General features: G+C 43.6%; 5 protein-coding genes across 5 annotated transcripts; 1 reads left to right on the top strand and 4 right to left on the bottom strand.

Moving 5' to 3' along the window:
• Positions 1–9,289: 9,289 nt before the first annotated feature.
• LOC311106469 (failed axon connections homolog) lies at positions 9,290–13,931 on the bottom strand (the record flags this gene model as incomplete). The annotated part of the gene is made up of 6 exons (XM_084148804.1): positions 13,474–13,931; positions 11,673–11,808; positions 11,284–11,480; positions 10,462–10,679; positions 9,839–9,955; positions 9,290–9,594 (listed from the first exon to the last, which is right to left on the bottom strand). The coding sequence occupies exons 1-6, from the start codon at positions 13,731–13,733 to the stop codon at positions 9,290–9,292; spliced, it is 1,233 nt and encodes a 410-aa protein (XP_084004930.1). The 5' UTR covers positions 13,734–13,931.
• Positions 13,932–14,552: 621 nt separating this feature from the next.
• On the bottom strand, positions 14,553–19,380 carry LOC311106833 (cyclin-C-like). Its single transcript, XM_084149205.1, has 12 exons — positions 18,962–19,380; positions 18,392–18,498; positions 18,021–18,105; positions 17,819–17,888; positions 17,580–17,631; positions 17,371–17,426; positions 16,745–16,780; positions 16,556–16,647; positions 16,402–16,469; positions 16,218–16,297; positions 15,972–16,090; positions 14,553–15,863 (listed from the first exon to the last, which is right to left on the bottom strand). The coding sequence occupies exons 1-12, from the start codon at positions 18,991–18,993 to the stop codon at positions 15,809–15,811; spliced, it is 852 nt and encodes a 283-aa protein (XP_084005331.1). The 5' UTR covers positions 18,994–19,380; the 3' UTR covers positions 14,553–15,808.
• Positions 19,381–30,861: 11,481 nt separating this feature from the next.
• Positions 30,862–43,074, bottom strand: LOC311106896 (phosphoacetylglucosamine mutase-like). The gene is made up of 14 exons (XM_084149281.1): positions 42,812–43,074; positions 38,013–38,200; positions 37,279–37,487; positions 36,747–36,931; positions 36,192–36,259; positions 35,926–36,059; positions 35,494–35,689; positions 34,574–34,731; positions 33,980–34,063; positions 33,802–33,900; positions 33,584–33,703; positions 31,891–32,013; positions 31,565–31,738; positions 30,862–31,397 (listed from the first exon to the last, which is right to left on the bottom strand). The coding sequence occupies exons 3-14, from the start codon at positions 37,483–37,485 to the stop codon at positions 31,311–31,313; spliced, it is 1,635 nt and encodes a 544-aa protein (XP_084005407.1). The 5' UTR covers positions 37,486–37,487; positions 38,013–38,200; positions 42,812–43,074; the 3' UTR covers positions 30,862–31,310.
• Positions 43,075–45,199: 2,125 nt separating this feature from the next.
• On the top strand, positions 45,200–96,984 carry LOC311106379 (clathrin coat assembly protein AP180-like; the record flags this gene model as incomplete). Its single annotated transcript, XM_084148713.1, has 26 exons — positions 45,200–45,329; positions 69,126–69,268; positions 69,628–69,703; positions 71,449–71,551; positions 71,983–72,076; positions 78,891–79,002; positions 79,234–79,340; positions 79,498–79,539; positions 80,118–80,179; positions 80,586–80,598; positions 80,708–80,802; positions 80,999–81,075; positions 81,207–81,221; positions 81,641–81,811; positions 84,613–84,705; positions 85,487–85,660; positions 86,002–86,076; positions 86,601–86,681; positions 87,162–87,227; positions 91,326–91,445; positions 93,285–93,309; positions 93,499–93,565; positions 94,942–94,995; positions 95,137–95,217; positions 95,293–95,401; positions 95,542–96,984. The coding sequence occupies 25 exons, from the start codon at positions 45,200–45,202 to the stop codon at positions 95,380–95,382; spliced, it is 2,166 nt and encodes a 721-aa protein (XP_084004839.1). The 3' UTR covers positions 95,383–95,401; positions 95,542–96,984.
• An 82-nt stretch (positions 96,985–97,066) lies between these two features.
• Positions 97,067–99,146, bottom strand: LOC311107027 (inactive serine protease 35-like; the record flags this gene model as incomplete). The annotated part of the gene is made up of 1 exon (XM_084149479.1): positions 97,067–99,146. The coding sequence occupies one exon, from the start codon at positions 99,144–99,146 to the stop codon at positions 97,629–97,631; it is 1,518 nt and encodes a 505-aa protein (XP_084005605.1). The 3' UTR covers positions 97,067–97,628.
• Between the last annotated feature and the right edge of the window lie 45,033 nt (positions 99,147–144,179).

The raw sequence follows: 144,179 nt of genomic DNA, 5'->3' as shown, positions 1-144,179 counted from the left end.
TGCCCTGCTCCAGGCCCTCACGCTCCTACAGGCATCCTCTGCATTATTCATATTACACACACACACACACACACACACACACACACAGGCACGTTCCGCTCATCCGGCAAACACACATACACAGAAGCACGTCCGTCCCCCCCACACACACATATCATGCACCTATGGACATGCCACACACACTTAGACACTCTGAGTCCTCTGCCGCTGGCTCCAGCACTGTAGTATGCCATCTCTGACTCACCAGGGCTTTATAGTAATAGGGATTCTGCCCCAGTGCCATTGTCTGAACTGGATTTCCCATTCCAAAAGTGAGGCAAGACATGAGGAGAGCTACCCACCATCTATGTGGGGAGACCCTCAATGGATTTCAACACAATATGGCCACAGACTGAAAATGAGCCAAAATCCTCCAAATCTTATTTTCCAGCTCTTATTCTCTGGCTTTCGTGTTTTGTTTGTCTGTCTCTCTTTTCCATTATCCCCTGCTCTGTCTTTCCCCTCTCTCTTGCACCCTCCATCCCTCACACACACATACAGACACAAACAAAAGGGCAAAGAGGCTAATGCTCTCTTATTGTTGGGTTGGCTTAATATTGTCTTAGCACACTGAGAGGGACACTGAGACAGATGTGTGTGTGGGTGATAACACACATTGATATACTCACAGTATAAAACTGTAAGTGATGATAAGATATGTCTAGGGGACCTATGGAGTTGTACGATGTTGATCCTAGATGCTGATCTAAGAGAGAGCGAGAGAGACAGAGATACAGAGAGAGAGAGACAGAGATACTGAGACAGAGACAGAGATACTGAGACAGAGACAGAGAGACAGAGAGAAAAAAAGTCAAACAGTATGGTACCGATAGACACTCAGGGAGAGTAAGCAATCCTATATCTGATGTCACACAGAGGTAAAACACAATAAAAACTAAAAACACGCAGGGTAAAATTATCACAGCTATTTTTTATGAAATATTATGAATAATTCATTTTCACACAACCTCTAGTTCTTATATGTTCATAGGAAGTTTTTATCTATTATGTTAGAGTTTTTATTTTAGCTCATGTACATGTTTTGTTTTTATTTCTGGCTCAACTATTACATTACCCAGTATACAGTCTGAGTCCACAAGTGTTTCAGCCAATATACACTATATGACTGTGTTGAAGCCACCGTGCCTCCATCTTAGTCCCCTGTAGCTCAGTTGGTAGAGCATGGCGCTTGCAACACCAGGGTTGTGGGTTCGTTTCCCACAGGGGGCCAGTATGAAAATGTATGCACTCACTAACTGTAAGTTGCTCTGGATAAGAGCGTCTGCTGAATGACTAAAATGTTTTTAAAAATCTTGGCACTCCCCTACCGTTGTAAAAAATATTTTTGGATCTAGAAATGCATTTATTAATGTCTACATTCGTTTTTGCCACATGTATTATATTACAGACACCATAATGCATACTTTTACATTAGATCATGTGAGCTTAACATAAAAATGTTAAATTAAAAAAATATAAAAACATTTTCCTTAAATTATAATTTGTAGAGATTACTAATGTTACTGGCCCCACTACAACATCAAAATACCTAAATACATGTTAATTTGTCCTTCAAACATTTAATTGAAATATTGTCGAAATCCATTCATTCCTATGGAGGACTGCTTCTACTGGGGAGTGCCAATATGGCCGACCAGTTGCTTCAAAGCCTCTCAATGGCCAGTACATAGCATCAGCAATCCAGGGTTTATATACATCATTGGTTTAAGCACACAACACAGACTGACTATGTAATAGACGGGTGGGTTGTTTAGCAACAAAACCGATGAGTGCGCAACTCTGGGGCAAAACAACTGTTTATTGACAACATCTAAACTATATTTAGTCTCCAAATGTTTATTGAAAACATAAATTTGCACAATAAGCACTTGTTGTTTATCAAATACATTGTTACAGTTGTTGGTTAGCTATTTAGCAAATTTTAGCCATATTAGCATAGATGTGACATAAGTCAAAACACCTCAAAACAAGACATGGTATCAAGAACAAGATATAACTATCTGAAACAATCCGCCTAAGATTCCCCACATGGCAGCTTCTTGTCATTGTTGCTAGGTATCTGACCATTCAGAATCAGGCAACCTGTCTATATGGCTCTAGTGGTCTAATAGCACAGATCTCGTCAAGGAAGTGACACAATAGGGCTGAACTCTGACCCTTGACCTTTACTATCTATAATGGAGAAGGACATAGTTGCCTATAGACACTGTCAACGTTGCATTCCCATCCCTCATGGTTAAGGTTCAAATTGGAGAAGAGGTAAGCTGATCCTAGATTTTTGCCTATGGGCAACTTCTACTTTAATAGGTATCTTTAGGGGCCTCCCAAGTAGCGCAGCGGTCTAAGGCACTGCATCGCAGTGTTGCGGCGTCACTACAGCCTGGGGTTCGATCCCAGGCAGTGTCACAACTGGCTGTGACCGGGAGTCCCATAGGGCAGCGCACAATTGGCCCAGCATCGTCCGGGTTAGGGGAGGGTTTGGCCGGGAGGGCTTTACTTGGCTCATCGCGCTTTAGCGACTCCTTGTGGCGGGCCAGGCAGGCTGACTTCGGTCGTCAGTTGAACAGTGTTTCCTCCAACACATTGGTGCAGCTGGCTTCCGGTTTAAGCGAGCGGGTGTTAAGAAGCGCAGCTTGGCGGGTCATGTTTCGGAGGACGCATGACTCGACCTTCACCTCTCCCGAGCCCGTTGGGGAGTTGCAGCAATGAGACAAGATCGTAAACACAAAAAAAGGTACAAAAATAAAATAAAATAAAATCTGTAAGAGGATCCCGGAAATCTAGCCCATCCGTATGGCAGGGATTTTTTTTTTTTTTGTTGCATTATTTGAGCTTAAAATCTACATTGAGGGGAATTTTATAGGGGAAAATATTTCTTTAGGGAATTTTCTAAATACTTTCAATATGATTAATTTCCATGTCGACTCTATGCCTGGAAATGCCCTTGTCCGGAGCAAAGGATCCCAATTTCAAACACTCCAAAAAAGTGGTAAAAATAAAAAATATGGCAATAATGGATATTAACTGAAAAAATTATCTTATGTAGTTTCTTTCAATAGCCCTCTATGACTTTAAATAATATTTATCTCAAAACTGTGATTCCTAAAATATGTGTCCGGAGATTTGGCCAACTGCGTCAGATTTGTCTAAAATCCTAAATTAATCAGGAACGAGCAGGGTCAGCTACACCATAAGGACCCGTATTTCATGTCCTCTTTACATGTAGTGCAACAAGACCATTCTTGGTCTGTAAAGTTCTCTACAAACAATATTGGAATCACCATGGTCACAACCATAAACTGTCAACTCCATCTGCCTGATAGAATATGACTTTTGGATCAAATATGTTACATTTAATTGGGCTTTAGAGTCATAGAGCAACTGAGAAAAAAAACTACATTGTTACTGTGTATACCACTTGAAAGAAGAAGAAAAATGAAATGTTGGTCAACTCATCTCCATCAGATTTTTGTCTAATGTCACCTCTGTCAGAGTGCTGAAAGATCTGATAGAATGGTTGTGTTTTTATTGGGCATTTTCAAATGAATTATTTTCCATATTTTACAAATGTTTGTATTGAGCTTTTATATTTAAAGGCAAACATATGTCTGTTTTGAGTATCTGTTGTTAACTCAGTCAGTGGCTTGTCAATATTCAATTTGTATCATTGTTCTGCAACATTAGCTTAAACAATTTAAGTATTTGCTGTGCTAGACCTAAGGGATAATATTTGCTTTGTAAATGTTGTTTTATGTTCTAAATTAAGAAAAACATGCCAAAATGCTAATGAAATTAGCTGAGCATTTAATAGTGCTATATAACAAAACAGTTTGGAGATTGGTATTACATATTTGAATAACCTAATGTTAGAATTAAACTATCAATGCCATTAAACACTAAAAAGAAAGGAGGACCAAGGCACTCGTCATATAATTAATTAAAATGCCTTTATTTGTATGGAATGTTCAATAGAAACAAAGATTCATTACAAATATCACCTAGTGTACTATAAAATAGATGGCTAATTTTCAAGGTTAGAACTACTTTTCTAGGGGCTCTGATGCTTCTAGCATTGATTTTTAATCTTTGTTTCTATTGAACATGCCATACAAATAAAGGCTTTTAAATTATTTATATGAAGAGTGCCTTGGTCCTCCTTTCTTTTTGATGACCAATTCACCCCTTTGACCAAAGAGCACCTTCTGTCTACCAACATTTACTATTGTGTACCTGAGCAGCGCTTCCCTTCCTTCTTTTTTCTACAAATAAACACTTGTTGGACAATAGTTGTAAATAGTTCCTTGGCGTACACATCACCGACAAACTGAAATGGTTCACCCACGCAGACAGTGTGGTGAAGAAGGCGCAACAGAGCCTCTTCAACCTCAGGAGGCTGAAGAAATGTGGCTTAGCACCTAAAACCCTCACAAACTTTTACAGATGCACAATTGAGAGCATCCTGTCGGGCTGTATCACCGCCTGGTACGGCAACTGCACCGCCCGCAACCTCAGGGCTCTCCAGAGGGTGGTGTGGTCTGCCGAACACATTACTGGGGGCAAACTACCCGCCCTCCAAGACACATACAGCACCCGATGTCACAGGAAGGCCAAAAAGATCATCAAGGACATCAACCACCCGAGCCACTGCCTGTTCACCCCGCTATCATCCTGAAGGCGAGGTCAGTACAGGTGCATCAAAGCTGGGACCGAGAGAATGAAAAACAGCTTCTATCTCAAGGCCATCAGACTGTTAAATAGCCATCACTAGCACATTAGAGGCTGCTGCTGCCTATTGAAATCACTGGCCACTTTAAGAAATGGAACACTAGTCACTTTAATAATGTTTACATATCTTGCACTACTCATCTCATATGTATATACTGCATTCTTTTCTATAATATTCTACTGTATCTTAGTCCATGCCGCTCTGTCATTGCTTGTCCATATATGTATATATTCTTAAATCCCATTCCTTACTAGTTTTGTGTGTATTAGGTATATGTTGTGAAATTGTTAGATACTACTTGTTAGATATTACTGCACTGTCGGAGCTAGAAGCACAAGCATTTCGCTACACCTGCTATAAAATCTGCTAAACACGTGTATGTGACATTTTTCTTTTTGATTTGATTTGAAAATGAAATGCCTTTTATGGTGTCTGACAGAGTTGACATACACTGAGTATACAAAACATTAAGAACATCTGCTCTTTCCATGATATGGACTGACCTGTGTGTCAATGTAAGTAACATTATTAAAACATCCCCATCAAAATCTGTCAGTTTAAGATAGAGATATCCGTTTTTTTGCATGGGCTGCGTCTTAATCCACCGCATCCGCCTATGTCGCCTAATCCACCGCATCCGCCTATGTCGCCTAATCCACCGCATCCGCCTATGTCGCCTAATCCACCGCATCCGCCTATGTCGTCTAATCCACCGCATCCGCCTATGTCGCCTAATCCACCGCATCCGCCTATGTCGCCTAATCCACTGCATCCGCCTATGTCGCCTAATCCACCGCATCCGCCTATGTCGCCTAATCCACCGCATCCGCCTATGTCGCCTAATCCACCGCATCCGCCTATGTCGCCTAATCCACCGCATCCGCCTATGTCGCCTAATCCACCGCATCCGCCTATGTCGCCTAATCCACCGCATCCGCCTATGTCGCCTAATCCACCGCATCCGCCTATGTCGCCTAATCCACCGCATCTGCCTATGTCGCCTAATCCACCGCATCCGCCTATGTCGCCTAATCCACCGCATCCGCCTATGTCGCCTAATCCACCGCATCCGCCTATGTCGCCTAATCCACCGCATCCGCCTATGTCGCCTAATCCACCGCATCCGCCTATGTCGCCTAATCCACCGCATCCGCCTATGTCGGCCTTCCGCATCTGCAGTGGAAGTTGGCCGAGCTACAGCCATGTTTGTCAGACCATGAGACATCCCGAAAATCGGTCTTCTCACGAAAACGTCTGTAGCATCCGAACGGTTGGAAACTATTATGACCAATCTATTGAAAGGGGAGACTCTCACCAACACGATGGTGTCTCCGTTTTGCTCTAGGGCCCACAGGACTCATCTGACTGTAACCCATACAAACGAATGGAAGTATGGAGGTAGTTTTGTGGCCAAAACAATAAGGGGTTAAATATGTGAAGAAGAAAAAATATATATATTTCCTGATCTTTCTTACATCTCCTAGATATAATACAGACACTTCAAAACCTTAATCCTTATTATTTATATTTTTACTGTATTTTTGTGCCATTTATAAAGGTGTTATTCAATGCGTTTCTATGGGCTATAGTAGCAAAGGCCAAATTCAATATTTTATCAAATAATATTTGTAATAATGATCCGTGGTATGTTTGCTACCGCCAGTGTCCTAGATAAGGGACACCACAAGCATGCCCTGATGAAACTGTACAGGTCATTTAGTAGTTGGGTTTAGACTCAAGCCTGCTGGAACAAATCATGTTTGTTTAGCATTCATCAAACATTACTTCAACATGTCACGATTCTGGCAACCATTAAGATTTGCTTCAGGTTGAAATTTAGATTATAACATTGTTTTGACAAACTAATGGCAACCCAGTTCCAGTAGAATAAGAGGACTGCACACAACATAGACATACAATCACACTCCACTCTTTACCGTGTTCAAATAGGAGAAAATCTGAACAAAAACGTAATTGGCAGCAATAGAACAAAAGTACAAAAATAAGAAAATAAATAGCTACATTACTAATAGTGTAAAATAATGCCTCATTATAACATCACCTCCAAATGTAAACCAACAGAATCAATAAACATGAATACACAAAACAATAGAAAACCAATAATTAGAAAACCAATAAATATAAAATAAATCATGTACATGTACATACATAAATAATATGCTGTCACTGACTTAAAAAGTAAACACCAAGGACTTACAGTAAATCCATAAGGCTGTCTCTCACATGGCTCATATAAGTGAAGGCAAGAAACATGCAGACAGGGTATTGGGATACAGACAGTGACAGACTGATGCATCAGCTACACACAAAGGCTTATGTATCACTGTATATGTATTTACCCCATACAGAGGACTCTGTTTTGTAGTAAGATGTGGTCTGAGCACTTTAGCCTTGCAGGAGAGTAAACGTCTCAATAAGGTTTGTAGAGGATCTTCATCATATAATCATAAACATAAACATCACCATCATAACCATTACGATCATCATCATCTTTGCCATACTAACGTCTACTCCTGCCCTGAAGAGAACCCAATCTAGCCAATACTACTCATTCACTACTATTCTCTGCTGCTACCGTTAGAACAGATGTGAGTCCTGTCTCTGTGTCTTCTACTGTGGCCATGTGTGTATCTGTGTCTGTGTATGTGTCTGTATCTGTGTCTGTATCTGTGTCTGTATCTGTGTATGTGTCTGTATCTGTGTATGTGTCTGTGTCTGTGTCTGTGTCTGTATCTATGTTTGTGCAGGCTCAGCTGTTAGCACCCAGCCTGAATGTATGGTGTATGCCTCAAAATCAACTCATGAGGTGCGATGACTCATTGATGCACCATATGGACAGAACTCTACACCCCCTGTTACACACACACACACACAGGCACAGGACCTACATGCGCCTGCTGAATGACAATCACTTGTAATGGCCACATCTCACCATCATACACCAGCCATGCACTAGAAATAGAACGATTAGAGTAGCCTAGTTGCACTATTCCACATACTGTAGCCTAGTTTCACTATTCCACATACTGTAGCCTACTATTAAATAAGACTGGCAATCAACACTGTGGATTATAGTAGTTGTTTCATGCTTAGCACAGAGTGAATTGATGCTATGAGCAACAATGGCCATTCTATTCCTTCTATTTCTAGAATCGATTCATTCTAAAAGGGGAGTAGACACACCTTGTATTTGATGAAAACAGAGAGGCTGAGCAAAGGCCTAAGAGTTATTTTCAATCTATTGCATATTTGTGCCCTTTCTCTGGCCTGAAGCACACACATACACACAGACACACTGCATCACAATAAACATTAAGACAGGCCAGCGTAGAAACGTAGATAACAGATAACCAGCAGGGTAGCGTGATTTTCATTGGCACCTATTAGCCATGCTATTTAGTCAATTTCTACATGGTTGCATCATCCGCTCTCAATGGCTGAATGTACGTACACACAACTAAAGATCTCAAGTAGCCTCCTCTCCTATTATTTTCTTCATCTGATGTGTAAGAATTGGACAAGTGGAAGAAAGTTCCAGTAAGCATCCACCATATTGCTTTCACCTATCCAATGTTTTCAGATCTGTGCAGATGAAGGAGAGGAGATGAGGAAAGGAAGCCACTTTAGATTATTGAGATGAAACCACTTTTGATTATTTAGATGTCCCCTCAATCCACAGTATCTGAGACTCGCCTTCAACATCAATGACCATTCTACAAAGGACTGAGGAAATACTCAACGATGGGTTAAGACCTGACTGCAGATGCAAAGTGTCAGTCATCTGGGTAGAAATAGATGCATTAGAATTCCTAAAACTGATCCTAGACCAGCACAAGGGGGTTAGTTGAAGGTCATCAGGGAGTTTGGTCATATCAAACAAGCACTGAGAGGTTGTACAGGAGAACCACACACAGTATTTACATTATATGACATTGGGATAATATATATAATTTGCAGGCTATCTATAGTATTTATACTCATAATTATATTGAACTGTACTCATTCACATCTTGCCTGAACAGTTTCCCACATATCAATATAATATCAATACAATGACTCATATTTTGCAAGGATGCAAGTCAGGGGGTCAGTATGTCAAACACACATGGTTTGGGCAATGCAGCTCAATTGGGGAACACAGGTAACACACACAGGGTTGCCGTGGTAAGTGCAACTCGACAACGGGAAACTGGGCGACGGGTGTTGACGTCACCCAGGTGGAAGAGTTTCTCAGTGATGACGTCATTAACTCCTGATCTCTCTTTTTCATCTCTTTTCTCCATCCCTCTCTCTTTCCATTTTATCTCTTTCGGTTGATATTTTCCTCTCTCTATCCCTCTTTGGCTCTTTCTCTATTGCTATATTACCCTTGTTTTTTCTATCTCTATTTCCCTTTTTTCTCTATCCCTCCATCTCGCTATTCTCGCACAAGACCTCTCCGGGCAGTGTGTGTGTGTGTCACTTGTGTGTGTCATACGGCAGTCAACACTTGAGCTGCTCCATCTCGGAGCACTCCGTGTCCATGTCCGAGTCGTAGAGCGAGTGACCTGTACGGTCACTGTCTGGTGAGATTGTGTGTGTGTGCGTGGGTGTGTGTGTGTGAGGAGGGCTGGCCTCGTCTTGAAAGGTGTCTGTGCGGGAGTACAGCCCCAGGTCCTGGAGTTTGGACAGGGAGTCATCGTCCTCTGTGGTGTCATCGTAACAGAAGTCCTCCAGATCAACGAACCACTCAGGCCAGAAGCGCCGGCGGATCCTCTCACAGTACATGGCCAGGTTGATCAGCTCGCCTGGAGGGGACAGGGTGGGTCAAAGGTCAACACAGAGGCAAAGGTCAACAAGCTCAGCTGAGAATGGGTTAAAAATATGTATTTTATTTATTAAAGATAGAGTATCTTCTAGAGTCTGATTTCTCTCAAGGTTTCTTCCTCACCACTGTAACTTGATTATTTATTTTATTTTTAACCTCTGGGATGTTCTTTCTGGGGAGTGATGTTAACCATAACAGGCAATGTGGCTTGTTGGTGAGCTCACCTTTGATGAGCTGCTCTGGCCGTGTGCCCGGCAGGGTCCACATGGCAGGGGCTAGATGGCTGAACACAGTGGCATCCACCATGGATAGCGTAGGACCCATCAGGTACTTCTTATCACCTACCCAGAGAAAAACATAAAGAATCAGTGAGCGAGAAGAATGCTGTATGGAAACAAGTATATTTTGTACCGCAAATTAGTCCACATGGTGTGGTATCCTACTTTCGCCAGAAGAGGACAGAGTTGTACAAGGCTGTTCCTTCTAGCACTTGAAACTGGCCATAGTACTGTATACCCGACAGAGGAGGCTGGTGGGAGGAGCTATAGGAGGACGGGCTCATTGGAATGGCTGGAATGGAATATATTGAACAGAGTTTCCATATGTTTGATACCATTCCATCTTTACAATGAGCCTGTCCTCCTATAGCTCCTCTCACCAGCCTCCTCTAACACCTGAATAATCCATAAAACAACAAAGGAACCTACAGCTGGCCTTAGCCCTGGCCTAGATATGAAATGAACAAGGCTTCTAAGGCTGCAGACTGTACCTTGTGAAATAAGATGGGGATTATGATCTTTAGGATTACGTGTGATCTTACTGATAATCTACAGTGTACTCTACATACCGAGCAGGGTGGCCAACGTCCGCATGTCCTTCTCCATCAGAGTGTAGACCTCCTCCTTGGTGAACCGTCCAATCCCGTGGCCGTACATCTCTCTCTTCACGATGCCGCCGGTCAGGTGACTCAGGATCCACTTGAGTAGGTCACTCAGCGGGCCGCTCACCGCCAGCATCTTCTGGGTCTCCTCCAGGTTGTCCACCCACTGACAGTACGCTATGGTCCTATCATCACACACAGACCAGCAGAGATTTTCATTAGGCCTACAGCAGGGATTATCAACTAGATTCAGCCACGGGCCGATTTTTTGTTGAGCGGATGGTCAGGAGGCCGTAACATAATTACAAATAATTTGTCGACTGCAAATTGACCACAAGAAGCACAAACAGATATAATATTTGACTAAAACATAATCGTTTCAAACCTTGCTTTCATTTGTATACGATCACAGTATATCTCTCTATTATGCTTGGGATTTTTGGAACAGATTTCCTAAATTAAAATCAGTTGGAGCTGATTAGCTGGTGTTTTTACAGTCTTTTATGTCCAACAATGAAAAAGAATAAAATATAAACATTGGGTTTTTTTGCTCCGAAAACTTGGAGGGGGGGTGGGGGGAGATATTAAATCGCCAAATTCGCCAGTGGGGGAGCCCTGGACTACAGTATCTCAAATCTATACGCTGATATAAAGTGTGCTCCCGACGGCACAGTTGGTTGGAGCATGGTGCTTACAACACCAGGGTTTGTGACACAATCACATTCACCAGTGTATCATATATCCTATTCCAGTATCTAGTGGATGTCCTGCGGTCAGGATGTGTCTCACCAGTAGAAGTGTTCCTCCACCATCTTGGTGACAGCCCGGGACACAGCCTTCTCATGGGAACTGAGGTTCTTGTTGAGGCTCACGCCCAGCTTCTCCTCCAGGAAGTCGATGATGAACTCTGTACCAGACACCTGCTCCTGGTTGTACTCTATCCATGGCATCTTCCCCTGGGGAGACAGCTTCCCATCAAAGTAGTTCTGCAGTATAGAGGGGGAGAGAGAGAGAGAGCGAGAGAGAGAAGGGGGGGGGGAGAAGGAATTTCAAATGGTCAACTCCTCTTCAATAGAAAATTACACAACCATTACATCAAAATCACTCATTCAAACACGCACCAACCCAAACATCTCTGTCTCTCTCTCTCTCTCTCACACTCACACTCACACACACACCTGGTAGGGCAGGTCCACCATGCGTAGGTAGGTTTCTATCTTGAGGCAGAAGGGGGAGAGGGAAGGGACACCACTCTTTGGTCTGGAGAACTGGTGAAGGATGATGGCATCTTTAGAGTTCAGCTCCTGTTCCTTCCTATGGACCAGCCAGAACAAGGCAGTGTGAGCTCCACATTCTAATGACTCATATTTATACATTTTATTCAAAGCAGTGCATAATTATATGCATGAAATAAGCCCTCAACTCTGATGTAAGGCCATCTTCATATTGGATAAGTGAAAATTAAGTCCCAATTCAAATACACTGTAAATAATGTTTTTATCTTGATATCTGCATCCCCTGGTAGGCTGTAGTGTACACATTCATGACACAATGACACATTCATCTGGACGCGATTATAGGCTAATGATCAAATTGTAATTTAAAAATAATAAAAAACATTTTTTTAATTTTAAGTACATGTACTTAGATCTTATGCATCAATCCCATGTGCAATAGTATGTCACGTTTTATAGCTTTCTTGCACAGAGAGCCTTGCACCAGACCCAGGCTGAATCTTCGGGCAAGGGCGCGCCATTGCCAACGGGACACTACAATGTCAAAACAATTAGGACACAACCGGATGAAATATTGCAATACATTAACATGGCCACTGTAGCAGATAATATTACACGTTTGTACTGACCAACGTGGTCACAACTTAAGTAGATGTGTAAGGGAACTGTTTACTTCATAAAGGTGCTTAAACGCGAGGACAACGTCATTGCTGAAATTCCGAAGAGCTGTCCAGTTAGCGGTGGTGCTAAAATGCCCACATACCAACAACAACAACAAAAAGCGTTTTGATCCCATTATCTATAGAGTGCAAAGCGCTTCGGTGTAATGGCATACAGGGAGAGTAAATTACAGAGTAACTACTTAGAGATTGATGTAGAATTGATCTTCATTATAGTTTTTAAAGTATGAAAGAGCACAGGCTGAGCAAAAACAAACGCTACGTCATTGCTGAGTAGGCCTTGGGCTATTGTTGCTGCAGGTAACCGGATATGTTTTTGTAAGGACAGCAGCGACGGAGGTCAATCACCCCAGACATTATTTGAGCAAAAACTAGGGATTCTACGGCGAAGCTGCAGTTTTCCATGTTAACAGATCGCCAATTTATGTTAGCTCATGCCTATTTGGGCCTGGCTTCTCTTCTCTCTTATCTCACGTGCGAGGTTAGTAAAGGTCATTCTATTACAACCGCAGTGTTTTTCTCCGGCAAGAGTCGACAGAAAACGAGGAGACATCTTTGGCTTGGGTACAGCCATAGAACCAATATCACACATGCCCTATCATCCCATGCCCTTGAGAAATTGTAAATAAATGAAAGTCAACCTTTGCAGCAATAAACATGATCTTCCTATTATTGTAATTACAAAGAACTCTCACTAATAACAGGCACATCACTGGAATACGAAGATCCATAACACTCGCGTGACTCATTGGTTTATTTTTTTCCATAACGCGACTGAACATTGAATCTCCTTCAAGCGGGCGGTTACATCACATTCACAATCCACCCACTCACGAATCTTGATTATCAACCGATTCTGCTCATGCAGCGCTCAACCCGCCCAAATTAAGTAATAGCATATATTGAAAATACAACAATAATACAGACATTTGATGTTCCTAAATCATGCCCAGGCACTACGGCAACCATTCATATTGATATCAATGCCACGAGTAATTGACTGTAGACAAGCGTGTTCTGCAGCTACAGTGTTATTGACATGGCTCTTTTTTTGGTAGGCCTACCTGATGGCGAGCAGCTCGTGCAGTAGATAGGCAGCGGTGGCGAGCAGAGCGCCCCCAGCCAGATAAAGCGTTTTCCGCCACCACGAGTCTGACCCAAGGGCTGACATGATCCCGCCGTAGTCCTGCAGAGGGTAGGCGATGATGTACCCATAAAACGAGAGCTGCTCATCGGAGCCGCACAGGCCGAATGAGAAGCTCTGGTTCCGGCCAAGATCAACCACACACGAGCGCGTCCAGGCGAACCCGACGCGCCAGTACATTCTCTCGCTCAGTGGCCTCTTTCCGCCTTGCTTTGGCCGGTTTTGGCTTCATCAACGGGGGCTTCATGGGTGCCGAGGGGTCGTCGCGGTGCGGGATGTGACGAGGAAGAAAGTAACGGCCATCTCGCCTGGCGGTTGTCCCCGCAGCGGGGTCGGCATCCTCCGCAGCGGTCCCGCCGCTCTCTCTCTGTCGCGGATGAGGAGTGACGTCACGAAGGCTGTACCTTTGGGTACCAGCTCCTAGAGGCGGAGGGTAAACACATCAATAAATACACCATGTTGCTCCAACAACAAACTCTGTTTTTGCAATCAGTTGGGCAATACTCAATTTCAATGAAATTTTTTTTTACCAGTAGTCCCCATATACTGTATAATGGACAGGTCTGCCTTGCAGCTTTGGAAGCAGTTGTAACTAACTGCATTACCACTGCTTACCACTAGATATCGCACTAAAGCCACATAACTATTGCCTAAGCATGGTGGTGTAGACTATGAATTTGGAAGTTATGTTTTTATGCAAGATGCTCAGTGCAGTGTGATAGAATATTCCAGACCATTACACATTTCAAGCAAGTCCAAACTAAACTCTCAATCATCTCAAAACTGTCTTTCTCTAATTCTCTTCCATCTGTAATGATTTGCGAGCAGCCTGTAGGTGAAAGTAATATGGAGGATGACCACCAATAGTCTGATTTCATCTAGACTTTCTTTTCACATCAGTGTATATGAAGCAAAATATAGTAGGAGAGGAATTCACTATTGGGATGTCCCCAAAGAGAGGGGACCATTAGAATGAACACTCCCCAAAACAGTGTGCTCTAAAGTCTCTTGACAAGCAGCTTTATTTTGTAAGGCATTCAAGCACCGGTTCTGGACACACACAAACACAGACATAAACTCAACCCCACACACATCACTCCCACTGTATTATTTACGGCACAGACAATATATCGATATCTACAAGTAAATATGCACAAAGGTATTGTGACACTTCAATTTGATGAAATACATGGCAGGTGCAGACAGAAAACAACATTGGACCCTGGCTTGTTGAGGACTGATTCAATATGCAATAAAGAACACGCAGCTAAAATTCCACCTTCCCTCCCCACCAACAACAAATAAATGTGGTCCTTACACAATATGCTCCATCTTTTTTTATTCATGATAGTAAACACATTTGAGCACTTTTACTTGAAGCAGACTATTAGCTAATACAGTTCATGATTTCTACCCATGCAAATTTGCTCAATCTAGCAAAACACAAAAGATTAAACAAAGGAATAAAGGTATGAGTAAGGCTATTTGCAATGGCTGGAGATGGGCTGGGCAGGAGATATAACAGTAAATGAAGACATTTTAATCTAGTGTGTACCCCTGGAAATTACATTCTCGCCCGTGACTTCCCCTGCTAAGCTCTGCAACCAATCAATCAATGTAGACCTCAGATTGCAGGACATCCAATCGGGTAACAATCCAACAGCCTTACATCCTATCAGATCGCATCTAAAACAGTACAGGGCACAATCATCTTACAGATACCAGTATAAAGGACTACTATTCTCCCTGAGGAATGAAGCCACTACCAAATGGGCCACTCAATCACACACACTCACTAATGGTCAAGTTTTCTCTGGTCCCACGGAGCTCCATATTACATGACTGATCCCTGAGAGAGTTCAAGGAAGTCAGGATTATCACAACTCAAAGTCCCCCCGTCCCTCCCTACATCCTCCTGTTTCTTGCAGTTTGGTTTAGGTCCATAAGGTTAACTGTTGAGAGATGGAGTATCGTGGCAACACATGACTGCTGGCACCGATTGACTGATGCCAGCATTCCTGTGGTCATCTCTTTGATGAGTTATCGTATGAGCAGAGGCGGATTGAGCGTGTGCAGACTTGGTCTTCTGGTTGGGATAACCATATCAGAAAAGAGGGTTTGGGCTTTTTTGGTACCCTGTTTCTTCTGCTATTTGATCAGCTGAAATACATATGATTAGTCTCTGATGTCACACCACGGTATTGTGCAACATAAGTTTTCCCCCTGCACCCTGTCCATGGATACTATCCCATTGCCTATGACTGGCTGTAGGAGTTGTTCTGGTTCCCATTAGAGCTCTGGTCATTCTCACTGGTACACAAACAAACAGGAAACAGTTAGTTTAGGCAGGAAGTGGATGTGTCATGTGAACAGCCAATAGCTGGGACATTGAGGTGAGATTAGAAAAGATCTCAGTACCTGTTGGGTGGAGGCTTGGGTTTAGGCATCTTGTTGATCACAGCAGCCATCTCCTTCCTTTCGTCAAAGTTCTTCCACTGGTCATAAAGCTTCAGGATGACTCGGATGATCTCCAGAATCTGAGCCGGGAATAAACGTCACTGCACAGTACTCTATTATCCCTAAGGCAACTGGATCTATATACATACAATCAGCTTTCCCCTCTGATTGATTGAGAAATATGTCATTTGTATGGTGTTGCCTTACCTTCTCCATGTCTACAGAGAGCTCAGCGAACCACTGCCTGGCGTCCTTCTGCTGCACCACACAGGCAACATGCAGACAGGCTGTGGATGCAGGGGGAAGACACTTAGTGTAACACCTCACCTATATTTTATTGAGCTGAATATCTACAAGTAGTAAAGGTGAGCGGTCCGACAGGGAGTCTTACCTAGAGCGATCATGAAGGGAGGGTAGAGCAGACAGAGGTCTGTCCTATACGTGTCATTCACTATTCTCCTTTAGAGCCAAGAAAGGGGAAACCATGAGTGTTTCAACAGTTTCATATCAAATCAATACATGCTACCACAAAGAAAAACTCGTACCAGGCCAACGGCAGTAGCATGTCCTCCTGCCCCATGTCCTGCACATACTGCAGCAAGGGTCTGTAGGGGTGGTACACTATCAAACAGCAGTCCTGGAACACACGAGATCAGTTAATCCATCCATCCAACAAATGGATGACATGATCCAGCATGGAGTGTATTGTGAGAGACAAAGCATTCTATACTCACCATGAGCTCCAGTAGATAGAACTCGCATTCTAAGATCTGTAATGAGGAAAGCAGTTGAAGTAAAAACTTAGTTTAGTAACTATATCAGTTTCATAGTCACAAGTCCTAACCCTCCTTCTCTCTATTGGACTATAGTTTTGAGAAATAGTATCTGGTACTAACAGCATCAATAATAGTCTACACAGCTTTTGGACAGGCAAGGTGTTAGGACAGCCCCAACGGGGTCCTGGCAACTCTGTGGAGACAGTAGATAAATAACCGGCGCTGCCATTGTTACCCACTTGGCACCACAGACAAAATCCCCTCCCACGGCGATGGGAGTTCCACCATAGGCATGTGATTGCTAGTGGAATGTGGCAACTCCGCTGACACCAACATACTGATACCTAACTACAACACACACCGTAAGGGACTCATTGTGGTGTATAAATATTCCACAATATAGTAAGTGTGTGTTGCCTAAGAGATTGGTCCCACCACCATGTAACATAATCGTAACATCAAGCTACAACAATGAATGATATCTTATCTAATAACTGTATAATAAATACTACATTATTACACCTGAGAACTGTTTATACAGCACATCCTAAATTATTTCAATAGTAAGGTTAGGTAAGACTTACATGGTTCATTCTGTAAGGGAACTCCTTTGGGAAGGCATAGGAAAATCTGGTTTTTACTGTACAAAACAAAAAACACTTGTTAGATTTGGCATCACATGAACACAACCCATCAGAATGAATGTAGCCTTTGTACCACAGCACTAGTGTATGTCATTTTCAATATAAGCTAATATCTAAATGGAAACGCTTGATCGCGTCTCCTGACTTACACACGGACGTAGCTGCAGAGATAAGACGAGTGTTTGAAACAACACCAAATTCCTGGAAGAGACAGAGAGGCTTTGATGATGCTGTCATATAGCAGTTAACCCCATCCTACTCCATCACAGACTACATCATACAGCAGTTAACCCCATCCCTACTCCCACACAGATTATGTTACAGAGCAGTTAACCCTACATAGACTATGAAAAGTGGAACGGAAAGAAGGGGAAATCAGGCCATATACCTCCACTTTAGAGGCCAGGAACACACATGTAGGAGCCATGAGCACCGGGTCTATACTCTTCAGGGAGTACCTGCAAAGAGAGGTAGAGAGACAGGAAGAGAGAGAGGGAGAGATTAGGAAGAGGCCAAAAGCTATTATACAATGCTCCCCTAATTACATTTAGAATTCCATAATGTTCTTGCCATGAAAACGGCATAAGCACCTGGCATAGAAACGTTTGAAGTAGACGATTGCCGTAGCGATGACCTGCTGACGGAGCTTCAGGTGTTCCCCCAGGGCCTGGATGACTGGAACAGAACAATACGTCAAACTCTGAGCACATCTAACCTCAAACACATCAAAAAGCAACCATACAAAACACTAGTTAATTTAAACGATATGTAAACAAGATCATTATTACTGGTTATTGAACAGAGTGCTATGAGACCAGACCTTAGGGTAATACATGTTGTGATATTGTACCAACAGTAAACTAATTCTCCCTTCACAAAAACATTTTCCCACCACACTGATGTATCATAATAGGTGTGAATCAAAAGAAATACAGAGTTAAAGATAGTCTTCTTTAGATACCATTGGCAAAGAAGATCTGCAGTTTCCAGTACTCCTCCTCATTCATAAACTTCATATCCTTCTGACGCTCCTTCATCAGGTCCTGTTTGTCCAGGACCCACTGCAGACTAATGACAGAGAGGAGACAATGAATCACACAACGAGCGATCACATACACACAGTATCATAACAACAAAACGATGCGGATGGGAAATTTGAGAGCGGTGCGACAAAAAGAAACAAAACAAAATGACTTGCCGACCAGCACTCGGCTAGTAGTGTGAGTGTGGCTAGGCTGTCAACCTAGCTCGCAAAATGGGCACATTAAATAATTAGCTGGATCAACAAAGAAATCTTAGCATTCATAACTAGCTTATTACCCCTTAGAATTGCATTGGTAGCTACTGAAAATGTTTATCCGCTACACTAATATTGACCTAACATGAGAGTGGGCGAACACAGTAACGTTAGCTAGCTAGCTACTGTGAAGCGGGCTAAGCTAGCAAGCTTCCCAACTTCCTAGTCCTTTAAACAAAGGAGTTTCTTTGCCATACACAGTCCTTATACATCACGTCTGAAAATAATACTTACTAATGCGAGCTCTGCCAGAAGTTCCCTGCCATGGCTTAAGAGTTGAGGTAGAAAATGCAACTTTAAATTGTGTTCATTTGTCTTGAAAAATGTTTAACCGAGGACCAAATGGGGGTTCGTCAGTAGTTACCACAGCCACAAAGTCAGAAAGCCCGCCTACTCGACCAATCAGATGACTGAGTGTTTTGATGCGTATGCCGGTCTTCGTCTGTGGGTTTTATGGCGGACTACATCCAAATGTTGTATTGCGCCACCAACTGGACGGTTTGAAACCAAACATTTAATTAAAATAAATAAATCCCTACTTAATAGTGATTCTAACAATACACCCTAATAAAAATAGTACATTGCCAAAACAATCAGATGACTGAGTGTGATGATGCGTATGCCGGTTTACTTCTTCTTCTTCCGCTTCTTCTGTGGGTTTTATGGCGGACTACATCCAAAAGTTATATTGCCGCCACCAACTGGATGGTTTGAAACCAAAAATTAAATAAAAAAATCCCTACTTAATAGTGATTCTAACAATACACCCTAATAAAAATAGTACATTGCCAAAACAAACAAAACTCCCACTTCTTCCTTCTTTTAGTTCTCCATATCTCCCTTCTCAGGCTCTAGGACCTGAGATGGTGGTACGGCTTTTGCTAATATTCCATGTAACTCCTTCGCTGTGAAATCTTTCAGCCCCAGGAACCGCTCTGCCGCAATCACAATGATTTCCATCTTCCTAGATCTTTTCTCCACCTTGGCAGTGCCATTTTATCACCATTGAGATAAAGGTCACAAAGTCCACCTTTTTAACCTTTAAAATGTCAGGGTCCTCTTGGTGTAACACAACCCCTGCAGCCTGCAGTGAAGGCCTATCCACTACCATGGACTTTTCTGGTGCAACATTCAACCCCTCAACCCTTTTCACAGCTACTGCATATGAAATGCTTTGTACAACCCTGACTTTGGCCACCTCATTCTCCTTTACCCTTGTGGGGCATTCAGAAGACGTGGCTTCATGATTCCCACCGCAATTACAATGTCACATTTTCTTCACTTTTATAACACATAATATGATATTTTCCATATCTTATACATCTCGGCTTCTCCCTTTCTACATGACCAAAAGCTTTACAATGTTCACATTGGCCTTGGGATAAATGCTCTAACTCTGTTGTTAATATACCCTAACCGCACTAAATTAGGGAGAGACTCCATTTCAAAAAACAAAAGAACAGAAACTCTTCACTTTTTCCCCATTCACCACTCGATTCATCCGACGTGCTTCAATCACTCCAGGAATATTTTTAATCTCTTCCAAATCAATTTACCACGAAACGCCAGATATAACCCCCTTGAGTGGTGCCCTGTTCCGAAGAGACACACACATCACAATGCACGTTCCTTCTGATCCGCAGAATCACAAAAAAATCAAAACAAGCCCGCCTCTCGTGATCCTCACATCCTTCACTTTACCCAGCACTCTCTCCACCAGTTTGGATAACTCAAATGGTTTCTTCAATATTGGTACTCTGCTCAGCTGCTCCATATTAACAAACCGTACTCCTACTAGATACGAAAGGTCATTCACATCACTGTACCCTACTTTGCTCCGTTTTCCATTATTTTGAACAATACTCAAATTCTCCTTGATTCTACCGCCATTGTATTCAGAGTCATCCGCTTCCGCCATCTTCCCATTTCCCTTGACCTGTCTAACTCGAGGGTTCAGTCAATCTCCTGCTCCGTCATCCATGCCGGTTTACAGTTCGTGGGAAACGACCAAACAGATGAGGGAGTGTGATGACGTGTGTGTCGACCCGCTTGCAGGGGCAAACGAGAGATGCATTTATTTTATCTAGTGATCCATCAATTATTTGGTTATTTATTAGTCTAAAACTAACCGTTCTAAATGCAAGTGGTAATCGGATGTCTTATTCAAACTCAGCTTGCAAGCTTATCATGATGTTTGCGCTTACTCATAGTTACTTGTCAAAATAGGTTTACTTCAATATCTACATTGTTTTTAAAATGGCATCTGAACAAACAAATTGTGCATTCCACATTGTGACAAAACAAATAAATAAAGGGAAAAGGGGAATGGGAAAAAATGTAATTGCACCACCATCTAACCCTGTACCTATACACACCACATCCCACTACTTGGCTCTAAACGATCCTACACCAGGCTGTCGTCCTGGGAGAATGGAAGCCCTTCTCTCAAAACTTCCTGTAGATCTTCTGCACTAAAATCTCTCACACCCAAATATTTATCTGCTGCTGAAACTACCACATCTATCTTCTGTGCTTTCTGTTCCATCAGTGCAGTGCAGTTGATCACCATGGCTATAAATGCAAGAAATCCAACCTTACTAAAACTCATCCTCTCTGTCTCTCTCTCTTCAGGCCTACTCACTGGGGGGCTCCCAGTCGACTCACTCACCCTTGGGCTATCCTCTACTCTCTTCACTGCATCAGCATAGGAAACTTACTGCCCCACTCGAACTATGGCAATCTCAACTTGTCTCTCTCTCTCCCAGGCCACGTCGGATCCCAGTTGCATGGGATCCCCACAGTTGACACACAGTACTTTCTCTATGCCCTCCTGCACACTTCTCACATCGTGGGATCTCCCTTCTACACACTGCTGCAACATGTCCGAATCCTTGGCACCTAAAAAACCAAAGCGGGTTCAGAACGTAGGCCCTCACAGAATAGTAAATATAACCTAACCAGACCTTATCAGGAAGAAACTCTGTGTCAAAGCTCAACAAGACAGACAGGGTATTCTCAGTCTCGCCATTGCCACCGGGTCTACGTCTCACCAAACGGCGGGCGTCAGAAACACAAGGAATATTCGTTTTCATTTGATCCACCTCTACACTCAACGCTACCCCACTGATCACCACTTTTAGCGGCACCCTGCTCTGGAGAGCAAAGCACACCACAGGTTGAGCCCAGAGCCACGTGACGAAGCGCCCACTTCCTCTGGGAGACGGATACCCCAAAAATTTAAACAATTCCACTTCTCAAAACTTTCACAGATGTAACCATTCCCAGTTTGTCCTTTACCCAGCCCGACACAATGTATGGGTAGGCCAAAAAGCTGGAATCCACTCCGCAGGTATGCCCACTTCATCCTGGACTGGCTCAACCCCAAAGATCTCACCACTGCCATCAGACTCCATTTCAAAATCATCAAGGTTCTCAACAGAGCATGAAGACCTGTAAGTCATATGACTTGGTTTGTAATCAGCAGATGTAGGTACAGTGAGGGAAAAAAGTATTTGATCCCCTGCTGATTTTGTACGTTTGCCCACTGACAAAGAAATGATCAGTCTATCATTTTAATGGTAGGTTTATTTGAACAGTGAGAGACAGAATAACAACAAAGAAATCCTGAAAAACGCATGTAACATTTTTTATAAATTGATTTGCATTTTAATGAGGGAAATAAGTATTTGACCCCCTCTCAATCAGAAAGATTTCTGTCTCCCAGGTGTCTTTTATACAGGTAACGAGCTGAGATTAGGAGCACACTCTTAAAGGGAGTGCTCCTAATCTCAGCTTGTTACTTGTATAACAGACCCTGTCCACAGAAGTAATCAATCAATCAGATTCCAAACTCTGCACCATGGCCAAAACCAAAGAGCTCTCCAAGGATGTCAGGGACAAGATTGAGACCTACACAAGACTGGAATGGGCTACAAGACCATCGCCAAGCAGCTTGGTGAGAAGGTGACAACAGTTGGTGCGATTATTCGCAAATGGAAGAAACACAAAATAACTGTCAATCTCCCTCGGCCTGGGGCTCCATGCAAGATCTCACCTCGTGGAGTTGCAATGATCATGAGAACGGTGAGGAATCAGCCCAGAACTACACGGGAGGATCTTGTCAATGATCTCAAGGCAGCTGGGACCATAGTCACCAAGAAAACAATTGGTAACACACTACGCCGTGAAGGACTGAAATCCTGCAGCGCCCGCAAGGTCCCCCTGCTCAAGAAAGCACATATACAGGCCCATCTGAAGTTTGCCAATGAACATCTGAATGATTCAGAGGAGAACTGGGTGAAAGTGTTGTGGTCAAATGAGACCAAAATCGAGCTCTTTGGCATCAACTCAACTCGCCGTGTTTGGAGGAGGAGGAATGCTGCCTATGACCCCAAGAACACCATCCCTACCGTCAAACATGGAGATGGAAACATTATGCTTTGGGGGTGTTTTTCTGCTAAGGGGACAGGACAACTTCACCGCATCAAAGGGATGATGGACGGGGCCATGTACCGTCAAATCTTGGGTGAGAACCTCCTTCCCTCAGCCAGTGCATTGAACATGGGTCGTGGATGGGTATTCCAGCATGACAATGACCCAAAACACACGGCCAAGGCAACAAAGGAGTGGCTCAAGAAGAAGCACATTAAGGTCCTGGAGTGGCCTAGCCAGTCTCCAGACCTTAATCCCATAGAAAATCTGTGGAGGGAGCTGAAGGTTCAAGTTGCCAAACGTCAGCCTCGAAACCTTAATGACTTGGAGAAGATCTGCAAAGAGGAGTGGAACAAAATCCCTCCTGAGATGTGTGCAAACCTGGTGACCAACTACAAGAAACGTCTGACCTCTGTGATTGCCAACAAGGGTTTTGCCACCAAGTACTAAGTCATGTTTTGCAGAGGGGTTAAATACTTATTTCCCTCATTAAAATGCAAATCAATTCATAACATTTTTGACATGGGTTTTCCTGGATTTTGTTGTTGTTATTCTGTCTCTCACTGTTCAAATAAACCTACCATTAAAATTATAGACTGATCATGTCTTTGTCAGTGGGCAAACGTACAAAATCAGCAGGGGATCAACTACTTTTTTCCCTCACTGTATGTACACATCGAACGAAGGTGTATACTCAGGAGACGAATCTCTGATCTTAACAGCACCATTCTTACGCTTCTGGGTTATTGCACTTCTTCCGTCGATCTCTCTATTTGGTCTTCAAACTTGAACTCGAGATATGCCATTTCGAAAATGAGGCTTTTCCCACAAACCGAAATACGGGTCATCACACTCCCTCATCTGATTGGTCGGGTAGGTGAGCCTTCTGAGCCGGCATACGTGTCATCACATTCCCTCATCTGATTGGTCGAGTAAGCTGGCCTTCTGACTTTGTGGCTGTGGTAACTAGTGACTACCAATAGAAAATGGGCAGCTAATCAATTTGCAGTGCATCACTCAATGCTGTTCTGACGGCGACTGGGGAGTGCTATGCTTGTGTTCCACGAAGTTGGTTCCGGGTTGATAAATGGTGGGAAAAGGCACATCTCCTGTCGTCTATGAAATTAGCTAGTAAAGATAATATTGTTACAGTACCGAAGTATCCTAACAATGGAAATATATTATATTTCTATGAGCCTAACACAGAGATAGTTAGAGGACGCAACATTGTGTCTGTCCCATTATGGCGTCTGTGAGAGCATGGGCAGCTCCATTGAAGCCATCTCCATTTTGAAGTAGGCAATGTTCTTCTTCTACTACTTCTTTGAGTTGGTAAACAACTGAAAGGGTGGTACTATGACTTGCTTTGCTCTCCGAGGCAGGGTGTCTTTGGAATGAGTGATAACTGGGGTGGCATTAAGTGTTGAGGAGGAGTAATTGAAATGGAAGATTCCCTGTGTATGTGACGTCCGCCGTTTGGTGCTACGCAGACCTGGTGGAGAGCATGGTGAAACAGAGAAGACATTGTTTGTTCTTCTGAGTTTTGATGCAGAGTCTTTACTCGACAATGTTAAGTTAGGATGTGTCAGGTACCCCATGAGAGCTTTTGTCCTGAACCCATTACAGTGTTTTAGGTGCCAAGCTTATGGTCATGTTGCAGCAGTGTGTAGGAAAGAGATTCCTAGATGTGAGAAGTGTGCAGGAGGGCATGAGACAAAGGATTGTGTATTACCTACCAGTGAAAGAGGTTGTGTGTGTTAACTGTATGGGTACTCATGGTGCTGGAGATCAGAAGTGTGTGGTGAGAGAAAGGCAGGTTGAGGTTGCCAGGATCAGAGTAGTACAGAAGGTGTCATATGCTGAGGCAGTGAAGAGAGTAGTAGATGCAGATAGGTCCAGGGCGATGAAGCCTAAGAGGATCCCTGTGAGTGGGCCGAGGACAATAGAGAGTGATAGGAATAAAATGTACTTCAGTATGGTTGAATTCTTAGTGGTTATCAACTGTACCGCAGAAATGGAACATAAATCACAGAAGATAGCTGTGGTGGTGGCAGCTGCCGAGAAGTACTTGGATGTACGACATTTTACTGCAGAAGAGTTACAAGCTGTGTTGAGCGATAGTGTCCCGTCCTCCCACAAAGTGTAATGAATTCTCACTCCAGAACAGTAGGGGGAAACACAGGGCTAGATACAGTAAGAAAGAGATGAATAGGGAGGCCATGACTAGCCTCACACTCCAGTACAGCACACGGTTGAGATCCACCCAATACAAATTTACAGAAAAAGAACTGAAAGGGTGCATACTGCCACCTGGTGTGTTGTTTGAACAGGTATAAAGTCAAGGTTGGTGATTTACTGCCATCTGCAGTTATGGACTGTTTGCTCACAAGTATAATTCATTGGCTGATCCCTACTGATGACCTGGATGGAATCCAGGTCATGTGATACTTCCTTAACCCATTGGAAGTCCCACCCAGTTGACTACTTAAAAATGGTGAAAGTCCTCTATGGTGCTTCCCATGCTAAAACAGGCTTTTGGGCACTAGAGTCCTCTATCTATCTCTACGAGCCTAACAGGGTAGAGGCATGCGACTGTGAACTGTGAGCTGGTTGGTCCGTTTGAATTAATTGGTTGCAGGTGTGACAGAGAACGCACCTTCACCTGTTTGCTACCAAATGGTGGTGCATGCATTGAATTTCCTTCTAGAGCAGAGAAGGAAAGGTAGGGAGAAAGCTGAGGTGCATTCAATTAGCTTGAAAGTTTGTTACGTTGCGGAACGGTTTATATTGAAAGACACCTTTCCCCAAACCGTTCATGTACATTCTTGAACAGACCATGAGGTACATTTGCTCCTGTTTGGTGGGTGTGGCCAGCTGTGGCTTGAAGCAATTAGTGACTTATTTAAAGGGCAGTGGCCATGCTGACAGCATTCCCCAACCCACAAACCAACCCCTCCCCATTTTTCAACTGGTCGTTCAGTACAGCACCGTTTCCATTCAATTGAACGTTCCAGAATGTAAAAATGTACTGAACACAGCTCTGCTGCTGTCCCTGTTCCATCAGATATATAGCAGTTGCAAAACAACTTTCATTCACTGTTGACTAATCTTATTAAAGGTCCAATGCAACCATTTAAATCTCAATATCAAATAATTTCTGGGTAACAATTAAGTACCTTACTGTGATTGTTTTCAATTAAAATGGTCAAAAAGAAACAAAAAAAGCTTCTTAGCAAAGAGCGATTTCTCAAGCAAGAATTTTGCTAGGGCTGTCTAGGAGTGGTCTGAGTGGGGAGGGGAAAACTGAAAACTAGCTGTTATTGGCAGAGAGGTTTGGAACTCTTTTTCTTATTGGTCTACTAACTAATTTACTGCCTGGTAGGTCAAACCTCCAACCCACCAAAACAGGCTGAAATTCTAGGCGGTCTTTTCAAACAGCTTTTACACTAAAAGGGCAATATCATAATTTTCACAATTTCACAGTATTATTCCAACGCTTATAGTGTGGAAATATATACAGTTGAAGTCAGAAGTTTACATACACCTTAGCCAAATACATTTAAACTCAGTTTTTCACAATTCCTGACATTTAATCCTAGTAAAAGGGTCAGTTAAGATTACCACTTTATTTTAATAATGTGAAATGTCAGAATAATAGTAGAGAGAATTATTTATTTCAGCTTTTCTTTCATCACATTCCCAGTGGGTCAGAAGTTTACATACACTCAATTAGTATTTGGTAGCATTGCCTTTAAATTATTTATCTTGGGTCAAACGTTTCAGGTAGCCTTTCACAAGCTTCCCACAATAGGTTGGTTGAATTTTGCAGAAAAACACCCCCAAAGCATGATGTTTCCACCCCCATGCTTCACAGTAGGTATGGTGTTCTTTGGATGCAACTCAGCATTCTTTGTCCTCCAAACACGATGAGTTGAGTTTTTACCAAAAAGTTCTATTTTGGTTTCATCTGAACATATGACATTCTCCCAATCCTCTTCTGGATCATCCAAATGCACTCTAGCAAACTTCAGACGGGCCTGGACATGTACTGGCTTAAGCAGGGGGACACGTCTGGCACTGCAGGATTTGAGTCCCTGGCGGCGTAGTGTGTTACTGATGGTAGGCTTTGTTACTTTGGTCCCAGCTCTCTGCAGGTCATTCACTAGGTCCCCCCGTGTGGTTCTGGGATTTTTGCTCACCGTTCTTGTGATCATTTTGACCCCACGGGGTGAGATCTTGCGTGGAGCCCCAGATCGAGGGAGATTATCAGTGGTCTTGTATGTCTTCCATTTCCTAATAATTGCTCCCACAGTTGATTTCTTCAAACCAAGCTGCTTACCTATTGCAGATTCAGTCTTCCCAGCCTGGTGCAGGTCTACAATTTTGTTTCTGGTGTCCTTTGACAGCTCTTTGGTCTTGGCCATAGTGGAGTTTGGAGTGTGACTGTTTGAGGTTGTGGACAGGTGTCTTTTATACTGATAACAAGTTCAAACAGGTGCCATTAATACAGGTAACAAGTGGAGGACAGAGGAGCCTCTTAAAGAAGAAGTTACAGGTCTGTGAGAGCCAGATATCTTGCTTGTTTGTAGGTGACCAAATACTTATTTTCCACCATAATTTGCAAATAAATTCATTAAAAATCCTACAATGCGATTTTCTGGAAAAGAAAATCTCAATTTGTCTGTCATAGCGACAGCCCCAAAACATCACTGCTCTAGAGGAGATCTGCATGGAGGAATGGGCCAAAATACCAGCAACAGTGTGTGAAAACCTTGTGAAGACTTACAGAAAACGTTTGACCTGTGTCATTGCCAACAAAGGGTATATAACAAAGTATTGAGAAACTTTTGTTATTGACCAAATACTTATTTTCCACCATAATTTGCAAAAAATTCATTAAAAATCCTACAATGTGATTTTCTGGATTATTTTTTCTCATTTTGTCTGTCATAGTTGACGTGTACCTATGATTAAAATTACAGGCCTCTCTCATCTTTTTAAGTGGGAGAACTTGCACAATTGGTGGCTGACTAAATACTTTTTTCCCCCACTGTATATATTTAAAGGTAAAAATCAGTCTCAGCGTAATTCCGTTACCATGGAATTGCCCTTAGTGTGACATCTGGTCATCACAGGCATGCATTTACACGACTGCTGTAATGACCTGCTAATGACTTTTTATGACAGGTTATGAGTTACAAGGGGAGATTGTGGATGGGCAGACTGATGGGCAACCAATTAGCGACTTACTGTGAAAACTGCATGGGAGGCTGGGTTAGGAGGTTTACACAGAAAGGAAGGAAAGCAAATTCACAGAAGGAACGAGTAGGCTTGCCCCTCTCAGGAAATTGAGGAGCTGATGCAGCAGATGCACACTACCATTCAAAAGTTTGGGGTCACTTAGAAATGTCCTTGTTTTCGAAAGAAAAGCCATTTTTTGTTCATTAAAATAACCTAAAATTGATTTGAAATACAGTGTATACATTGTTAATGTTGTAAATGGCTATTGTAGCTGGAAACTGCTGATTTTTAATGGAATATCAACATAGGCGTACAGAGGCCCATTATCAGCAACCATCTGTCCTGTGTTCCAATGGCACGTTGTGTTTGCTAATCCAAGTTTATCATTTTAAAAGGCTAATTGATCATTAGAAAACCATTCTGCAATTATGTTAGCACAGCTGAAAACTGTTGTGCTGATTAAAGAAGCAATAAAACTGGCCTTCTTGAGACTAGTTGAGTATCTGGACCATTAGCAATTGTGGGTTCGATTACAGTATCAAAATGGCCAGAAACAAATAACTTTCTTCTGAAACTCGTCAGTCTATTCTTGTTCTGAGAAATGAAGGCTATTCCATGCGAGAAATTTCCAAGAAACTGAAGATCTCGTACAACGCTGTGTACTACTCCCTTCACAGAACAGCGCAAACTGGCTCTAACCAGAATAGAAAGAGGAGTGGGAAGCCACGGTGCACAACTGAGCAAGAGGACAAATACATTAGAGTGTCTAGTTTGAGAAACAGACGCCTCACAGGTCCTCAACTGGCAGCTTCATTAAATACTACCCGCAAAACACTAGTCTCAACGTCAACAGTGAAGAGGCGACTCCGGGATGCTGACCTAGGCAGAGTTGACACCACCGGTCAACAGATTAAGAACATGGATGTGTTTCTGTGTGTGTGTAGATCCTAAACCTAGAGGGTGAGTTGGAGTCCATGAAGACGAGGAATGAGTCTCTGGAGAATCAGATTCGTGATGCTGTGGGGAAACGCAAGAAAAAAGAAGAGACACTTCTGGTGAGTATTGCTACTTTCACAACAAATCTTTACTGTAGAAAGAAGCACGGCAGGTCAACACTCTTTTAGAAGTGGGCAACAAGTGAGTTCTTTCAAATGGACTCTAACAGCAGCTTAGAATTGGCTCCCTATGACCTAAAAGCTTGTGTGTGTTTCCCACAGGAGCGTATTGAGGGGCTGAAGCTGGAGCTGAAGGTGATGAAGGAGAAGATAGCTCTGCTGCTGAGGGAGTACCAGGAGCTGCTCAACGTCAAGATGGCCCTGGAGATTGAGATCACCACCTACAGGTGACCATCACACCTTCCCCAATATTCTAAACAGGCTTCTGCTCCTCTCGCGTCTCATCTCCTTCTTGAATAGACAGAAGTGGACAGGTGAAAGCAAATTCACAGTAGGACTCATCCATATTGCTTTCACCTATCCTGGGTTTGTCAGATCTGTGGAGGAGATGAAAAAGAGAAGAAAAGGAAAGGCAGCAACACAAGTCTTTTGATATGGTTATTCTTTTGATACGTTAGTAAGTGTACGTGTGTTTTCTCATGTCTACTCTGTGGCTGTGCATTTGGCCGGGCGCTGATCGAGGGCGAAGACACCCGTCTCATTACCATGGTACAGATCATGTCTCTGGGTGGCGGAAGAGGGGGCATGGCCATCAGTGCTAGCATGAATGCTAGCTCTGCCTCTGTTAGCGCTGCCTCTGGGAACAGGTATGGTGCCGAGCTGGGCGGAGCCCTCAGTAATGGACGTAAAGGAAATGGAGGCGACAAAGAGGCCCCTGATGGGGCGGTGGAGGTGAAATCAACAGAGAGCCAGACGGAGAGCTACGAGGAACAGTCAGTGGAGATGACTGAGCGGAAGACTCTTCTCATCAGGTCGTGCAAGCCTGGGACATAACCTCAATCATAACCTATGATCTATCAATAAAATATGAAATACCAGTAATCTGTTTTGTCATCTGAAAATATGCTAATGGTAGCCATTTTTGTATACATTTGTGTCACCCAGTATCATTTTCTCTCAGAACAGTTAAGACAGAAGACATGTATGAGAGTGACACACAGGAACGCACCATTACCATCTCCGGAGCTGCTGACGACACAGACGAGGATTAGAGCTGGGAGTCGAGGCTCCTAACTACTACAACAGCTTAGGAGAATGTTAGACCAATACCCTTTAGACCTAAGCCCCAGCCCTTCCACCCTTGCCCCCACAAATGCATCCTACACCAACCCCCAATTATAATATTTTCTCTTGATATGGTCATTTCAGAGAGTATACCTGTATTTGGGTTATTCCGTTCCGTTATAAGTCAATTAAGTTTATGTAGTAACACATGCCATTTATTCCATGTAACTAGAGGTTTTTTGAGAGGATACGAACTAAAAGAAATGCAGCACAAGTTTGATGTCAGTTTCACTTTCATATCTTTACTCTTGGTGTTCAACAATTACATAGCAGCACAGTCTTTCCAGTTGAGATCTGTTCAAAGCAGTGTAGTTACTCAGATATGAACGGAAATGCTAAATTGATCTACAATAATAACTGGTAATGTAAACACTTTTAGAATTACATGGGAATAGGACCAAACCAATACATTGACAGAGGATTAAGGTTGGGTAAAAAATGGGATTACAATTTTAACCTTGTTTAGCATATGCTCCCTTCACATTGACTGAAATCAATCACATTTTTCTGACTCATAGAAAATTAGCAATAATACAGTATTAAATGCTTTGGCACCCGATTAAAAAGGCTACAAAATGGACTGGACGTACAATCATGGGTTCAGGAAGTATGGTCATCTTCAGGAGATGACAGGAGTTTTCAATAGACTTAAAATTGCATAGTGTGTGTGTTTATAACGGTTTGGGCTCCTCTCCTACTCCTCCTGCGAGGCGGTACACTGCCAGGCTAACTTCATGTGCCAGGGCATCGGCACTCTCCTGTAACACACAGAAACACATCACCATTATCCCCATCAGACAGTGAGAGACAGAAAAAGAAAGTTAAAAGGCATAGTGAGTGAACAAGAAAAGGTGAATTGAGTGGATCACTATCACTCCATGTGTCCTATTAAAAGTAGGTTGTAGTCTCAGCATCTCAGTCCCACCTGTGTGTCTGCCTCAGCGTACACTCGGACCACATCCTCCGTGCCAGAGGGGCGGACAAAGGAGCGTGCCTGTCTGTACTTCTTCACCAGGCTGTCTATGGCCTCCTGCAGACCTGCTGGACTCACTGTTCTCCTCTCTGCATCTGTAGTGTCAATCACCCGCCGGTCTGCCACCTATAGGCCACACAACACTGCAACTGTGAGGCACTGGGATAAACGGTGTTAAAACATATGTACTAGATTTCTTTATTATACAGTCATTTATAGTAACATACGATGCAACTCCCTGAGTGCACACACACACGCACGCACACACAAACACACACCTTGACTTTGAGCTGTCTGTTGGGCAGGTCTGTGTAGATGGCATCCCATTGTTGTACTGTCATCCCTCTGATGGCTAACACAGCCTCAATCAGCAGCATGTCAGAAATAGCATCTCCTACTGTCTACAGAGAGAGAGAGAGAAAAAATGTAAGTAATGCACACAGGATTTGACCCTTCATTGCAATGACCGTGTGTAGTCCCCTGAATTGCTAAAAAGGTTGACTGTGGGTGTTTCTCAATATGCATACTACCGTGCTCCACACTCTCATGCGCCTAGTGCATTCTCAGAGGATGTTCTCTTGAGTACATTCTTGTGAGGACGAGAGTGTGGAGATCGCATAAAAACACTACCTTTGAGAAGCACTCACACTTCAACCTACAGTATTACCTCACGCTGCACCTCCCCCTCCCACATTGTCGGAACCTTCTTCCAGCCAGGACAATGGCAACAATAAAGACAAAACAAGATATACACAAAGCAAACGTTTTACTTCATAACTATCAGCTAGCTATATGTGAATAGTAATAATCTATCTTACCAGATAGTTTAATAGGCAAAAATGACTTAAAACTAATGTTATGCAAGGTAGATGTCAATTCTCTGTTGGTAGCTAGTTACCAATTCTGGCTAACAGTATTAGCTAGCCAGTTAGCCCTATTGACTTACTATGGGCTTGCGATCTACGCATTCTACAATGGGTATTGGTAGGCAGGTAAACATGCTGAAATTAACACAAAATGTATTTATTAAAAGGCCCAAAAACATGATTTTCACACTGAGGTTGGAATAATACTGTGAAATTGTGAAGATGATGATAATGCCCTTTTAGTGTAAGGGCTGAGACAGACCAATAGCGTTTGCTGGCCGAGAGTACTTAGCACCTCTGAATGTAATTTACAAACTGAGTGTGCACCAATTTTATATGTAGAATCGTGTGAAAAATGTCAGCAGTCAGACGTCTACAGCAGGTAGACACAGCGTGCTTAACGATCAGCAGACGAACGCTAGATCCACATTCTGTACGACGGTTTTGGTGGGATGGAGTTTTGGCCTGCCTGGTGACATCACCAGGTGGTAAATTAGTTAATAAGCCAATAATAATGGGAGTTCCAAACCTCTCTGCCAATAGATGGGTTGGTTGTTTAGCAATAAACCGATGCGTGCGCAACTATGGGACAAAACAGACAGGGTTGGCTTAGATTGTTGACAACATGTAAACTATATTTAATCTCCAATGTTTATTGAATAAATAAAGAATAACAACACATAGACTTCTGTCCCATTGAAGCACGCGCATAGTTTTTGTGATGTTCTCAGCTAAACCGTCTATAACAGCTAGTTTTCAGTTTTCCCCTCCCCATTCAGACCACTCCCAGACAGTCCTAGCAAAATTCTTGCTTGAGAATTTGCTCTTAGCTAAGAAGCTATTTGTTTCTTTTTGACCATTTTCATCGAAAGCAATGACATTAAGGTACTTAATTGTTACCCAGAAATGATTTGATATTGAGATAAAAATGGCAGGCAACATATGAGATGTGAATGGGCGTCATATTTCTGTCCATCCGAGAAGTGCCCGCCGTGCATTGATTTGGACTGACTGATGCATGCTCCAATTTCCGTACACGGAGCACGGTACTGTAGTATGCATATTGAGAAACACCCTGTGTTGACCTGACCATGTGCGGTCATACCTGGTTGATGAGGTTGACCGTGTTCTGCAGTAGGAGTGCAGCTCTCTTCCTCTCGTCGTTGGTGTTGGAGTCCTGGGCTAGCTGCTGGATCTTCTCCTCTGCTGCTTTACTGAACAGAACCTGAGACGGGACCGCAACACAACATAACCATAGTCAGACGGGCAGCCATTGATTGGGTGCTTTCAGTGTGAGTGTGTATGTGTATGTTGCCTACTCACTGTCCCGTGGCCATTAGCCTCAAAGTAAACACCAATGTCAAACTCCTGGGCTGCATGGTGAAGATGTTTCACTCCTGTCTTGGTACACCTCACTATCACCTGGGAGGAGGGAGGAGAGGTCAGCGCTGATAGCATGTGTGTGTTGGAAAGACTGAGGTGTGTGTGTGTGTGTCCACACCTTCATGGTATCTTCCAGGTATTGTGTGGAGCTGCCGTTAGCGTACGCTGTCTGCACCACGGCTATCTGCAGGTCAAGACCAGCCTGCATAAACCAAACACACACAGGGGGAACACAGGTCAGTGTGTGTGCACACTTCTGAATGAGGATGGTACTGAGTCTGTGTGTGTTATGTAGGGGCGTGTTTAAGCATCATTAATCTGGGTTAACCCAGAACTAAAGTATTGCGTAATTGGTCAGCTGCTCAATTAAAGTTCTGATTCCATACATGTTAAGAGATGAAGAGATGCTAGAATGAGGAGCAGAACTGGAACAAGTAGCTCCACCCTCTGTCTTCGCAAGTTATGGGCAAGTCTATGGGGCCGAATGTCACCTCCCCTTCCGAATTTCGAAAGATACTATACACCTGCGAAATCGTGATTTGTCCAAATAACCAGTGATGACAAACCCAAGCACCGGAACTATTGCTGCTCGTTAGCTAACGGTGCTCATAGTATAAAGACAGATCGACGGTACCACTTATGTTTACTGCAGTTTGCCCACCAGAGATGAAAGCATCATAGGTAAGTATAGCGACTGTGTGTGTGCATATACTTGTGTGAGCAGTTCTTTGAGGTAGGTGCTGATGAGAGTGGCAATCTTGTCTCCATCTAGCAGATGGAATCTCCCGGCAGAGCCGCTGTAGTAATAAACTATACGATCAGCATCGCCATCATAGGAACAGCAACGCTCCCCAGCAGTCATCTCCACACCTAGAGAGAGAGAGCGAGAAGGGTCAGAGCGAGAAGGGTCAGAGCGAGAAGGGTCAGAGCGAGAAGGGTCAGAGCGAGAAGGGTCAGAGCGAGAAGGGTCAGAGCGAGAAGGGTCAGAGCGAGAAGGGTCAGAGCCATCCACTTCAGGAGTCTGGCTGTAGCCTACAGTATTTATACAATGTAACTCATTGAGATGTCTTCCCTCTGGTTGTCAAACATGGAAACTATAATATAACAATCCTGACTGTCCTTTATTTCATAATGAGATATAGCAGGTCTGTTTATGAGTCACCTGTAGCCTGAGACACACCCACAAGTCAAATTCCAGTTACAACACCACCGTGCATTTCGACACACCATGCGGTGAGTCCTACCTCAATAATAGTAGTCCTGTGTAGGTCAGTTGGTATGGTGCTTGCAACACCAGGGTTGTGGGATCGATTCCCACGGGGGACCAGTATGAAAAAAAAGTATGAAAATGTATGCACTCGCTACTGTAAGTCGCTCTGGGTAAGAGCGTCTGCTAAATGACTAACGTAAATAATATTAAGTAGCTTCCTCTCCTTGTTTCTTTTTCTTTCCCTTTGCAAGTGGATATTCTCCATTTAGCTTTCACTTGACTTACCCCATCTTTTCACAGCAATACAGATGCAGTGCAAATAAAATACAGAAAACTGGGCGAGGATGCTATTTGTGGTCTATTGAAATGTACACATGGAAAGAAATAGAGACAAGGACAGGTCTAATGGACTACAGTCGCACCTTTGGGAGCTCTCTGCTGTACTTTGACGTAGTCGGCTCCACACAGGTGGTTGAGTTTTCCGCTGGAGCCGTCGTTGAAGAGGGACAGCTGCAGCTCATTCTTCAGGTAGGTCTCCATCTCACACACCTTCAGAGCCCCGATACCATTAGCCCCGTCCACCAGCAGGGCCTTCTGATCATCTGTACGGTTAGGCACCTGGAGAGAGGGGTGGAATGGATAACATTATTTTTCATGAACAAGCAATTTTTACTGCTTGCAAATGTGTATACATGATTTGTAAAACAATATACATGCTTATAACCGCTTACAAATGTGTCTACGTGATTATAAATGTTAGAATACAAATGTTGTATTTATAAAGAGTTTAGTCATGCTTATTAATGGATGTTATTATAGTGTTAAAGACAGACAGAGAGGTGATGTAGTCTTACGTTCTTAGTGAGCTGGATGAAAGCCTGGGAGAGTTTCCGGTAGTAACCTTTGACAGTGGCTTCACCATATCGACCCTGGGTGTTCTGACAGCATACCATGTAGTGCAGCTGGGGTGTGGTCACCAAGCCATAGTCTGATAGACAGGGAGAGTTACCAATCAGTGATTTCCAAACAAGAAAAATAACCAACAATCAATCACATACCAAGGTGTAGTCTAATAAGAATGACATCATAGACAGCTAAGGAAACCTAAGAGTTAACGCACCTTTACTGTGGCCTCCCAGGGCGTGGACTCCATCCAGCACTGCCTGTGATAGGCTCTCACTACTGGGCCTGAAGTAACACAACCATTCAGATTAAACGTCTAAGGAGATATCGGAGTTGCCTGACGACTCAAACTGAATTCTTCCTCTGCTTTATGTTCGCTACGTAGTTCAGTCTGAAACTGCCATCGTTGAAGTCGTTTGTGGTTACGTCAAAATGTTGTACAAAGCAAAGTAATCAGCGATTGGATCATCTCTAACCAATCAGAGTATCAAAGCCAATGATGAATTTTCTAAACGCCGCTTTACCCACGTGTGTTCTGGCCCAAACCATTGGTTTCTGGGACCAATCAGAATGGTTTGCATTCATTTGCATCACCCGGTGCCCCATGTGGGCAGAGTTGACGTATTTAAGACCATTCCATTGGTCCTAAAGTGAAATCTCCACCCACCCAGGGCACCGGGTGACGCAAAAGGAACTCGCCCCCTGTTATATTGATAACCTGGTATATTCGTGGCTATAGTTTAGTTTCTAGAGAATGATAACATCCCAGTACCTGGTGTCTTTGCCCACAAACACGCTGGCCTCTTGGGCCATGCTGATGGCCTCTCTCTCTATAACATCCTTCAGAGCGGTGAGCAGACCCTCCTGCTCCGCGTTGGCCAGCTGGGTGGCATAGCCCTCCCACGCAGGGGTCACCATCTCCCCCATGGGATCCACCAGCTTCACCCCATTATCCTCCTGGAGAGGGGGTGATATAGTGGATGGGAAGGGAGAGGTGGAGAGACGGAAGGAAGGGGTATGAGAGGAATAGGAAGGGGTCGTTGTAGTATATTGGATAGTGAGGGAGGGAGGGAGGGAGATAAAGATGAATATTGGGATGTTGTGTAAGTCAGAAAATTAATAGTTTACCTGAAACCAAATCAATACTAGACAACCTTCCTCTAATAATATCTGAAAATCCACAGTGGCCCTGAGAGCACACCAGAATAGGACACCAGAGACGATCAGTTAAAGAGAGACTCTGAAGCAACACAGACACAGTGAATGATTAATAGGCTAGTGAATGCACTTCATGTTTTGTTCACCTCAGGGTTGTGTGACGCAGTGACCATGACTCCGATGGTGGCCTTAGTCTTCTTGGAGCGGAGTGTGGCCAGTAAACCCATTCGGAACATGACGTGGTCTAGCTGCTTAGCGTTGGTGCGGAACCCAGCAGTACCATACTGTAGGACCAACCCTACAGGCATAGGGTGGACAGCAGACTTCTGGGATACTTCCTCAAACTGGGCCATTCCTGAAACACATAACAGGGAAACAAAGGGGATGTCTTGATAGTCTGATGTGGGTTCCTCTCTTCAGCTCCTCTCCTTCATAACATGTAGCTTATAGTCTTCAAGAAGGGGCTAAACATTTTAGGAACCACAAAGAATCATCATGACCTGATATTCATTCTGAACACCTTACAATAATAACGATGACTGCCATATAGCTTTCTAAACACTATTACAATATTTGATCTGTCAATTTAATGAGGTGACTGAGAAAACATGTTCATCATGCATTCGTCGTTAATACACCATAAATCTAGGCCCTACTAGGGCATACTTTACGGGGCAAAGGTGTATCTGTGCTGAACATTGATGTCAACTAACATTAGCTAGCTAGCTCGCTAGCTAATGCAGAAACATAATTGAGCTCCTCTGACAGACTGATATGCAACATGCGCGCAGTGTAATTTACTTGTTACAAGATAAATAGACTACAGGCTATTCATTTCGAAATACTTACTAAACTGATCAATTGTTTTTATTTCACTTACTTGCAGTTGTTGAAGAAGAAGCTAGCAGGGAAGTGGAGTGAATGGAAAGCTTCCCGATTCTCCTAGCGACGTGGCTGCAGTTCAGGGTTCATCACGTGACCACGCCCTTCTTCTTCTTCTTCTTCTTCAGTGGGGGTTTATCGGCGGTTGGCATCCAACATTATGGTGCATTACCGCCACCTACCGTACTGGAATGTGGGCCAGAGACAGGGAGAAACTAAATCCTACCGGCCAACCCCGTTTCTCTTAAAAAATATAAAATATTTGAGACTATATCTAATGACGTTCTGCTCAATATACTCTAAACTAATTTCCTGTATCCCCTTCTCCCTCATACTAAATCTCATCCTCTCTCTTTCCCTCTGATACTGCCCACACTGAAGCAATACATGTTCCACAGTCTCTATTTCCTGACAATAATCACTTTCCTGATGGATGCTTTCCTATCACGTTTAATGTCTTATTCAACTGGCTGTGTCCCACCCTTAATCTTGTAAAAACAGCCTCCTCTCTTCTGTCCCTTCCTGCCGTCCTCCCCAACTTTCCTCTGTACTTGAAATAAATGCCTTCCCTTATTATTTATATTCCACTGCTCCTGCCATATCTTCACCATCACTGTATATATCAGTCTTTTTGCCTCTGCCTTGCTCATTGACACTTCAACATCCCCACTACTAAGTGCTTGTTTAGCCTGTTTATCTACAGCCTCGTTCCCCTCCACCCCCATATGGGCTGGAACCCAAGTAAATCTTATCTGAATACCCATCTGTTTAATCCTGCCATGGGTTTGTAGCACCTCATAAAGCAGGTATTGTCTTCTACGTGAGCTAAAGGACTGGAGACTCATTAACACTGCACGAGTCAGAGCAAATAACTATTCTATCTGGCTTAACTTCCTCCACCCACTGCAAGGCCAACAGTACGGCCTTCAGCTCCACCGTATATACAGCCAGATTATCTGTAATACGTTTCCTGAATTCCACCCCACACTCCTGCACTACAAATGCTGACCCAGTACGTCCTGTCCTTGGATCTTTTGAACCATCTGTGTAAATGGCCACAAAATTCTGATACACAGTTTCCAGACGTCTCTTAAAGAAATCAGCTGGATCAACCCCCTCCCTATCTTTCTGTATTCTCTCCAACACTTCTAGATCAACTACTGGAGGCGGGAGTAGCCATGGTGGATTTACAGAAATAACTACTGTTGGACTAAACTCCCTTACCCACCCACCCAAAGCTTGTGTTCGGTCTTCGCTCATGTTCCCAGAATGCCTGTAAAATCCCTTTCGCAGTATGAAAATGTATGCACTCACTAACTGTAAGTCGCTCTGGATATGAGCGTCTGCTAAATGACTAAAATGTCAAATGTCAAATGAGACACCCCATGTCCTTGTAGGTTGACCCAATAATTTATTGCCAGCTGCTGTCTCCTAATCTGCAACGGCATATCCCCCATCTCCACCTGTAATGCAGCCACTGGGGATGTCCGAAATGCCCCACTACATATTCTGAGTCCTTGCCCTGTATGACATCTAGCCTTTCCAGTGAGGTCCGGGCTGCCGAACCATATACTATACTTCCATAATCTATTACAGATCGGATCAATGCAACATACATATGTCTTCAATGAGGAACGCCCAGCCCCCCCACTCCTTCCCGTCAGACAGCGCATCACATTTAGCACCTTCTTACACTTTCCCACCACTCTCTCAATGTGTTCTGCCCAGGTCAGTCTAGTTTCAAAGTATACCCCAAGGAACCTGAAGGCCCCCACCCTCTCCAAGTTTCTCCCATATAACCTCAAGCTTACCTCATCTCCCACCTTCCTCCTGGTAAAGAACACTGTTTGAGTTTTCTCTACAGAGAACCTGAATCCCCACCGCTCTACCTCATCAGTTGCTTCCTGTACCTTCCTGACTATGTATGGCACATGTCTTCCCCCTCTTCCATAAGGCACCATCATCTTCAAATAACGACCTCCCTATATCCGGCTGTACCTGAGAGTAAACATAATTGATCATGATTGAGAACAACAGAGGACTAATCACGCTCCCCTGCGGTGTACCATTATCCACCAAGTAGCTGCCTGATAAAGACTTCCCCACCCTCACCTGGGTAGACCTTCCAAACAGGAAGTCCTTTATCCAGTTGTACATTCTTCCTCCAAACCCCATAATATCAAGCTTGATTAACAACCCCTCCTTCCATATCATATCATACGCCTTCTCCACATCAAAAAAGACAGCTACAACAGTTTCCTTGTTCACCTGAGCCTTCCTGACCTCTGCTTCTAAGCAGAGCACTGGATCCATAGTTCCCCTACCCTTCCTGAACCCACTCTGATATGGTGTTACTAGCCCTCTGCTCTCCAGGAAGTAAGTTAGCCTCTCCGTAATCATAAATTCCATAATCTTACATACATGTGATGTTAAAGCTATTGGCCGATAGCTTGTTGGCTTCGTTGGATCCTTCCCGGGCTTCCGGATTGGTACCACTACTGCCTCCTTCCAACTGCCTGGTAGTTTCCCCTCCTCCCACACTCTGTTGTACAACACCAATACCTAATCCAGTGCCTCATCACTAAGATGGGCCAACATAACATAGCACACCTCATCTTTCCCAGGTGAAGTTAACCCACCCTTACCTATTGCTCTTTTCACCTCTGCCCTGGTAAATGGTGCACTCAACGCATCATTTACATCCTCCCTCCTTTCCAGCACTCCAGAATGCTCCTCTCTCGTGTTCTCTCTCCCCCTCTGCCCCTCCTCAGACAGATTTGCGGAGCTATGCACTTGGACAAATGCTTTGGCCATCATCTCTGCTTTCTCCTCATCCGTTACTGCCACATCCTCCCCACTCATCAACACTGGATAATCCCACTCCCTTCTGATCCCACTCATCCTCTTAATCATCCCCCACACTTCTCCCACAGGTATCGCCCTTCCAATGGTGTGACAGAACCGATGCCAACATGACCTCTTTGCCTGACGGATAGTTATCTTCACCATGGCCTGGGCCTGCTTATACTGAATCAGATGTTGGAAGTTATGCGTCCTTTTCAGTACTCTAAATGCCCTGTTCCTAATCCTCACCATTGCCTCACATTCCTCCGTCCACCATGGGACTGCTTTCCTCCTCCTCCTACCTGAACTCTTAGGTATAGCCTCAGTAGCTGCCCCCACTAACGCTGTTCTCACCCAGTTTTTCATACTATCTACATCCCCTCTCATATCCACCCGAGCCATCACCTGCTCACTCAGCTCCTGAAGCTGATCCCACTTTGCCCTTCCAAACACCCACCTGCCTACTCCATCCACTAACACCTCCTCCTCCCTCTGGCCTACTGTACATACAATGGGGTAATGATCACTCCCTACTGCCGACTCCTCCCATACCTCCCACTCACATATTCCTGCCATCGTACTAGATACCAGAGTGAGGTCCAAGGCAGACTCTTTCCCTGTGGCTACATCAATCCTGGTCCCTCGGCCATCATTCAAGCACACCAGATCTTTCCTTTCTATAAAATGTTCCATCACTTGGCCATTTCCATCCATCCGTTTCCCCTCCCCCCCCACCCAAAGCGTGTTGTGGGCGTTAAAATCCCCACACCACATTACCTTACTTCTTTCCTGGCCCTCCACCCTCTCCAGCACTTCCATTTCCAATATTTGACACGGATTATAGTAATTCACTACCACTAGCACCCCTCCTCTCATCCACACCTCCACCACCACATACTCCTGTTCAATACCTTTACCTATCATATTGTAGGGAATTCCTTGCTTTATGAAGGTGGCACATCCCCTCCCTCCCCCTATATCTCGGTCCCTACGAACCACTACATATCCCTGTATGATAAACTCCACTTTCGGTTTGAGCCATGTTTCCTGCACACAAATCACATCAGGCTTAGCTATCATATCAACAATGAACTGCTTGAATTCCTGCCCATTAGCCAACAGGCTTCGAGCATTCCATTGTACTACTACCACCATAACTAAGATCCAGTAATACATGACTCCACCATCGGCTGATTGAGGTCATCTCGAACCTCTTCCCATGTCAACCCTGTCATACTCAAATGTCTCCCAGAAGCTTTCACTATTAGTTTAATCCTCTCCATTTTAGACTCTACTTTATCAGTGCTATTGATAGCTTCTGCTATGAACGTCACCAGCTTTCTCTTTTCTATGTACATCATATCGCTGCCCACCTGCCCCGTAATCCCCAGTCTAGATGCTCCTACCCATCTCTCCCTTGAACCTGTATCTCCCGGACATGGACCACCCTCGCTGCCTCAGCATATGACACCCTTCTCTCCTTGATCACCCTCACTGCCTCAGCATATTGCACCATTCTCTCCTGGACCACCCTCGCTGCCTCAGCATATGACACCCTTCTCTCCGCTCTCACTTGTTGCACCTCCACTGCCTTCTTCATAGCCTCACACCCACTATATGCCACACTATGAGCACCCCCACAGTTGCAGCACTTTGGTTGTACACCATCTCCACACTTCCCATACTCATGCTTTCCTCCACACCTGGCACACCTCTTTTTCTCTTTACAGACTGTTGCCACATGCCCAAACCTCTGCCATTTATAACATCTTAAAGGCTTCGGTACATAACAATCCTCACATAATAACTCATATATCCTGTTGTTACCTTATTTGGCAGTATCCGGTCCTTAACATGTAACAGAATATAAGTGCTATCTACCCTATCTCCACCCCTTGTTGCTTGCAATCTGTGTACATTCACTAGAACGCCTCCTCTCAAATTGTCCCTTACCTCGTTAGTGCGAACACTCACAGGCACTCCTGTTATCACCCCTTTACTCCACTGCTTCCCTGCTTGATCAGTCCAGCTGCTCGACTCCACCTTACACTTCCCTATTTGCTTCACTCCGATAGCTTTTTCCCTCTGCGCCATGTCCTTACAGCACACCAACAATCTCCCATCTCTTGACACTTTAGCATTAACAACTTCCCCAATCAACTATTTTATCACAGCAGTCAACCTTATCGGACTCATCGCCCCAACTCCCCCTTCCTTCCTAAACTTCCTAATCACTTTATGCTCCTCCTCACCTCCATGTTCCTCTCGTGTCTTATCTTGCCCTTCCTCTTTATCTTGCCCTTCCTCTGCACTTTCTACCTCTAAACTTCCGCTAGCGTTGGAAGCTAGGTTGCTCTCCTCAAACCTTTTCTGCCTCCTCTTTACCTCCGTAGACCTCTCGCTCCCCTTCATTCCCCTACTCCCTTTCTCTCCCACTTTCTTTTTCTCTTTCTTACTCCCTCCTTTATTTGTACCACTACGTTCCATACTTGCTTCACTTTCCTCTCCATCACTATCTCCTACCATCTCTGACCCATTCACAGCATGGCCGTGCCGAACCTCCGCCACACCGAGTAAAGTTTGTTTGTTTTTCAACGATTTCAAAAATCCCTCGCCCTCTATCGGTGTCATTAATCACCGACGTCCTGCGCAGTCGACCACGCCCTTCAACGGTCGTGCGCTGCTACATGGAACGAAATCAATAATCTGAGCACATAAACTGGGCAGATTACACATTAGGTTTTGATGCATTTATTCAGTGGCCACCGTTTGAGACGACAATTTTCCACCAATAACAATTAGTTGGAACAATTAGTGGGCTAAAAGGTTTGTTTATCCAACGTTTTTTCCCACCCATGTCAAATCAATAAATACTGTATCTATTTAATCATAGAGCCTTTAATAACGTGCCTAGAATAAATGTGTTTATAATAAAATGCAGTTCTTGCCTATTATATGATCTTGCTCTATACAGCCTTTGCAACAAATGGCAGATAATGCTACTTTATTTATAAGGGGTCTAGGCAATATAATTATGCTAATTCTAGGGCTTTATAGGCTATAGCGTGCGACAAAGTGTCAATGACCAGGCAAAACGCAGGCAATGATACAGTAATAATGAGAGAGTAGCTTAATAGAGAGAGTAGCGTCATGAGGGCACCTGCCATTTGGAAAATATAGGCTACTCCCTGTGCGCAGTGTGTTCGAACCTGGCTTCTAATATTGTGCACCCTTGCAGCAGTGCACACTCGTAAATTAACCCTTTGTCATATTAGCGATATGAGTGCTACACTGTAGGCCTACACGAAGACTCCCCTTTAAGTACGAACCACGGTGAGCATGGTGGGCGTGTGTCGGTTTGTTAATAAAGCGTCACCTGATCCTGCCCTAACACTGACTGCACGGGGGGAAGAGATGATATAAAGGCAGATAGATAGACAGTCTAAATAAATAAACAAACGAATGAGTGAAAATCACAATTATTTCCAACATTTCCATCTTCATATAATAGCCTATTCCGCGTCCTTGGATTGGTGCGCCCGTCAGTGTTGGCTACTGCCACAGGCGGAAGAGGCGCATCTGCTGTCGAGAAAGAGAGAAGGGCAACGCGCCTATCAGACATTCCTGATCAGAAAAAAAGGTCCGGAAGGAAAATTTTATCCCACGAGCCGACAAGGACACTGTGCGTCATTACTGCAAAACCGTTATTTTGAAAGCTCAACATTCTACCCGTTCATTTTCCTCCTCTTGTTTGCCCTTTTGCGTGCGTCGTGGGGAGTGGGAAACACTTTACCATCAATCGGATGTTCCTGCAAAACGGATAAGGGAATATTCTGTGGATTTTTGATGAAGGTTGGACATTTGGCCAAATCCATTAATTCTGAGGACTAGAAGCGCTGCGCGGTCGCAACGTTTTCAATCCCCTGATTTATTCTTTATTAGGCCTATTGCTTTATTGCTGTGGGAGGAGGAAATATATTATATTGCCAGCGTAGTGTTACGTAAGAGTGGCGTTATCCAAGGTGCTGAACTGAACGTTATAACCGGACACAAGGCAAGGGAAGAGGGTAATCTTGCGTAAGTCTAACCATGTCAGAACACGCACATAAACGTGACCTAATGATTTAATTTCAATTAATATCTTTATTTATTTATTTGAGCTAATTTTGACAATTTGTTACCCATTCAGAAGGTCACCGGCCTATCCGTGAGGGATTTGGAGAGGACCGCACCGCACTGACGTCGTTGATAGCCGTATTCCTGTAGGAAGACCGCCTTTTCATTGTTTATTTTTTCATTGGTGAAATAAATTATTGAGGTGGTCGACTACACGGGGAGAAAATGTCGGGGCAGACGCTCACTGATCGTATTGCCGCTGCGCAGTACCAGTTGACGGGATCAGAGGTATCTCGAGCCGTCTGCAAAGCCACCACTCATGAGGTGATGGCGCCCAAGAAAAAGCACCTGGAATGTAAGAGCACTCCCATTCCCACCCTTTTGCGCATATATTGATATTCTGAGCTTTAGGCCTACTCTCCAACTTGATCAGGATAGACAATTGTTTATTCGGAACGCACACACACACGCACACACACACACACACACACACACACACACACACAATATCAAGTGTAGAACACGTCACTGTAAACTGTATAATTTGTATTAGATATCTATGGACAATTTGTTTGACATTCATTAGAATGTCACTTTAGATGTTAGGTTAATCTTCAACCAATGCATTACATTTATATGTTCCTGCCCAGCATGTGGGCAGAGTGGTACCATGAATTGATGTTTCCATGGAGATGACCCCAATGGTGACTCCTAGTCATCCTACATGTGTAGCCCATAGTGATTGGAGAGAGAGGTGGTCATAATTCAAGACAGACTGACACACACAGAGGCCTATAGTTATAATACATTATGACCTTGTTCACTTGCCCTTGCACACTACCCCTCCCAAACTTCCCATAACGAATCCATATGGCAGGAGCGCATGTCTTCAAGTCTTCACGGGCTGCAGTGTCTGCTAGTTTTGTTATAGCTAAAGAGCTCCCTTACTTGGTTTCACAGGCATAGCCTATACACTATGCCGTATATCAACTAACAATGCATGGGCAACAACTAGAAAACAGATAGATGTAGCCTTACTGTAGATAGATAGGCCTTTACATCCAATTTGGCTTATTCACCAGTAGCCCATTTTTCCTGCATCACCAAATATTTGCAACTTCATGCCACACAGCTCTGTTTCTATAAAGACATTATTAATCACTTTCATTCGGCCTTGCAGCCTGAGTCAGACTAAAGCAGTCATCCTCCGGTGTGTGGATGGGTGGTGTTCCACCTGCCTGTGTGTATGTGTGGCCGGCCTAGGCTTAGGCTAGGTTTAGCAGGACTCATGCCTTATATTGTGTGATCCACTCCCCACTGAATAATGCATTAATCGGCCAATGACTGGCCTGCATTATTTACACAGCCAAAGGTGGCAATGCTAATGCTAGAGTAGGCAGGAGACTGCTAGGGATTAGTTTAGCATTGCACAGAGAAACAATTCACAGAATGGCTGTCCAGGGAGCGACCTGAACGACCAACAAAATATATTTTAACGTTTACTGTACAGATATAGGATCTTCATTTGATCACCCTGTTGCAGGTTAACTTTCCCGCAATGCAGGAAAATTAAAGGGCGACTGTACTTCCTGATTTGGCCTTGTTTTAAAGATTGCTCATTAAGAAATGTTAGCGGCCATGACTGAAGCCAAAAATGAGAGTTGTCTTGGGGTGTGTGGTTTGATGTGGGTGTGTTGTGTTCACATATTGTACCTTGGCAGGTACTGTTGTTTGTCCCTCCTGAGTCATCGTAGAAACAACATAGCCACTTCCCCAAAATAGTCACTTCCTTAAAATAGTCACAATTAATGTAAGATAAATGAAGAAATCTGTAATTAATTTAGACCTTTTTGCAGAGGAATTCTTAGTCATGCAATTTTACATCTAGCTAAGCTGTTTGGTACAGTATTTCTCAAGTAAAGAAATGTGCATAAAAAACGAGTCAGTGCACTGCAAACAGTCTATTGAGTCAGGAAAGTCTGGCTGCATGCTCAGGACTGATTTCTGAGAACAATAACAAGTCGACAACTTCATCATCTGCAAGCTGTCAAACTATCATAAATATAGCACAAGCTACACACTGTTTATCAGTACCCAAAAATCACTTGCTAGCTACCTAAATTCCAACTCTGTTTGTCAATTAATCTATCAAGTAGTAGCTAGCAGGCACAATGAGCAGCCAGGCCACAATTGGCTTATCAAGTCACTGGCGAGTGGCGAACGTGTGTGCTTCGGTGCTGTAATTTTTTAAAAACAACTTTATCACTATCTATTACCAGAGTGTGTGTCTGTCTGTCAGTGTTTCATAGGGAATCATATTACAAAACAGGTCACGGGGAACAAAAGATGCTTGCGAATGGGTTTTGGAATATTGACAAGTTGCAGTTAGGATACAAGTATGCTCTGATCGTCTCAATTCTCATTTTGCCCAAAAAAGACTTGAGTGATTGACACTATGGGTCGCCAAACCACCTATGGGAATTCCTTCCCCTTCACGTGATGTGATTGAGATGCTTAATATCAAAGATGTTTACAGTCACGGCACACCCTTACTGTACCCATGTGACATGTCACTATAAAAGGCGGTATGGCGTGAAATACTGTATTTTCTTCACTCTCACGGTTATTTGTTTTACGAGATATCTATGAATCCCCTTTGGATGACTTACATTACGGAATTACGATTATTCTATGACTCGAGGAGGTGCCGAGAGTAGTTGATTTTATCTAATCTACTCCCCCTCTCTCTCATTATTGTGCTTGCCCAAACAAGCTAACTTTTATAGCTTTTTGTCGGGCATTTCCATCATTGTGTGTTAGCTTCGGGTCTAGCTAGCTAAGTTAGCCACACATAGCTACCTGTTGTTGGTGCTTGTTGACCCGTGGTGTCATTCAAGTCCCCGCTTGACACCAGCCCATTGATCCAACGTTACCACTCCCTCGCTTGGAGTTTTGCTGTAATTACAGAGCTCAGCGGTGCTGTAGGCTACCGGTCCTCACTTGACCGAGTCCACCAACGCTGAGACTGACAGTCCACGCTTGACTGTCAGTCAGATAGCTTCATATAGGCGGGAGTTTCGAGCCCAGACCTTGATACATATTTAGGTGGGAGTCTCGAACCTGAAGCACAATGAGTCGGAGCCAACGGAAGCATCCAAAGCCGATTCCGAGGTAATCAAGGCATACACCGAGACACACTGAATTTTCTTGGAACACACTTCTCTTATTTTAAAATCCGTTCTTTGCACATTGATTCAGTGCTGTACACAGGATGTTGTTCCACACATGTCAACAGTGTGAAAAACAACTCCCAGCTTCAGATGAGCACACACTTTGCGTTCTTTGCTTGGGATCTGAACATGTACAAGCGGCTGCACAGGGTAGCAGCTCTTGCACTCACTGTCAGAAATTCAAACCAAGAGCTTTGAAATCTCGACTTGCGTGCTTTGGGGGCGGAGCCTGCGGATTCTCATCAGATGAGTCTGCCACACAGATCAATGATAATTCCAAACGCTCCAGGTCTAATGACAGGTCTCACTCCCCTCATGATCCACCACCCAATAAACGCCATCACTTATCCTCGCCTGGGCACAAATCTCGACGCACTGAGATGTGCAAGGAGATTAAGTCACTGAACAGTTGTATGGCAACCATTGAGTCTGCCTTCGAGCACGTCCTGGCCAGGCTTCTCCCGGCGGTACCAAACCCCACCTCTGAACGGAGCGTGGTTGTTGAATCGGATGACACTGGCGTACTATACACAAGAGCTTCCCACTCTTACGACACAGACTATGAGCACTCTGATGATGCTATGTACCACAGCTCCAGCATCATCCAGTTCCAGCCTGCCGGCCTGGCAGTGACCAGAAAATGTCCAAGCAGGAACCTCAATGTGGAACATGCACCTACTGTCATGGCGTCCACATCCAAGTTTGATGAATTCAGTTCTTCAAAGACTGAGACATCCATCCCGTTGTTCAAGACTTCAATGCACTTGGAGCACGCCAAATGACAGAAGCCATGCCAAGCATATGCACTCGCTTAGCTACAGTTTATGGTGCAGATGAGAATGGTTTTGGCCATTTCCCCCATATGGACAAATAATTTGCTTTGCATGTTCTGCCTGCTTCTCTCCATCACATTTCAGACTGCGAGCTGCCTAACAAATGATGCAGGACAGCTGATCACGTCCTACACAGGACACATGACAGCACTGCTTCAGCCACTAGGTTAAGCAATTCAGCAACGATACTGACCTTCTATCAGAAGGACCTGCAGGAATGCCTCTCCTCAAACTAAGATGCTTAGACCATGAAAGAACTGTCTACAGTTACAGATCTGCTCATCCAATGCCTTCAGGGCAATGCTCAGATGGTCTGGAAATCTTTGGCAACACTGTGTGTTGCACGGTGCCACCTATGGTTAGTGCAGTCCAAGCTGACAAAAAAGGGTTCCACTCCTAGGTGTACCCATATCCCCTGGCCAGATATTTGGCCCAGCAGCGGCCCACCTCCTCCATGTGTCTAAGGAGGACAGAGAAGCACAGATGGAGCTTCAGCGCTTCATTTCAAAGCCTAGAATGCATCAGCCATCAAACCATTACTCCCGTCCCAAGGCCCCAACTGGGATGCCAAGAAACAAGGCTCAGACTCATGCTGCACCTGCCACAGTCCCTCTGCACCACAGCACGCAAAGCCTCTGTCCTGATGAGACCGACTCTCTAGCGCAACACAGTTTCCTCAAGCACCACCTTTCCAGCTGGAAAAGGTCAACAGCCAACAAATGGGTGTTACGCACTCTAGCACAAGGCTACGCAGTACAATTTTGTCATCGACCCCCACGCTTCAGGGTTGTCTTGAAAACAACAGATTGAAACTCTGCTCAGAAATCTCTGTGCTCCTGGAAAAGAATGCAACCAATTGAAGAGGTAGAACCAGTGCAACAAAACTGCGGGTTCTACTCCAACTATTTTTTGGTGTCAAAAAAGGGCGGAGGCCTTCGTCCGATCCTTGACCAAAGGTGCCTGAATCATCATCTTTCAGCACTTCCGTTTAAAATGCTGACAATCAAAACCTTCATTCAGTACAACCAGGTGATTGGTTCGGGAAAAAAAGTTTTTCAGTTTCACGTTCTACCCTTCGGCCTTTCACAAAGTGCATAAGCGCAGCGCTAGCCCCCCTTCGCCAAGCAGGAGTCAGGGTCCTGAACTACTTAGATGATTGGTTAATATGTGCAGGGTCACAAAGCCTTGGCACACACATCCATGGTCTCACATCACCTCTCCCAGTTGGGACTAATTATAAACTTGGAAAATAGTTATCTCATTCCTACTCAGTGTGTGCACTTCCTGGGCTTGACACTAGACACTCAAATCATGCGAGCCACACTCTCTCCAGAAAGAGTGGTATCTTTGACAAATTGTCTTTCAACATTCAAACTGAGAAACAGAGGACAGCGATAGAGAGGCAGAGGCTCCTAGGCCTCCTAGCTGCTGCAGTCCATGTTGTACAATTGGGCTTGCTCCACATGCGGCCAATACAGTGCTGGTACAACAGACACAATCTATGTCCCAGAAGGAACAAACACAAAAAGCTGACAATTTCAATTAGTTGCTGGAGAGCAATACAATGGTGGCGCCTAGCACTTCAAACTCCCAGTGGAGTTCTCCTAGGCGCAGTTCACAACTGGGTGACTTTGACCACAGACGCCTCCCTACAGGGATGGAAAACAGTCTTGAATGTGTCAGGGGTCCATGGTGTATGGTCAGCACCATGGACAACGGCTCACATCAGCGTACTGGAGCTTAAGGTGGTTCACCTTGTACTCCGGCACTTCCTCCCAGTACTGAAAGGACAACATGTACGGATACGGACAGACAAATCAAATCAAATCAAATTATATTTGCCACATGCGCCGAATACAACAGGTGTAGACATTACAGTGAAATGCTTACTTACAAGCCCTTAACCAACAAGAAAAAAATATATAAGTTTAAAAAATAAATCTCTCTCTCTCTCTCTCTCTCTCTCTCTCTCTCTCTCTCTCTCTCTCTATATATATATATATATATATATATATATAGATATATATATATATATATATATATAGATATATATATAGATATATATATAGATATATATTGTCGGTGATCAGGCCTACCACTGTTGTGTCTTCGGCAAACTTAATGATGGTGTTGGCGTCGTGCCTGGCCATGCAGTCATGGGTCAACAGGGAGTACAGGAGGGGACTGAGCACTCACCCCTGAGGGGCCCTCGTGTTGAGGATCAGCGTGGCAGATGTGTTGTTACCTACCCTTACCACCTGGGGCGGCCCGTCAGTTTAGTCCCAGGGTCCTTAGCTTAGTGATGAGCTTTGAGGGCACTATGGTGTTGAACGCTGAGCTGTAGTCAATGAATAGCATTCTTACGTAGGTGTTCCTCTTGTCCAGGTGGGAAAGGGCAGTGTGGAGTGCAATAGAGATTGCATCATCTGTGGATCTGTTGGAGCAGTATGCAAATTGGAGTGGGTCTTGGGTTTCTGGGATAATGGTGTTGATGTGAGCCATGACCAGCCTTTCAAAGCACTTCATGGCTAAAGACGTGAGTGCTACGGGTCGGTAGTCATTTAGGCAGGTTATCTTAGTGTTCTTGGGCACAGGGACTATGGTGGTCTGCTTGAAACATGTTGATATTACAGACTGAGTCAGGGACATGTTGAAAATGTCAGCAACCATGGTTGCACACATCAACCGCCATGGCAGACTGAGGTCAATGGCACTGCACAAGGTAGCAAGGGAGCTACTGCTTTGGGCAAAAAGACACCTTACATCCCTCAGAACAATACACATGCCGGGGGTGGAGAATCAGGCAGCAGACCTTCTCTCCAGAGGTGGCCCTCTTCCTTCAGACTGGAGGTTACATCCCACATTAGTGGAGATGATCTGGATGCGATTCGGAAGGGCCATCGACAATCTGTTCGCATCGCAAGACTCAACCCATTGTCCTATGTGATTCTCCATAAAGGCCCAGCAGGCCCACTCGGGGTCGATGCCCTATCACACAGATGGCCAAAGTATGCTGTATGCATTTACACCAATTCCCTTACTCCCTCAGGTCTTGAGGAAGATCAGTCTTGAGAGCACGTCAGTTCTATTTGTTGCTCAACATTGGCCACAGCAAGGTTTTGAGACCTTGCGCAGCTGACAACCTCCCAACCATGGGAAAGCCATCTTCGAGCGGACTTCCTATCACAAGCGAACGACAACCTTTGGCATCCCAAACCCAGCATACTGAAGTTGTGGGTGTGGCTCCTGAACGTGACCGCCTTGTAGCTGCAGGGTTGCCCTCCTTGGTAATTGATACAATTCAGGCAGCCAGGGCATCCTCTACGCGAACCCTGTATTCCTACAAATGGAATGTGTTCAGGAAGTGGTTTGTCGACCTTGCAGAATCGCCATCTTCCTGACCAATTTCTGTCATTCTGACTTTCCTCCAGGAGCTTATGGGCAGTGAAGTCCCCATCTACACTGAAAGTGTATATGGCAGCCATCTTCATGACCAGATTGTGGTGCATCACCAGGGGCACACCCTCAAGTATCGCAATTCATGAAAGGTGCCCGCAGGCTATGGCACCCCAAGGCTCCTTCAGTACCCTCATGGGAGTTAGATGTTGTCCTACGATCACTTATGAGCCCACCATTTGAGCCCCTGTCTTCACTTGAGCTATGTGAGCTCTCATTTAAGACTTGCTTTTTGTTGGCTGTTATTTCAGCCAAACGTGTCTTGGAGAATTACATGCGCTTTCTACCCACCCTTCATGCCTCACTTTAGCTGAAGAAGGATCTAAGGCAGTGCTTTGCCAAATCCAGCATTCTTACCTAAGGTGCTTTCATCATCACATGCAAGCCATCCCTTAATCATAGTGGCATTTCACCTGCCTCCCCACTCCTCACAGAAGAGTTGTGAGTTGCATACACTTTTCCTGGTTAGGGCATTGAGTGCCTATCTTGCTGCAACAAGAACTGTTTGTCAAACAGAACAGCTTTTTGTGTGTTATGGGGAGAATACCAAAGGGCGCGCTGTCTCAAAGCAGAGACTGGCACATTAGATTACCAATACAGTGTCAAAATCATAAGCTGCAGCAGGTAGACCAACTCCAGACGGCGTGGTAGCACACTCCACCAAGGGTATGGCACTTAATGGGCCCTGTTCAGAGGGGCCTCCCTAGACTCTGTCTGTGCTGCTGGAAGTTGGGCAACACCCATGACTTTCACGAGGTACTACAGAGTCAATGTTACAGTGGGGGAAAAAAGTATTTAGTCAGCCACCAATTGTGCAAGTTCTCCCACTTAAAAAGATGAGAGAGAACTGTAATTTTCATCATAGGTACACGTCAACTATGACAGACAAATTGAGAATTTCTTTTCTCCAGAAAATCACATTGTAGGATTTTTATGAATTTATTTGCAAATTATGGTGGAAAATAAGTATTTGGTCAATAACAAAAGTTTCTCAATACTTTGTTATATACCCTTTGTTGGCAATGACACAGGTCAAACGTTTTCTGTAAGTCTTCACAAGGTTTTCACACACTGTTGCTGGTATTTTGGCCCATTCCTCCATGCAGATCTCCTCTAGAGCAGTGATGTTTTGGGGCTGTCGCTGGGCAACACAGACTTTCAACTCCCTCCAAAGATTTTCTATGGGGTTGAGATCTGGAGACTGGCTAGGCCACTCCAGGACCTTGAAATGCTTCTTACGAAGCCACTCCTTCGTTGCCCGGGCGGTGTGTTTGGGATCATTGTCATGCTCAAAGACCCAGCCACGTTTCATCTTCAATGCCCTTGCTGATGGAAGGAGGTTTTCACTCAAAATCTCACGATACATGGCCCCATTCATTCTTTCCTTTACACGGATCAGTTGTCCTGGTCCCTTTGCAGAAAAACAGCCCCAAAGCATGATGTTTCCACCCCCATGCTTCACAGTAGGTATGGTGTTCTTTGGATGCAACTCAGCATTCTTTGTCCTCCAAACACGATGAGTTGAGTTTTTACCAAAAAGTTCTATTTTGGTTTCATCTGACCATATGACATTCTCCCAATCCTCTTCTGGATCATCCAAATGCACTCTAGCAAACTTCAGACGGGCCTGGACATGTACTGGCTTAAGCAGGGGGACACGTCTGGCACTGCAGGATTTGAGTCCCTGGCGGCGTAGTGTGTTACTGATGGTAGGCTTTGTTACTTTGGTCCCAGCTCTCTGCAGGTCATTCACTAGGTCCCCCCGTGTGGTTCTGGGATTTTTGCTCACCGTTCTTGTGATCATTTTGACCCCACGGGGTGAGATCTTGCGTGGAGCCCCAGATCGAGGGAGATTATCAGTGGTCTTGTATGTCTTCCATTTCCTAATAATTGCTCCCACAGTTGATTTCTTCAAACCAAGCTGCTTACCTATTGCATATTCAGTCTTCCCAGCATGGTGCATGTCTACAATTTTGTTTCTGGTGTCCTTTGACAGCTCTTTGGTCTTGGCCATAGTGGAGTTTGGAGTGTGACTGTTTGAGGTTGTGGACAGGTGTCTTTTATACTGATAACAAGTTCAAACAGGTGCCATTAATACAGGTAACGAGTGGAGGACAGAGGAGCCTCTTAAAGAAGAAGTTACAGGTCTGTGAGAGCCAGAAATCTTGCTTGTTTTGTAGGTGACCAAATACTTATTTTCCACCATAATTTGCAAATAAATTCATAAAAAATCCTACAATGTGATTCTCAGGATTTTTTTATTCTCAATTTGTCTGTCATAGTTGACGTGTACCTATGATGAAAATTACAGGCCTCTCTCATCTTTTTAAGTGGGAGAACTTGCACAATTGGTGGCTGACTAAATACTTTTTTCCCCCACTGTATGTCCACGGTTATGGACTCTGCACGCTCTCTCAACCCAGATAAGGGAGCGTACTATCAATTATCAGTGAGATGTATGTTTTATACAGAGGACTACATGTTGTAAGTTCTAGCGTTCAGCTTGCTTTTGTATACAGTTGTATATCACAGTTGAAATTATAAATTGATTTGCATTTCAATGAGGGAAATTAGTATTTGACCCCTCTGCAAAACATGACTTAGTACTTGGTGGCAAAACCCTTGTTGGCAATCACAGAGGTCAGACGTTTCTTGTAGTTGGCCACCAGGTTTGCACACATCTCAGGAGGGATTTTGTTCCACTCCTCTTTGCAGATCTTCTCCAAGTCATTAAGGTTTCGAGGCTGACGTTTGGCAACTCGAACCTTCAGCTCCCTCCACAGATTTTCTATGGGATTAAGGTCTGGAGACTGGCTAGGCCACTCCAGGACCTTAATGTGCTTCTTCTTGAGCCATTCCTTTGTTTTGCTTGGCCGTGTGTTTTGGGTCATTGTCATGCTGGAATACCTATGCACGACCCATTTTCAATGCCCTGGCTGAGGGAAGGAGGTTCTCACCCAAGATTTGACGGTACATGGCCCCGTCCATCGTCCCTTTGATGCGGTGAAGTTGTCCTGTCCCCTTAGCAGAAAAACACCCCCAAAGCATAATGTTTCCACCTCCATGTTTGACGGTGGGGATGGTGTTCTTGGGATCATAGGCAGCATTCCTCCTCCTCCAAACACGGCGAGTTGAGTTGATGCCAAAGAGCTCGATTTTGGTCTCATCTGACCACAACACTTTCACCCAGTTCTCCTCTGAATCATTCAGATGTTCATGGCAAACTTTAGACGGCCCTGTATATGTGCTTTCTTGAGCAGGGGGACCTTGCGGGCGCTGCAGGATTTCAGTCCTTCACGGCGTAGTGTGTTACCAATTGTTTTCTTGGTGACTATGGTCCCAGCTGCCTTGAGATCATTGACAAGATCCTCCCGTGTAGTTCTGGGCTGATTCCTCACCGTTCTCATGATCATTGCAACTCCACGAGGTGAGATGTTGCATGGAGCCCCAGGCCGAGGGAGATTGACAGTTCTTTTGTGTTTATTCCATTTGCGAATAATTGCACCAACTGTTGTCACCTTCTCACCAAGCTGCTTGGCGATGGTCTTGTAGCTCATTCCAGCCTTGTGTAGGTCTACAATCTTGTCCCTGACATCCTTGGAGAGCTCTTTGGTATTGGCCATGGTGGAGAGTTTTGAATCTGATTGATTGATTGCTTCTGTGGACAGGTGTCTTTTATACAGGTAACAAACTGAGATTAGGAGCACTCCTTTTAAGAGTGTGCTCCTAATCTCAGCTCGTTACCTGTATAAAAGACACCTGGGAGCCAGAAATCTTTCTGATTGAGAGGGGGTCAAATACTTATTTCCCTCATTAAAATGCATTTTCAATTTATAACATTTTTGACATGCGTTTTTCTGGATTTTGTTGTTGTTATTCTGTCTCTCACTGTTCAAATAAACCTACCATTAAAATTATAGACTGATCATTTCTTTGTCAGTGGGCAAACGTACAAAATCAGTAGGGGATCAAATACTTTTTTCCCTCACTGTATGCAGATTAGGATAAGCAGAGTAAGATGTTTACATTACTATTGCATAATCTGCTGACTGACATAATCAGTTTAATATCAAATTATTACTGTGCATGTAAATGTTCTCAATATGTCCCATTCATCTTCATTGCGCTCAAATAAATGTGCATGCCTATTGACGTGAAAAAAGTCATAGGAAAGGCAGAGCTCGCTCCTGCCTATGGATGTCACACATCATCTGCCAAAGGAGGTTACGTTCGTTTTACTGCTAGCTAAGCTGATCAGGAGGGATGGCTAACATATTGCTTCTGAAACAGTTTTCAAAGTTGGATTTTCTAACAAAATAGGGGGTGATAAGTGATGAAAGACCAACACCTGAGCTTAGGGACCTACATTAAAGGAAGGGACAGAAAATATTATTTCAATCTGAGTGGCATCAACGGAAAGACTGGCTCTGTGGCTGCACTGCTAGCAGCCGTCTTCCCCTGCCTGCTGTTCTCCACCAGCGACAGCATGTGGACAAGAGCTGGTTACTGCAACTTGAACAACTTGCCTATAGCACTCAACAAGCATGAGAAATATGTGTCTCACATCCAAAGCCAGATAGCTCTTAAGGCATTCGGCAGCTCATTGATAGATCTGGCATTGAATGAACAATGGAGATTGAACATCAGCATGCACAATGCAAAGGTAAAAGAGAACCGTGAGATTTTGAAATAACTAATTAATGCTATGTGCTATCTAGGTAAACAGGAGTTGGCATTTCGTGGCAACGATGAGAGTGCCAACTCATCAAACAGGGGCAGCTGTTGCATGATTATTGTCCTGCTGTAGCAAACTGGCTCAAATTATGATCCTACATATGTACAGTTTGTTTTTAACATATTTTAACCAGATAAGATAAGTGTGATTGAACATGCACAATGCAATTGGCTCCTGTCTTTATCCAGGTGTAAGGTAGCCCAATAATGGACTAAAGGAGCCTAACATTACTCCTTAGTCCAAGGACATTACATGTTCTGTTTAAAGGGCGAATTGGCTCTGGAAGCCAAAACAGCCAAATACTCCATCTAAACGTGAATCGATTCTCAATTGTGGTACGGTTCTAGAACCATAAATCCCTTTACTTTATATCATATGTTTTAACATATCTACCCTCTACAGAAGACGTCTTCATCCAATGACTTCTATGTTTAATGTAAGGGAACTGAGCATCATGATCAAGGGCTAGGTGTAACGATATTGTACCACAGGACTGACATAAATTCACTGGAAAAAACTATACTAAAACTTGGTTATATTAACAGTATTGCACTTTTCATGTAGTCTAATTTTGGACAACTAATAGCCTAACCACCGATCAAGCAACATTATGGACTAAACGTTCAAATCCTGTTGCTGCAGGATTATTTTACTTTGACAATATAGGTCAAATTAAGATCCTACACCTGTAGATGTCTTCGCTTTGTTGTGACATAGATAGTTATGTTTCTTGCCTTAGGGTTAATCATTCAGTATATCAATTTCCAGGGACATTCAACAACCTAAGTGAATATAGGGCACCGTGTTCTCCCTACATTCATTTCTTGCTAAGTCGTTAATGCCCTCAAGGCAAAATTCAAGTCTTCAAACACCAAAACATTAAATTAGGCCAACATTTTTAGGCAAGGGCTCCGCCTAACCTACATTTATTAAGGGAAACACTGGTAGGGCATATTATTTGTCTTCTCTTCAGGGATAATGATATGGAAGGGTATCTCTACTTTACATATTATACAGTGGCTTGCGAAAGTATTCACCCCCCTTGGCATTTTTCCTATTTTGTTGCCTTACAACCTGGAATTAAAATGTATTTGTTGGTTTGTATCATTTGATTTACACATCATGCCTACCACTTTGAAGATGCAAAATATTTTTTATTGTGAAACAAACAAGAAATAAGAAAAAATACAGAAAACTTGAGCGTGCTTAACTATTCACCCCCCCCCCCCCCCCAAAGTCAATACTTTGTAGAGCCACCTTTTGCAGCAATTACAGCTGCAAGTCTCTTGGGGTATGTCTCTATAAGCTTGGCACATCTAGCCACTGGGATTTCTGCCCATTCTTCAAGGCAAAACTGCTCCAGCTCCTTCAAGTTGGATGGGTTCCGCTGGTGTACAGCAATCTTTAAGTCATACCACAGATTCTCAATTGGATTGAAGTCTGGGCTTTGACTAGGCCATTCCAAGACTTAAATGTTTCCCCTTAAACCAGTGTCGCTTTAGCAGTATGCTTAGGATCATTGTCCTGTTGGAAGGTGAACCTCCGTCCCAGTCTCAAATCTCTGGAAGACTGAAACAGGTTTCCCTCAAGAATTTCCCTGTATTTAGCGCCATCCATCATTCCTTCAATTCTGACCAGTTTCCCAGTCCCTGCTGATGAAAAACATCTCCACAGCATGATGCTGCCACCATCATGCTTCACTGTGGGGATGGTGTTCTCGGGGTGATGAGAGGTGTTGGGTATGCGCCAGACATAGCATTTTCCTTGATGGCCATAAAGCTCAATTTTTGTCTCATCTGACCAGAGTACCTTCTTCCATATGTTTGGGGAGTCTCCCACATGGCTTTTGGCGAACACCAAACAGGTTTGGTAATTTTTTTCTTTAAGCAATGGCTTTTTTTCTGGCCATTCTTCCATAAAGCCCAGCTCTGTGGAGTGTACGGCTTAAAGTGGTCCTATGGACAGATACTCCAATCTCCGCTGTGGAGCTTTGCAGCTCCTTCATGGTTATCTTTGGTCTCTTTGTTGCCTCTCTGATTGATTTTGTCCTTGCCTGGTCCGTGAGTTTTGGTGGGCGGCCCTCTCTTGGCAGGTTTGTTGTGGTGCCATATTCTTTCCATTTTTTCATAATGGATTTAATGGTGCTCCGTGGGATGTTCAGTTTCGGATATTTCTTCATAACCCAACCCTGATCTGTACTTCTCCACAACTTTGTACCTGACCTGTTTTGAGAGCTCCTTGGTCTTCATGGTAGCGCTTGCTTGGTTGTGCCCCTTGCTTAGTGGTGTTGCAGACTCTGGGGCCTTCCAGAACAGGTGTATACAGTGAGGGAAAAAAGTATTTGATCCCCTGCTGATTTTGTACGTTTGCCCACTGACAAAGAAATGATCAGTCTATCATTTTAATGGTAGGTTTATTTGAACACTGAGAGACAGAATAACAACAAAAAAATCCAGAAAAACACATGCCAAAATGTTATACATTGATTTTAATTTTAATGAGGGAAATAAGTATTTGACCCCCTCACAATCAGAAAGATTTCTGGCTCCCAGGTGTCTTTTATACAGGTAACAAACTGAGATTAGGAGCAGAGTCTTAAAGGGAGTGCTCCTAATCTCAGCTTGTTACCTGTATAAAAGACACCTGTCCACAGAAGCAATCAATCAATCAGATTCCAAACTCTCCACCATGGCCAAGACCAAAGAGCTCTCCAAGGATGTCAGGGACAAGATTGTAGACCTACACAAGGCTGGAATGAGCTACAAGACCATTGCCAAGCAGCTTGGTGAGAAGGTGACAACAGTTGGTGCGATTATTCGCAAATGGAAGAAACACAAAAGAACTGTCAATCTCCCTCGGCCTGGGGCTCCATGCAAGATCTCACCTCGTGGAGTTGCAATGATCATGAGAACGGTGAGGAATCAGCCCGGAACTACACGGGAGGATCTTGTCAATGATCTCAAGGCAGCTGGGACCATAGTCACCAAGAAAACAATTGGTAACACACTACGCCGTGAAGGACTGAAATCCTGCAGCACCCGCAATGTCCCCCTGCTCAAGAAAGCACATATACAGGGCTGTCTGAAGTTTGCCAATGAACATCTGAATGATTCAGAGGAGAACTGGGTGAAAGTGTTGTGGTCAGATGAGACCAAAATCGAGCTCTTTGGCATCAACTCAACTCGCTGTGTTTGGAGGAGGAGGAATGCTGCCTATGACCCCAAGAACACCATCCCCACCGTCAAACATGGAGGTGGAAACATTATGCTTTGGGGGTGTTTTTCTGCTAAGGGGACAGGACAACTTCACTGCATCAAAGGGACGATGGACGGGGCCATGTACCGTCAAATCTTGGGTAAGAACCTCCTACCCTCAGCCATAGCATTGAAAATGGGTCGTGGATGGGCATTCCAGCATGACAATGACCCAAAACACACGGCCAAGGCAACAAAGGAGTGGCTCAAGAAGAAGCACATTAAGGTCCTGGAGTGGCCTAGCAAGTCTCCAGACCTTAATCCCATAGAAAATATGTGGAGGGAGCTGAAGGTTTGAGTTGCCAAACGTCAGCCTCGAAACCTTAATGACTTGGAGAAGATCTGCAAAGAGGAGTGGAACAAAATCCCTCCTGAGATTTGTGCAAACCTGGTGGCCAACTACAAGAAACGTCTGACCTCTGTGATTGCCAACAAGGGTTTTGCCACCAAGTACTAAGTAATGTTTTGCAGAGGGGTTAAATACTTATTTCCCTCATTAACATGCAAATCAATTCATAACATTTTTGACATGCGTTTTCCTGGATTTTGTTGTTGTTCTTCTGTCTCTCACTGTTCAAATAAACCTACCTTTAAAATTATAGACTGATCATGTCTTTGTCAGTGGGCAAACGTACAAAATCAGCAGGGGATCAAATACTTTTTTCCCTCACTGTATATACTGAGATCATGTGGCACTTAGATTGCACACAGGTGGTCTTTATTTAACTAATTATGTGACTTCTGAAGGAAATTGGTTGCACCAGATCTTATTTAGGGGCTTCATAGCAAAGGGGGTGACTACATACATTGAGGGAAAAAAGTATTTGATCCCCTGCTGATTTTGTACGTTTGCCCACTGACAAAGACATGATCAGTCTATCATTTTAATGGTAGGTTTATTTGAACAGTGAGAGACAGAATAACAAGAAAAAAAATCCAGAAAAACGCATGTCAAAAATGCTGATTTTTTGATTTGCATTTTAATGAGGGAAATAAGTATAGACATTTCTTGTAGTTGGCCACCAGGTTTGCACACATCTCAGGAAGGATTTTGTCCCATTCCTCTTTGCAGATCTTCTCCAAGTCATTAAGGTTTTGAGCCTGACGTTTGGCAACTCGAACCTTCAGCTCCCTCCACAGATTTTCTATGGGATTAATGTCTGGAAACTGGCTAGGCCACTCCAGGACCTTAATGTGCTTCTTCTTGAGCCATTCCTTTGTTTTGCTTGGCCGTGTGTTTTGGATCATTGTCATGCTGGAATACCCGTCCACAACCCATTTTCAATACCCTGGCTGAGGGAAGGAGGTTCTCACACAAGATTTGACGGTACATGGCCCCGTCCATCGTCCCTTTGATGCAGTGAAGTTGTCCTGTCCCCTTAGCAGAAAAACACCCCCAAAGCATAATGTTTCCACCTCCATGTTTGACGATAGGGATGGTGTTCTTGGAGTCATAGGCAGCATTCCTCCTCCTCCAAACACGGCGAGTTGAGTTGATGCCAAAGATTTCGATTTTGGTCTCATCTGACCACAACACTTTCACCCACTTCTCCTCTGAATCATTCAGATGTTCATTGGCAAACTTCAGACGGCCCTGTATATGTGCTTTCTTGAGCAGGGGGACCTTGCGGGCGCTGCAGGATTTCTGTCCTTCACGGCGTAGTGTGTTACCAATTGTTTTCTTGTTGACTATGGTCCCAGCTGCCTTGAGATCATTGACAAGATCCTCCCGTGTAGTTCTGGACTGATTCCTCACCATTCTCATGATCATTGCAACTCCACGAGGTGAGATCTTGCATGGAGCCCCAGGCCGAGGGAGATTGATAGTTATTTTGTGTTTCTGCCATTTGCGAATAATCGCACCAACTGTTGTCACCTTCTCACCAAGCTGCTTGGCGATGGTCTTGTAGCCCATTCCAGCCTTGTGTAGGTCTACAATCTTGTCCCTGACATCCTTGGAGAGCTCTTTGGTCTTGGCCATGGTGGAGAGTTTGGAATCTGATTGATTGATTGCTTCTGTGGACAGGTGTCTTTTATACAGGTAACAAGCTGAGATTAGGAGCACTCCCTTTAAGACTCTGCTCCTAATCTCAGTTTGTTACCTGTATAAAAGACACCTGGGAGCCAGAAATCTTTCTGATTGAGAGGGGGTCAAATACTTATTTCCCTCATTAAAATGCAAATCAATTTATAACATTTTTGACATGTGTTTTTCTGGATTTTTTTGTTGTTATTCTGTCTCTCACTGTTCAAATAAACCTACCATTAAAATTGTAGACTGATCATTTCTTTGTCAGTGGGCTAACGTACAAAATCAGCAGGGGATCAAATACATTTTTCCCTCACTGTATGCACACACCACTTTTCTGTTATTTATTTTTTCGAATTTTATGTAACAAGTACCTTTTTTTCATTTCACTTCACCAATTTGGACTATTTTGTGTATGTCCATTACATGAAATCCAAATAAAAATCCATTTAAATTACAGGTTGTAATGCAACAAAATAGGAAAAACGCCAAGGGGGATGAATACTTTTGCAAGGCACTGTATACAGTATATTACATATCTCTTGCTCTTCAGTTTATGCGTTTGCAAAACACATAGATTCCACAGATAATGCCCTAGGCCTAGACAAAGACATGGAAATGGAATAAGAATATTGTATATCTCATTGACCCTATACACTTTGCTGTTGACATCGATTTGCCACTGTGATGATACATCAAACATCTAAACCCCTCTAGTCTTTGTGTGAAGCCATTCTTTAGGAGAATATAGTGATTGTTCTCCTTCGTCATTGTGCCATGATTGCTGACCCTTGAGGGGCATTCCGGTTGCTGTGGAAACAGATTGGAGAGAGGCTCAGAGACTCAGGGGGTGACAATAATGACAGAGGGGGGTTCTGGGTGGGCACAGTGGAGGACAAACGACTCCAGATTGATATGACAGTCATTTTAGGGAATAGCATACATATCCTTGGAATTACATTTTCTAATCAAATCAACGTTTATTGGTCGCGTACACAGATTTGCAGGTGTTATAGCAGGTGCAGCGAAATGTTTATGTTACTAGCTCCAACAGTACAGTAGAATGTCTCACAAATACAATACAGATACACTAAACAAATCTAAACAAGAAATCAATAAATAACAATCCAAATTAGATATATTAGAGTGAGCAAGTGTGAGAATCCAGAATATAAATACGTAGTGTGTATAGACAGTATATAATTTTGAAAATAAAATGGTAAGCACAGCAGTAGGGGCGTTCCACCAATTCGGTGCCATTGGAGAAATGTAAGTTGGTCCCCAAAAAACATTTGATTTCACCTAATTTTAACATTCTGTCATAAAGAGCACATGTTCAACTTGCTAAAAAAAATCCCATCTCAAGAGGTTAAATTAAACAATTACTACGGAAATGACTTTGTCAAAGCAACAAAAATAATTAGGGCTTTACAACAATGGTGAAACCTGGACAAATGTTGTGATTAAGTGGGTTGAAATCTTCCTAGAAGTGACAAGGTTGACAGAGGGACATGTCAAAATGCTGCATTTTGGCACTTTAGCAAGCCTTTATTCATATAAAAAATCAGATTGATTGAATTCTCCATGTGGTCTATATTAAAGGGCACTTCATTTAAAGAGGCTTTTAAAATTCAATATTGGTGCACACTTTTGTAGGTACAGTATATTAGGATGAGCCATGTCGAGAATACAGTGAGTAAACAATAGTATACAGTGCATTCGTAAAGTATTCAGACCCCTAGACTTTTTTCACATTTTGTTACGTTACAGCCTTATTCTAAAACATTTTTACAAATGTTTGCAAATTTATAAAAAACAAAAACAGAAATACCTTATTTACATAAGTATTCAGACCCTTTGCTATGAGACTCAAAATTGAGCTCAGGTGCATCCTGTTTCCATTGATCATCCTTGAGATGTTTCTACAACTTGATTGGAGTCCACCTGTGGTAAATTAAATTGCTTGGACATGATTTGGAAAGGCACACACCTGTCTATATAAGGTCCCACAGTTGACAGTGCATTTCAGAGCAAAAACCAAGCCATGAGGTTGAAGGAATTATCTGTAGAGCTCCGAGACAGGATTGTGTCGAAGCACAGATCTGAGGAAGGGTACCAAAACATTTCTGCAGCATTGAAGGTCCCCAAGAACACAGTGGCCTCCATCATTCTTCTTCATTTTTTTTTTTTTTTGCCTCCATCATTCATTCTTAAATGGAAGAAGTTTGGAACCACCAATCACATTTTATCAATCACATTTTATTTATAAAGCCCTTTTTACATCAGCAGATGTCACAAAGTGCTATACAGAAATCCAGACTAAAACCCCAAACAGCAAGCAATGCAGATGTAGAAGCACGGTGGCTAGGAAAAACTCCCTAGAAAGGCAGAAACCTTGGAAGAAACCTAGAGAGGAACCAGGCTCTGAGGGGTGGCCAGTCCCCTTCTGGCTGTGCCGGGTGGAGATTATAAGAGTACATGGCCATTAAGGCCAGATTTTTCTCCAAGATGTTCAAACGTTCATAGATGACCAGCAGGGTCAAATAATAATCCCAGTGGTTGTAGAGGTTGCAACAGGTCAGTACATCAGGAGTAAACGTCACTTGGCCTTTCATAGCCGGGCATTTAGGAAGTTGAAAACAGCAGGTCTGGGACAAGGTAGCACGCCTGGTGAACAGGTCCGTGTTCCATAGCCGCGGGCAGAAAGAAGAGTGAAAACTGGAGCAGCAGCACGACCAGGTGGACTGGGGACAGCAAGGAGTCATCAGGCCAGGTAGTCCTGAGGCATGGTCCTAGGGCTCAGGTCCTCCGGGATGGGAGGGAGAGAGGGAGAGAGAGACTCTTCCTAGAGCCTGCCGCCCCGGCCAAACTGAGCAATCGGGGGAGAAGGGCCTTGGTCAGGGAGGTGACTAAGAACCCGATAGTCAATCTGATAGAGCTCCAGAGTTTCTCTGTGGAGATGGGAGAACCTTCCAGAAGGACAAACATCTCTGCAAATGTGATATTTCAGTTTTTTATTTTTTATTAATTTGCTAAAATGTCTAAAAACCTGTTTTTTCTTTGTCATTATGGGGTATTGTGTGTAGATTGATGAGGGAAAAAAATGATTTAATCAATTTTAGAATAAGGCTGTAACGTGACAAAATGTGGAAAAAGTAAAGGGGTCTGAATACTTTCTGAATGCACTGTACATTGAAACTAGTTCAGTGGAGTTTGCCCTCTCCCCCTCTCTCTCTCTGTAGTGCTGCACTGAAACGGATCACGTGACTCAAGACATTGCTGGATGCAGGCCTCGCTCTGCTCCGTTGCCAGTGAATTCATGATTCAGAAATTTGCGGTGTGGACAAATTAGATGTTTTATTGAAAGCGTACGGCCAAATTAGCTATCAGTTTGAGTCAGGAAATGTGTACTTTTCTACCTACATGTATCGTGATGTTTCTACGTAGCAGGGTCTATGCCACGAGGGCGCACATGAGCAGTTGTTACCCATCTCCGCTGCTGTGGCAGTCGGCTACATAAAATAATTATATAAAATAATCACAAATATTTTAGGTGGAAAAGTACAAATTTCCTGACTCAAAGCCGATAGTACTTTTGACAAAAATAGCTTATTTGGCCGTACGCTTTCAATAAAACAACTAATTTGTCCACACTTCGCAGATTTCTTATTGGGAGGAAACCGTTTAAAAACATGTTAAATAAGGATTTTTAAGCCTTGAGACAATGGAGACATGGATTGTGTATGTGTGCCATTCAGAGGGTGAATGGGCAAGACAAAATATTTAAGTGCCTTTGAACGGTGTATGGTAGTAGTTTGTGTCAAGAACTGCAGTGCTGCTGGGTTTTTCACACTGAACAGTTTCCCGTGTGTATCAAGAATGGTCCACCACCCAAAGGACAACCAGCCAACTTGACACAGCTGTGGGAAGCATTAGAGTCAACGTGGGCCAGCAACCCTGTGGAACGCTTTCGACACCTAGTAAAGTCCATGCACTGACGAATTGAGGCTTTTTCTGAGGGCAAGAGGGGAGGTTGCAACTCAATATTAGGAAGGTGTTCCTAATGTTTGGTGTACCTATTGTATAAATAGTCTACATGGACCTATATTGGCTATTTCAATCATATTTAAATATATTTCATGTTCAATCAATTGAGTTCTATTTTGCAACTAGGCTACTGTCTGTAATTTGTGCTTCAATGTGTTTCATGATGTGACGTGCGCAATAATGTGCCCAATCTGGGATTTAGTGCATTATTATTGGGTAAGCATAGTAAGCCACCTCAATATCTCTCTAGGAGCTGATCTGTCACCCGTATTGTGGAATCATTCTAATGTTAAGATAAGATTTGAAGGGAGAAAGCTGATCAGAGAGCAGCGCTGCTTTTCTTTCCATCCTATCAGTATCGACACATGGTCTAACGACGCACTTAGCAAACGTTCTCTCTATGTGCTTGGGAAACACTCTTTAAAAAAGTTGCCTCGTAAATAACGATGCATCTGGTACATCGTAATGCTTAAATTATATCGCAACTGGGAAACGAGGCCCTGGTGTTTGAGTACAAAGAGACACAAACACACACACACACACCCAAACAGGCATGCACACACTCATGCACACCCGCATGCATGCATGAACACACACACACAGTCCTGTTTTTCTTGTTATAGACCCCCTATGGGTCTACTGAAAGAGTCTTTATTTAGATCAGTCAATCATCATTAGACATACATGCACCACAGAGCAGTGTGTGTGTGTATATGTGATGGGCCACAAATATTATTGTTTCTCTCTATTGACATTAAATAATCCACACATAAACAACACACAACAGGGTTGCCTGTTGAAATGGGATATATGGTTGAGTTGTGGTGCAGAGCAGAGCTGGGACAGGGACAGGGACTATCCAAACAGGATATGATGTAAATCATGTGAGGTCCATAGAGGAATAATGACATCAGTCGTCAGGCCTGTCACTGTGTACTGTGATGTTATTATGACCATTCTAGGAAGTGATAAGGAGATTATCTGCTAAATATCCCAGATGTGACTCAATGTAGTCTGTACATCCGTCAACGTTAGACAAACACTGGACATAAAAGCCGTTAACTGGAGATGAAATTAGCACATCATGGTGTTGGTGTGAGTGTGTGTGGCTGTTGGGGGAGGGGTCATCATTATATTAATCTGTGGACAAAGCCCCTGCCCCTCAGTCTTTAATCCTGAAATGACCTACAAGCCTTCCTCTTCATGCATTCTCTCTCTCTTTTCAGTCTAGTCAGTATTGGACAATAATTGATATTATTTCAGCCTTCCAGCTTTTGGCAGGACATAAACATGGTTTGGCTATGATTATAGCAACCTTCTCTATCCTAGGAGGGATGGTTGGTGTACACAGTCGCGTCATGCCCATAGGGGGCACAAAGGCACGTGGCCCCTCAGAAATTGTCATGTTTTCTTTTCTTTTTCAGATGTTAAATTAATTACTTGATTTTTCAGCCCACATTTCAAAATTATTTATTCAAAGATTTGTCAGCGGTATTTTGTGGGGGGCACACTGACTGGACCAGGCAAAGAGTAACCCCCCCCCATTCTCCCTAGTAAGTGGTTCTTTCCAAGGTGCACAGAGCACAGAGATGCCTAGGCAGGACGCTAGATACTCTAGTTCGTGCCGTATCGCCAGTGGAGGAGGAGAGTGTAGAGTGAAACACACAGTGTTTGATTTGATTTGAGCTGCCGGTGATGGGCAGGAGGTATGTTTGTACATGAATTTGATCAAGCTGTGTAGCCCATTGGTTCCTTCTTGATGAATAAATAAAACTAAAATGTTTTGTTGTTTCTCTGTAATACTAATAAGGAATACTCTGTAATAAGACAGAGTATTCCCTCCATCCTCTCGTACTTCACGCCCCCTATAAAATAATAGGTGCATGACACCCATAGGTGGTGTGTGATAAAAGATACCAATAAAGGCCAGATGAAATCTCAAATCCCGCTCTCTCTCTTTCCCGAGCAGCTAGTCTGTCATATAGTATCTCCCAGAGGGCTGAGTTGACGTGTTTCAGAGGGGATTGCTCTCTGAGTCAGACCTGTCTGTCTGTCTGAGTGGCAGTCTCTCTTCTATGGGGGAGACAAGGATGTCAAAGCATTATTTCTTCCTGTGTATTGGATCCTCTCCACCAGTGTGTGTTGTTCTTTGAGGCTTGGTATGTGTGTCCTGACTCTTAAATATATGTTTGCAATGCTTAGCTCCATGAGGTACACAGTGAAGTGAAGAACTCCCAGAGGGTATAGTACTTTACACATTTTACAAATCCACAGAGCATATGGATCCAGACTGAAGCAAACTCATTTGACCCGATGTGAGGCTAGCTTCACTATCAGCTATGGCAGCACATTACATATTTTCTTGGTGGTCAGCATGTCTTAACACTTTGAATTAGTACTTACTCATCATGATTTTACAACTCTGGATCAAAATGAATCCTGCTATATTCCACTGTCTCAAAATGGCTGACTGTTTCACTGATCGTGAATCAATAACAGAACAGTTTCACTGATTCTGAACGTAACAACCTCCCTCCAGTGCAAACTAACCTATCTTTGTGTTTCAGATCTGATCTCGGCCACCAATGCGACCAATGTGAACATCCCTCAGATGGCCGACACTCTGTTTGAGAGGGCCACCAATGCCAGCTGGATTGTCGTCTTCAAGGCCCTCGTCACCACACACCATATGTGTGTCCATGGCAACGAGGTCAGATGACAACAATTTAGTACACCACCACAATAAAATCAAATTTGACTGTTTCAGAGCCACGGACAGCTACACAGCACTCTTGACGAATCCCAGGGGGAGCTGCGAGTGTAGCTGTCCAAGTATTAAAAACAGTGCTATTTGGAATGCTGCTCATTCTGAAAAATGGTTATCAAAACATGTCTAGAGCTATTTTTACACATGCTTTTCCACACTGTGCAATATATACTCTCGATTTTGGACTAACATACTAGTATTCAATTTGTAGTTGATTATTTCAGTGAATATGCCATTTTTTTCTTGCTGTTGTTTTCTATACTGGTTTTGTCATATCAGCCTATTTCATTCTGTTTCCTCAGAGGTTCATCCAGTACTTGGCCTCCAGGACCGCTCTGTTCAACCTCAGCAACTTTATCGACAAAACAGGCTCCAACGGTAAATGCACTTCCTTTCCAAAAAATGTGTGTGTATGTGCGTGGGTGTTGGGGGAGTGAAGCGGGTGGATTCCCTTCCAGTTGAGAGCATAAACAGATACAGTCGATCCAATGTGAGAGGAGCAGAAGGAGAGAATGAGAGGAGGAGATAGGAGGATAGGAAGAGACAGGGGCCATCTGGGAAGAGGAAAGGAAAATCACTGGCCTGGTAATAACATAAGGAATAGGAGCAAGCATGCAATGTGCCCCCACTAAACATATAGTACTGTACTGTCAGTACATGTACAAACACTCACACTAACACATGCACGCACACACTAGGGTTGGACGGTATCCAGATTTTCTTATCGTCATACCGTCCTCTTACTCTCATCCTGGGATTTACGGTATTACCGTTTTAGCACACAAGGGGGAGCTAAAAACACAAAAAAGCCCATTGGGCGTGTATTACCAGAATGCTAACAAAATGAGCACAAACAAATAGTGAATTTCAATAGAGGCTGCTAGCTAAACATGCTAACGAGCGCAAACAAAAATATACTAATTGCAAAGACAGGCAATCGAGTTCATAAAGTTATACAAGTATAGGTATTAGCTTCCCTAATGTCATTTTTGGTGAGTTTGGACATCATTTGGACAGCAAATGTGAAGAGAGGCATTGTGCAAATGAACAAAGTTTTGACTCATGCTTGTCTGAAGGAAGAACAGTACTGGCTCTGGAACAGTATGTGTACACGCTGTGTCTGTGTGGAGTTGCTAGGGCAACGGGCCTGCCTGCTCTGTTCAGATGGAGAATGGGGGGAGGAGCAGACTGGCCGAGAATGGAAAGAATAAAAAATAAACGCAAGGAAATCAAGAAAGCAGCAGTGGCAGCTGTACAGATAACACATCCAAAGAGCTTTGACTTCTCAAACATGGCAGAAAGCTAACACTATATGATGCCCCGTGTCCTTATTAATTCAGCCACTTACTGAGATAACTAGCAAGTTAAACCAAATACACAGATGGACTCTCCCTTTGTGCTATTTACAAGCAAACACGTGACTGGCTCAACTGTTCTGGGGAACTATGGTAAGCTTCATAATGTTAAATAATGTGACAGGTGAAACGAAGAACACAATCTGCGTTATCTCCTAACGTATTGCACAAGTTGACTGCAGGTATTAACTTAAAAAGTAGTTTTTTTTTTTTTTTACTTCTAATAAATAGTTTTGACAGTATTGAAAAACCATCCCGTGGCTTTTCCCAATTACCCCAGTATACGGTATACGGTATACCGCCCAAGCCTAGCACATACGCACGTATACACACACACACACACACACACACACACACACACACACACACACACACACTAAACTGCTTCATGTCCCTAGGATTCCGATGTCCGGCACTTGTCTCCAGTGTCTTGCCCTGGTCTCATTATAGATCCCTTGACTCATCCTACTGTCTCTAATCCTAAAGTAAACAAGAAAAAATGCTATTCAACCCTCTCCTTCAATCCCCTTCAAAACTCCCCTAAAATCAGATGCATAACTTAGAAAACTGAAGAACCTGAAGTTATCTGATAGATAAGATCAATCATAAGATAAAATACTGTCCTTAATGTGTTATAGCATTAAATAAACGTATTTCTTCATGAAACAATGTATGAGTTTAGCACATGCATTTAGTCATAAGCCATTAGATTTATCAGGAGCTATATGTTTGGTGTGATGTGAATGTGATGCTCTCTTCGTTCCTCAGGCTATGACATGTCTACGTTCATCAGACGTTATGGCCGCTACCTCAATGAAAGGGCCTTCGCCTACCGCCAGATGGCTTTTGACTTCACCAAAGTCAAAAAGGGGTGCGTCACTCACTTCCCTGTCTCTCAATCCTTTTACATCCCCATTGTTGAGGTCCTCATCAGTGAGGCCCACCTCATACTGTAATTCACCTCATCACTGACACCCACCTGTCATTTACCTCATCACTGAGGCCCTCATACTGTCATTCACCTCATCACTGAGGCCCTTATACTGTCATTCACCTCCTCACTGAGGCCCTCATACTGTCATTCACCTCCTCACTGAGGCCCTCATACTGTCATTCACCTCATCACTGAGGCCCTCATACTGTCATTCCCCTCATCCCTGAGGCCCTCATACTGTCATTGCCCTCATCCCTGAGGCCTACCTCATACTGTCATTCACCTCATTAATGAGGCCCACCTCATACTGTCATTCACCTCATCCACAAGGCCCTCATCATGGTCTCCCCTGTGTGTTTCCTCCGCAGTGCTGAGGGGGTGATGAGGACAATGACTCCAGAAAAGCTGTTGAAAGGAATGCCCGTCCTGCAGACGCAGATCGACACACTGCTGGAGTTTGATGTGAGTTGGACATGCTGGTCATCATTGATTTGGTTACTACTTGTCTGTCTGGCTGTCTGTCTGTCTGTCTGGCTGGCTGACTGGGACTTGTGTCCTGATGACTTATGGTCATTAGCTGACCAGTGTACTATATGTCAGGCCACAAAGAATACTGTTTATGTTCCTGTGTAACATTCTCTTCTCTTCTCTTCTCTTCTCTTCTCTTCTCTTCTCTTCTCTTCTCTTCTCTTCTCTTCTCTTCTCTTCTCTTCTCTTCTCTTCTCTTCTCTTCTCTTCTCTTCTCTTCTCTTCTCTTCTCTTCTCTTCTCTTCTCTCTCTCTCTCTCTCTCTCTCTCTCTCTCTCTCTCTCTCTCTCTCTCTCTCTCTCTCTCTCTCTCTCTCTCTCTCTCTCTCTCTCTCTCTCTCTCTCTCTCTCTCTCTCTCTCTCTCTCTCAATTCAATTCAATTCAATTTAAGGGCTTTATTGGCATGGGAAACGTGTGTTAAAATTGCCAAAGCAAGTGAAGTAGATAGTAAACAAAAGTGAAATAAACAATAAATATTAACAGTAAACATTACACTCAGAAGTTTCAAAAGAATAAAGACATTTCAAATGTCATATTATGTATATATACAGTGTTGTAACAATGTGCAAATAGTTAAAGTACAAATGGGAAAATAAATAAACATAAATATGGGTTGTATTTACAATGGTGTTTGTTCTTCACTGGTTGCCCTTTTCTTGTGGCAACAGGTCACAAATCTTGCAGCTGTGATGGCACACTGTGGTTTTTCACCCAGTAGATAAGGGAGTTTATCAAAATTGGGTTTGTTTTCGAATTCTTTGTGGATCGCTGTAATCTGAGGGAAATATGTGTCTCTAATATGGTCATACATTTGGCAGGAGGTTAGGAAGTGCAGCTCAGTTTCCACCTCATTTTGTGGGCAGTGTGCACATAGCCTGTCTTCTCTTGAGAGCCAGGTCTGCCTACGGCGGCCTTTCTCAATAGCAAGGCTATGCTCACTGAGTCTGTACATAGTCAAAGCTTTCCTTAAGTTTGGGTCAGTCACAGTGGTCAAGTATTCTGCCACTGTGTACTCTCTGTTTAGGGCCAAATAGCATTCTAGTTTGCTCTGTTTTTTTGTTTGTTCTTTCCAATGTGTCAAGTAATTCTCTTTTTGTTTTCTCATGATTTGGTTGGGTCTAGTTGTGTTGTTGTTGTTGTTGTCCTGGGGCTGTGTGGGGTCTGTTTGTGTTTGTGAACAGAGCCCCAGGACAAGCTTACTTAGGGGACTCTTCTCCAAGTTCATCTCTCTGTAGGTGATGGCTTTGTTATGGAAGGTTTGGGAATCGCTTCCTTTTAAGTGGTTATAGAATTTAACGGCTCTTTTCTGGATTTTGATAATTAGCGGGTATTGGCCTAATTCTGCTCTGCATGCATTATTTGGTGTTTTACGTTGTACACGGAGGATGTTTTTGCAGAATTCTGCATGCAGAGTCTCAATTTGGTGTTTGTCCCATTTTGTGAATTCTTGGTTGGTGAGCGGACCCCAGACCTCAGAACCATAAAGGGCAATGGGTTCTATAACTGATTCAAGTATTTTTAGCCAGATCCTAATTGGTATGGTATGTCAAATTTTATGTTCCTTTTGATGGCATAGAAGGCCCTTCTTGCCTTGTCTCTCAGATCGTTCACAGCTTTGTGGAAGTTACCTGTGGCGCTGATGTTTAGGCAGAGGTATGTATAGTTTTTTGTGTGCTCTAGGGCAACGGTGTCTAGATGGAATTTGTATTTGTGGTCCTGGCAACTGGACCTTTTTTGGAACACCATTATTTTTGTCTTACTGAGATTTACTGTCAGGGCCCAGGTCTGACAGAATCTGTGCAGAAGATCTAGGTGCTGCTGTAGGCCCTCCTTGGTTGGTGACAGAAGCACCAGATCGTCAGCAAACAGAAGACATTTGACTTCAGATTCTAGTAGGGTGAGGCCGGGTGCTGCAGACTGTTCTAGTGCCCTCGCCAATTCGTTGATATATATGTTGAAGAGGGTGGGGCTTAAACTGCATCCCTGTCTCACCCCACGGCCCTGTGGAAAGAAATGTGTGTGTTTTTTGCCAATTTTAACCGCACACTTGTTGTTTGTGTACATGGATTTTATAATGTCGTATGTTTTTCCCCCAACCCCACTTTCCATCAATTTGTATAGCAGACCCTCATGCCAAATTGAGTCAAAAGCTTTTTTGAAATCAACAAAGCATGAGAAGACTTTGCCTTTGTTTTGGTTTGTTTGTTTGTCAATTAGGGTGTGCAGGGTGAATACGTGGTCTGTCGTACGGTAATTTGGTAAAAAGCCAATTTGATATTTGCTCAGTACATTGTTTTCACTGAGGAAATGAACTAGTCTGCTGTTAATGATAATGCAGAGGATTTTCCCAAGGTTGCTGTTGACGCATATCCCACGGTAGTTATTGGGGTCAAATTTGTCTCCACTTTTGTGGATTGGGGTGATCAGTCCTTGGTTCCAGATGTTGGGGAAGATGCCAGAGCTAAGGATGATGTTAAAGAGTTTAAGTATAGCTAATTGAAATTTGTGGTCTGTATATTTTATCATTTCATTGAGGATACCATCAACACCACAGGACTTTTTGAGTTGGAGGGTTTGTATTTTATCCTGTAGTTCATTCAATGTAATTGGAGAATCCAGTGGGTTCTGGTAGTCTTTAATAGTTGATTCTAAGATTTGCATTTGATCATGTATATTTTTTTGCTGTTTGTTCTCTGTTATAGGGCCAAAAAGATTGGAGAAGTGGTTTACCCATACATCTCCGTTTTGGATAGATAGCTCTTCGTGTTGTTGTTTGTTTAGTGGTTTCCAATTTTCCCAGAAGTGGTTAGAGTCTATGGATTCTTCAATTACATTGAGCTGATTTCTGACATGCTGTTCCTTCTTTTTCCGTAGTGTATTTCTGTATTGTTTTAGTGATTCACCATAGTGAAGGCGTAGGCTCAGGTTTTCTGGGTCTCTATGTTTTTGGTTGGATAGGTTTCTCAATTTCTTTCTTAGGTTTTTGCATTCTTCATCAAACCATTTATCACTGTTATTACTTTTCTTTGGTTTTCTGTTAGAGATTTTTAGATTTGATAGGGAAGCTGAGAGGTCAAATATACTGTTTAGGTTTTCTACTGCCAAGTTTACACCTTCACTATTACAGTGGAACGTTTTGTCCAGGAAGTTGTCTAGAATGGATTGAATTTGTTGTTTCCTAATTGTTTTTTGGTAGGTTTCAACACTACTTTCCTTCCATCTATAGCATTTCTTAATATTATTCAGTTCTTTTGGCTTTGATGCCTCATGATTGAGTATTGCTCTGTTCAAGTAGACTGTGATTTTGCTGTGGTATGATAGGGGTGTCAGTGGGCTGACTGTGAACGCTCTGAGAGACTCTGGGTTGAGGTCAGTGATAAAGTAGTCTACAGTACTACTGCCAAGAGATGAGCTATAGGTGTACCTACCATAGGAGTCCCCTCGAAGTTGACTATGTACATACCCAGTGTGCGACAGAGCTGCAGGAGTCGTGACCCATTTTTGTTGGTTATGTTGTCGTAGTTGTGCCTAGGGGGGCATATGGGGGAGGGAATGCTGTCACCTCCAGGTAGGTGTTTGTCCCCCTGTGTGCTGAGGGTGTCAGGTTCTTGTCCAGTTCTGGCATTTAGGTCGCCACAGACTAGTACATGTCCCTGGGTCCGGAAATTATTGATTTCCCCCTCCAGGATGGAGAAACTGTCTTCATTAAAGTATGGGGATTCTAGTGGGGGGATATAGGTAGCACACAGGAGGACATTTTTCTCAGTTGAGATAATTTCCTTTTGAATTTCTAACCAAATGTAAAATGTTCCTGTTTTGATTAATTTAATAGAGTGAGTTAGGTCTGCTCTATACCAAATTAGCATACCCCCTGAGTCCCTTCCCTGTTTCACACCTGGTAGTTTGGTGGATGGGACTACCAGCTCTCTGTAACCTAGAGGGCAACCAGTGGGTCCGTCTCCTCTATACCATGTTTCTTGTAGGATGACAATGTCTGTATTTCCGATTTCTTTGGTGAAGTCCAGATTCCTGCTCTTTAGGCCAAAGGCAGATGACCTCAGGCCTTGGATATTCCAGGATGAAATAGTGAAGGCTTTGTGTTCCATAAAGTGTCTAATGTTGTTGGTTGTGTGGTTTGGCCTCAGGCCAGTAATTGTGAGCAGAGCCTGCTGAGCATCTTGTACATGCCATTGGCTTGGGCTAGTGTAAGAGTGGGTGTTGGGCCTGTTTGCCTGCTCACGGCCTGGGCGTATGTGTGACTTTCATGTTGAGGCCCTCTTTGTGGGAGTGGGGGGCTTGGGGTGGGTAGGAGGGGCATAGGTCTGATCTGAGGGGGCCTAAATGGGGTGTGGGCATGGTTGACTTGGGGGGGAGTTAATTGGTTGGGGTGGGGGTGTAGATGTGGTTGATGGTGCTGTGGTCTGGATGTAGGTCCTCTCTGCGGGGGTCCTCTATGTGTAGGTCCTGGGGGGGGTCCCGCAGGTCTGGGAGAGTGTCTCGCTGGTCTGGGCGGGGTGTCTGTTGATCTGTTGCTCCTGTGTGAGGTGTTGGGTCTGCGGTTGAGGGCGATATCCTTTAGGGTCCGGGCGAAGGTGGGCACTGCTGCCTTGTATAGGTGGACCTGGTCGTAAAGGCTGTTCACGTCCAGGGTGGAGTGGTGGGCCAGGAAGACATTTGGTTTTGATGCACAGTCCCGGGAAATACTTGCGTTTACCCGCTGTATGGTAGCAGGGTGGAAGTCTTTTCGTGGTAACAGGGTTGAGATAACCACTTGTGCGTTGGGGAAAGTAGAAGAAGCTTTTTCTATCACGCCCTTGAGTGATGTGGCCACCCTTTCCTGCTGTGTTCTCAGGTCGTTTGTGCCTGTGTGTATTATTATGTGGCTGGGTGATCCTAGTCGGTCTTAGACAGAAGGTCTAGGGCGCGCTGGGTATTTGGACACCAGAGTTTAGACACTGTGTGTTTTGGAAAAAGTTTATTTTCTTGTATGTATTTCCCGTTTGAGTCCATAAGGAGTACAATCTGTGGCTTGTGTATGTCCTCAGTGGGTGTGGGGGGGTCGTCATGAGGGCTATCAGGGTGTCTGACTGGGGGGTTGCTCAGAGGGGTTGGGGTTCCCAGGGCTTGGGGTTCCTCATTTGTTTGTCTGGGTGTGATGTCGAGGCTATGGTCAGGGTCTAGGGTGTACTGTTCTGCTGCGGTGTCGAGACTTTGGCCAGGATCTGAGGTGGGCTGTTCTCTAATGGGTTGTTCAATGTCACCCGTCATCGTTCTCACCTTCTCCTCCAGCACTCTGATCCTCTCCTCTAGTGCTCTGTTCTTCTCCTGCTCCTGCTCTTTCTCCTGTTGATGTTGTCTCACCACAGTCCAGAGTGCAGACATGTCTCTCTCCACCTGCAGCTCTCCAGGTCTAGTTAAGGGGGTGTTGTTGTGCTGGACTGTTGTCTGGGTCTGTGCTGACTGGAGTGTGTTCACCTGCTGTTCCAGCTCCACCTGCCTTACCTCCAGCTGGGTGAATTTATCCTTCATTTCAATGAGGGAGTAGTACTCTGTGCTGGGAAGTTGAGTTTCTGCTTGGGGTTGCTCTGTGGGGTTATTTAATGAAGAGGTCTGGTCTGACCCGCTCAGGGTAGGGGTATCTTTCTCAAGGGACAGCTTCTCCTGCTGAGCTATTTCTTTGATTAGGTGAAAGTCCAGCTGGAACTGTTTGGTGTTGCCTTGAACCAAAACGGTTCCAGATTTATAGAGATTAATATTAGACGACTCAGAGTCCTCGTTGTCCAGTATCCTGAGTTTCCACCCGTCGCTAACACCCCCCCTCTTAACAGAGGGGTAGTGTGCTAGTATGGCACTGTGCCATGCCAGGGGATGGTCTGTGTGGAAGATAAGGTTGCTTATGTTCCCATTTTTATACAAATCAGCAAAAAGTGTCTCGTGCTTCCCCAAAAGAAGTTTCAATTTGTACTCTTTTCGTGTCTTGTCGTTTTTTACATTCAGAGGGTACTGTATTTTAATGACCTCTGAACAGTGGGGGGGTGCTTCTAAGGCCTCTTCTAAGGCCTCTAGTTGGGGTAGACTGTACGACTCTCCTGCCATTGTTGGGCTCAAGGGCTTTGACACCTCTCACTTCACACGTCAGTGCTAATTGAAATTGTATCTCTTTGTAGCAAGCGTAAGCTTGGTAGCCTTAGAATTCAGTCCTTATAATATAAAATATATCATTGTAATGAATTTTTCTTCTTGGTTTTTGAAAGTGAAAAATAGCTTCATACTAAACATTACTCACTCAGTTCCAGGTTGGATGGTGTTTTCAGGTTTCTGTTTGTTTTCCAGAGCATTTGCTGTATAGTTTGAGAATAGTAATCCTTGGTAGTAGAAAGCTTTCCAGGTAATTCCGTCCAAAATCAGGTTGTAGGTTTGGAGTTTTGGTTTGGAATAAAGGTCATGTTGTGGAGGGTAGCATCCTGTATGTGTCCCTGCCAAAAATCCTACTTTATCTAACTCTAAATCTATATTTTTTGTTAAAAATGCAGGAGCAATGTCTTTGAGCTCTCTCTCTCTCTCTCTCTCTCTCTCTCTCTCTCTCTCTCTCTCTCTCTCTCAATAGCAATGATGCTATTTGTTCTATTGACCTTTTTCTTTCTGTATGGGTGTACAATTGTTGATGTTTCGGCACAGCAGAATATTGCTGGAGTTTAAATAATTAATTAATTAATTTAGTTAATTGATGCTCTTCTTTTAAACTACAGGTCCATCCCAAGGAGCTGAATAACCCTATCATCAACGCAGGGTTCCTGCTGCTCTTCAAGGATCTGGTCAAGCTGTTTGCCTCCTACAATGATGGGGTCATCAATCTATTAGGTGAGCTAGACATTTCATTGGGTGCATCCCAAATGCCACAGTTTTTCCTATATAGTGCACTACTTTTCACCAGAGCCCTATGAGCACTATGGGCCCTGGTCAAAAGTATAAGGGAATAGGGTGCCATTTGAGACACACTCTTTGTCACCTATTAAAATATAAATTACTTCCTTTCACCATGTAGCCATTTAGCAGATGCTCTTTTTCATAACGACTGTCAAATGTCTGTAGAGAAATACTTTAAGATGAAGAAGAGCGACTGCAAGGAGGCCTTGGAGATCTATAAGAGGTTCCTGACCAGGGTCACCAAGATCGGAGAGTTTGTGAAGCTTGCTGAGGTAAAGGAAACTTCCTAACGGATTAGGGCGTATTCTAAGTAACTCCAAATGAAACTAACAGAGTGCTTCCTCATAAACAGTGTATGTCTCTACTTCAAATAGAATGATGCACTGATATGGTTGTGAAATTGTCCCTTGTGTGTGTTTTGTTCCACAGACAGTGGGAGTGGACAAAAATGATATTCCTGACATCAACTATGTAAGTCACTTGTTTTTGTTCTTTCTCTCTGGAAGGATGATGAAATAGTTGTAACACACACACACACACACAGAGATGTCTCATCCATCATAATCTCCCCCCGCGATCCCAGTGTCTGCACCCTGGAGTGGTGACGGACCTAGTAGACTCGGACGACTCGGACTGTCCCTTTAAGCCTATCGAGGACCCGGTAACCATAGAGACACAGGGTGGCTTGGCAGAGTGCCTGTTTGGAGGATGGGGTGTTGGCATGGGATCATTCTACAGACTGACACTTCTGAGTGCAGTGTATGTGTGCGTGTGTGTGTTTGCATATGTGTGTGTACTTCCATGTGCACAAAAGATTGTAGAGTTTAAGTAAAATGTTCCTGAACACTTCATTCTACAGGACATTGAGTTTATACAAAGGTGGGATAGTGGGGTGAGTTAAAAACTAAGGATCTGGAGTGGTGCTGCCATAGAAATAGAATTGGATGTTGCGTTATTTTAAGTGTTGGCATGCAGCGGAATGAGGAACTCAGTGCCATAAACCTGCAGTTTCTGTGTTTCTGATTGGTTCGCTCTTCTTGGACCCGCAGGCTCCCAGCAGTATCCTGGAGTCTCTGGAGACACACATGAACAGCTTGGAGGGGAAGAAGGGGTAAGAGGACCCTGTCTCTAACCACCCCATTTCTGAAAGAGCTAAAATGCGGAAATGTCTCCATAGGTGTCTTTGCACAGAGAAAATAGTACATGAGAAATGACAGGGTGAGAGAAACTAGAGGGAGACTCATAACTTGGGCTCTATACTGTCCCAGCACTATAGTGTCCTGGATACAGTTTTCCATTATTATCTTTTACTTTAATCGTTATTCTCTCTTTGTTCCTTTCTGTTCATCATTGGGGATCACAGTGAAGGGTGAGCATAAACACTTTCTTTGGGGTTTGTCAGATGAGTTTATAGTAGTCATGAAAATAAGTAATTTAAATGTATATGATTTCAGCTCTGAAAGGTGATATCTAGCTGTGATGAAATTGTCATATTAACTATTCTCTTTCTCTTTCAGGTCTCCAACAAAGGTGAGTGGAAGATTAAACATTATTTCCCCTTTGTATATCACCACCTTTCTGTTTCTGCTTGTATGTCAACACATGGATACAAATAGGGGTTTCCCTCTCTGTATTCCAGGGGTCCCCTACCAATAACGTGTCCCCTACCTCCACCCCCGCCAAATCTGCAGCCGCCGTGCCCACCCTAGCGCCGCCACCTGAAGAAGCCACCGAGTGAGTGTCCCACTTCCTCTGTCTACCACAGCATTTACCTCACCTCCTCAGCGATTTCCTCAGTTCTTGCATTTTAGGATTCTATCTGTTCCATCCATTTCATAAAATGGTGAATAAGGGAGACTGTATTTCCCCTTTCATCCTCTCTCTCTGCCACCATTTCTCCATCTGTCTCCACCCTTCTACCTCACTCTAGTTCTCTCTTAGATCTGGACCCTCTCTCCTCCTCTGGTCCGTCAGTAGGAGCATCTGCAGCCCCTACGTCCTGGGGAGGTAATATCCCACATCAAAACTTGATACATAGCTTAATTCTTAATTAAAAGTAGTCACATTATCTAATTAAAAGTCTACATGCATTTTTCCCCAACACCTTCTCCCATGCTCTTCTGGGGATGCTGCCACAGACCTCCTTGGATCAGGTGAGTGCTTTCCCACAGTGCCCCTGGCATTAACCTCTCTAGTGTGTTAACAGAGTGGGTCAGTTCCTCTAGATCTCCCACTGTGTTTCATAGTGTTGCTCTAGTCTAAGGAAGTAGTCTCTTTCTCTCTCTCTCTGTTTCTCTCTTCTTTCTTTCCCTTCCCCTCATTCCCTTATTGGTTTTGGTTCATACGGGGACTTTATTCTGGGGTTGATTTTGGGGATTATTTGGTTGCTTTGGTTCTAATGGGATGTTTTGTCGGTTGTTTCTTTGAAATTGGGTTGATTTGATGCCTTCATTTGGTTCTAATGGGATTTTTTTGGTTGCTTTGGTTCCTATGGGGTATTTTGGGTTGATTCATGGGGTTGTTTTGGTACCTTGTTTTGGGATTGGTTGGTACACCTTGTGGGTACCTGCAGAAATGGGCGAGTCCATGCTTCCTGACCCCACCCTCGCTGTAGATCCTGCCCCCTCTCCCGCTGGTGTAACATCCACCCCTGCAGCTGCGGAGCCAGGAGTCTCTCTAGCTCCTCCCCCTAGTGCGGCCGCCGCCCCCACCCCCGGCGCGACGAATATGGATCTGCTGGGAGGTCAGTGGGCTTCTGGAGGATTCTCTACAACAGAATCTCTGCTGGACAGCTCAACCCCAACCAACCCGCCACATTCACACAGAACATATAGTGTTCTCTACATGCACATACACACAGTGACACATACCCCAAAACAAACACCATGTGGGCAGAACATGTCAGTCAACACGAACGTACACATACTGGTATGCATTCTGTACATGTCATGCACATTGACACTGACACAGATATACACACAGAGACAAGCACGCTCACACTTGTAGACACACTCAGACATGCTACTCCTACATTTTTCACATGCTTCTTTTTGTTTGATAGTCTGAAAGCTTTTCCTCAACTTCAGAGAAAAGCCAATCTATCAATCAGAGTCACGTTCTTTATTACCGCCTAAGACCGGGATTCCCAAACTCGGACCTGGGTTCCCCCCTGGGTGCATGTTTTGGTTTTTGCCCTAGCATTACACAGCTGATTCAAATAATCTAAGCTTGATGATGAGTTGGTTATTTGAATCGGCTGTATAGTGCTAGTGAAAAAAACCTAAGCGTGCACCCGGGGGGAGGGGGGGGGGGGGGGGGGGGCAGGACCGAGTTTGGGAAACCCGGGCCTAAGAGACATCTTGCTTTGCTTCTGGGTTCACACTGTGCCAGACCTAGTTACCGCTTTATAGTTTAGTTGTAGCTAAAGCCCACCATCCAAAGACCTTGCCGTGCCTCCTTTCTGTATTCTCATTCACCCCTTCACCTGTCAATCATTCATGCCACAAAGTAAATGTTTTGTAACTAATGTAAACTGAATTTGTTACAGTAATCAGAAGATAGCTCAGTTAAAGAGTATCTCTCTCTTTGTGCAATAAAATACCTTTTGATTATTAAGTATATTCATTGAATATATTAAATATTGTATACCTGAAATGACATAATTATTTCATCTAACAGTATAGTACCATATACAGTTGAAGTCGGAAGTTTACATACACTTAGGTTGGAGTCATTAAAACACGTTTTCCAACCACTCCACAAATTTCTTGTTAACAAACTATAGTTTTGGCAAGTCGGTTAGGACATCTACTTTGTGCATGACACAAGTAATTTTTCCAACAATCGTTTACAGACAGATTATTTCACTTATAATTCACTGTATCACAATTCCGGTGGGTCAGAAGTTTACATACACTAAGTTGACTGTGCCTTTAAACAGCTGAAGCCATGATGTCATGGCTTTAGAAGCTTCTGATAGGCTAATTGATATAATTTGAGTCAATTGGAGGTGTACCTGTGGATGTATTTCAAGGCCTACCTTCAAACTCAGTGCCCCTATGCTTGACATCATGGGAAAATCAAAAGAAATCAGCCAAGATCTCAGGAAAAATAATTGTAGACCTCCACAAGTCTGGTTCATCCTTGGGAGCAATTTCCAAACGCCTGAAGGTACCACGTTCATCTGTACAAACAATAGTACGCAAGTATAAACACCATGGGACCACGCAGCCATCATATCGCTCAGGAAGGAGACATGTTCTGTCTCCTAGAGATGAACGTACTTTGGTGCGAAAAGTGCAAATCAATCCCAGAACAACAGCAAAGGACCTTGTGAAGATGCTGGAGGAAACAGGTACAAAAGTATCTAAATCCACAGTAAAACTAGTCATATATCGACATAACCTGAAAGGCCGCTCAGCAAGGAAGAAGCCACTGCTCCAAAACCGCCATAAAAAAAAGCCAGACTACGGTTTGGAACTGAGAGATCGTACTTTTTGGAGAAATGTCCTCTGGTCTGATGAAACAAAAATAGAACTGTTTGGCCATAATGACCATTGTTATGTTTGGAGGAAAAAGGGGGTTGCTTGCAAGCCAAAGAACACCATCCCAACCGTGAAGAACGGGGGTGGCAGCATCATGCTGTGGGGGTGCTTTGCTGCAGGAGGAACTGTTGCACTTCACAAAATAGATCAGCATCATGAGGAAGGAAAGTTATGTGGATAAATTGAAGCAACATCTCAAGACATCAGTCAGGAAGTTAAAGCTTGGTCGGGAAGTTAAAGCTTGGTCATAAATGAGTCTTCCAAATGGACAATGACCCCAAGCATACTTCATAAGTTGTGGCAAAATGGCTTAAGGACAACAAAGTCAAGGTATTGGAGTGGCCATCACAAAGCCCTGACCTTAATCCTATAGAAAATGTGTGGGCAGAACTGAAAAAGCGTGTGTGAGCAAGGAGGCCTACAAACCTGACTCAGTTACACCAGCTCTGTCAGGAGGAATGGGCCAAAATTCACCAAACTTATTGTGGAAAGCTTGTGGAAGGCTACCCGAAACGTTTGACCCAAGTTAAACAATTTAAAGGCAATGCTACCAAACACTAATTGAGTGTATGTAAACTTCTGACCCACTGGGAATGTGATGAAATAAATAAAAGCTGAAATAAATCATTCTCTGTACTATTATTCTGACATTTCACATTCTTAAAATAAAGTGGTGATCCTAACTGACAGGGAATTTTTACTACGATTAAATGTCAGGAATTGTGAAAAACTGATTTTAAATGTATTTGGCTAAGGTGTATGTAAACTTCCGACTTCAACTGTATTAAATACACGAATAACGTAAAAGTAGTATTTCTAAACTCTACAGGCACAGTCTATCTTTTTTTAGTGGCTTCTTGACCTTCCTTTTCTGAAGTTCCTTTACTGACTCATTATCTCTTTCTTGTCTGGCTTGTGTTTCTTTTCCCTGTTCTGTCTCTCCGTATCTCTCTCTCTTTACCTCTTTCTCTGTGGTCTGTGTGTGTGTGTTGGGTATCAGATGCATTTTCGACCCCTGTTCCCACCTCTGATGCCTCTGCTGAGGGCGGAGCTCCGACCTCCACGCCAACCCCAGCCGCTGACGCTGCAGCCGGTGGGTTACAGGACATGTATATCTGTGACTGTGTGGCGTCTGTCTGTGTAAATGGCTGTGTGTATATTTTTGTGGTTGTACGTACTGTATGTGTGTGTGTGTTTGGCTGTGTTCCAGTGCTCAGGTGCATCCATATGCTTTTGTATATGGAGAGTGTGTTTCCACAGTTGATCCCATTGTTTTGAGCGGGTGTAGCTAGGTTCCCTAGAGATGTGATGCTGCTGGCTGTTTCTAGGCATGGCTGATGTTGTTACCATGGAGATTGGTGCTGAGGTTGCTATGAGAACAGTAGTTGAGCACTACATGCTAGATTTCGCCTGGGGCTTCCTTTCCTTCTGTAAACTCTATCCCAAAATGCATCTGCAAGCTCCTTGTTTACACTCTGTAAATCTGGTGTGTTATTGGTATACTAGGGAGTATAATGAGAGAGGATGAATACTACTAATATTGTTTTTTCCAATATGTTTCCTGCTACCCCTATTTTCACAAATCATGTTATTTTCCTATCATTTTTCATCAGACATGCATATTTTCCAGATTATCTCTTGATCATATACAGTACTTCATAGTTCTTTACATTTACTTTTTGTTTCTAAAGAATATGGAGCTGTGCATTCTTAACTGAGCTTGTATCTTCTCTCTCAGAATCTCAGCCAAATGCAGCTACTCCTCTTCCCTATTTAACAGAATATAGCTCTTGTCATTTCACACTGTGTTATGGTCGTTGTGTAACATCCTCATCTCCCCTTGTCATCCCCTCCCCCGTTCTCTCCTCCCAAAGACCCCTTTGCCCCCTCTGGTTGCAGCTCAGATGCAGTATATCCAGGGCTGGACCTGTTTGCCGTGATGCCTATGGAGAACAAATGCTTTAACTCAGTGGCGCCCCCTCCTGCCCCCTCATCCACCATCACAGCACCTATACCCCCCACCACCCCATCAATAGACCTCTTCAGTGGTAAATGTTTACACGTGTGTGTGGTACTTTATAACCTTTTCTTTTGTCCTCTTTCGTCCCTGTCCTCTACTCTGCATCCGTGTCCTCTCCTCTCCTGCATTTTTTCAGTCGACTGCATTTTTCCTGGGTGTCCTTTTGTCTTTGTGAGGCTAACTTGCACATATCGCTGTTCCTCTGCTTCCTTTCAGCTTGGATGCATTCTGCTGCCTTTCTGCTCCTGCATTGACTTTCAATCACAATTGTTCATCTAATTAATCAGTGTTTGTGTTCTGCTGTTCTCATCTTAATGTGTTTGTGTGTGTGTGTGTGTCTGTGTGGGTGGGTGTTTTCTTGCCCTGTAGCTATGTTTGATTCCATGCCAGATACAAGCTTCACCAAAGCAGACCCTGCCCCCAGTGTTGACATGTTTGGAGCAGGTATCCAGACTCGCGCCATCTCACTGCTCTCCTCCTTGCTACTCTCCTCCCCTCTCCCACTTTCCCTTTGCCATTTTTTCCCCTCTCCTCCATTCTCCATTTCACATCTCTCCATCGGTTGTCTCTTTGTCCTTGATCAGTGAAGAAAAGGAATTGTGAATGATTTCCTCTGGGTCTGCTGCAGGCTATTCAGCAGGGCCTCAGCTGCTCTCTCTCTCTCTCTCTCTCTCTCTCTCTCTCTCTCTCTCTCTCTCTCTCTCTCTCTCTCTCTCTCTCTCTCTCTCTTTCTCTCTCTTTCTCTTTCTCTCTCTTTCTCTCTCTCTCTCTCTCTCTCTCTCTCTCTATTTTCCTCCACTCTACTTTGTGTCTCAGTATGTTTATTTATTATAAACTAAAACCTTGTTGTCTTTCTCAACATGTGTTTGGAGTGCTGTTTCTATATGTACATTTGTGCATGTGCATTATTATCTTTCAGGGATACGATTGTGTACCAATCTAACCCTCCTCTACCCCTCCCCTTACAGCAGATGCCTTCTCCTCCCCTGCCCCCCTCCTCTCCTCCACCCGCCCAACGGACAAGGGGGTGATCATGGACATGTTTGGGGGTGGGTAACTGTACACCCTCCCCCCTCCCCTCACTATGCCCCTTGCTGCTGGTCGACAGTCTTCATATGAGTTGCCTCTCTTGAGCAGAAAATCCATAACTTTAATTTATTATTTTCATCATGTCATTCACCTTCATCAACATTTCTCATTCTGACCCATAGACTTGTTAGTGTAGTTAAGTTGTTAACTGTGGTATTCAGGCAGTACACAGTTACTTTTCTATATCCTCTCTACAGCATATTGAGTTTGTTGCTAAGAAGATATATTGCATATTGGGATCAAAGGAGTTTCTGTTGGTGTGTACTGTACGTGTGTATACCTGTGTATGTTTACTGTCCTATCTGACAGTGATAATGCTGCTCTATCTGTTTGGTGTTTGTAGTGTGGAGCGGATGGCTGACTTCTTAACCCTTCTCTGCCCTCATGCTGCACTGCTAATGGCTTGGCCCACCTTGGCCTGGTATGGTTTTACCCATCAGAATCCACCGGTGGAGAGACCAAGCCTGCTGCCCCTGCAGCTGCCTCTGGTGCTGAGCTGATGGCAGGTAACGTACCTACCGATGCACAACACACCCACCATGTACGACACACCCACCAGGCATGACCCATTCACATTGTATGCAAGACACATACAGTGGGGAGAACAAGCATGTAGAGGTCTGTAATTTTTATCATATGTACACTTCAATTGTGAGAGACGGATCTAAAACAAAAATCCAGAAAATCACATTGTATGATTTTTAAGTAATTAATTTGAATTTTATTGCATGACATAAGTATTTGATACATCAGAAAAGCAGAACTTAATATTTGGTACAGAAACCTTGGTTTGCAATTACAGAGATCATATGTTTCCTGTAGGTCTTGACCAGGTTTGCACACACTGCAGCAGGGATTTTGGCCCACTCCTCCATACAGACCTTCTCCAGATCCTTCAGGTTTCGGGGCTGTCGCTGGGCAATACGGACTTTCAGCTCTCTCCAAAGATTTTCTATTGGGTTCAGGTCTGGAGACTGGCTAGGCCACTCCAGGACCTTGAGATGCTTAATAATATAAATAATAATATGCCATTTAGCAGACGCTTTTATCCAAAGCGACTTACAGTCATGCGTGCATACATTTTTGTGCATGGGTGGTCCCGGGGATCGAACCCACTACCCTGATGTTACAAGCGCCGTGCACTACCAGCTGAGCTACAGAGGACCATGCTTCTTATGGAGCCACTCCTTAGTTGCCCTGACTGTGTGTTTCGGGTCGTTGTCATGCTGGAAGACCCAGCCACGACCCATCTTCAATGCTCTTACTGAGGGAAGGAGGTTGTTGGCCAAGATCTCGCGATACATGGCCCCATCCATCCTCCCCTCAATACGGTGCAGTCGTCCTGTCCCCTTTGCAGAAAAGCATCCCCAAAGAATGATGTATCCACCTCCATGCTTCACGGTTGGGATGGTGTTCTTGGGGTTGTACTCATCCTTCTTCTTCCTCCAAACACGGCGAGTGGAGTTTAGACCAAAAAAGCTCTATTTTTCTCTCATCAGACCACATGACCTTCTCCCTTTCCTCCTCTGGATCATCCAGATGGTCATTGGCAAACTTCAGACGGGCCTGGACATGCGCTGGCTTGAGCAGGGGGACCTTGCGTGCGCTGCAGGATTTTAATCCATGACGGCGTAGTGTGTTACTAATGGTTTTCTTTGAGACTGTGGTCCCAGCTCTCTTCAGGTCATTGACCAGGTCCTGCCGTGTAGTTCTGGGCTGATCCCTCACCTTCCTCATGATCATTGATGCCCCACGAGGTGAGATCTTGCATGGAGCCCCAGACCGAGGGTGATTGACCGTCATCTTGAACTTCTTCCATTTTCTAATAATTGCGCCAACAGTTGTTGCCTTCTCACCAAGCTGCTTGCCTATTGTCCTGTAGCCCATCCCAGCCTTGTGCAGGTCTACAATTTTGTCCCTGATGTCCTTACACAGCTCTCTGGTCTTGGCCATTGTGGAGAGGTTGGAGTTTGTTTGATTGAGTGTGTGGACAGGTGTCTTTTATACAGGTAACGAGTTCAAACAGGTGCAGTTAATACAGGTAATGAGTGGAGAACAGGAGGGCTTCTTAAAGAAAAACTAACAGGTCTGTGAGAGCCGGAATTCTTACTGGTTGGTAGGTGATCAAATACTTATGTCATGCAATAAAATGCAAATTAATTACTTAAAAATCATACAATGTGATTTTCTGGATTTTTTTTTTGTAAGTAGGAAAACCTGCAAAATCGGCAGTGTATCAAATACTTATTCTCCCCACTGTAACAGTAATTATAAACTGGGTGGTTCGATCCCTGAATGCTGATTGGCTGAAAGCCATGTTATATCAGACCGTATGACAAAACATTTATTTTGACTCTTCTAATTACGTTGGCAACCAGTTTATAATAGCAATAAGGCACCTTGGGGGTTTGTGGTATATGGCCAATATACCACGGCTAAGGGCTGTATCCAGGCACTCCACGTTGCATCGTGCTTACGATGGGCCTTAATGCTTAAATATACCACATATAATATTTTCCATTGTACATCGCCAAATATATCTGACATTATAAAGTTACAGTAGATATATTAAAAGTATATTGTGTGTGTGTATTTGATGTCAAATAACTTGGATATTTTTGACATTCTAGATATATTATTTCACATCCATATTTTGTATACAGTGATCATTCCTTGATTTGACTTATTTAATCACCCTTGTATTAGCAACAACAGGCAGCACACATGTATATGAACATGTGTCTGTCTGAATGAATACATCCTGATTGTGTGTAACTTGGTTTTATGGCCATTCAACATGCATACTGCTGTTTCGTATGGTCATTATTGTTCGAGCTTCTGTCCTTAGTTGTCTCTCTCACTCAGTTGATGGTGTGTGACTTTTTTGTGTTTTTCACTCAGCCACGTGGTAACCTTGGTAACTGTGTTACCGTGGCAATGTTCCCTGTGCTCACCTAGTTCATGGTCATGGCTGTCACTTGCCTGCATGCTATGTAACTGACGATCTGCAAATTCTACTGCTTAAGGCTTAACTCTCTCTCTCCCCCATCTCTCTTTCTCTCGCAACATTTGTCATCTAACTCACTCCATTATTTTTCCCTTCACTACTCTGTCCCTTCTTACCCTTCCATCCTCTCCCTCCCCCTTCTCTCCTTCTGCACTTTCTCTCTCTCTCTCTCTCTCTCTCTCTCTCTCTCTCTCTCTCTCTCTCTCTCTCTCTCTCTCTCTCTCTCTCTCTCTGTCTCTGTCTCTGTCTCTGTCTCTGTCTCGCTCTCTCTCTCTCTCTCTCTCTCTCTCTCTCTCTCTCTCTCTCTCAATCACTCGCTCTCACACTATCTCTATCCTCTCGTTCTCTCTTTTCTCTCTCTCCATCTGGCTCTGGGGCTGGTTCATTGCTTGCTTCCTGCTCTCTGATTGGGTGAGTGTTCATGCTCATTGATGCGCTGGTTTCCCACAGTGCATTGCTGCATTGCAGTAGGAAGCTACTGCTGCTGTTTTGTTCCCTCTGCTCTGACAGATGCTTAATATATATACAATGTGTGAGACGCTCACATCACAACGCCCACTTAGCTTTGTACTGGCTGAGCTGCAGTGCTTTCTCACTCTAGAGTAGAGTCTGCATCCTTACTGTCACCTAGATACGGAGGATGATACCCTATCTCAAACAAGCTAGCTAACAGGATACTACACTCTTAGAAAAAAGGGTTCCAAAAGTGTTCTTCGGATGTCCCCATAGGAGAACCCTTTTTGGTTTCAGGAAGAACCCTTTTGGGTTCCATGTAGAACCCTCTGTGGAAAGGATTCTACATGGAACCCAAAAGGGTTCTACCTGGAACCAAAAAGGGTTCTTCAAAGGGTTCTCCTATGTGAAAGCCGAAGAACCCTTTTAGGTTCTAGATAGCACCACAAGAGTGTAACACTATTGAGTAGCGCTAAATAAACAAAATATGAATGCTCTTTATTGATATTACATGTACATGGAGAGCATTACTTAAACTGTATATTGCATATTTGTGTGTGTGTGAAGGCACAGTACGTGACTGCCCTCACAGTCATACTGAGCATCAGTTCGAGGGCTTGCTATGCTCGTCTCTGATCACTGTTGTCATGGAGAGCGTATCAATATGTTGTCATGGTAATCCCACTCGTAAGGAGGACCCATCCGTTATGATCAGAGAGGATTATTGTGGCTGTTTGATCTAAATCTGTCTCTCACCCCCCCCCCCCCCCCCTCTCTCTCTCTCCAACTCTCACCCCTCTCACATTCTCTCACTCTCTCTCTCTCACCCTCTCGCTCTCTCATGCTATTTCTCTCCCTCCTTCTCTCTCACCACTCTCATTCACTAACTCACTCACTCACTCACTCACTCACTCACTCACTCACTCACTCACTCACTCACTCACTCACTCACTCACTCACTCACTCACTCTCTCTCTCTCTCTCTCTCTCACCCCTCTATCTCTCTCTTTCTCCCCTCTCCCTCTCTCTCACCCCTTTCTCTCCTTCTTTTCTCACTCTCTCCCCCTCTCTCCATCCTCTTCTCCCCCCTCCCCTTTGCTCTCTCTCTTCCCCATCTCTCCCCCCTTCTCGGTGTCTCCTGTAGCGTTTGATGGTCTAGGGGATGTGTTGATGCCTTCTATGACGCCCCAGGCCGGGGCCGCCTCGTCTCCAGTCAAACCTATGGGAGGAGACCTGGACGCCACTATGGCTAGCATGGCTAGCAGTAAGTCTCTGAGCAGACACAGGACAGTGATTCTCTATTTGGCCTGAAGCATTTCAGCATCATGGTGCTGCCCACATATGCATAGACATGTATTTACACGGTAGTTACATACCGTTGCTAGGTACATTGTCATTACAGTGGAGTTACAGTTGAAGTCAGAAGTCAGAAGTTTACATACACCTTAGCCAAATATATTTAAACTCAGTTTTTCACAATTCCTGACATGTAATCCTAGTAAAAATTCCCTGTCTTAGGTCAGTTAGGATCACCACTTTATTTTAAGAATGTGAAATGTCAGAATAATAGTAGAGAGAATTATTTATTTCAGCTTTTATTTATTTCATCACATTCCCAGTGGGTCCGAAGTTTACATACACTCAATTAGTATTTGGTAGCATTGCCTTTAAATTGTTTAACTTGGGTTAAACGTTTCGGGTAGCCTTCCACAAGCTTCCCACAATAGGTTGGGTGAATTTTGGCCCATTCCTCCTGACAGAGCTGGTGTAACTGAGTCAGGTTTGTAGGCCTCCTTGCTCGCACATGCTTTTTCAGTTCTGCCCACAAATGTTCTATAGGATTGAGGTCAGGGCTTTGTGATGGCCACTCCAATACCTTGACTTTGCTTGGGGTCATTGTCCATTTTGAAGACCCATTTGCGACCAAGCTTTAACTTCCTGACTGATGTCTTGAGATGTTGCTTCAATATATCCACATAATATTCCTTCCTCATGATGCCATCTATTTTGTGAAGGGCTTGCAAGCTACTTCCTTTTTCCTCCAAACATAACGGTGGTCATTATGGCCAAACAGTTCTATTTTTGTTTCCTCAGACCAGAGGACATTTCTCAAAAATGTATGATCTTTGTCCCCATGTGCAGTTGCAAACCGTAGTCTGGCTTTTTTATGGCGGTTTTGGAGCAGTGGCTTCTTCCTTGCTGAGCGGCCTTTCAGGTTATGTCAATATAAGTTTTGGGATTGATTTGCACTTTTCATCTCTAGGAGACAGAACGCGTCTCCTTCCTGAGTGGTATGACGGCTGCGTGGTCCCATGGTGTTTATAATAATAATAATAACATGCCATTTAGCAGACGCTTTTATCCAAAGCGACTTACAGTCATGTGCGCATACATTTTTACGTATGGGTGGTCCCGGGGATCGAACCCACTACCCTGGCGTTACAAGCGCCATGCTCTACCAATTGAGCTACAGAGGACCACAAGTTTATACTTGCGTACTATTGTTTGTACAGATGAACATTTGGAAATTGCTCCCAAGGATGAACCTGACTTGTGGAGGTCTACAATTTTCTTTCTGAGGTCTTGGCTGATTTCTTTTGATTTTTCCATGATGTCAAGCAAAGAGGCACTGAGTTTGAAGGTAGGCCTTGAAATACATCCACGGGTACACCTCCAATTGACTCAGATGATGTCAATTAGCCTATCAGAAGCTTCTAAAGCCATGACATCATTTTCTGGAATTTTCCAAGCTGTTTAAAGGCACAGTCAACTTAGTGTATGTAAACTTCCGACCCACTGGAATTGTGGTACAGTGAATTATAAGTTAAATAATCTGTCTGTAAACAATTTTTGGAAAAATTACTTGTGTCATGCACAAAGTAGATGTCCTAACCGACTTGCCAAAACTATAGTTTCTTAACAAGAAATGTGTGGCGTGGTTGAAAAACTAGTTTTAATGACTCCAATCTAAGTGTATGTAAACTTCCGACTTCAAATGTACATCATGTTACATAGTACTTACAAATGTGATAAGATACTGAATGGACATTATTCTATGACTGGGAAATATCAATTGTCCAATGTCATATTTTCTTTCTCTTAGATCTGGGAATGGGGAGCCAAAAACCGTACGTTTTCCTGTTTTGAGTCTGTGTCTCTTTGTGTGTCGACATGTCACTTAATGTCATGGATTACAATCACATAGCATTTTCAAAGTGCTCAATGAGCTTTACATTTTTAAAAGGTTGGGAGGCTATATCTGTCCTTTCTTGCTCTTTTTCTAATGGCTTACTGACTGATTGACATCTCTTCCGCAGGGGGGAGAACACGATGGGAGGCTGGTCAACTCCTCAGGTAGCTCCTCCCAGTTGGGGCGCTCCAATGGTAAATGTTGTCTGGTTCATATAGCATGGAGTGCAGCCACATGGCAGTGACGGGCATGGAATGGAACCAATTACACGCGCCGCTCCTCTCGGACTCTCCAAGGTGTTCCAATCACAACGCTGGGAAAATATACATTTGGAATTTGGCTTTCGGTTTAAAAGGGGTGAACATTTTGTGGGGAAACTAAGGGGATGGTTTGGGAATAACCCCTGGAGAGCTCTGAGAGGGCTGAGGTTTGTCCCAAACTAAGGAGCTGCTTGGAAAACTACTTCCCATTTCTTCTCTTATGGTTCTGACCTCGAGCAAGCCACCTGACCCTTCGCTGACCCCGAAATGTCCCGCTCATCTGCATATATCCTTATTTCTATCCCCATTGGCTTTCTTTAGCAACAGCTCCTCTTCCCAGGGTCCAAACGAAACACAAGACAAAACAGTCGCATTGCTTTAGCTTCATTACATTTTAGTCATTTAGCAGACGCTCTTATCCAGAGCGACTTACAGTTAGTGAGTGCATACATTTTTATACTGGAATCGAACCCACAACCATGGCATTGCAAATGCCATGCTCTACCAACTGAGCTACATCCCTGCCGGCCATTCCCTGCCCTACCCTGGACCAATTGTGCGCCGCCCCATGGGTCTCCCGGTCGCGGCCGGCTACGACAGAGCCTGGATTTGAACCTTAGACCACTGCGCCACTCGGGAGGACAAATGATCTTCATCATCTAATATGCTGCACTTACCATTGGCCAAAAAGCTTTCGCTATAGGGTCTGTAGTTGCTGTATTACCCCATGGCTTCAGCTGTTCATTTAGCCAAAGCCTCACTACTGATATGAAAATCAGATATTTAGTAGCTGATTAAACTGTTCTGCCTGATCATGTGTTCCTATAATTGACCCTGTGCTTCTGCTTGAGCAAATCACCTAAACCTGATTTTAGAGGCTAGGTTTTCTATGTCATTTTTCTTTCTTTCTTTCTTTCTTTCTTTCTTTCTTTTTCTTTCTTTCTTTCTTTCTTTCTTTCTTTCTTTCTTTCTTTCTTTCTTTCTTTCTTTCTTTCTTTCTTTCTTTCTTTCTTTCTTTCTTTCTTTCTTTCTTTCTTTCTTTCTTTCTTTCTTTCTTTTTTTCTTTCTTTCTTTCTCTCTCTCTCTCTTTCTCTCCCTCTCTCTCTCTCTCTCTGTCTCTCTGTCTCTCTGTCTTGCTCTCGTTCTCTCTCTGTGTGTGTGTTAGAATCTGTTTTTATGATGTCTTTGTCTGTGTTGTGTGTCTCAGTGATATGTCTGTGTGTTTGCTGTTGCAGTGTTGTCTTTGTTGTGCCTGTGTTGTATGTAGTGTAGTAACATCCCACCTCCTCTCCCCCCCTCCACACCCCTAGAACGTTCCAATGGGGTCCCCTTCTTTTATGGGGTCTAACCAAGGATTCAGCATGGTAAGACCACTCCGCCCTCTGTCTAGGACCATTAGGAGCACCTAAGATGGCAAATTACCCCATTAGGTGGCCCACGTAGTTTGGTGCCATTGTGAGAGATAGTGGCTGCCATAGTGTCCGACTGTCTCCTCTCTCTCTCAGGGCGGGGCGGTCGGTGCTGGAGCTCCCATGATGCCCATGGTTAGGCCAGGCTTTGGAGCCCCTGCAGCCCCAGGAGCACCGGTAAGACACACAGAGTACACACACACACACACACACACACACACCTATTCCATGACACAGTGTTTCCTGTGACAGATGGGATCTCCAGGGATGGCTGGGAGCCCGAGGAGGCCTCCGCCCCCCAAGAATGCCCTGGATGACCTCAACATCAAGGACTTCATGTAAACCCCTCTAACCCTCCAAGGTAGGGCTCTCTCTCTCACAGTGGCACCAAACTACATACACACAATGCAATGAAAAGAGACAGTTACAGAATAACATTGTGGTAATCAACTCTCTCTCTCTCCTCTCTCTTCTCTCCTCTCTCTTCTCTCCTCTCTCCAGAGGTTGTCGTTGTGTCTGAAGCTCTATGGATGTGGATGTGTGCACTCCCCGCCTTCCTGTTACGCCCCAGCCCCTTCAGCCAATCAGCCATCAGCATTACGACCCATGCCCTCTGACTTCCCTGTAACCCCGTCCTCCCTATCTGTCTGATGTTTTAGCACAAACCGTGGATGTGAATCATAGATACAGAAAACAAAAATGTGTATGTATGTGTGAGTGTACTTCAATGTTATCCTTTACTTAAATTAAGAGAAAAATGTACCATAAAAAATTGACTTGGAATGGTGAGTCTGCGTTTCCCAGACAAGGAATGTGTTGTTAACCGTGGACTGTGTTCGGTGTGTGTAAACCTCACTGGCCAATCCTTGCCCTATCCCCTCCCTTGCTGTCCAATCAAATTCTGTACTGATCTGTGTTTCTGACATTATTCAACACTTAGTTGTACTTCCTCTCTCCATTCATTGACCAATCCAGCCTCTTATACAGTTCTATGGGTGTATATTGATGAATATTGAAAGATTTATCATCACAAATCTGGGTTTATGAGATGACAAATCATATGACAACTTCCATTTTCCGTTCAATTCATTTTTGTTTTATTTTGACTTTTTTTTATTGTGTGACACAAAATTAGTTGACTATGTTAAAATTGACATATGCATTTTTGAATATTTTAAATGATAGATTATACATATATTTATTTAATCTTTGTTTTGAGAGAAAATGTATAATATATTTTAATTATGTCTATGAATTGAAAAAAATGCAGGAAGATTCAAAAAATATCCTTTCCCTTGTACAGTATCTCCCTATCTGTATTTGAAGGCAGTATTGAATGAAAACTCAGTCCCAGTGTTTACTGTTGCACTCCCTGTTGGTGTGAAGTGGTACTGCATTTAAGTGTGTCAAGTGAAGTTGATCTGGGCTGCATCCAAATACTTTTAAAAATCGAAATGTACTTGTCTCCTTTCCTTAACGGTCAATTATCTGAATTGACTCGATAGGTGAAAAGCAGTTGGTGGAAACCAATGCAGTCCTTACACCTATCAGTGGTCATGGAGTGAAGGAGACAAGGAAATGTTTGTAAACATTATTGGGACACAGCCCACATCCACAAGGTCATTGTGGAGCAGTGATCAGTAAGGTTGTAGCAACGCTCCAGGGGTGTTGGGAACTAATTGGCTGTAAAGCATTCAGATATACACTGGATGTTCCATGTGTTGTTTTTCTTCCAAAGTGACTATCTTAATCTGTTGTGAAAAAAAATGTTGAGAAAGAAAAAGATACATAAAAGTATCATATAAAATAATGTGGATAACAATGTTTGCTATATATTTGGTTGAAGGCAGTGTTGTTTGGTTCTTGGATGGCATCACTCCTCTCCTCTCCCCCACTTGCATGTGAGTCCCATTGAGGTCCAATAAAATTCAAATACACTGATTGAAATACTTCAGGCCTTATCACTTATGTCTCCACTGTTGTCATTCATGATTGATGTTCAATCCATCACAAATGTTTTGGTATACAATGGTAGGTTTTAATATAAAGAAATACAAATGATTTTTACCAAGCAAAATTTATGTTTAGGACATACTCAACAAAAGACACATTTACATTTCAAATGTAGATCCATTAAATAATATTCAGAGAACTTATTAAATCCTTATTTGCACCTAAAAAGAACATAAGCCAGATAGCGAAACTATGAATCATGCAGAGATGGTCAAAATAAGCACCAATGGAACTAATCTTAGCACCCATATTATGTGCACAATTGGCATTTCTTGGAAGCAAAACACAAAGGCATATAAGACTGAAAAACCTGTTCGTGTTTGGAGCGCACCATTGAGACCTCGAAACGATTTTTTGGCATTCTGGATAAGGATCTGTTTGATTGACCAGAGCATGAAAATCATACCATATTCCAAAGTCCTATTCCATCTGAACTGTCTATGCTGGCCATTTTATAGTTTGTTAACCACCATCTCAGCACTTTGAGGTCTCAGTGAAAAGTGCTAGATTAACATTTGTTTCTTCCTCTGATCAGTCTGACAGATCCCTGGTAGATCCAGCAATTCCCTGGCTTCTCAGGCCTTCCTACACATGCTGGGATCCCCATGGATCCAGTGGCAGATCTGAGCGTATTTAGGTGGAGTGATCCTCACCGCCACATTATAATCCCTCCGTTCACCCCCGTCCCCTTCCACCCAGCGGTGCCCTGAGAACACTCCGATCACCTTCCGCTGCCACTTCCTCTTATTGGACCCCTCCACTTCCTGTCTGAGGCGGATGTATACGCCAGCACCTGACGCCCCCTGCTGGGCGTCACAGTGCTGATACAACAGGTCGTCTGACTCCTTCGTCACTGAACAGAAGCGATAGACCACCTTTTCCCTCTCTCCCTCTGTTTGTCCTCCCTCTGGCTCGTTGTCGAACCCTGAGAAGTGGATGCGACCCAAGGGGAGGGGCTTTGCAGCGGGCGCCACCCCGAGCTCCATGTGCTTCTGTTTGATTGGCCGTTTCAGCTCCAGGAGGGCGTAGTCGTAGTCAGGGGCGACGGCGTTAGTGTCATCGTCCCCTGTGTGTATCCAACCCTTGGGGATGTGGGTTTGTTTCACACGTGTCCAGCGGAAGGAGGGCTGCTTTTTGGTTTTGGTGCTGCGTTGTACCCGGCTACCTCTGCTACCTCTCGTTCTCTGCCTACCCCCTCGCCCTCTTCTCTCCTTCTCCGACTTCCCTTCTTCACCTCCCTCTGCTCCTGTCTCCCCATCAACCCCGTTCTGTATCTCCCCCTCTCCCTTCCTTCCTCTCCGCCTCCCTCCTCTCCGTCTCTGCTCCTGTCTCGGTCCTTCTCCATCTATCCCATTCCCATCCTCCTCCTCTTCTCCTTCTTCCTCTCCTTCCCCTTTTCCCACACTTTCCACATCTCCTCCTCTCCTCCCACCTCTCCTCCTCCCCCCCCTCCTACCTCGTTTAAATGTTACCTGTAGGACCCCGACTTTCAGCATGCGGACCCCCTGCAGGTAGTCCTTCCCGTCGTGGACACAGTGGGCTGCTGTCAAGATGTGTTTGTCAGACACTAGGACCCCGGAGCAGCCCGTGGATAGGCGGACCGCCGTGGAGAACGGGTAGTTGGTGGTGAAGTGGCTGTCTGAGATGACAAAGCGCCCGTCCACGCCGTACACCTGACGTTTCCTGCGAGTGTGTGATGGTGTGCTTGAGGTTGTCTCATTCAAGCCCTGCAGCGTGACGTCGGTGTGTGTGCGCGTGCCGTTTTCGTACACCGTCTCGTATCCCAGGATGCTCTCCAGCGCGGCCTGGTCAGGAGGTGGGAGAGTGCTCTGACACTCTATCCCACACATCCCCTCCTCCCCCCCACCTGCCCCCTCATCCTTCGCCCCAAATGTGGGAGCATCCCCACCTGCCCCCTCATCCTTCCCCCCAAATGTGGGTGTCCGCAGATGCACTGTGTTCCTGTCCAGAATCAACGGGACCCTCTGCACGGACCAGCCATACTCTTTATCACCATCGTCACCGTGGCCCCCCCAGACAGGAACACACAGGGCCAGGGCACAGAGCAGCAGACACAGGGGAATGGGGCCCATCACACTGCTCTACCAGGGCCTGAGAGACAGAGGAGAGAGGAGAGAGGAGGGAGGAGTGAGCTGAAAGAAAGACATAGGTGACTAGTGTATAAGATGAGGGCTCAGGCCAGCAGAGGGTACTCTATCCCCAACAGTCATCACAAACTGCTTTAGTGTTATTGAAGCCCTATCGTTGCAATAGCGGTCTCACCGGCAGATGGCGCTGGTAGAGAAGTCCGTTATACGTTTGGAACAGTTATGTGGCATACGGCAACTGGCTTATTCAGACAAGTAGTAGCCTAACTAACGCAACGCCTACTTTTCACCTGTTGATATCATGACTGAAAAATGGAACTAAGGCCATTTGATGTTTGTTTTTCAATTATAAATATTGTCATAGCCTTGCCTACATTCAACGAAATCTTTATTATAATGCAGCACGACCACAAAAGAAACAGCTTGATAAAATAACAACATTGGCATGAACCTGACCAGAAATATTATTTTATTAATATGGAAACGATTATGATTTAGTGGAAATACTGGACATAGGCTTATTGGCTATAGTCTGATGCATGGTGATAAAACGATAACATTTTCTCATCATGGTCATAGTAGCCAAATCACTAATAGAGAATCACAATGCAAAGTCAATAATGCAACTGTAGTCGAAATTGAAGTTGATGATCGTTGATTAGTAATGCCTGGCCTGTGTCTATACTTTCCTGCCTAACACGTGAACTGATTGAAATGGAGAGTAAACAAAACAATCATACCTGCAAGCATTTGATAAGAAATGGAGAAGTCAGCAAAATGCCTTTTTTAATATATAAATCGGTATTTCATTCAGTCGGGTACGATTCAGTGAGTGAAAGACCGCGTCCCATCATCGCCAGCGCATCAAACAAACCGAACGCAATGGAACGCCGTTCGCGAGATCTTCACCGAGATTTGTCCACGATGAAGAACAAAAAAGGGAATAACAAATTGCAGCTCGTTCATGTTACAAGACAACACCGGGGGAGGTACTGCCTGGGGTTGCGGAAATCAAGGAGGAGGAGGACTGACTGAATTTGAATTAAGTTATTGAGTACGTGATCTGTGGAATTTATGTCCAACAGCAGGTAAATTATATAAAACGTGTTATTGTATTTTATTTATTGTTTTGCGCCCATGAACGTATTTTCATTGCCCACCGCACACATCTAGGGGTGTTGCTTTGTTTTGTTTTATTACAAAATAACTTATTGAATGGCAGCCTGGCAGCCGTTGAGTTTGTGTGCGGGATATGTTTTGTGTGTTTTCAGTGTCTGTGGGCAAAACTGTAAATTCAGATTTATGGCAGCCAGGTAACCTTTGATGGCTTTTGGCTTCACACACTGCCTGTGCTGTTTCCCAGTCAGAGGCAGATGGTCTGGGTCTGGGTTGGACACACACACACACACACACACACACAGTCACGCACGCACATACACACGCACGTGCACACTAGCGAGCGATTAGTACTTTTTGAGGTCGGTTCGGTTTCGGTTTGATTAATTAAAACTCAATCATGGTTTTCGAGTATGGTTTAAATATTTTTTTTAAACATTAAATGCACTATACATTATGTGGGTTGCATGCTGTAACAACACAGAATAAAACAATTAATAAAAGTCCCATGATGGTAGTGACTGCCCATTACTACTTATTAACCATCATTTATTCACATTACTTTGTTTTAATAAAATATTTCAGTTGTTGTGTATATTACATTTGACTTTATTATTTCATTCCAAGTCATCAACTCATCACTATAGACAGACCCGTGCATGGGAGGGCAGGGCACAATTATTATTTAATAATAAATTCCCTCAAGTGGGGGGGATTTTTTGGGGCGGGCCCGGCCCCCTATGGCCTGCCCATAGCAACGGGTGTGACTATAGAGCTGCTGCATATGCTGTCTGACAAAATCACTATTTTAGTAGTTCTTCAAAGTAAATAAGGCATACTTTTATGACTGCTGAATACCAACTGAATACCAAGTATCAATCACTTAGATCATGTATTTTCAGGTACAGATACCTCACGAAGCAACTCCTCTCTAGCCCTCAATCGCGCATTCTTCTGTCTGTCACGATCGAGGTAAGGAGTAGACCAAGGCGAGCGTGATGAACAAACATGACTTTAATTAGTTAAAGCACGAAACAAAACAAGAAACGACTCGTGACGTCCACGGTATCAATGACCGAACACGGAACAAGAAACCACCAACACAAAGTGAAAGACAGACAGTTAAATATGGCTCCCAATCAGAGACAACCAGCTGACACTCGTTGCCTCTGATTGGGAGTCACTCAGGCCAACATAGAAATACAAACATAGAATTACACACCCTGGCTCAACATAACAGTGTCCCCAGAGCCAGGGCGTGACAGTACCCCCCCCTAAAGGCGCTGACTCCGACCGCGCCAACTAAATACCACAGGGGAGGGACCGGGTGGGCACTCCGCCTTGGCGGCGGATCCGGCTCCGGGCCTGATCCCCACTCCCTCTCCAACCCCCCAAAGTACCCCTGGTCCGGTCTGGCCCCGCTGGCCGGAGCTGGACTGCACACTGATGGAGCGGATTGCTCTAGCTCCGGCGTAACGCATCTGACCGGTGCCGGACCAGGCACCAGTGGAACAGGCACGGGCCGTGCCGGACCGACGACGCACACCACTGGCTTGGTGTGGGGAACAGGCACGGGCCGTGCTGGACTGACGACGCACACCACTGGCTTGGTGTGGGGAGCAGGAGCGGGCCGGACAGGGCTGACGATACGCACCACAGACTTGGTGCGGGGAGCAGGAATGGGCCGGACTGGGCTGGCGACGCGCACAACAGACTTGGTGCGGAGAGCAGGAACGGGCCGGACTGGGCTGGCGACGCGCACCACAGACTTGGTGCGGAGAGCAGGAACGGACCGGACAGGGCTGACGAAACGCACCACAGACTTGGTGCGGAGAGCAGGAACGGGCCGGACTGGGCTGGCGACGCGCACCACAGACTTGGTGCGGAGAGCAGGAACGGGCCGGACAGGGCTGACGAAACGCACCACAGACTTGGTGCGGGGAGCAGGAATGGGCCGGACTGGGCTGGCGACGCGCACCGTAGACTTGGTGCGAGTGGCAGGAACAGGCCGGACCGTACTGGGAACACACACCACTGGCCCTACGTGGGGATCAGGAACAGGCCGGACCGGACTGGCAACACACGCCAGTACCTCTCGCCGTGCCTCTACATCTTCCACCCCCTCTTCGACCAGTGGCCCCCGTAACCTGGCGGCCTCCTCTGCCAATCCGCTGGGCCGCTCTGCCGCGGTCTCCTGCTGGCCCGTCGTCCACGGCGTTAGCCCCCCCCTAAACATTTTCTGGGCTTCACTCCTACCCGTGGCCAAGGTCTCCATGTCCCTCGCCAGCCGTTCGCCCTTCTGCCACAATGTCAAGCCCTTCTCTTCCTCACTCGGCTTGACCCAGTCGAGGAGGCGAAGGAGATCTGTTAGGGATCTCCCTGGCGATGGCTCCTGGACACGCTGCTTGGTCACATCTTGGTGGTTTCTTCTGTCACGATCGTCAGGGAGGAGGACCAAGGCGCAGCGTGATGAACAAACATGACTTTAATTAGTTAAAGCACGAAACAAAACAAGAAACGACTCGTGACGTCCACGGTATCAATGACCGAACACGGAACAAGAAACCACCAACACAAAGTGAAAGACAGACAGTTAAATATGGCTCCCAATCAGAGACAACCAGCTGACACTCGTTGCCTCTGATTGGGAGTCACTCAGGCCAACATAGAAATACAAACATAGAATTACACACCCTGGCTCAACATAACAGTGTCCCCAGAGCCAGGGCGTGACACTGTCTCATTTACAGTGGGGAGAACAAGTATTTGATACACTGCCGATTTTGCAGGTTTTCCTACTTACAAAGCATGTAGAGGTCTGTAATTTTTATCATAGGTACACTTCAACTGTGAGAGACGGAATCTAAAACAAAAATCCAGAAAATCACATTGTATGATTTTTAAGTAATTAATTTGCATTTTATTGCATGACATAAGTATTTGATCACCTACCAACCAGTAAGAATTCCGGCTCTCACAGACCTGTTAGTTTTTCTTTAAGAAGCCCTCCTGTTCTCCACTCATTACCTGTATTAACTGCACCTGTTTGAACTCGTTACCTGTATAAAAGACACCTGTCCACACACTCAATCAAACAGACTCCAACCTCTCCACAATGGCCAAGACCAGAGAGCTGTGTAAGGACATCAGGGATAAAATTGTAGACCTGCACAAGGCTGGGATGGGCTACAGGACAATAGGCAAGCAGCTTGGTGAGAAGGCAACAACTGTTGGCGCAATTATTAGAAAATGTTCAAAAAGTTCAAGATGACGGTCAATCTCCCTCGGTCTGGGGCTCCATGCAAGATCTCACCTCGTGGGGCATCAATGATCATGAGGAAGGTGAGGGATCAGCCCAGAACTACATGACAGGACCTGGTCAATGACCTGAAGAGAGCAGGGACCACAGTCTCAAAGAAAATCATTAGTAACACACTACGCCGTCATGGATTAAAATCCTGCAGCGCACGCAAGGTCTCCCTGCTCAAGCCAGCGCATGTCCAGGCCCGTCTGAAGTTTGCCAATGACCATCTGGATGATCCAGAGGAGGAATGGGAGAAGGTCATGTGGTCTGATGAGACAAAAATAGAGCTTTTTGGTCTAAACTCCACTCGCCGTGTTTGGAGGAAGAAGAAGGATGAGTACAACCCCAAGAACACCATCCCAACCGTGAAGCATGGAGGTGGAAACATCATTCTTTGGGGATGCTTTTCTGCAAAGGAGACAGGACGACTGCACCGTATTGAGGGGAGGATGGATGGGGCCATGTATCGCGAGATCTTGGCCAACAACCTCCTTCCCTCAGTAAGAGCATTGAAGATGGGTCATGGCTGGGTCCGTAAGAAGCATCTCAAGGTTCTGGAGTGGCCTTGCCAGTCTCCAGACCTGAACCCAATAGAAAATCTTTGGAGGGAGCTGAAAGTCCGTATTGCCCAGCGACAGCCCCGAAACCTGAAGGATCTGGAGAAGGTCTGTATGGAGGAGTGGGCCAAAATCCCTGCTGCAGTGTGTGCAAACCTGGTCAAGACCTACAGGAAACGTATGATCTCTGTAATTGCAAACAAAGGTTTCTGTACCAAATATTAAGTTCTGCTTTTCTGATGTATCAAATACTTATGTCATGCAATAAAATGCAAATTAATTACTTAAAAATCATACAATGTGATTTTCTGGATTTTTGTTTTAGATTCCGTCTCTCACAGTTGAAGTGTACCTATGATAAAAATGACAGACCTCTACATGCTTTGTAAGTAGGAAAACCTGCAAAATCGGCAGTGTATCAAATACTTGTTCTCCCCACTGTATGTAGCAGGCATAAAAGAAACACAGACTGGACAAGTAGGTGCGCAATGGATTATGGTCATTGTAGTTAGTTACCAAGTTGTAGAATATTGGCCTGTTGGAAACTACAACTCCCAACTACATTGGACAGTTAGGCTTGATTTTATCTCTAGAGAAACTGTGCAATGTGCGCATTGAGCTTACAGAAAAAAACAGAACAAAATGGAATTCAAATAATTGACACACACACACACACATTGATTCAGCCCTTCAAAAATCTTAAAGCTGCAATATGTACGTTTTTGGGCGACCCCACCAAATGGACATAGAAATGTTAGTTATAGATCTGTCATTCTCATTGAAATCAAGTCTAAGAAACGGTAGATCTGTTCTGTGTGCTATTTATATGCATCCCGTTCTTAAGTGTAGCTTTTGTCTTTTACTTTCGTTTTTGTACATCAGCCTTAAATAGCTGAAAATACTATATTTTTGGTTATGGAAAATATATTTCACAGTGGTTTAGATGGTACAATGATTCTTTACACTATATTTGCTTGTTTTGTCACAAACTGAAATTAGGTGAACTATTAGAATTTTAGCAATCAGGAAATGCCGGAGCGATTTCTGCATAGTGCACCTTTAAGGAACAACCTGCGTTTCAACTCCAGCAGGTTTATTTTGACAACTGTTTGGCCTCCTGGCTGCACAGGCACTCAACTCATTCACCAAATGAACTCTCTCTTTCTCTTCCTCCCTCTCTCCCCCTCCCCCTCTCCCTCTTTCCTCCCCACTCCCTTCCTCATCCTTTCCTCTTTAATACACAGTATAGCAATGACCAGTACTCACAGTCAAAGATCTAAACATTTCAGTAATTCACAGAGAGCTTTGGCTGGTTCATGTTATCATATATACGTCTGCCTTAACATGTAACTTCCTGTGGATGTGTGACTCTCTGTTCCTATGCTGTGTTTGTTTCTCTATGGGTCCCATAGAGCCAGTGCAACAATGCATGCCATTATAAGGCTTTTAAGGATATAAGAACTGTTTGCTTTTTCCCTTCTGTGTAAACACACATGCACACGCACACATCCTCTTCGTGGGTGGAGCTATTAGAGGTCATAGGTCAGCTATGGGCAGCCTGGTAGAACTCTGCCATTGGTTGATGAGAACAGGAGGTTGCTGACACATTAATTGGGGAGGACGTGCTCGTGGTAATGGCTGGAGTGGAATGAGTGTATTAGTATCAAATACATCAAACACATGGCTTCCATGTGTTTAATGCGATTCTATAGGTTCTGTTCCATCCATTATTATGAGCCATCCTCCCCTCAGCAGCCTCGTCGAACAGAGGTCAATGAAAGAGCCAAAGATGGTCGCTGTCATTCATCATCATGGTTTGTTTAAGATGGCCATAATAACAACAACTTTTCATATTGATATACCAACAGCTGAATGGTGAGTGCAAAAGTGAGGTAAAGCAGAGGAGTAGAGAGAGAACACATTGTGTGTGTGTTTTCGTTCGATGTCCCTTCTCTTTATGCAATATGGAACTTCTTTCTCTTCTTCTCTCCCTCCCTAGTGAGATGTGCCAGATTATCTGTGAGATTAGAGAGAGATGATAATCACTCCAGTGTGGGTTTCAAACAACAATGTGCAAACATTTATGTTAAATACTATTATAACGTTCTCCTTGACTGAACTTCACACCCCATTCTAGAGGTTTAACCCTTTGTGGAGCAGCAAGCGTGTGGGCTCCACATGCAATAGATGCGGTAAAGGAGTCAATGTGACACAAAAACCGTCATACCAATCGGCATAGTGGGACAAGAAAGTAAGAAAGATAGTGACTGTAAAAGCAAGCCAGCACGACGGTATGTGTTGCTATTGGGATTTCAGTAAACAAAGTGCAAATCAACATCCGATAGAAAACAACGCTATGGCAGACGGCAAAAAATGTAAATATTTTTGCCCTGGTGGCAAGTTCCATCTACCGTGACGGCATTCACAGCCAACCTCAACAGCATTTACTGTCATTCTCTAATTGAAGACAATGACATACAGTTTGCCGTCTACCGTCTACCTCGTGCCATCTAAACTCAGCGAAAGTCATTCCTGCTTTACAGATGTTGATGTTGATTGCATCCTGGCCCGTGGATGTGAGTAAATGTTATTGGTTAGTTTGTTTGAGGGAAATAAAACATTCTAATTGGGACAATTACGAAAAGTGCCTCCACTTTGACAGTGAAGATAACAAATGGTGTGAGGAGAATAAAATACAGAAAAGTTCTGGACAGTTCTTCAGTGAATGAGAAAAGGGGGATTTCTGAGTGAAAGTTTTGTGTAGCGGTTTAAAGGAAAAGGGAACAGACGTCCTAATAAAGTCCATGAAAGGGAGTAATATGCATGTTTGAGAAAGGAGAGGGGGGAGGGTGGGGGTAGAGGTGTCAAGAGGGATATAGTAGGGGAAGAAATGGGATAGATCGGAACGTAGAAAGAGCACTGGAGAGAGAAAGACAGAAAAGGATTGTTGAAAGAGAAGGATATGGTGGCATTAAAAAATAAAGGGGATATGTAGTTAGTTACACAACTGAACACATTCAACCTAAATTTGTCTTTTGCATTTAACCCCACCCCTCTGAATCAGGGTCATCGGTGCCCAAGGAGTAGTTGTGTTTGGGGGTTAACTGCATTAATCAACAGTAGAACAGCAGTTTTTCCACCTTGCAGGTTCGGGGATTCGAACTAGCGACCTTTCAGTTACTGGCTTACCGCTCTTAACCGCTAGACTATACCTTCCTACATTCCCTCTGGTGTACCTGAGCGAAGCCCAAATGGTGGACTAAACATGAGTGGTTTTGTACCGCCTTTAGGGAGCGTACACACCGCACCAAATGTCGATCTGTTGTTAATCTGCCATTCCTTCGGCACAGTTTGTTTTAGGGACCACCCGCTGGTCTGACTGCCGACATTTTCACGCTATTTTATTTACAAGAATAAAGAAGTAGGGAGATAAATCTGTTCACAGGCCTACACTTACTCACTCACTCACAAACATATATTTATACTCTGCACTTCAAGTATAATCAGCATTTCATACTCTCTTGTTCTCCCACTAGGCCAGGAGATAATCATTTATCTGGGTGGCTACTGCTAACAGCTGGCTGTAGGTTTGAGGTGAGGCAGCTGTGGTAGCTAATGTACACCAGTGATAACTTCTCTACATGCAGCCTCAAGGCTCTTAAACTTTTACTGCAGTGGGCTAAATCAGGGTCACACAGAGTGTTTCTTGGTAGTCTTAAACAAATCTACTCTGAAACAAAAGTATACACCTCACACACATGGTTATGGGCTTGAAAAAAATAAGACACCTGTACCATGTCAGATATAGAGTTGAAATGTATAAAATTTTGAGTTTGCATCCCAATATGACACTTTATATACATCACAGAAGACTGAAATATAACAAAACCGTTTGACATAAAAACACAGGATTTTCGTCAGGTTTTTAAAATAATGTTTATTAATGATCAAATTATGAAAAATATTAATAACATTCCACCCATGAGGCCACTAGGTAATTTGACTGCAGGAAAGGTCAGTTACCGTACCAGGTGGTGATGCAGCCCGACAGAATGTTCTCGATGGTGCATCTGTAGAAGTTCATGAGGGTCTTTGGGGCCAAGGCAAATTTCTTCAGCCTCCTAAGATTGAAGTTGCACTGTTGTGTCTTCTTCACCACGGTGTCGGTCTGGAGGGACCATTTCAGGTCCTCAGTGATGTGCATACTGAGGAACTTGAATATTTTGAGCCTCTCAACTGCGGCCCGTCGATGTGGATGGGGGTGTGTTCTCTCTGCTGTCTCCTGTAGTCAACGATCAGCTCCTTCGTTTTGTTAATGTTGAGGTTATTTTCCTGCCACCATTCCGACAGGGCTCTCACCTCTTCCCTGTAGGCTGTCTTGTTGTTGTTGGTAATCAGGCCTACCACTGTTGTGTCATCAGCAAACTTGATGATTGAGTTGGAGACATGCGTAGCCGCGCAGTCATGGGTGAACAGGGAGTACAGGAGGGGGCTGAGCATGCACCCCTGTAGGGCCTCCGTGTTGAGGATCAGCGTGGCAGAGGTGTTGTTGCCTACCTTCACCACCTGGGGTTGGCTCGTCAGGAAGTCTAGGACCCAGTTGCACATGGAGGGGTTCAGACCCAGGGCCCTGAGCTTAGTGACGAGCTTGGAGGGTACTTTGGTGTTGAAGGCTGAGCTGTAGTTGATTAACAGGATTCTCACATAGGTATTCCTCTTGCCCAGGTGTGACAGGGCAGTGTGCAGTGCAATGGCAATTGCGTAGTCTGTGGATCTGTTGGGGCGGTATGCAAATTCAAGTGGGTCTAGGGTGTCAGGTAAGGTAGAGGTGATATGACCCTTAACTAGCCTCTCAAAGCACTTCATGATGACAGAAGTAAGTGCTACGAGGCGATAGTCATTTTGTTAAGTTACCTTCACTTTCTTGGGTACAGGAACAGACTGGGATAGGGAGAGATTGAATATGTCTGTAAACACTCCAGCCAGCTGGTCTGCACATGCTCTAAGGACGCGGCTTGGGATGCCGTCTGGCAGCCTTTCGAGGGTTAACATGATTGAACGTCTTACTGACGTTGGCCATGGAGATCGGGAGCACACAGTCCTCGTGAGCGTGGGGGCCCACGTTAGTGTTGTTTTCCTCGAAGCGGGCAAAGAATGTGTTTAGCTTGTCCAGGAGTGAGGCGTCGGGGTCTGCGACGTGGCTGGCTTTCCCTATATAATCTGTGATTGTCTGGAGTCCCTGCAACATGCGTCTCGTGTCTGAGCTGTTGAATTGTGACTCCACTTTGCCATACGGCTGTGGTTAAATGTGATGGTTCGCGCTTTCAGTGTATGCATGGCATTCAGAAAGTATTCAGACCCCTTGACTTTTTCCACATTTTGAAATGTTACAGCCTTATTCTAAAATTGATTAAATATGATTTTTTTTCATCAATCTACACACAATACCCCAAAATGACAAAGCAAAAATAGTTTTTTAGAACATTTTGGAAATGTATTAAAAACTAAAAACAAATACCTTATTTACATAAGTATTCAGACCCTTTGCTATGAGACTCGAAATTGAGCTCAGGTGCATCCTGTTTTCATTGATCATCCTTGAGCTGTTTCTACAACTTGATTGGAGTCCACCTGTGGTCAATTCAATTGATTGGACATGATTTGGAAAGGCACACACCTGTCTATATAAGGTCCCACAGTTGACAGTGCACGTCAGAGCAAAAACCAAGCCATGAGGTCGAAGGAATTGTCTGTAGAGCTCCGAGACAAGATTGTGTCGAGGCACAGATCTGGGGAAGGGTACCAAAACATTTCTGCAGCATTGAAGGTCCCCAAGAACACAGTGGCCTCCACCATTCTTAAATGGAAGAAGTTTGGAACCACCAAGACTCTTCCTAGAGCTGGCCGCCCGGCCAAACTGAGCAATCGGGGGAGAAGAGCCTTGGTCAGGGAGGTGACCAAGAACCTGATAGTCACTCTGACAGAGTTCCAGAGTTCTTCTGTGGAGATGGGAGAATCTTCCAGAAGAACAACCATCTCTGCAGCACTCCACCAAACAGGCCTTTATGGTAGAGTTGCCAGACGGAAGCCACTCCTCAGTAAAAGGCACATGACAGCCCACTTGGAGTTTGCCAAAAGGCACCTAAAGGACTCTCAGACCATGAGAAACAAGATTCTCTGGTCTGATGAAACCAAGATTGAACTCTTGGAGGAAACCTGGCACCATCCCTACAGTGAAGCATGGTGGTGGCAGCATCATGCAGTGTGGATGTTTTTCAGCGGCAGGGACTGGGAGACTAGTCAGGATCGAGGGAAAGATGAACAGAGCAAAGTACAGAGAGATCCTTGATAAAAATCTGCTCCAGAGAGCTCAGGACCTCAGACTGGGGCGAAGGTTCACCTTCCAACAGGACAACGACCCTAAGCACACAGCCAAGACAACGCAGGAGTGGCTTCGGGACAAGTCTCTGAATGTCCTTGAGTGGCCCAGCCAGAGCCTGGACTTGAACCCGATCTAACATCTCTGGAGAGACCTGAAAATAGCTTTGCAGCGACGCTCCCCATCCAACCTGACAGAGCTTGAGATGATCTGCAGAGAAGAATGAGAGAAACTCTCCAAATACAGGGGTGCCAAGCTTGTAGCGTCATACCCAAGAAGACTCAAGGCTGTAATCGCTGCCAAAGGTGCTTCAATAAAGTACTGAGTAAAGGGTCTGAATACTTTTGCCAAAATTTCTAAAAACCAGTTTTTGCCCTGTCATTATGGGGTATTGTGTGTAGATTGATGAGGGGGAAAAACAATTGAATCCATTTTAGAATAAGACCGTAACGTAACAAAATGTGGAAAAAGTCAAGGGGTCTGAATACTTTCCGAATGCACTGTACGTCGATACTATCCCCAGAGGCGACCCGGAACATTTCGCAGTCTGCGTAATCAGAACAATCCTGAAGCATAGTTTCCATTTGGTCAGACCAACATTGAACAGTCCTTACCACGGGTGCCTATAGTTTAAGTTTCTGCCTGTAGGCGGGGAGGGGCAGGATGGAGGCGTGATCTGATTTGCCAAAGCGGGGACGGGAGAAGGCCTTGTAGCCATCCCGGAAGGGAGAGTAAAAATGGTCAAGCGTGTTCTCTCTCTGTGTAGCATAGGAGATGTGTTGGTAGAATTTCGGGAGCGTTTCCCTCAGATTTCCTTTATTAAAGTCCACAGCTACATTAAATGCAGCCTTAGGATATGTGGTTTCCAGTTTGCACAGTCTAGTGTAGTTCCTTGACAGCCTTCGCGATATCGGCTTGGGGGGGAATATACACGGCAGTGACAATAACCGCAGGTAATGCGGTTGGCATTTGATGGTGAGCTATTTCAGATCGGGAGAACAAACTTGAGTTCCTGCATATTACCAAAATCACACTATAAGTTGTTAACCATGAGACATTCCCCTCCACCTTTGTTTTTCCCGGAGAGTTCTTTCTTCCTGTCTGTGCACTGTATGGATAACCCCGCTGGCTGTATATATCCGGAGAGAGTCATGATTCTGTAAAACAGAGTATGTTAACGTCCCTTATGTCTCTCTGAAAGGAAATCCTCGCCCTGAGATCGTCTGCTTGTCCAGGGACTGTTGTCCAAGGACTATACGTTAGCGAGTAATATACTCTGAAGCAGTGGATGGTTTGCTCGCCGCCTAAGCCTGGCTAGAACCCCACCTCTCCTCCCTCTCCTCCAGCGTCAACGTTTTGGTGTAGCCGGGATGAATGGGGCTGCCTCGGGAAGTCTAAACAAAGGATCCAGGTCATGGAATCGAATTTCTGGTCGAATTTCTGGTGAGTGACTGCCAATCTAAAGTCCAAAAGTTATTTTTGATTGTAGGAAATAATACTAGGAACAAATAATGTAAGAAATAACAAACAAAAAAAGTGAAATACTGCAAAGTTGGCTAGGAGCTAGAAACAGGGCAACCATGTTTGTCGGCGCCATCTTGTTATCTTGTTAACGAACACATTAAGAGAGGCAATGTTCTGAGTTGGTTTTGTTTGATTTGTGGTGTAATGTTTTCATGTTGGAGGTTTAGGAATTTTGAATTTACCTTTACATTTAGCAGACTCTCTTATCCAGAGCGACTTACAGTTAGTGAGTGCATACATTTATCATACTGGCCCCCCTTGGGAATCGAACCCACAACCCTGCTGTTGCAAGCGCCATGCTCTACCAACTGAGCTACAGGAGGCCTGAATCACCCTTGCTGATTGCGATTGGCTTTCTGCCTCTCAAGCAAAACAGGGAAAATGCAGTAAATTCAAAACACACACTTATCACACAATTCCACGTTCATTATTTACTGTGTTTTTTATATTATAGTCCTATGATAAATAAAATAAAAAGCCTTCTCTGACTATATAAGGAAGGTGTGTTGGGTCATTGTCCTGTTGAAAAAAAATGATAGTCCCACTAAGCCCAAACCAGATGGGATGGCGTATCACTGCAGAATGCTGTGGTAGCCATGCTGGTTCAGTGTGCCTTGAATTCTAAATACATCACAGACAGTGTCACCAGCAAAGCACCCCCACACCATAAAACCTCCTCCTCCATGCTTTACGGTGGGAACTACACATGCGGAGATCATCTGTTCACTTACACCACGTCTCACAAAGCCACGGCGGTTGGAGCCAAAAATCTCAAATTTTGACTCCAGACCAAAGGACAAATTTCCACCAGTCTAATGTCCATTGTTTTGTTTCTTGGCCCAAGCAGGTCTCTTCTTATTACCGGTGTCCTTTAGTAGTGGTTTCTTTGCAGCAATTCGACCATGAAGGCCTGATTTACACAGTCCCCTCTGAACAGTTGATGTTGAGATGTGTCTGTTACTTGAACTCTGTGAAGCATTTATTTTGGCAGCAATTTCTGAGGCTGGTAACTCTAATGAACTTATCCTCTGCAGCAGAGGTAACTCTGGGTCTTCCATTCCTGTGGCGGTCCTCATGAGAGCCAGTTTCATCATAGCGCTTGATAGTTTTTGCGATTGCACTTGAAGAAACGTTCAAAGTTCTTGAAATGTTCCATATTGATTGACCTTCATGTCTTAAAGTAATGATGGATTGTCGCTTCTCTTTGCTTATTTGAGCTGTTCTTGCCATAATATGGACTTGGTCTTTTACCAAATAGGGCTATCTTCTGTATACCCCCCTTCCTTGTCACAACACAACTGATTGGCTCAAATGCATTAAGAAGGAAATAAATTCCACAAATTAACTTTTAAGAAGGAACACCTGTTAATTGAAATGCATTCCAGGTGACTACCTCATAAAGCTGGTTGAGAGAATGCCAAGAGTGTGCAAAGCTGTGATCAAGGCAAAGGGTGGCTATTTGATTGGTTACTACATGATTCCATATGTGTTATTACATAGTCTTGATGTCTTCACTATTATTCTACAATGTAGAAATTAGTAAAGAATAAAGAAAAACCCTTGAATGAGTAGGTGTGTCCAAACTTTGGACTGGTACTGTATGTCCAGAAGCGAGAGCAGTTTACATGTTCAAAGGGTCAATGAGATTGTACGGGGATGTGGAGATGAGATGGAGATGGAGATAGAGGCTAGACCAGCATTTCCCAAACTCGGTCCTCGGGACCCCAAGGGGTGCACGTTTTGGTTTTTGCCTTAACACTACACAGCTGATTCAAATGATCAAAGCTTGCTAGGGCACTACACAGTTGTTAGTCTTTCCAGTTGGAGGAATGGCCCTATTTATTAAATTAGAATGTGTGCATGTGTGAGTGTGTTAGTTTGAGCATTATGCATTCTCAATGCACCCCTGATGGATTGGGACTTCACACAGACCTTTCTCCTGTCGATATCTACTGTAAAACAGTGGAAATTATTATTGTTCCACTAATTTATTGTCTCATAAATCCACCATGGTCTTTGGAAGCCTTCTTTTGAACTCTCTTCAACACCACTTAAAAGTCATTCATCTGTTTAGCTGTGAGGTAGTAGGTGATGAACTTTGTATTAAACAGTCATAAAATATGTTCTGCTTAAAATTATTATTCTGTGTGGACTTGTGGAGGATATCATTCATTTTCTATAGAATGTCTGCTGTTTTCCAGCATATCTCTAAGGAATCATAGTTGTTCTAGATGTTCAGAGTAGTCCCTCTCTCCTCTCATATGTTGGTCATTAGCACTCATCAGTCTTCACGCATAGTGTATCACTCCTCACAGCTCAGAGGATCACTGTGGCTTCTGCACATCGCTCCAAAGAAAACTAGTGTTAGAAAGCACAGGGCTTTGTGTCTGTGTTTTTCTGTCTCTAGTTCTCCTCAAATGATTAATGCACTACTGAAATTGGCATGAAGTTATGTCTCTATGTTCCCCTCTCTGTCTCTCCCTCTCTTTGTCTTTTGCTGTCTCTCTCTCTCTCCCATTTCTCTCCGTCCTTCACCTTATCCCCTCCTCTGGACAGCAGACTGGGTCAGAGAGAGAGTCAGCTCATAACCCTATGCTCCCTCTGTCTAGACACAAACGCCACTATTAATAATTAATAAAACGGATACAACAACGGTCACAATGAAGAATACTGTGTGTGTTGGGGGGGGCATGAGTCAGTGTTTCCCCCAGCTGGCCCTTTAGGCTATGCCTGGGTTTTCTCTGGCTCAATTTCAGTCAATAAAAGCAGCCAATTTTCATACAAGGATGACTTCCCCTCTATTCTCAGTCTGTATTCAAGTCAATAGGCTTGGATGCAATTTTCTGCATTTATAACTTTTTATTTTGTCCTTCAGCAAAGGTTATTTTGACCCAATACAGACTGAAGTTAGGCCTGTCTAACCCTTGTACTTTATTGGTGATAGGGGGGGAAATCAATACAGTTAGATATCGGGCTATACTTTTTTACGATATATTGTATCGCTTTGACTGTAACGCAATATTATTTTTGTGCTGGTTGGCTGTACCTGCACAGCATGTTCTCCATATTTAAAAAAAAATATGGAGCCAATTTGTTTTCAGTACTTTTATTTCTATGACTGATCAAAACTTGTTTTCTCATGGCTCTTTCTTGTCCCTCAGCAGCAGACATATGGTGAGCAATATGTTTGGAACATCGAATGGCAATAAAATCACAGTATCAAATCGCAATACATATAGAACCGCGAGAATCGCAATACATATCGTATTGGCACCAAATTGTTGATATTGTGTGGTCCCTGGCAATTCCCAGCCATACACTCTGTCTATCTCAGTGTGTGTGTGTGTGTGTGTGTGTGTGTGTGTGTGTGTGTTTTTGTGTGTCTGTGTGTGTGTTTGTGCGCGTGTGAGCATTTCTGCTTACGTAGACTATACTGTACAGACTGTATAGACTTTAAACATGTTTTTGGCTGGTTTTTGTGAGTGAATAAGTGTAAGCCTGTGAATAAATATACAGTGTACAATAGATTTCTCTCCCTACTCCTTTATTCTTGTAAATAAATAAAGTTGAGTTTGGAGTGGGTTGTATTTTCCCTGGACAGTAAACAGCACTAGGATCCTAGATACCATCAATAAGCATGTGTATTCTAGCAACCGCACAGTTTTACTCACTCAAACTGATCCACTCAACAATTTACAAATCACTCACAGTTTATTTTCTAATCATATACTGTAATAATACACACTAACCCAGCTGTGTCAGACATTTAACACTAAACCAACATTGGCAAGGTACTCAGTAGTTGAATAACCATTTATTTGTTATGTGAATGATTTGTTGTTTTGAAGCCTATAATGTATTTTATATTCATCACTGATAAAATGCCATCGTTTTTTTCTAATACTAGTGCAGCATAACAAGTTTTGATTTCACCAGTTACTGTATGTCCAAAGAGGCAGTGTTTATTGACATGCATGATGAGGCAATCATGGTTTTAGCCATCATAATTATGGTTATGATGATGGTAAGGGTCAGTTGATTATGCACACAGTGATGAGAATGTACTACTGTGGTTTTAAACATGACAAAGCAAGAATGAACATGCAGGTGGGTTCAGCCAACCAAGTAGCAAGGGTTTATGAAAAGAACACATACTGTATGTTCCCCCCTAAACAAGGGTAAATACAGTGGCTGTCTTCTTACCAGGGATGGTTCAGGCTCAGAATCACCAGTTAGGCTACCGTGAAAATGTAGAACGTTTGTCTTGAATTCATCAAGACGGTTTGTATGATTTTTAGATCCTTGTATGGTGTGGTTATTTGAGTTGGACAGGATGTGTGGAGGGATCCAGGCTTATAATATGACCTAATGAGTTGTTATTAGTTTAGGTGGATAGGTCTGGTCCCTAGTAGGCTTGTGATAACAGCACTATATTGCCTGTGTCTATGAGATTAGTCATCAACAGGACCTGGTCATTCTCCTCTTCTCACTCTCTCTCACTTCTACAGGTGTGCTCTCTTAATTTGATCACTCTGTTGTCACAGAGAATTGTCCTGCACCGCAGGGAATGCAAACTTGTAGAGTATTCTCCATCTCACTCTGTCCACCTCTCTCTGTCTTTGATTCTCTACCCTCCTTCACCAGGACTCTCTCAGGCCAGATGGCAGAGGAACATAAAGAGGAGTAGCGAGACCTTGCCGAGGCCAGGTGAGGAGGAGGAGCAGGGTGGGTGGGTTTGTCTTGGCTCTATACATCTCCCCCTGCCTTGTAACAGAGAGCTTTACAGTTTCCTGTCCACTTTTAATCCTTTCTTTATTGTTATGCGGAGCTACTGTAAGTGGAAAGTTTCCTTGGAGCGATAATCTAATCAAAGTGCTCAGTGTTTTAGTGGTCCGATTTCTGATGTAGCCTTGAGCTGTTGATGACATTTTAGTCGTTTAGCAGACGCTCTTATCCAGAGCGACTTACAGTTAGTGAGTGCATACATTTTTCATACTGGCCCCCCGTGGGAAACGAACCCACAACCCTGGCGTTGCAAGCACCATGCTCTACCAACTGAGCTACAGATGACCACCTGGCAAATGCTAACAACACACGGATATGATCTTTAATATATCTGGTCTTGATTAACTTTCCACAGCTCAACACAATCATACTGTACATAAACATGTTGTTAACATTACTCACCTCTCTAAATAGGGTGGACCATTCACACTTTCTGACACTATACATACAATAATTAAAATGGGCTCTTTTTATAGAAATAGGGCATGCCTTTCGTTAAACTGTATTGAAGCCATTGGACACAGTTTATCACAGCGCACTACGCTTTATTACGGGCGATTGGTTCAGTACACATCACTGCATTCTGTATCAGAATGTAGGCTGGCCCTCTCTTAAGTCTCGTAGATCAATGCACCTGCTCTCTTTTATTAAGCACTCTTGTGCAAACTTCCGCCATACCTTACTTATTTCATTGTTAAATTACAGACATACTCTAGAGGTCCCGTTGATCTCTACGGAATTAGGTAACTGTGCATTCAGATTTTTTGTGTGAAATGATCTGCAGAGCTCTCTGCACCTTGATGATCTGGTGCGTCTAGTGCAGTTCAAGTTAATGGAGGACCTCATTGTTGAGAAATGTGTCTGATTCTTAAATTGCTTGTAGTATTGTATGTTCTTATTACGTTATATGTTTGAATGTTGTACATTTTATAAATTGTGTTCAAGCAGCGCTCCCTTGGGAAAGAGGCCTTGGTCTCAATGTGACTCCCTGCTAAAATAAAGGTTAAATAAAATAAATAAATGTCTGAGATGAACTGACATATATTATAGATGTGAACAGTTTGTGTGGGAGGGGAATGGGGAAGGTGTTCAATAACATTCCAAATGATATTGCTCAAGTCATAGTGTGCCAGTCTGCCAGATATTTAACAGGCCAGGTTGGAGGGTACAATTATACCATAATATTATGTGCCTACTGGAACGCTCTGGGCTATTGTCATGGGCACAAGTACAACATACTCAACCATTAATTTTATGTGTCTATTTTATTGGGTTATTTTTTTAAGAATATTTCAGTTTTATGGTGATGTGTCATGTCACTCTTAACTTCAACTCACCCCTGAGGAAAAGGAAAAACATTTTTATATTCTTTCTTCTCAGGGTTTTAATGAGAGATTGGCCTGTGAGATGTTGCCTTAGGAGAAGGTCCAGAAAAGAGGGTCATATGAGAGCAATGAAGCATGGACTCTCACATAGACATCCCAGCTAGCACATAACATTCTGAGAACCATATGTTTCTTAGAGCTTGGTTGTGAGAGTGTGGTTGTCCTATGATTATTTTGCATACAACCTTCCCACAACTTTCTGGGAATGGTGTAGGATAGTTGCTTGGCTTTGGAACATTCTCAGCACATTTAAGCAACTTGACAAAAAAACATTATTTTCTTGGTATTTCATTACTTTAACAGAATGTTTCCTAAAAGTTCAAACATGTTGGTAATGTTCTTGGAACGTTCGCCAACTGGTTTGACATTGGGAATGTTCTCAAATAGTTCATAGAATGTTAAGAAACAACGTTCTTGTCACACCCTGGCTCTGGGGACTAGTAAATGTTGAGCCAGGGTGTGGATTTTCTATTGTTTAGTTTTCTATGTTTGTGTTCTAGATCGTTTAGATCTATGTTGGCCAGGGTGGTTCCCAATCAGAGGCAGCTGTAGCTTGTTGTCTCTGATTGGGAACCATACTTAGGCAGCCTGCGGGCATGTTACTTTGTGGGATCTTGTTCCGTTAAGGTTTTGTGTTCAACCCAGGACTTCACGTATCGTTTGTTTTGTTGTTTTGGTTCGTGTTGTGTACTGCAATAAAAGAATGTACGCATATCACGCTGCGCCTTGGTCCGCTTCATCTAACGACGATCGTGACAGTTCTTCTGTGGAGATGTCATACTTTAGCATAATGTTTCCTACAGGTTTCCTCATGGTTCTATTTAAAGAGCGACTTCCCCTAAAAAACAACTAATCCCTTTGAAAACAGCCTTTTTGGCATCGATATGAGTCAGAAACATTTTTATTCTAGTATCAAAATTGACTACAAAGTGTAAATAGGATCATTGTAGTCAGTTTGGAACCTCCGTGCATCACAACGAGTAAATTAAGGTTTGGTTTGGATTACAATTATGTCAACAAATCATGCCCCCTTTTGCCAAGCTCCACGTGCAAATCGCCCCTCCGCCCACTTCGCTTCCCTTCATTGAATGGGGCTCCGTTGTTTCATCGCCCCCAACCAATGTGTTCAAAGGATCACGGTCATTCGAGATTGAAAAGCCCTATACGGATTGACCATTCAATTGACATAGCTGACGTTAATCAGCTAGCTAGCTACCTAACTAGCTACAGTGGTTCCTCAATTAAAAGTTTTGATATTATGCCGCAGGACATTGAGGTAAATTGTGCTATAGTACTATAGTACGTTACACTGCGTCACTGCTTCATTGCTCCAGACCACCGCAAGGGGGAGTTAGAGCACTGATTATGCTTTTGGGTACAGTGTAAAGCATTGGTCCTAAGGCGCTAATGTGTCTCTCTCCTCACTGAATGAATGATGTCAATGAATGGGCAATACAAACTAAATAGAAACTGATAATTGTGCACGACTTCACAATTGAATTTGAATTAACTGAATGATGAGGATGAAGAAGAAGAGGGTGATTGAATTTAGAACAATTGTGTAAGAATTGTTCTTCCACTGTGCCGCGTGCAAAATATACTTATTTTTTTGTTTCTACTTCATCAGAAGAAACTGTAACTGGACTGTAGCATATTACTTACTAAAACTGTTGTTACACTGTAAGGTTTTTATTCTAAGAGAAATGAAAATGTTCTGTTATATTCCATTATATATTCTTAAAATATATGTGTTTACTGAATATACGCAGCAAGTGATGTCTGCTAAATGAACAAGTTGATGGCACAGCCATATAGCCTCGGCTACTAAGCACAGATAAATAAAACTCAAGAAAAGGTTTCAGATATTTCTAAGACCTGAGCTATTTAATTTATTTGTTTTATTTATTACATTTACTTGTGGAATGTTACTAAATAGATAACAACAATAGAAAGAAGCATCTGTAACATTGGTAGAGTGTCAGGCGGAGCACGGATGTGATAGTGCTGTCGTGGAAATTCTACACACTCGAAGTCAATCTTAAATGAATAATTCTTCATTATCAGCGCGCTGGAGAGGTTCCAACCAACTCAATGCACCAAGTACACATGTCGATCAGGAGCTCTCCCGGGGCAGTCCCGATAGTTATCTTATATACAGACAAGTTATATTTGCATGATTTAGCTTATTCATCATTCTTAATTAATTCATCATTAACGTTTGCTTCATTCATGTGACCGACCAATACTGGGTCATGCATGTGACAGACCAATACCTCACGAGGCTTCTTCTCGCTAAGCTGAGACCTTGAAACTGAGATGTCTTTTGTTCTCAAAACAAGGGCCTGGGCATACTGCCAAATTGCAGATACTGATAGTGAGGATTCGTTCAAGCTGTGGGCCAGGTGTAAATGGTTTAGCAGCCTTTCCAATAAATTGGAATACAAAAGAAGCCATCAACCCTTGATGGGCTATCAGTATGTCAATAGTTTAGGGACTTGAAATGAATTAATGGCTGTTTACGAGGCATGTCACTTCACCCATGTCTTTGTATAGCCCACCACATGCAGTGTTTTCTAACCACATCTAGATGGATCCATAAAGAATTACTGTGGGAATAAATATCACTGAATGATGGAAATATTGGAATAAAGTAGGGTAATGCAATTGAAGGCAACAAATTGTTGCTTACTGAAACTCCCAAAGACATCCTATTGTTATAATAATACATCAATTTTATATACACAATCACAAAGAAAGCCATGAATATTTTGTTTAGGAAGGTCATAAAAAAACATAATACTAAGACAATATATATGAAAAGAACAGAATAGCATGTTTTAAGATGTATTTATCTGTGCTATAGTAAGTGAGGCTATGGCTGCGCCATGTCAATGAAATTAACTTGTTAATTTTGCAGACATCACACACTTATATTCCCCAGCCCTACCACAGTCACACATTTTCTTTACAAGAATATGATCGAATATAACAGAATAAAATAGAAAGGATATTTTCCCCAAATGGGTATTTGCTGATTGTCATCAGTAGGCATGGAGCTGCGGTTATTCTAGGAAAACGTTATATTTTGAAACAGAGACCCTCTGTGCAATTTTTTGTTTTGTTTGGCAAAACTAGGTTTCAGATAGGGTATAGCAATCAAAACACCTGGTCGCAAGGACCTCTGTAGGATTATTTGGAAAAGTAAGCAAGCAATAACAAGCTTCATAAAGACGCCCTCAAAGATGTCCTCTGGTGGTTGAACGAGCATTAAACGGCAACAATGGCTGACATTAAAATACTATGACGTCATGTACTGTAGCATAACGTACTGTGTTGCGGTATGAAGCAACTTTTAAATGAGGACCCACTGTACCTAGCTAGCTGGCTAACATTAGTCTACCTCAATACAACTCGGATTTGGCTTGGAAACACGATGACATTTCAAAAGAAGGCAAATAATTTTGTAATTATTGTGATGTCGCCAGATTGACTTTAGATGCAGTATAACTTTAGCCAGCTAACTAAGATTGAGGGGACCACCGTATTTGAACTAGCTAACATTAGCATTGCTAGCTATTTTTGACTAACTTTGCTAGTAACATAAATGGTGACATTGCCATCTCTCTAAAGTAAATTTAATGACATCATGATATGGAAAAGTTGTTTCCTACTAATTATTTGCCTACTTCAGCAATGTCATCGTATTTCCATGCCACTCTAAATTAGTATAATTTAGACGAAACTGACAAAACAGTGCAACCCATGTCTATGGCACAAATACATATTATAATAATATGCCATTTAGCAGACGCTTTTATCCAAAGCGACTTACAGTCACGTGTGCATACATTTTTACGTATGGGTGGTCCCGGGGATCGAACCCACTACCCTGGCGTTACAAGCGCCATGCTCTACCAATTGAGCTACAGAGGACCATATTGGATGCAGCTATGGTGGTACTAGCTAACTCATGTCTGACTACAACAGTGTACTAACTAGCAGCAACAAACTCAAACCAACACAGGGCCTTAGCAAAACATATCACAGTTGGTTGCATAGTGTAACAGCATTACCGGCCTGAATCTAATCCAATCTGGAGCCAGTCCATCTACATCTGTAAAGCATAGAAATAGCTTCCAAATGAGATTACATTATTTCTCGAGCAGTGTTTATAATTAAGGGATGATGACAATCGTTGACCCTGTTTTTCTGTTAGACAAAGTGCACAGTTGGGTGCCAGACTGATCCCCTGGTCATGAATGGGTGCCGAGACCTACCAGAAAGAGCAAAGGTGGGTATCATGACATGTCCAGCAATGTGATTGCAATGTTTAGCGACCTCCAAAAATAATTTAATTCACTGTTCACTTGCCATTTTCGCATTTTGTCTGGCAAGACCTCAGAATAAAAGTATTTCATTCGACACAAGCACCCTTTTGACAACTCCGTTGTTGCCAGAGTCTCCTTCGACTCCTATGAAAAGGAAACAACATCATGAGGCCTCTGATAGTGACCTGAGTTATTGCCCTGATGGCACAGACGGCTTCATCAACATTGACGGGTAATGTGTATTATGTGAAATTTGAAAAGTTTTATAAAAAATACCCGGCTGGATAAAATAGTAGGCTAATTCCACAGCCAAGCAGATACAGCTAGTAGAGTCATTTTGATTGTGAAGTGCATTAGCAAAAAGCTTGGTCCTTTCTTTAGGACAAAATGCAATTTACCACTGTCTATTATATTACCCTGTCACAGGCCCTCCCAGTCAACACCACCACATAAGATTGCCTGCTGCAGTTGTTCGAGAGATGTCCAGTTTGCAGCCGTACATGAAGCATAGAGAAGACCAGCAAGGAGGCCCTCATCAGCATTATGCAGACATGCCCTCGCATCATGCAGATATGCCCTCGCATCATGCAGATATGCCCTCGCATCATGCAGACATGCCCTCACTGTGAGCATTCCTATTAATGGAACAGTCAGCCACATGTTGGCAAGTATCCAGCCAGCAACCTTCAGTGGCAACGGCTTTCACAGACTCATCATTTGAACAAATACAGAAGATTACCCACTTCATTACTTTGATACATTTGCTAACCCAATTGTGAAACATAATTTATGTAAACTGACATTATTTGTTGCTTATTTTCTACTTCTTAGCATATAATGGCCAGGGTATAGCCAAACCTGGTGGAACCATCCTGATCGCTGTGTTCACTATTTTATTTCATTTCACATTTTATGATATCTGAAGTGAAATAGAAAGGTGAACGGAGCGATCAGATTGGTTCCATCAGGCTAATCATAACCACCAGTGCACGGTGTGTGTGTGTGTGTGTGTGTGTGTGTGTGTGTGTGTGTGTGTGTGTGTGTGTGTGTGTGTGTGTGTGTGTGTGAATGAGTGAGAGACCAGTATCTTTGATGAGGGGCCAGGAGCTTATCTATGCTGCTATGCCCATCAATACGGCTCTGACAAAGACCTCACCTCTTGCTTGCTCACCAACGGTCAACGATGGGGAGAGCAGAATAAGGTTTAGTCTGACCTGTTCTGACTTCAACATAGTATATGTTTGTGTGTCAGATATCACCTATCCCTAACTGTCATTGGTAATAGAACAGCGACTGTGTGTGTATGTGTACAGTTGAAGTCGGAAGTTTACATACACTTAGGTTGGAGTCATTAAAACTAGTTTTTCAACCACTCCACACATTTTTTGTTAACAAACTATAGATTGGGCAAGTCGGTTAGGACAAATGTACATTGTGCATGACGCAAGTAATTTTTCCAACAATTGTTTACAGACAGATTATTTCACTTATCATTCACTGTATCACAATTCCAGTGGGTCAGAAGTTTACATACACTTAGTTGACTGTGCCTTTAAACAGCTTGGAAAATTCCAGAAAATTATGTCATGGCTTTAGAAGCTTCTGATAGGCTAATTTTCATAATTTGAGTCAATTGGAGGTGTACCTGTGGATGTATTTCAAGGCCTACCTTCAAACTCAGTGCCTCTTTGCTTGACATCATGGGAAAATGAAAAGACCTCAGAATTTTTTTTTTAGACCTCCACAAGTCTGGTTCATCCTTGGGAGCAATTTCCAAACGCCTGAAGGTACCACGTTCATCTGTAAAAACGATAGTACGCAAGTATAAACACCATGGGACCACGCAGCCATCATACCGCTCAGGAAGGAGACGTGTTCTGTCTCCTAGAGATGAACGTAATATGGTGCGAAAAGTGCAAATCAATCCCAGAACAACAGCAAAGGACCTTGTGAAGATGCTGGAGGAAACAGGTACAAAAGTATCTATATCCACAGTAAAACGAGTCCTATATCGACATAACCTGAAAGGCCGCTCAGCAAGGAAGAAGCCACTGCTCCAAAACCGGCATAAAAAAGCCAGACTACAGTTTGCAACTGCACATGGGGACAAATATCGTACTTTTTGGAGAAATGTCCTCTGGTCTGATGAAACAAAAATAGAACTGTTTGGCCAAAATGACCTTTGTTATGTTTGGAGGAAAAAGGGGGGCGCTTGCAAGCTGAAGAACACCATCCCAACTGTGAAGCACGAGGGTGGCAGTATCATGCTGTTGGGGTGCTTTGCTGCAGGTGGGACTGGTGCACTTCACGAAATAGATGGCATCATGAGGAAGGAAAATTATGTAGATATATTGAAACAACATCTCAAGACATCAGTCAGGAAGTTAAAGCTTGGTCGCAAATGGGTCTTCCAAATGGACAATGACCCCAAGCATACTTCCAAAGTTGTGGCAAAATGGCTTAAGGACAACAAAGTCAAGGTATTGGAGTGGCCATCACAAAGCCCTGACCTCAACCCTATAGAAAATGTGTGGGCAGAACTGAAAAAGCGTGTGCGAGCAAGGAGGCCTACAAACCTGACTCAGTTACACTAGCTCTGTCAGGAGGAATGGGCCAAAATTCACACAACTTATTGTGGGAAGCTTGTGGAAGGCTACCTGAAACGTTTGACCCAAGTTAAACAATTTAAAGGCAATGCTACCAAATACTAATTGAGTGTATGTAAACTTCTGACCCACTGGGAATGTGATGAAATAAATAAAAGCTGACATAAATCATTCTCTCTACTATTATTCTGACATTTCACATTCTTAAAATAAAGTGGTGATCCTAACTGACCTAAGACAGGGAATTTTTACTAGGATTAAATGTCAGGAATTGTGAAAAACTGAGTTTAAATGTATTTGGCTAAGGTGTATGTAAACTTCCGACTTCAACTGTATGTGTTCATAGAAACATGTATGAAACCAGCACATGGGGACTTGCAAGATGATGTGATGAAGTCCAGACTGACAGAAGGGCTTGATACTGATGTCTCTGAATGGAAACAGACCTGGCACTCGGCATTAACATTTTACTAGACACAACTTTTACTTGTATTGTCTATTAATTTTTTATTTAATTGAATGGTTTCAGTCAATATGGGGAGGGAGTAAGCATTTCACTGTCAGTCTACACCTGTTGTTTACGAAGCATGTGTGACGAATACAATTTTATTAGATTTTATAATTTGATCTGCATAAATTCAGCAATTGCATTCTTCTCATATTACTCTGTAGGCTACTGACCTATTATTTAAAGCTTCTTCTGGGATCTCACCATACATATCTGCCTGTAGTTATTGAACTCAACCTGCAGAAGGTTCGTTTTTTGTGATTGAGTGGGGGCAAACTGCTGCGGGCAAGTTTCTGACAGATGGGTGTCTTGGTAGTGGCAAGGACACACCCAAGAAACACCCACATCAAACCACACCCCCAAGCCATCTCTAGTTTTGCTTCTGTCATTGCCACCAGCATTTCTTGAGGAGCAAGAAAATAGAACGAGACCAAATCAGTGGGTGTAGTTCCCCCTCAAATTGTTCCAAGAACCTTCTTCTGTGGGAATTTCAGTGCTTCAACATAACATTTCATACAGGTTTCCTTATTGTTCTATTTAAAGTCATGTTCTCAAACTAACGTTACAATTTTTTCCATAAAAACCACAAGAACTTTAACGTTCAGAAAACGTTCTAAGAATGTAATTAAAAAACATACATTCCCTTCTTAGCATAAACAAAACTCTCTATCCTCTATCTTGTTAAGTATGTTCAGGTGTGTTGGCCGCACCCACTTATTGGCCACACCTGATCTTAATGAGTGCTTGTTTCCTTTGAAATGGGCTCTGTTTGAATAGACTGGTGGCGCAGTGGACTAATTCCATGGATAGAGAACAGAAGATTATAGGTTTGAATCTCACGATGCCGTGTCACAATGGAATGTGTTTGCATGATTAATGCCTAAGGAAATGAAACTAGCAGTGTTATTAAAAGTCTTATTGAAACATTCATAGGAAGTTATAAAAAAAACTCAAAATAACCTATGATTTCCATTCTCAGAGCGTTAATATAACCTTCCAGGAAAACTTTAAAGGAACCAGAGTAAAACGTTCTCAGAACCTCCCTGCAACCTAAAAAGAAACGTTCCCAGAAAATGATACATTTTCACTTCTGTTCTTAGAACATTTCAAAAAAGTTTTACTGGTCAGGAAACGTATGGCTGGGATGTCCTTACCATATGTGAGTTTACATACACTACCGTTCGAAAGTTTGGGGTCACTTAGAAATGTCCTTGTTTTCGAAAGAAAAGCAATTTTTTTGTCCATTAAAAGAACATCAAATTGATCAGAAATACAGTGTAGACATTGTTAATGTTGTAAATGGCTATTGTAGCTGGAAATGGCTGATTTTTAATGGAATATCTACAAAGGCGTACAGAGGTCCATTATCAGCAACCATCAGTCCTATGTTCCAATGGCACGTTGTGTTTGCTAATCCAAGTTTATCATTTTAAAAGGCTAATTGATCATTAGAAAACCCTTTTTCAATATAATAAAAATATAATATGCCATTTAGCAGACGCTTTTATCCAAAGCGACTTACAGTCATGTGCGCATACATTTTTACGTATGGGTGGTCCCGGGGAATCGAACCCACTACCCTGGCGTTACAAGCGCCATGCTCTACCAATTGAGCTACAGAGGGCCATATATGGCTTCAGCACAGCTGAAAACTGTTGTGCTGATTAAAGAAGCAATAAAACTGGCCTTCTTGAGACTAGTTGTGTATCTGGAGCATCAGCAATTGTGGGTTCGATTACAGGCTCAAAATGGCCAAAAACAAATAACTTTCTTCTGAAACTTGTCAGTCTATTCTTGTTCTGAGAAATGAAGGCTATTCTATGCGAGAAATTGCCAAGAAACTGAATATCTCGTACAACGCTGTGTACTACTCCCTTCACAGAACAGCGCAAACTGGCTCTAACCAGAATAGAAAGAGGAGTGGGAGGCCCCAGTGCACAACTGAGGAAGAGGACAAATACATTAGAGTGTCTAGTTTGAGAAACAGATGCCTCACAGGTCCTCAACTGGCAGCTTCTAGGCAGAGTTGCAAAGAAAAAGCCATATCTCAGACTGCCCATCTTAATCTTTTATTTTTATTGGCCAGTCTGAGATATGGCTTTTTCTTTGCAACTCTGCTTAGAAGGTCAGCATCCCGGAGTCGCCTCTTCACTGTTGACGTTGAGACTGGTGTTTTGCGGGTACTATTTAATGAAGCTGCCAGTTGAGGACCTGTGAGGTGTCTGTGTGAAGCATGGAGGAGGAGGTGTGGGGGTGCTTTGCTGGTGACACTGTCAGTAATTTATTTAGAATTCAAGGCAAACTTAACCAGCATGGCTACCACAGCATTCTGCAGCGATACGGCATCCCATCTGGTTTGGGCTTAGTGGGACTATCATTTGTTTTTCAACAGGACAATGACCCAAAACACACCTCTAGGCTGTGTAAGGGCTATTTGACGAAGAAGGAGAGTGATGGAGTGCTGCATCAGATGACCTGGCCTCCGCAATCACCCGACCTTAACCCAGTTGAGATGGTTTGGGATGAGTTGGACTGCAGAGTGAAGGAAAAGCAGCCAACAAGTGCTCAGCATATGTGGGAACTCCTTCAAGACAGTTGGAAAAGCATTCCTCATGAAGCTGGTTAAGAGAATGCCAAGAGTGTGCAAAGCTGTCATCAAGGCAAAGGGTGGCTACTTTGAAGAATCTCAAATATAAAATATATTTCGATTTGTTGAACACTTATTTGGTTACTACATGATTCCATATGTGTTATTTCATAGTTTTGATGTCTTCACTATTGTTCTACAATGTAGAAAATAGTAAAAATAAAGAAAAACCCTGGAATGAGTAGGTGTGTCCAAACTTTGACTGGTACTGTATACATTTGAATATTAGTACTTTTTAAATGCCTGCACTAGGTAATAGATAAAGCACATCTGTTAGGTTATTTTTCATTATGAATCTTACCAGTACTAGTTTCCCAGCTGTTTGAGCCAGTCACGTGTGTTTGTTTACAAAGAGGCACAACTAGCAAAATGGTAACTTCGTGGTGCAATTTAAGTGAGGTGATCAAGTTATACTTGAAATTCACTACTAGTGTTTGCCAGCTATATACAGTATCTTAGAATTATTAAATTAACTATCTAAGTTGTGCCAAATACATTCTCTCCAGCTGGGTTTTGCTAACTTGCTAATGTTAGCTAAGTGGATAATGTTAGCTTGCAAGATCAATCTTCTTGGTAACAACAGCAGAGACAATTTCCTGGATTATGATCCCTGCTGTCTAATATTTTTTTTGTGCGTGCTGCAAACTGCATTTTGAGATACTTGCATAACGTTATGAGCTGAGTTGTCTGTTTTAAGGCGTTCGCATGCTTCCCAGCCAAAACATTTCAGAAGAGTTTGTGCATATATTATGACGACATTTTGTGACATTTTTGTTCGGTTTGGACTCTGGTGAGGTTTTTTTTCGGCTGTTCGGGCACACCATTTTTTGTTGTTGAGGCAAGCCGAAGTTTGGAGCCGAAGTCTATCTCTTCGTCGGTGATTGGTCAACAGTAGGGATTCTTCAATAAAGTCTTTGTTGTCATACAACAACAGATGACTCGTTTTCATGCACATTTTTTCATTGAGAAATTCTGCACCAGTTAGATGTAAAATTGTGCGACTAAGATCTCCTCGGCAAGAAAGTCAAAATTAATGACAGATTTCTTGAGTTATTTTAGATTAATTCTGACTATTTTGAGGAAGTGTATACTGGCTACGGCGTCTGCAAATGCGTCATTTACAATTAAAACACTTCAGAGAATATACAGTGCATTCGGAAAGTATTCAGACCCCTTGACTTTTGTTACGTTACAGCCTTATTCTAAAATTGATTAAATAAAAATGTGCCTAATCAATCTACACACAATACCCCATAATGACAAAGCAAAAACAGGTTTTTATAAATTCTTGCAACAACAACAAAAAAAAAAGACTAAAAAAAACGTATTTACATAAGTATTCAGACCCTTTGCTATAATACTTGAAATTGAGCTCAGGTGCATTCTGTTTCCATTGATCATCCTTGAGATGTTTCTACAACTTGATTGGAGTCCACCTGTGGTCAATTCAATTGATTGGACATAATTTGGAAAGGCACACACCTGTCTATTTTAGGTCTCATAGTTGACAGTGCTTGTTAGAGCAAAAACTAATCCATGAGGTCGAAGAAATTGTCCGTAGATCTCCGAGACAGGATTGTGTCGAGGCACAGATCTGGGGAAGGGTACCAAAAAATGTCTGCTGCATTGAAGGTCCCCAAGAACACAGTGGCCTCCATCATTCTTAAATGGAAGACGTTTGGAACCACCAAGACTCTTCCTAGAGCTGGCCGCCCAGCCAAACTGAGCAATCGGGGGAGAAGGGCCTTTGTCAGGGAGGTGACCAAGAACCCATTGGTCACTCTGACAGAGCTCCAGAGTTCCTCTGTGGAGATGGGAGAACCTTCCAGAAGGACCACCATCTCTGCAGCACTCCACCAATCAGGCCTTAATGGTAGAGTGGCCAGACGGAAGCCACTCCTCAGTAAAAGTCACATGACAGCCCGCTTGGAGTTTGCCAAAAGGCACCTAAAGGACTCTCAGACCATTAGAAACAAAATTATCTGGTCTGATGAAACCAAGATTGAACTAATTGGCCTGAATGCCAAGCGTCACGTCTGGAGGAAACCTGGCACCATCCCTACGGTGAAGCATGGTGGTGGTAGCATCATGCTGTGGGAATGTTTTTCAGCAGGAGGGACTGGGAGACTAGTCAGGATTGAGGGAAAGATGAACAGAGCAAAGTACAGAGAGATCCTTGATGGCAGGTAGCTTAGTGGTTAAGAGCGTTGTGCCAGTAACCGAAAGGTCGTTGGTTCTAATTCCCGAGCCAACTAGGTGAAAAATCTGTCGATGTGCCCTTGAGCAAAGCACTTAACCCTAAATGCTCCTGTAAGTCGCTCTGGATAAGAGCGTCTGCTAAATTACAAAAATGTAAAACCTGCTCCAGAACGCTCAGGACCTCAACTGGGGCAAAGGTTCACCTTCCAACAGGGCAACGACCCTAAGCACACAGCCAAGACAACGCAGGAGTGGCTTCGGGACAAGTCTCTGAATGTCCTTGAGTGGTCCAGCCAGAGCCCGGACTTGAATCTGATCGAACATCTCTGGAGAGACCTGAAAATAGCTGTGCAGCGATGCTCCCCATCCAACTTGACAGTGCTTGAGAGGATCTGCAGAGAAGAATGGTAGAAACTCCCCAAATACAGGTGTGCCAAGCTTGTAGCGTAATACCCAAGAAGACTCTAGACTGTAATTGCTGCCAATGGTGCTTTAACAAAGTACTGAGTAAAGGGTGTGAATACTTATGTAAATGTTTTTTTTTTGTCATTATTTTTGTCATTTGTCATTAAAAAACAAACATTTAATCCATTGTAGAATAAGGCTGTAATGTAACAAAATGTGGAAAAAGTCAAGGGGTCTGAATACTTTCCGAATGTACTGTATACAGAGATGGAGGGAGGGAGGGAGACCACACAGAACTTTACCAAAGCCAACGATACAGATCCCATGCAAGCATCGCCACCAAACCCAACTGTACAGCCAAACCCTATAATGACCACCCATTTAAAGTACAGATTACTGTATGTCTAACGACATTAAAGTCTAACTAACTGCCATGTTGTTTTCTTCAGCTGATAGTACTATTCAGCAGTTCTGACAGAATCTGTATAAACACATCTTATCTTGTGTTAGTGTCATCACATTTATCACACTATCACAATAGTTTTATTGTGCTCATATTTAATATATCAAGTCCAGATGTTGTTGGGATTAAATTGTGTGTGTGTGTGTGTGTGTGTGTGAGTGTGTGGTCCTGTTTACACTGTGGTCCTGTGCTGTTGTTATATTTACTGTCCTGTATCACTCTGGCCTGTAAACCATGAGACACACACAGACTACCATGTCATCTACAGGTTTGATCGCACGCGTAAGACGCATCCTTTGAATCAGAGATGGGTTTAATCAGGTTTTTCTACCATAATGATTTCACCTATCTAATCATGTCAGATCAGTTATCATCTCAAGTAATTAGTGGTAGAATGAAGAACAGAAGACAAACTTGTAGATAATACAGGCTCTTGTGTGTGCTGCTTTATTACCAGTGTTTACTAATGCTTTCTCCTCTTGATTTTCCTATGCACTGGGTGTGGTGAATTTAGAGGTATTCCCTATAAGGTCAACACTCTCATCAAGCAAACCACATAGAGACCGAGAGCCAGAAGGGGAGGATTGTTTTATGGGTTGAATAATGACTATAAATCTGTATAAACTGTCAGATATGGGATTCATGTTGGAGTGCTGTGGAAACACAGTGTAATCTCAGACAGTGGGAGAGAGTTGGCACTGTCAACCATGCATACTGAAACAGCATGACAGGGGTAAATCATTCAACTCTCTACTGTATGTTTTTCTGCCTCTCTTTCCCACCCCCCTCCTTTTGCTCTGTCAGTCTGTCCAAGGGAAATGCTGCATCTCTGCCTGTTTAGTAAACACATACACCTGTAATATATCCCCCAAATCTGCTTGGAGTTCCCTTAAGATGAAGTCATCACATTCCCCTCCACTCTATTGACCATTTTATCCCAGTTTTATATTTCCATTCTCATTTTGATTTCCCTTTTATTTCAGCTCAAATGCAGGATGACTGTCAATGTCCAACATCACTGTCTTAGTCAGTCTTTAATGATGTGAAGTCATGGTTCCTCTCTTAGTTTAGTGTGTCTATCAATCTCCCTTCTTTAAGGAGAAAGGGTAAGTGGGTGAGGGATAAAGTGAGAGAGATAGAGAAGAGAGAGAGGAGAGAGTGAAGGGGAAAGGCAAAGGGAGAGAGAGGGAGAGTGTAGGCAGTTATTCTGGTGACGCTACCAATCCAGCCCTAACTTCTGTCACTGGCATAAGATCTTTAGAAAATACATTTATGAAGTCAAATAGCCCAGCTGTTGATGATAATCTACAAGTCCAAATTCAAAAAGTATGCATTTACCATAACCGGCTTTGTGACTATTATTCAATCCTGCCGTCATTGGGCTAGCATTGAACATTCTCTCCATATTTTCCCTCTGTATGAATTAAATGAATATTGAAATTAACTACTTTGACCCGCTCTCGAATTAAATGAATATTGAAATTAACTACTTTGACCCGCTCTCTCTCTGTGTGAACCAAAGGGCTGAGGAGGAAGCGGTACTCGCTAAACAAACAGTGTGACGTCCGTTCTTTTTTATTTATTTAACTTTTATTTATACAGGATGGGTCACCATTGAGGCCAGGGTCTCATTTACAAGGGAGCCCTATAAACATGAACATACACAATTTAATACACACAATGTAAGATAAAAATGTCAATACAATACAATAAATACAACAAGATTAATCAAAACAAACACAACTCTCACATATCACCTCCCTTAAACTCAATCTAAACTGTCCAATGGAGACCAGTGAGTCAAATTTCAAGGTGGCCTGAAGGCTATTCCATCAGCTGGGGGCAAAAAAACTAAAACCATTTCTCCCCAGGTCAGTGGAGACCCACGGGACCTCCAGAACCAGCCAGTCCAGAGAGTGTGTCTGAAAATTGCTGGATCTCCAATTAATACTTGAGCTGGGTAGGAAATATGGAGTCTTCCCTGTACAGAAGAGGACTTGAGCTGTGAGAGCAAACAGTTTCTTAAGCCCTGGTCTCAGGGTGGGAACACCCATAACAAACCATGGCACCCCATATTAGTTAACCTCTACGTGATTGGTGTCCCGTATATGGGACGGTTGAGCTAACATGCGCTAATGTGATTAGCATGACTGTTGTAAGAAACAGCAAACCTTCCAGGACATAGACATGTCTTATATGGGCAGAAAGCTTAAATTCTTGTTAATCTAACTGCGCTGTCCAATTTATAGTGAAAAAATACTATGCTATTGTTTGAGGAGAGTGCACAACAACAACAAACTTATCACGGCAACTGGTTTGATACATTCACCTTTGAAGGTAAATAATTAACTTACATTCAGTAATCTTGCTCTGATTTGTCATCCTAAGGGTCCCAGAGATAGAATGTAACATAGTTTTGTTTGATAAAATCCATTTTTATATTCAAATGTGGGAACTGGGTTCTACAGTTTGAACCCCTGCTGTCTCTGGCTCCACACCCACCCCTCTCGGCTAGATGTGTGAAAGTTAGTGTATAAGCTAATGATCCATCATGTATGACATTCCTGGGAGTGTGTAAACTTACATTTTGTTTTACCATATCATTTTAGTATGTTCTCTATAGTTATGTACTTGAAAATGTATCAATTGACCAATTCGGCACATTTGGGCAGACTTGATACAAAATAGTCCAGTATTGCAATGCTTCACTGGATCAATTTGAAACTTTGCGCACACACTGCTTCCATCTAGTGGCCAAAATCTAAATTGCGCCTGAACTGCAATATTATATTGTGGCCTTTCTCTTGATGGAACATTATCTTTTACCAGATCTAATGTGTTATATTCTCCTACATTAATTTCACATTTCCACAAACTTAAGTGTTTCCTTTCAAATGGTATAAATAATATGCATATCCTTGCTTCAGGTCCTGAGCTACAGGTGTAAGGTTCTGTATTTATTTTCTTAGTTCACCTTGTGTTCTTGAATATAGCCCTGTTTCTTTGTGTTCTTGAACGTAGCCCTGTCTTTCATTTTTGTTCATTGATTTCACCTGTGTTAGTTACTCACCTGGTCTCATCAGCTCCTTATTTAGTTCAGTTCTTTCTGTTTGTGCCTTGTGAGGTATTGTTCGTTTTGACTCTACTAAGCCTTTTCCTAGCTCGTTTGTGAGAACCAGTTTTAGCCTTCAGTCCTAGTTTTGTTTCACCTGCCTGTTTGCCTACCTGTGTATGACCATTGCCTGGCTGTGACCACGATTCCTGCCTTCTGCGAAGGCGTAATAAACACCTGCCGCGCTCTGCGCGTGAATCTACACCTTTTTCTCCCTGAGTATTCATTACAACAGGCAGTTAGATTTGGGTATGTAATTTTAGGTGAAGATTGGAAAAAGGGGTCCGATCCTTAAGAGGTTAACATACAATGAGTAATGGTGCCGTAAATGTGCTATTTTGTGTGTTTTTTCGCATTGTTTATAACTTATTTTGTACATAATGTTGCTGCTACCATCTCTTATGACCGAAAAGAGCTTCTGGATATCAGAACAGCGATTACTCACCTAGAACTGGATGAAGATTGTTTCTTTAATGAGTCCGATGCGAAGGATATACTGCTTCTCCGAGACCAGGCCCAAATCCCCGTGATTCGCATGAAGAAAAGACGGAAATACAGGGGACGGAGATCGGGGTGCCTTGTGAGAATTCATTGGCGGGTGGGTAGCCCGTCTCTACCATTCGTTCTATTGGCCTAGGTGCAATCACTGGAGAATAAACTGGATGATCTCCGTTCGAGACTCTCCTACCGACGGGACATTCAAAACTGTAATATCTTATGTTTTACCAAGTTGTGGCTGAACGACGACACGTATAATATACAGCCGTGCATCGGCAGGACAGAACAGCTAAGTCTGGTAAGACGAGGGGTGGGGGTGTGTGTCTATTTGTCAATAACAGCTTGTGCACGATGTCTAATATTAAGGAAGTCTTGAGGTATTGCTCGCCTGAGGTAGAGTACCTCATGATAAGCTGTAGACCCCACTATCTACCAAGAGAGTTTTCATCTATATTTTTAGTAGCCGTCTATTTACCACCACAAACCAATGCTGGCACTAAGACGGCACTACACGAGCTATATAAGGCCATAAGCAAACAAGAAAATGCTCATCCAGAAGCAGCGTTCCTAGTGGCCGGGGACTTTAATGCAGGCAAATTTACATCAGTTTTACCTAATTTCTACCAGCATGTCACATGTGCAACCAGAGGAAAAAAAACTCTAGACCACCTTTACTCCACACACAGAGATGCATACCAAGCTCTCCCTCGCCCTCCATTTGGCATATCTGACCATAATTATATCCTCCTGATTCCTGCTTACAAGCAAAAACGAAAGCAGGAAGTACCAGTGACTCGCTCAATACAGAAGTGGTCAGATGACGCGGATGCTACGCTACAGGACTTTTGCTAGCACAGACTGGAATATTTTCCGAGATTCATCCAATGACATCCAGAAGTATACCACGTCGGTCACCGGCTTCATCAATAAGTGCATCGACAACGTCGTCCCCACAGTGACCGTACGCACATTTCCCAACCAGAAGCCATGGATTACAGACAACATCCGCACCGAGCTAAAAGCTAGAGCTGCCGCTTTCAAGGAGCGGGACACTAATCCGGACGCTTATAAGAAATCCCGCTATGCCCTCAGACAAACCATCAAACAGGCAAAGCGTAAATACAAGACTAAGATTCAAACCTACTACACTGGCTCTGATGCTCGTCGGATGTGTCAGGGCTTGCAAACTATTACGGACTACAAAGGGAAACCCAGCCGAGAGCTGCCCAGTGACACAAGCCTACCAGATGAGCTAAATGCCTTTTATGCTCGCTTCGAGGCAAGCAACACTGAAGCATGCATGAGAGCACCAGCTGTTCCAGACGACTGTGTGATCACGCTCTCTGTAGCCGATGTGAGCAAGACCTTTAAACAGGTCAACATTCACAAGGCCGCGGTGCCAGACGGATTACCAGGACGTGTACTCAGAGCATGCGCGACCCAACTGGCAAGTGTCTTCACTGACATTTTCAACCTCTCCCTGACTGAGTCTGTAATACCTACATGTTTCAAGCAGACCACCGTAGTCCCTGTGCCCAAGAAAGCGAAGGTAACCTGCCTAAATGACTATGTCGGTAGCCATGAAGTGCTTTGAAAGGCTGGTCATGGCTCACATCAACACCATCATCCCGGAAACCCTAGTTGGTAAGGGTAGGCAACAACACATTTGCCACACTGATCCTCAACACGGGAGCCCCTCAGGGATGCGTGCTTAGTCCCCTCCTGTACTCCCTGTTCACCCACGATTGCGTGGCCAAGCACGACTCCAACACCATCATTAAGTTTGCTGACAACGATGAGACAGCCTATAGGGAGGAGGTCAGAGACTTGGCAGTGTGGTGCCAGGACAACAACCTCTCTCTCAACGTGAGCAAGACAAAGGAGCTGATCGTGGACTACAGGAAAAGGAGGGCCGAACACGCACCCATTCACATCGACAGGGCTGTAGTGGAGCGGGTCGAGAGTTTCAAGTTCCTTGGTGTCCACATCACCAACAAACTATCATGGTCCAAGCCAGTCATGAAGAGGGCAGGACAACACCTTTTCCCCCTCAGGAGACTGAAAAGATTTGGCATGGGTCCCCAGATCCTCAAAAAGTTCTACAGCTGCACCATCGAGAGCATCCTGACCAGTTGCATCACCGCCTGGTATGGCTACTGCTCGGCATCCGACCGTAAGGTGCTACAGAGGGTAGTGCATACGGCCCAATACATCACTGGGGCCAAGCTTCCTACCATCCAGGACCTATATACTAGGCGATGTCAGAGGAAGGCCCAAAAAATTGTCAAAGACCCAAGCCAAGTCTAGGTCCAAAAGGCTCCTTAACAGCTTCTACCCCCAAGATATAAGACTGCTGAACAATTAATCAAATGGCCACCCGGACTATTTACATTAGTAAATAATGCCCCCCCCCCCTGTTTATTATCTATGCATAGTCACTTTACCCCTACCTACATCTAACCAGTACCCCCGCACATTGACTCGGTACCGGTACCCCCTGTATATAGCCTCCTTATTGTTATTTTATTGTGTTACTTTTTATTTTATTTAGTACTTTAGTTTATTTCTTAAACAAATTATTACGTCTATTTCTTGAACTACATTGTTGGTGAAGGGCTTGTAAGTAAGCATTTCACGGTAAGGTTACACCTGTTGTATTCGGCACATGTGACAAATAAAATTTGATTTTAATCCAATCCTTGACTGGTTCCATGCACCGATGGATTAACAATTGTTCAGGAACAAATACATAATAATAGTAGGCCTTGTTCGAGAGCTACTGTATAATACATAATAATGAGTAGTTCTTATTGATGTAAGGTGATATGTAGATCAGTCAGTCGGCAGTCACCTGAAATGCTGGCTGCAATGTCGAACCAGTGCATAGTTAATCTGGCTCATTTGATGTTAATAATTCCTTCTGTCCATGTTTAAAAGGTGCACTATAAACACACACAATATTTACAAGGCAACTAAAACCAAGGCCAAGAAATAACGTTTTTCTATCTAGATATTTGCTATGTGTATTGGAGCGGAACAAGTTGAACTCCTTAGTGAAAACAACGCCATAAACACTAATAATGTGTTCGTAAAGTGCATATAATTAATAAAAACTGTTGATGGTGTCTTGGCTTTTCCAAAGTATGGAGGCAGTTTCAGAGATGAGCTTCCAAGTTTCTCTCTCTCTCTCGCTTCAAGTTTCTCTCTCTCTCTCTCTCTAGGATCTGCATGAGAAACGCCTTCAGACAGCATGTGTCTCAGGAATGGGTTCTTAACTTACATTTACAGTCATTTAGCAGACGCTCTTATCCAGAGCGACTTACAGGAGCAATTAGGGTTAAGTGCCTTGCTCAAGGGCACATCGACAGATTTTTCACCTAGTCGGCTCAGGGATTAGAACCAGCGACCTTTCGGTTACTGGCACAACGCTCTTACCCACTAAGCTACCTGCCGCCCTAATTTGCTTGAATTAGTTTGTTTGTTTATTACATACTGGATCTTCCAATAAAACAGAGAAAACAGAATAATGAGAGCAAAGGCAGAAACTGCAGGAGAGAGAGCGACAAAGAGAGACCGAGACAGAGGTAAGAGAGAAAGAGAGAGATGTGTGTTAGTGACATCATTGTTTTGGAGGATCCTAGACTGTAGGATCTGATAGACGGGACAATTCAGAAAACGGATAATCTGAGTGTTATCTTCTGTTTTCCCATGCCCCTTTTCTCCAAGTGATTCACCTCATTCCACCTTCTCCTCTCCACCCCCTAATTTCTCCCCCATCCTGTTACTTTTCTCATTCCTTCTCCCTGCTGCGCCTTCTCATATTCTACTCCCTGCTCCACAAGACTAGCCCTGGCTTAAGGCAGACATGTATTACCCTAGCCAAGACCACAACCCATAGAGCTCTCTCTCTCTCTCTCTCTGTCTCTCTCTGTCTCTCTCTCTCTCTCTCTCTCTCTCTCTCTCTCTCTCTCTCTCTCTCTCTCTCTCTCTCTCTCTCTCTCTCTCTCTCTCTCTCTCTCTCTCTCTCTCTCTCTCTCTCTCTCTCTCTCTCTCTCTCTCTCCCCTTCTCCTTTGTCTCCTACACCCTCAGCACAGAAGCCTCTCCCTAAATTACCCTGTACACATAAACCAAGCAGGCAGAAAACAGAAGAAGAAAGGGACTCCACCCTAGTCTAGACCTGTCATGCCAATAGAACCGCCTAAATAAGAGCGTTGACGTTAGAACATCCTTACTGCCACATCACCTTATGCAGCTGGCCAGGGTGTCCCAAAGTTATGCACAGTTACATAAAACTACACAGCACAAAAAGTTATGCACAGCACAAAAATAACTACATACACATCACACAAAATTACACATCAGCTCAGCTAGGGAGGCCCATGGTGCAGTCCTTCACCTGAGGGGGACAGTGGATTTACCTTTGGAGAGCAGGGAGGGGTGAGAAACGTGTGTCTCCTCTGAACATGCCTGCAGACAGGGACAGTTTATTCCTCCTTCTCCTCACCAGCAGTCTCCTCTCCTGAACATGGGAGACCTGTTAACTGGTTACAGATGTGTGCTGCTTGGAGCAGGTCTGACTGCAGCCAACACACACTCCTCCAGAGCACTGTCAGTGAGCTGAGCACAGTGGAAATATCAGCTTTCACACATGGAAATGTCAGGATACACACACACACACCTTTATACACACAGGGATATCAGCTAACTCTCCATATTACATGCACTGTCATGGACACTCATATTTATACATACAGTACATTCACATGCTTCCAGACTTTAAAATCCACATACAGGCATGCACGCACGCACGCACCCACACACGCATGCAGGCACTCACGCAGACACACCTGGAAACACACACACCCCTGACCCCTTACATACAAACCTAGAAATGCATAAACACAATCACACAAACACACACACAAAAACTTTGGCACTGGATTCAAAGGAAACACTTTCACCTTTGCATCACTGTAGTCGTATATCAATCAGATTATGAAAATAAAGCCTTGCACAACTCTTCTCCTCCCACATACAACTCATCAGTCATAAAGTAACACTATAAAGTTCAGAGTTTGGTCATTTATGACCACACCACTCTCCCTTGATGCAGATAAAAAAGCAAATTGTTCAGCCATGTTTCCAACATTTACCATGTTGCGCTCTATATATCAATAACGCATGCTAGAGATCCTTAACGTAAAGATTGTTGTCATCATCAATCATGAAGGAGTCAAGAACACAGAGACAGACAGAGCGCTCATCTCATCAACCATGTCCAGACTCCAAACCAGCTGGCTCGGACTCACTGACCGTAAGTGTCAGCGTTTTATCTCCCCCATAAAACCACCAGAACAGTGATTGATACAGAATGGAATGTAAATAAATGCAGGATAAGCAGAGAGAGGATTGGAGTCTGTTTACAGAAGGAGATTTGATTGAAATCATGGCTATAAAAACATTATAAAAAATTGGGCCTATTCAATCAAAAGTTTCCGGATGAGGCAAAACAGAATTCTTCCCATGTAAAAAGACAGCAATTTAATTTCCTAATGTCTCTTAGAAATATTTACTTGAATTTAAAAAGGGCCGTTAGCAGACTGTTTACTTCCTGTAGGGTCGTTGAACGAGATAATAAGCCATGAATGGCCATAGCACAGTACACACTACAGCCTCATATACAGTCCCTTGCAAAAGTATTCATCCCCCATGGCGTTTTTTCCTATTTTGTTGCATTACAACCTGTAATTTAAATGGATTTCTATTTGGATTTCATGTAATGGACATAAACAAAATAGTCCAAATTGGTGAAGAAAAATGAAAAAATAAACTTAACTTAAAAGTAGTGCGTGCATACGTATTCACCCCCTTTGCTATGAAGCCCCTAAATAAGATCTGGTGCAACCAATTTCCTTCAGAAGTCACATAATTAGTTAAATAAAGTCCACCTGTGTGCAATCTAAGTGTCACATGATCTGTCACATGATCTCAGTATATTTACACCTGTTCTGAAAGGCCCCAGAATCTGCAACACCACTAAGCAAGGGGCACCACCAAGCAAGCGGCACCGTGAAGACCAAGGAGCTCTCCAAACAGGTCAGGGGCAAAGTTGTGGAGAAGTACAGATCAGGGTTGGGTTATAATAAAATATCTGAAACTTTGAACATCCCACGGAGCACCATTAAATCCATTATTAAAAAATTGAAAGAATATGGTACCACAACAAACCTGCCAAGAGAGGGCCGCCCACCAAAGTTCACGGCCCAGGCAAGGCGGGCATTAATCAGAGAGGCATCAAAGAGACCAAAGATAACACTGAAGGAGCTGCAAAGCTCCACAGCGGAGATTGGAGTATCTGTCCATAGGACCCCTTTAAGCCGTACACTCCACAGAGTTGGGCTTTACTGAAGAGTGGCCAGAAAAAAGCCATTGCTTAAAGAAAAAAATAAGCAAACACTTTTGGTGTTCGCTAAAAGGCATGTGGGAGACTCCCCAAACATATGGAAGAAGATACCCTGGTCAGATGAGACTAAAATTGAGCTTTTTGGCCATCAAGGAAAACGCTATGTCTGGCGCAAACCCAACACCTCTCATCACCCCGAGAACACCATCCCCACAGTGAAGCATGGTGGTGGCAGCATCATGCTGAGGGGATGTTTTTCATCGGCAGGGACTGGGAAACTGGTCAGAATTGAAGGAATGATGGATGGCGCTAAATACAGAGAAATTATTGAGGGAAACCTGTTTCTGTCTTCCAGAGATTTGAGACTGGGGCGGAGGTTCACTTTCCAGCAGGACAATGACCATAAGCATACTGCTAAAGCAACACTTGAGTGGTTTAAGGGGAAACATTTAAATGTCTTGGAATGGCCTAGTCAAAGCACAGACCTCAATCCAATTGAGAATCTGTGGTATGACTTAAAGATTGCTGTACACCAGCGGAACCCATCCAACTTGAAGGAGCTGGAGCAGTTTTGCCTTGAAGAATGGGCAAAAATCCCAGTGGCTAGATGTGCCAAGCTTATAGAGGCATACCCCAAGATACTTGCAGCTGTAATTGCTGCAAAAGGTGGCTCTACAAAGTATTGACTTTGGGGGGGGGGGGGGGTGAATAATTATGCACGCTCAAGTTCTCTGTTTTTTTGTCTTATTTCTTGTTTGTTTCACCAAAAAAATATTTTGCATCTTCAAAGTGGTAGGCATGTTGTGTAAATCAAATGATACAAACCCCCCAAAAATCAATTTTAATTCCAGGTTGTAAGGCAACAAAATAGGAAAAATGCCAAGTGGGTGAATACTTTCGCAAGCCACTGTAATGGTCTGTGCAGGCATATCTATTTCACTTATGAGAGTGAGATTGAGATTGGATAGAGGTCCTACAGGGACTCCCCTGAAGGATTGTATACTGTGGGAAACCCCAGATACTGTATGTTTATTTAACCCCACAGTATGTTTCTGTAGTGTTGGTGTTAGCAGAGAGAGATCCCAGTAGGAGGTGAATGAAGGTTTGACAGGTCAGTATCAGGGCCAGTAGCCTGTGGAACCATAACAACAGAAAGGCTTTACAGCTGTGACAGTAAAGTTGTATTCTATTCAATACTCCAGGCTACAGAAAGATGGTTGATCTCTAAAACCTCTGTCCATTGCTCTCGCATCTTTCTGTCTTTCTCTCTCTCTCTCTCTGTTCGATATCAAGTTCCTTCCAGTCAAAATCAATAAGATGATGTGGAACATTAACCATGACTAATGGAGCTAGAGTTCCAATGGTTCTCCAGAGCACATACAATCATATACAATTGTAGAGACCTTTACTGTTATGTTACTGTAGCCTTAGCAGTATCCTGTATCCTATTGGTCACACTGAAATCCAAATGACATGAGGGTGCACTGCATTGCTCAGTGAACCTTTAAGAATAAAACATATACATTACTATCAGATATGGGGTAAATTACATAAGATTAGATACATCACTTATTCTTTAGTGGCATAAAAAGTGATTTGCATCTAAAAGCGTCTGTCACCATAATGACAAACACTTAGTTGACATTCTGATTCTCATTTTTGTTTTGAACTTATGTTTAAGTCAAAATGCTGTTTTTGAAAACCAGCGGAAGAGGACCTACTTATCATTTGAGACCTCCTTAATGTTTGACTGGAGAGGACTCAATCATTCTGTCCCCTCCTGCCTTTTCTGGGTGCAGTTGATGACAGCTGGGGCCATTGTAACTGTGTAAAGACTGCCACCTAGTGTCAGCTAAGAGGGAGATGCCTTAGAGAGGAAGTTACATTTACGTCATTTAGCAGACGCTCTTATCCAGAGCGACTTACAGGAGCAATTAGGGTTAAGTGCCTTGCTCAAGGGCACATCGACAGATTTTTCACCTAGTCGGCTCGGGGATTTAGAACCAGCGACCTTTCGGTTACTGGCACAACGCTCTTAACCACTAAGCTACCTGCCATCAAGGATCTCTCTGTACTTTGCTCTGTTAATCTTTCCCTCAATCCTGACTAGTCTCCCAGTCCCTCCTGCTGAAAAACATCCCCACAGCATGATGCTACTACCACCATGCTTCACGGTAGGGATGGTGCCAGGTTTCCTCCAGACGTGACGCTTGGCATTCAGGCCAAAGTTCAATCTTGGTTTCATCAGACCAGAGAATTTTGTTTCTCATGGTCTGAGAGTCCTTTAGGTGCCTTTTGGCAAACTCCAAGCGGGCTGTCATGTGACTTTTACTGAGGAGTGGCTTCCGTCTGGCCACTCTACCATAAAGGCCTGATTGGTGGAGTGCTGCAGAGATGGTTGTCCTTCTGGAAGGTTCTCCCATCTCCACAGAGGAACTCTGGAGCTCTGTCAGAGTGACCAATGGGTTCTTGGTCACCTCCCTGACCAAGGCCCTTCTCCACCGATTGCTCAGTTTGGCTGGGCGGCCAGCTCTAGGAAGAGTCTTGGTGGTTCCAAACTTCTTCCATTAAAGAATGATGGAGGCCACTGTGTTCTTGGGGACCTTCAATTCTGCAGAAGTTTTTCGGTACCCTTCCCAAGATCTGTGCCTCGACACTATCCAGCAGGTGGCAGAACAGTACCTTGTAGTTGTATGACTCGTTAGACAGTGAGTGACAGGGAGAGAGAAGACAGTTCTTTTTCCCTACCTTTCTGCCCAAGTGTACACTTTAGGGAGAAGGGCAGAGAATCGGACAGC

The sequence above is a fragment of the Coregonus lavaretus genome (assembly GCF_964263955.1).
Source record: "Coregonus lavaretus genome assembly, chromosome: 31".
NCBI lineage: Eukaryota > Metazoa > Chordata > Actinopteri > Salmoniformes > Salmonidae > Coregonus > Coregonus lavaretus.
Note: the sequence above shows the minus strand (reverse complement) of the source record. Positions and strands in the feature narration are given on the sequence as shown.

Excerpts from the sequence above, each read along its gene's own strand:
- LOC311106833 (XM_084149205.1), bottom strand. The coding sequence starts at position 18,993 with ATGGCAGGGAACTTCTGGCAGAGCTCGCATTA. Across the intron at positions 16,781-17,370 it reads TCCCTTACAGAATGAACCAT|ATCTTAGAATGCGAGTTCTA; the intron begins GTAAGTCTTACC and ends TCCTCATTACAG. Across the intron at positions 16,470-16,555 it reads ATGCTACTGCCGTTGGCCTG|GAGAATAGTGAATGACACGT; the intron begins GTACGAGTTTTT and ends TTGGCTCTAAAG.
- LOC311106896 (XM_084149281.1), bottom strand. The coding sequence starts at position 37,485 with ATGGCCCAGTTTGAGGAAGTATCCCAGAAGTCTGCTGTCCACCCTATG. Across the intron at positions 34,064-34,573 it reads TCAAAGAACTGCTCACACAA|GCTGGTCTTGACCTGCAGAT; the intron begins GTATATGCACAC and ends TGGTTTATGCAG. Across the intron at positions 32,014-33,583 it reads CGGTCAACCTCATCAACCAG|ACAGTAGGAGATGCTATTTC; the intron begins GTATGACCGCAC and ends CTCTCTCTGTAG.